General features: G+C 32.8%; 20 protein-coding genes and 3 long non-coding RNA genes across 32 annotated transcripts; 10 read left to right on the forward strand and 13 right to left on the reverse strand.

Moving 5' to 3' along the window:
* Nucleotides 1–5,191: 5,191 nt before the first annotated feature.
* Nucleotides 5,192–9,286, reverse strand: LOC103494789 (protein DJ-1 homolog D). Its single transcript, XM_008456146.3, has 5 exons — nucleotides 8,868–9,286; nucleotides 8,612–8,728; nucleotides 7,811–8,251; nucleotides 6,424–6,786; nucleotides 5,192–5,562 (listed from the first exon to the last, which is right to left on the reverse strand). The coding sequence occupies exons 1-5, from the start codon at nucleotides 8,928–8,930 to the stop codon at nucleotides 5,374–5,376; spliced, it is 1,173 nt and encodes a 390-aa protein (XP_008454368.2). The 5' UTR covers nucleotides 8,931–9,286; the 3' UTR covers nucleotides 5,192–5,373.
* A 1,023-nt stretch (nucleotides 9,287–10,309) lies between these two features.
* On the reverse strand, nucleotides 10,310–17,580 carry LOC103494790 (bifunctional protein FolD 2). 6 transcript variants are annotated; one of them, XR_007822317.1, is made up of 8 exons: nucleotides 15,878–17,580; nucleotides 15,572–15,755; nucleotides 14,891–15,048; nucleotides 14,501–14,713; nucleotides 13,646–13,940; nucleotides 12,910–13,010; nucleotides 12,577–12,718; nucleotides 10,310–11,053 (listed from the first exon to the last, which is right to left on the reverse strand). XR_007822317.1 is itself a non-coding variant. In XM_008456147.3 (5 exons), the coding sequence occupies exons 1-5, from the start codon at nucleotides 15,989–15,991 to the stop codon at nucleotides 13,710–13,712; spliced, it is 900 nt and encodes a 299-aa protein (XP_008454369.1). In that variant the 5' UTR covers nucleotides 15,992–17,580; the 3' UTR covers nucleotides 13,534–13,709. The 6 variants fall into 6 exon arrangements, 2 of the variants coding, with proteins under 2 accessions (XP_008454369.1, XP_008454370.1); XR_007822318.1 differs by lacking the exon at nucleotides 12,577–12,718; XR_538699.3 differs by lacking the exon at nucleotides 10,310–11,053 and having other exon boundaries at nucleotides 12,201–12,718.
* On the forward strand, nucleotides 10,423–11,283 carry LOC103494898 (acyltransferase Pun1-like). The gene has a single exon (XM_051088138.1). The coding sequence runs from the start codon at nucleotides 10,423–10,425 to the stop codon at nucleotides 11,281–11,283; it is 861 nt and encodes a 286-aa protein (XP_050944095.1).
* A 2,158-nt stretch (nucleotides 17,581–19,738) lies between the features above and the next one.
* LOC103494791 (probable 2-oxoglutarate-dependent dioxygenase AOP1) lies at nucleotides 19,739–21,279 on the reverse strand. The gene is made up of 3 exons (XM_008456150.2): nucleotides 20,826–21,279; nucleotides 20,288–20,612; nucleotides 19,739–20,109 (listed from the first exon to the last, which is right to left on the reverse strand). The coding sequence occupies exons 1-3, from the start codon at nucleotides 21,191–21,193 to the stop codon at nucleotides 19,858–19,860; spliced, it is 945 nt and encodes a 314-aa protein (XP_008454372.1). The 5' UTR covers nucleotides 21,194–21,279; the 3' UTR covers nucleotides 19,739–19,857.
* A 2,391-nt stretch (nucleotides 21,280–23,670) lies between these two features.
* LOC103494792 (dephospho-CoA kinase) lies at nucleotides 23,671–27,789 on the reverse strand. Its single transcript, XM_008456151.3, has 6 exons — nucleotides 27,368–27,789; nucleotides 27,218–27,278; nucleotides 27,088–27,136; nucleotides 26,659–26,777; nucleotides 26,275–26,420; nucleotides 23,671–24,340 (listed from the first exon to the last, which is right to left on the reverse strand). Exons 4-6 carry the CDS (start codon nucleotides 26,764–26,766, stop codon nucleotides 23,893–23,895), a joined length of 702 nt encoding a protein of 233 aa, XP_008454373.2. The 5' UTR covers nucleotides 26,767–26,777; nucleotides 27,088–27,136; nucleotides 27,218–27,278; nucleotides 27,368–27,789; the 3' UTR covers nucleotides 23,671–23,892.
* A 336-nt stretch (nucleotides 27,790–28,125) lies between these two features.
* Nucleotides 28,126–28,950, reverse strand: LOC127150200 (uncharacterized). Its single transcript, XR_007822320.1, has 2 exons — nucleotides 28,660–28,950; nucleotides 28,126–28,519 (listed from the first exon to the last, which is right to left on the reverse strand). It is a non-coding gene; the product is annotated as an uncharacterized LOC127150200 (long non-coding RNA).
* Nucleotides 28,951–36,838: 7,888 nt separating this feature from the next.
* Nucleotides 36,839–40,066, forward strand: LOC103494793 (uncharacterized). The gene is made up of 3 exons (XM_008456153.2): nucleotides 36,839–37,702; nucleotides 38,173–38,520; nucleotides 38,605–40,066. Exons 1-3 carry the CDS (start codon nucleotides 37,247–37,249, stop codon nucleotides 39,226–39,228), a joined length of 1,428 nt encoding a protein of 475 aa, XP_008454375.1. The 5' UTR covers nucleotides 36,839–37,246; the 3' UTR covers nucleotides 39,229–40,066.
* A 4,729-nt stretch (nucleotides 40,067–44,795) lies between these two features.
* On the reverse strand, nucleotides 44,796–47,256 carry LOC103494794 (uncharacterized). Its single transcript, XM_008456154.3, has 5 exons — nucleotides 47,039–47,256; nucleotides 46,882–46,903; nucleotides 46,688–46,793; nucleotides 45,306–45,413; nucleotides 44,796–45,187 (listed from the first exon to the last, which is right to left on the reverse strand). The coding sequence occupies exons 1-5, from the start codon at nucleotides 47,097–47,099 to the stop codon at nucleotides 45,086–45,088; spliced, it is 399 nt and encodes a 132-aa protein (XP_008454376.1). The 5' UTR covers nucleotides 47,100–47,256; the 3' UTR covers nucleotides 44,796–45,085.
* Nucleotides 47,257–47,489: 233 nt separating this feature from the next.
* LOC103494795 (uncharacterized) lies at nucleotides 47,490–50,912 on the forward strand. The gene is made up of 5 exons (XM_008456155.3): nucleotides 47,490–47,818; nucleotides 48,220–48,378; nucleotides 48,736–48,908; nucleotides 48,997–50,638; nucleotides 50,739–50,912. The coding sequence occupies exons 1-5, from the start codon at nucleotides 47,684–47,686 to the stop codon at nucleotides 50,793–50,795; spliced, it is 2,166 nt and encodes a 721-aa protein (XP_008454377.3). The 5' UTR covers nucleotides 47,490–47,683; the 3' UTR covers nucleotides 50,796–50,912.
* A 782-nt stretch (nucleotides 50,913–51,694) lies between these two features.
* Nucleotides 51,695–55,864, reverse strand: LOC103494796 (mediator of RNA polymerase II transcription subunit 28). 2 transcript variants are annotated; one of them, XM_008456156.3, is made up of 4 exons: nucleotides 55,466–55,864; nucleotides 53,148–53,328; nucleotides 52,059–52,171; nucleotides 51,695–51,966 (listed from the first exon to the last, which is right to left on the reverse strand). In XM_008456156.3, the coding sequence occupies exons 2-4, from the start codon at nucleotides 53,323–53,325 to the stop codon at nucleotides 51,832–51,834; spliced, it is 426 nt and encodes a 141-aa protein (XP_008454378.1). In that variant the 5' UTR covers nucleotides 53,326–53,328; nucleotides 55,466–55,864; the 3' UTR covers nucleotides 51,695–51,831. The 2 variants fall into 2 exon arrangements, with proteins under 2 accessions (XP_008454378.1, XP_008454380.1); XM_008456158.3 differs by having other exon boundaries at nucleotides 53,148–53,372; nucleotides 55,466–55,764.
* Nucleotides 55,865–56,099: 235 nt separating this feature from the next.
* On the forward strand, nucleotides 56,100–58,837 carry LOC103494797 (uncharacterized protein At2g23090-like). The gene is made up of 3 exons (XM_008456159.3): nucleotides 56,100–56,408; nucleotides 56,519–56,559; nucleotides 58,467–58,837. Exons 1-3 carry the CDS (start codon nucleotides 56,336–56,338, stop codon nucleotides 58,584–58,586), a joined length of 234 nt encoding a protein of 77 aa, XP_008454381.1. The 5' UTR covers nucleotides 56,100–56,335; the 3' UTR covers nucleotides 58,587–58,837.
* A 1,282-nt stretch (nucleotides 58,838–60,119) lies between these two features.
* LOC103494798 (uncharacterized) lies at nucleotides 60,120–62,513 on the forward strand. Its single transcript, XM_008456160.3, has 4 exons — nucleotides 60,120–61,236; nucleotides 61,635–61,863; nucleotides 61,943–62,067; nucleotides 62,162–62,513. Exons 1-4 carry the CDS (start codon nucleotides 60,796–60,798, stop codon nucleotides 62,240–62,242), a joined length of 876 nt encoding a protein of 291 aa, XP_008454382.1. The 5' UTR covers nucleotides 60,120–60,795; the 3' UTR covers nucleotides 62,243–62,513.
* Nucleotides 62,514–62,747: 234 nt separating this feature from the next.
* Nucleotides 62,748–64,710, reverse strand: LOC103494799 (uncharacterized). Its single transcript, XM_008456161.3, has 2 exons — nucleotides 64,561–64,710; nucleotides 62,748–64,166 (listed from the first exon to the last, which is right to left on the reverse strand). Exon 2 carries the CDS (start codon nucleotides 64,087–64,089, stop codon nucleotides 63,016–63,018), a length of 1,074 nt encoding a protein of 357 aa, XP_008454383.1. The 5' UTR covers nucleotides 64,090–64,166; nucleotides 64,561–64,710; the 3' UTR covers nucleotides 62,748–63,015.
* Nucleotides 64,711–64,852: 142 nt separating this feature from the next.
* LOC103494800 (FAD-linked sulfhydryl oxidase ERV1) lies at nucleotides 64,853–68,016 on the forward strand. Its single transcript, XM_008456162.3, has 6 exons — nucleotides 64,853–65,394; nucleotides 65,980–66,051; nucleotides 66,763–66,810; nucleotides 66,993–67,057; nucleotides 67,420–67,497; nucleotides 67,756–68,016. Exons 1-6 carry the CDS (start codon nucleotides 65,188–65,190, stop codon nucleotides 67,877–67,879), a joined length of 594 nt encoding a protein of 197 aa, XP_008454384.1. The 5' UTR covers nucleotides 64,853–65,187; the 3' UTR covers nucleotides 67,880–68,016.
* Nucleotides 68,017–68,771: 755 nt separating this feature from the next.
* Nucleotides 68,772–71,202, reverse strand: LOC103494801 (uncharacterized). Its single transcript, XM_008456163.3, has 4 exons — nucleotides 71,110–71,202; nucleotides 70,831–70,982; nucleotides 69,320–69,445; nucleotides 68,772–69,207 (listed from the first exon to the last, which is right to left on the reverse strand). Exons 1-4 carry the CDS (start codon nucleotides 71,152–71,154, stop codon nucleotides 69,084–69,086), a joined length of 447 nt encoding a protein of 148 aa, XP_008454385.2. The 5' UTR covers nucleotides 71,155–71,202; the 3' UTR covers nucleotides 68,772–69,083.
* A 107-nt stretch (nucleotides 71,203–71,309) lies between these two features.
* Nucleotides 71,310–72,841, forward strand: LOC103494802 (40S ribosomal protein S29). The gene is made up of 3 exons (XM_008456164.3): nucleotides 71,310–71,480; nucleotides 72,460–72,559; nucleotides 72,655–72,841. The coding sequence occupies exons 1-3, from the start codon at nucleotides 71,419–71,421 to the stop codon at nucleotides 72,661–72,663; spliced, it is 171 nt and encodes a 56-aa protein (XP_008454386.1). The 5' UTR covers nucleotides 71,310–71,418; the 3' UTR covers nucleotides 72,664–72,841.
* Nucleotides 72,842–74,261: 1,420 nt separating this feature from the next.
* On the reverse strand, nucleotides 74,262–79,762 carry LOC103494804 (BTB/POZ domain-containing protein NPY2). 2 transcript variants are annotated; one of them, XM_008456165.3, is made up of 4 exons: nucleotides 78,352–79,762; nucleotides 76,555–76,624; nucleotides 75,141–76,310; nucleotides 74,262–75,050 (listed from the first exon to the last, which is right to left on the reverse strand). In XM_008456165.3, exons 1-4 carry the CDS (start codon nucleotides 78,411–78,413, stop codon nucleotides 74,481–74,483), a joined length of 1,872 nt encoding a protein of 623 aa, XP_008454387.1. In that variant the 5' UTR covers nucleotides 78,414–79,762; the 3' UTR covers nucleotides 74,262–74,480. The 2 variants fall into 2 exon arrangements, with proteins under 2 accessions (XP_008454387.1, XP_050943423.1); XM_051087466.1 differs by lacking the exon at nucleotides 78,352–79,762 and adding an exon at nucleotides 76,833–76,867.
* A 4,357-nt stretch (nucleotides 79,763–84,119) lies between these two features.
* On the reverse strand, nucleotides 84,120–87,825 carry LOC103494805 (mitotic checkpoint protein BUB3.2). The gene is made up of 9 exons (XM_008456167.3): nucleotides 87,462–87,825; nucleotides 87,247–87,377; nucleotides 87,051–87,133; nucleotides 85,994–86,260; nucleotides 85,573–85,648; nucleotides 85,241–85,321; nucleotides 84,835–84,913; nucleotides 84,642–84,742; nucleotides 84,120–84,553 (listed from the first exon to the last, which is right to left on the reverse strand). The coding sequence occupies exons 1-9, from the start codon at nucleotides 87,579–87,581 to the stop codon at nucleotides 84,466–84,468; spliced, it is 1,026 nt and encodes a 341-aa protein (XP_008454389.1). The 5' UTR covers nucleotides 87,582–87,825; the 3' UTR covers nucleotides 84,120–84,465.
* A 6,692-nt stretch (nucleotides 87,826–94,517) lies between these two features.
* On the forward strand, nucleotides 94,518–96,277 carry LOC103494806 (transcription factor bHLH84-like). Its single transcript, XM_008456169.3, has 5 exons — nucleotides 94,518–95,115; nucleotides 95,217–95,456; nucleotides 95,570–95,635; nucleotides 95,725–95,790; nucleotides 95,892–96,277. The coding sequence occupies exons 1-5, from the start codon at nucleotides 94,564–94,566 to the stop codon at nucleotides 95,994–95,996; spliced, it is 1,029 nt and encodes a 342-aa protein (XP_008454391.1). The 5' UTR covers nucleotides 94,518–94,563; the 3' UTR covers nucleotides 95,997–96,277.
* Nucleotides 96,278–100,811: 4,534 nt separating this feature from the next.
* LOC103494807 (vacuolar-sorting receptor 4-like) lies at nucleotides 100,812–107,311 on the reverse strand. 2 transcript variants are annotated; one of them, XM_008456171.3, is made up of 12 exons: nucleotides 106,731–107,311; nucleotides 105,351–106,043; nucleotides 105,163–105,251; nucleotides 104,981–105,050; nucleotides 104,827–104,910; nucleotides 104,656–104,732; nucleotides 104,483–104,564; nucleotides 103,974–104,056; nucleotides 103,829–103,895; nucleotides 102,179–102,307; nucleotides 101,828–101,937; nucleotides 100,812–101,217 (listed from the first exon to the last, which is right to left on the reverse strand). In XM_008456171.3, exons 1-12 carry the CDS (start codon nucleotides 107,035–107,037, stop codon nucleotides 101,110–101,112), a joined length of 1,899 nt encoding a protein of 632 aa, XP_008454393.1. In that variant the 5' UTR covers nucleotides 107,038–107,311; the 3' UTR covers nucleotides 100,812–101,109. The 2 variants fall into 2 exon arrangements, with proteins under 2 accessions (XP_008454393.1, XP_008454392.1); XM_008456170.3 differs by having other exon boundaries at nucleotides 103,974–104,059; nucleotides 106,731–107,282.
* Nucleotides 107,312–109,784: 2,473 nt separating this feature from the next.
* On the forward strand, nucleotides 109,785–113,504 carry LOC103494808 (bifunctional aspartate aminotransferase and glutamate/aspartate-prephenate aminotransferase). 2 transcript variants are annotated; one of them, XM_017046062.2, is made up of 11 exons: nucleotides 109,786–109,989; nucleotides 110,121–110,213; nucleotides 110,461–110,680; nucleotides 110,804–110,897; nucleotides 111,002–111,105; nucleotides 111,324–111,572; nucleotides 111,644–111,757; nucleotides 111,879–111,962; nucleotides 112,695–112,865; nucleotides 112,971–113,084; nucleotides 113,210–113,504. In XM_017046062.2, the coding sequence occupies exons 3-11, from the start codon at nucleotides 110,495–110,497 to the stop codon at nucleotides 113,348–113,350; spliced, it is 1,257 nt and encodes a 418-aa protein (XP_016901551.1). In that variant the 5' UTR covers nucleotides 109,786–109,989; nucleotides 110,121–110,213; nucleotides 110,461–110,494; the 3' UTR covers nucleotides 113,351–113,504. The 2 variants fall into 2 exon arrangements, with proteins under 2 accessions (XP_008454394.1, XP_016901551.1); XM_008456172.3 differs by having other exon boundaries at nucleotides 109,785–110,213.
* Nucleotides 113,505–122,561: 9,057 nt separating this feature from the next.
* Nucleotides 122,562–123,768, forward strand: LOC127150201 (uncharacterized). The gene is made up of 2 exons (XR_007822321.1): nucleotides 122,562–122,684; nucleotides 123,561–123,768. It is a non-coding gene; the product is annotated as an uncharacterized LOC127150201 (long non-coding RNA).
* Nucleotides 123,769–126,928: 3,160 nt separating this feature from the next.
* Nucleotides 126,929–129,973, reverse strand: LOC103494809 (uncharacterized). The gene is made up of 2 exons (XR_007822322.1): nucleotides 129,178–129,973; nucleotides 126,929–127,469 (listed from the first exon to the last, which is right to left on the reverse strand). It is a non-coding gene; the product is annotated as an uncharacterized LOC103494809 (long non-coding RNA).
* Between the last annotated feature and the right edge of the window lie 4,123 nt (nucleotides 129,974–134,096).

The raw sequence follows: 134,096 nt of genomic DNA on the forward strand, positions 1-134,096 counted from the left end.
AACACTTAGAATGGAATTTATAAATCACCCTTTTTTTTTTCAATATGGGTTCCAAAGAGTCAAAAAGGTAGTTTTTTTCTTTTTTTCTTTTTCCTATATTATTTCTCTCATTAATTCATTATTTAAATCTTTTGACAGTCCAAAGTTGAAGAGGTCAATAATAATAATAATAATAATAATAAATAAGATGGAGAATCTTTGATGCAACCAAACATTGTCAAAAGCTACTTTTTTTTTTTTTTTTTTTTGAACTTCTCTTTTTAAACGTAATTCATCACATGGGCTTGTTTTTTTTTTTTTTTTAATAAAGAAAAAGGAAATCAATAAGCTTCTAATTAAAGATGTGAATTTACTTAAGATGAATTAGACACCAAAACATAAAAATTTATATGGTAATAGTAAGTACATTATTACTTAATTAAGATGAAATACTTCAAAATCATTTGATGGAAAATCTCATAAAAAATCTGAATTTACTCATCATCAAACTTTTTCCAACAACAACGAAATAAAAAAAAAAAAAGAAATAGGGGTTAACAAAGAACTAAACTTTAATTTTCTTTTTCCTTCTAGGTGTGAGATTTAGTGAAATATGATTAAGAAAGAGGACGTTCATTATTATAAATGTTGGAAAGGAAAAGACATGAAAATAAAGTATGGGAAATGGATGGGTTTGTGTGTTTGTAAATGTATATATATATATTATTATTATTATTATTATTATTGAACATGTCTTTTGGAACATTATATGTAGAAGTGTTTATAGGAATGTAAACATTACTATTTTTTGTCCAACCATCAATGGACAAACCATGTACCCTCTTAAGATTTGGGCAACCCCACCTTATCACTTATTGTATATGTCTTTCTTGGGAGAAAAATATAAGGTTAGGGTTATCCCTTTCTCCCCATCTTTCTTTAATATAATGTTGTTGGATCTAATTTGAAGTATATGTATACCAAACTAAGTATATATCTATATTTAACAATGCTTATATGGCATCTTAGGTTCTATATATTATGAATTATTTTGGTAGAAAGTGAAACAAAGGTGGGTTGTGAGTAAAGTATACTAAGCCATTCATTATATTATTATGGAACATACCAATATATTGATCAAATGCAAAGATCCAAAAGGCAAAGAAAAGAGTCCAATAAAGTAACTCAAAATAACTTCGTCCTTTCTTAATATTACAAATTGGATAAGAAAGGAAAAATGACAATAATAATGGTAATGTTGGATTGAGATCTTTCATGAACAAATTAAGATGTTAAATTATTTGAGTGGACAAATATTACTTTTTGGTGGTCAATTATTATATTAAATCAATCAATCTCTGCCTCAAAACTTATAGTCTTCTTATGACCATTTATTTAATTAATAATAATTATTAACCTATCCATTCATGTTGACAATTTCAAGTTCTTAATCTCATTTATCAACACAATATACATTCCCTTTTCCTCAATATTGATTGGAAACATCATTTAGCTAATTAGCACATCATGTGGAACTTTTTGGAATGATAGTCAAAAAGATAAACTAAATGATAATTTATCAATTTTAGTCAATGTGGTTATGTTGTAGGTTTTCAATTTGGTCCTTATCTTATCATTATTTTAGATTTTTTTTTAGTTATAATTTGATTTTTTTTCCTTAAATACAATAGGAAAAAAAAATAAACTTGAGTCTCATTAAATTTTATTTTTTACTTTCTAATAATTAAATTTAGTTTTTGTAATTAAAAAAGAAAAACAAGGCTTTATTAATTTTAAGTTTTTTGTTTCTATCAAAATTCAGCAGAATAAGTAATAATAATCAAGAAAGATGCAAGGTGAAAGAATATATTTCTAAGAAATAAACAATAAGTAATCGAAGATTATTATTATGACGCTATTTTATCTCATAATCGTTACATGAAATTAAATTCAAATATATGAAAATATAGAGATGTGTGAATGGAAAAGGTTGTCGTTAATAGTTTGGAGGAGCTTTGTTTGTTTGTTTCTCATCGGTAGACGGTGGTGCAATGCCAAGCTAAATAAATCCAAATTGTCTCTCTTTCCACCTAAACCTATCCTCCGATTTATTTGCGGTTGTATACACTTAAGGAACCTTTTGAGTCGATTTTTCGAATAAATACTTATTTAAACATTTGTCGGTGAATTCAAACACATTTTCATTCTTTAATTTTTCAATAACCAAACCTCAAAGTATAGAAAAAGTGATTGTGCTCCAAAAGTATTATAAATGTATATGTTGGTGTTAAATAAGTTAATTATCCCAATCAAATTTAATGGTAAAAGTTAAAGTTAAGAACTTTGACAAGTAAAAGTGTGTTTAGATAATTTAGTTGTTTAAATTAAAAGAGGAGATATGGATACACCCCACTTTATTTTGTCTTTTTGGGCACTTCTTTTGACAAGTTAGTATGTGCCAACCAAAATTAATGACAATCACATACATTGAGTCTTGAGATGTATTATGATATGATATTAGGGTAGCAATAGAGAGATCCTAACTTTACTTGGAGCATGTGAATGGCTTCTTTTGTAGACAACCATAGAATGGTTATATCATATTTCAAAGTGAGGAACATTTTATGGGATGTGGGTCACTTCACATTCAATTCACTTTTATCTTCACCCTTTATATGTAAATTAAGAAACAAAAAAAAAAAAAACTTTATTTCACAATGTCGTTTATTAAATTAAGTGTTTTGATTTATGAAAAGTATATATATATTTTATCCCTTTTGAGTAAGATTCAAATTCAAAAAATTAACTTCTATTTTAAACACATTTTCGTTAGAAATATAAGTTAACGCACCTCGTATCAAAATTATCATATTTTAACAGGTGGAAACTTCACATATTCAACATATTTGAATAGATGAGAGAAAATGTGAAAATCCCACCTATAATAAACTTCAAAATGTTGTTTTTTACCCGTCACACCTTTTGAAAATTATTGATCTTAACCGATTACTCTTCCAAGAGACAATTTGTCAATGTATAATTATGTTGATTTATATATATATAAATCAAATAATTGGAGGATTTAGGTATTACCAACTATTGTATGTGGGTTGAATGTTAATAATGAATAAAGTAAAAAGGTAGAAGACATAAGAAGATAAATGGCACATGCATTGTGCATATGGAGGTGAGGGTATTGATGGGGCACAATGGGGTTTGAGAAGAATTGCTACACAAAAAAGATTATTAGGCAATAATAATATAATTGGCCTACTACTCTCTAGACAAGACAAAGGGTAGCAGACATGTTTCAAAACTGCCTTCTTTCACCCACAACTCTATGTATATGCCTTCTTCTACCTTACCTAATCAAACCCTCTCTCTCTCTCTCTCTCTCTCTCATTTATTATTATTACAATCCAATGCTTTATTAATTTCATCTTCCAATCACTCTTCCATCTTCTTCTTCTTCTTCTTTTTTCTTTAACTAATTATTTGGTTTTTGTTTAATTCAACCAATGATCGTTTACTCTATAATTAAGTGTGATCTTCCATGGTGATAACTACGTTTGTGATACTAATTAAAAAACGAAAAGAAAAGAACCGAAGGTGCACTATTTTTCTTTTCATATGGTAACTAATTATATTGATTGGACACGGCTCAGTTGGATTTTGTTTGATAAAGAACACCGTCCAACCCAAATGTACAATCATTGTGGTAATCAAAGACACAAATAAGAGACAACGTGCAACCATCCATTTATCAAATAATGGAAATAGTGACCAACCTAGATAGAGGTAGTGAACGCTCATGATCTCTTTGAAATATGCTTATGTTATGTTGCATGTGTTTTGATTATGTTAATATACTGCAACATCGAGGTTGTTAGGTTGGGAGTGACGTCCCTGACACAAGACGAGGCTAAGTGGAAAATGCGTGAAAAGGGGGAGGATGTCATTGGGTCTTAGATAAATCAAGATTAATTAGGCTAGGTTGTATCATCCATAACCAATGACCCGATGATACTTAAACACCGCTTGTATACTATAACATAATGCACAAAAGATGTCTAACTATCATAAAGGTGAATGATCATCAATCATAAAAATGCCTAACTATAAGAGTCTCCCGAACAAAAATCTCCATATTTAATATCAACCAACCATTTCTATTTCTCCATATTTAATGGTGACAATTTTTTTTTTTTTTTTTACTTTTTCTTCAAACCAGTAGTGATCATTTAACTATCATTTCCACGTGCAATGTTCGAGTTTAATACATTATTTAATTATCATTTCCACGTGCAATGTTCGAGTTTATTTTATTATTTATCATTTTTCTCTATTCAAAGTGTTGAAATTTCTTTTTTTTTTTTTCCTTTTTTTATTAATTGTGTATTCAAGCATATGCTAACTCATTTTAGCGATGTTTTTTTAGTAATAAATTTAAGTAAGTTGAAACGATAGATACTGCTATATTTTATAAATATATGATACAGTAAATTTATTGTAAGGTCAGCAAGGGATAAATTGATTCATTGTATTACACCACCTCCACTAGAATAGTGGTGATCCAACCATATACACTATATACTTATAAATTTTAATTCTCATGATATAATCACTCATCTATTGTCTTAACATCTCTCAACCTTGAGATTTGCATCGTCAACATCTCTCAAACTTGAATGCAGAGATTGCATTCATAGATTACATAGTTGATTAGTTATTGTTCTGCCATTGAGTTGCATTGAGCAAATATCAAGAAAACTCATTACTCAATTTTTTTTTTGACTAGTCTATAGTTAGACTCTGAAGTGTATTATCTTGAATGATCTCACTTCCCTCTATTTATAAAGCTCTATATGTAAAAGAGGACCACTAATCTTAATTTATCCATAAAGGCGATGTGTTGTTAATAGTAGGCTTAGTACTTTGCTCCAACGGTAGTGCCTTCTTGTGCCCTTCTTTCACCGATCAACAAGACATCACAGTCAACTCTTACGCACCACATCAACTATTCTCACAGACAATTACCGAACCTTGCTACATTTTATTTTCAAGGTAACCCACGGAATATTAGATTCAAAATAAGTGTCTGCTTGAGCCGATTTTTCCTAAGCTTTCAATTATACATTTGTCCCTTATAGACCACTGGACGGATTAGTTATTGACGTCTGAGTTGCATTGAAAACTAAGAAAAGGATAGAGATTTCCAAAACATTAACATTTGTATAAGCTACAACACAACATTTCCAGGAATAGCAAAATACAGGGTGTTGGCGTATCCAAAACATAAAACATTATTCTACATTTATTGCTTTCTTTTTATCGTGTTTATTCAGACGTGCTCGTGTAATAAGTTCAACATGAACTCTCCTGGTTAAGCTAGGATCAAAATGTCACTTGGATTCCCAAAAGTGTCATCAACTGCGAAATGAACTGAGGATGGCCAGGCCAAGCTGCTCCAGTAACAAGGTTACCGTCGGTAAAGCACCGGTCGATTGGATCAGGTTCCAACCATGTTGCTCCAGACAATTCCACATTCAGTTTCACGGCTGGGTAAGCCGTGCATTTCCTCCCCTATACATTGACCAAAATATGAATCATTGAAAATAAACAAACAATCGAAGTAACAACAATGTTTTTGTTATACATAGAAGAAACAGGAACGTATTAAAAACACGTGGTCTCTGTTTCACAGGGGAACTAGTTTGTTTTAGATCATGTCATCCCTTGGAGGGGAGGTTTTTGGTTCAACACCTCTAGTTGGAACCCTTTTATCTCCTAATCTCAACAATTAGAATCCTTTCTCTAAGTTTCTAACTTTTAGCTAGTTATCTATGCAAACGGAAATTAACTACGTTCTAGAAAAATTTGATAATGGTTATTATAGAGTAGAGGAAATGAAAGGAATTGTTTAATGGTAGAATTGTGATGTTACCTAATGCAGATGATAACGTAAAATATATTCTCCCAAGCTTACACAATTGAATTCATCGATCAATTGGAATGGAACTCTACAAACTTTCTAGAGTTATAATATCCCTCCCTCCCTCCTTCAAGTTCTCCATTTTCCTCCATTCATTCATCTCACAAATTTCCTATATACCAACCAATTACATTCTACTATAACAAAGCCACCCCACAATACTTCCTCTTAGTTGAGCCCATGAAGCAAAGGGGTGGAGTTCTAGCAATCCTCATGCCAAAGTGCATATAGCTTAACTCAACTGGCATATAATAAGTGTTGGTGACCAAGAAGTTTGTAGTTCGACTCTCCCCATCTTGACTCTACTAAAATAAACAACAAAAATCTTCAGCCTTTTCTAACATAGTGAGCGGCTGAGTGGATGGATGTATGCAGGTGCATCATGCGCAACAAGTAAAAAGAAATCAACATTTAGAATTTTAGAAACAATTCATGTAGTATCATGTCAATACCTGAAGAACTCCAGCAGCAGATAAGATCTGTTGTCCATGGCAGATAGAAGCAACGGGCTTCTTAGCCTCCATAAACTCCTTAACAATTGCAATAACTTGTGGATTCAGGGCCAAATATTCTGGTGCTCGACCACCAGGGATTACAAGGGCATCATAACTTGATGCATCCAAGCCTTCAAAATCAGCGGTCAGCGTAAAATTATGGCCTGGCTTCTCAGAGTAAGTTTGATCACCTTCAAAATCATGGATGGCAGTTGGACAGGTATCACCAGCCTTTTTCTTTGGACAAACTCCATCAACATGGCAACCAAGAGCTTGAAAGGATTGAAATGGAACAGTTATCTCGTAGTCCTCCATGTAATCCTGAAATTGAAAAACATAGAGAAGCAAGGTTGCTAATATTAGCCATGAGAAACCATGTCTTCAGTATTATTCTTGAGACAATTAAAACAAACAAAGATATCCCTTCAAATTGTTGCAAAAAAAAAAAAAAAAAAAAACAGGAAAGGACTTTAAAACGGCCAGAAAACCATAAATCGGCTTTGCCTGCTAAGAACTGACATAATAATGTAATGACCATGAAGCTCGCTGATAAATGATAAAGTTGCTCAAAATTCCAAATTAGATGGGTATAAGAATAAATTACAACATCCCAAGAGATAGACAACAGTGGGTACCTGGAGGAGTCCCATGAGAATTAAATTACAACATTCAGAACTCTATTTCTGTTATGAAATAAAAATGTTATGATGGTATGGAAACAGGTGGTCATGGAAAGTCCTATGCTCATGTTTCCTCCATAATTAATGTTAATTTCCACTTGTTTGACCTTTCTTTATATCTCAAGTCCACAAGTGTGGAGGAGTGTTATGATATATAATTAAATTCACCTTCATCCATCAACTTACGCTTTTGGGTTGAATTGATGATGTAAGAAGAAGTTATGCATTTACAAATCTGGAAAGATAGTGAGGTCAAAACTTAAAAGTTTGTTGCTGCAAGGTTGGCCTAGAGCCATTAGGGGGAAAAAGTAAGGAAACTTTGGGGAAGAGGTTGAAATCTCGTACCATCACCTAGTAGTATAGAAAATTTTCAAGTGTTCCATGACAACAAAATGTCCTAGGGGCAAGAAATTGTCTCCTGAGATAGAATTAGCCAAGGTACATGTAAGTTGACCTAGAAACTCATACCCTCATAGGCATTACAAGAAAACGTTTGTTGTTTTGAAGTGAGAAAATTCTTGAACAGTTGTGATACATGATGGTAGCTCTCAAAATGCACTTTGAAAATAGTTTAGGTCAGTGTCAAATAAGTAGAGCGTTACATAAAATAAATAAATGCAAAAAACACCACTTGTTAGTAAGTTTGTCATGAAAGTTAAGCTTACCCCACAAAGGAATAGAATTTTTTTATCTGATCCACTGACGTTTCCTCCAAGTGCTTTGACAAAAAGCTGAATGTACTGAGGATGGCTCTCATACGTGGCAGCAGTGATTAAGTTACCATCAATAGCACACGCTGCCAAACTTTCTGGCTCAATCCAAGAAGCACCAGCAGCAGCCAGGACAGGTCCCACAGGTGGGTATGCTGTACACTTCCGACCTCTAACCAACCCTGCAGCTGCTAAAATCAACTGTCCATGGCAAACAGTTGCAATTGGCTTCCCAGACTCTGAAAATTTTCTCACCAAACTCTGCACTGAACTATTTATAGCCAGGTATTCTGGTGCTCGTCCTCCGGGGATCACCAACCCATCATATTTGTCAAAATCGATTTCATCAAACGTTGCATTCAGCGCAAAATTGTGCCCGCGAGATTCTGAATAGGTCTTTAATAAACACAAATGAAATTTAAAGGTTAGAGCAACAATCTAGTCCTTGAACTTTAATCCATGAACTTAGGTAGGTAACAATTTAATGTCCTTGTAGTCTCAAATTTGTAACAATTTTGTCTCTACCTTAACAAATCTCAGCAAAATAAAGTTCCAATTCTTCTTACATACCCATGTCTTTATTTAAAAACACGTACAGTTTCTAATCAACCAGTAGATCTAAAAAAGCTCCATTAATTCTTGGCAGCATGTCAGTGACTAAATCGATGACTAAATTCTTATCTACTAAACTTCATGGACTAATACATAACAGCCTAAAGTTCAAAACTAATGGAACAAATAAAGAGAACAAGAGACCTGATGACCCAACGACTCATGAACAGCGGTCCGACAGATATCGCCAGCTTTCTTCCCCGGACAAACAGCATCCACTGAAACCCCATACGCGAGTAGCGCTTGAAATGGGACCATCGCCTGCAGTCAAAATCAAAAAGAATCAAAATTTTCATATGGGTTGGGTTTGTAACGGTACCAAACATAAAAATGATGGGAAAAGAAGAAGATGAAGAGAAAAATCTGAAATTGAAAATGCAGAAAAGAAGAAAGAAGTGACCTCATAGTCTTCCATGAAGTCGCCGCAGAGGAGGAGAACAGATTTGGACTTGGATTGAGCCATATCTTAGTTCAGTGCTCTTCTTCCGGAACCAAATGTGGGGGGGAAACAACGAGGTGAGAGGATATAGGCCACCGATAACATACTTATACAAATAATGTTGGCATATTCTACACCTCCACACAATCCGCTCCACGCCTCAACTCGTAAACACATATATTTTGTTGGATACAAGAAATTGAGATGAGAACAACGTTTTTGGAAATAAAGAATGTTAGCGATTGGTATTGCCTACGAATGTTATCAAGAATGTACGAAAATAAATTCTTCTTCTATTTCAATTTTGCTCGAGGAAACATTTTATTGTTTTATTTATAAAAATTTACCTATTTAATATATTAATTGATAAACAATAAATATAATTTAATTTTTGAAAAAAATTAATTATTTAACAATCAAGTAAAAAGGAGTAATTTGATAGGATAAATTTGATGAATGTGTATAGCTATGATGTATTAATAATAAAATGATTAATAAATTCTAATTAATATCAAGAACTCTTATGATGTATTAATAAGTGAATTTAATCTCATTTGTTCATATTCTTATTGAAGGCAACATAATCTCATTCTTCTTGACGTCAGCAACGACGGCGGATCAGAAAGAGATAGAGCTCTCAAGTTTGTTGAGCGACATGAAAGAGTTCTGCAACAAATATCCAAGAAATTACAAGGTTGAAGAATGGTCTTCACTTTACAAGTTGCATATGAAAGAATCAATGGAGAGGATGAACAATCCGGAGGATCAAATTGTGTATGCATGCAGTAGTTGGTGCAGATTTCCATTTTACGATGCTGATTTTGGGTGGGGAAAGCCTGTATGGATCACTACGCCTATTATTTTGAGTAAGAATTGTGATTATATTGATGGATGCCAAAGATGGTGAGGGAATTGAAGCATTTGTGAGTTTAGAGAAGGAGGAAATGGCCGTGTTTGAGCAAAATGAGGAGCTTCTTTCCTATTGTGAACTCCGAAAGTTAAAGCGATCGAGCATAAGCTTATTTTTGACTGTTGGTTTTTTATTGTATTTATATTTGAAGGGTCTTTTTCAATATTCAATGTAATGAATGAGAGATTAGTCTCTTTCCCATTGTGTTTCATTGTCAATTATGATATCTTTTCTTTATATACATGTTGGTGTATTTTACTTATTCATTCAACATCTGCAATTTTGTGACAGTCACCTCAACACACCTTTCTCACTAATATTTTTTAAGAACAAAGAAGAGAAGAAATACTTGGATGCAACGACTATTAATCTAAGATTTTAGTGGACATAACTCCAAAATGATAATCCAACCAAGGGCATATGTTAAAAGATACGTTTTGTTTTGAGAATCTTATTCAGTTATATTCATCAAGAAACTAAGCCAAAGAACACATTTTAAATATTTTCCTTTTGTCCTTACTTTCTTGACTTCAAACCTACATATAAGCTTTTAGCTTCGCATGCAATAAATCATCATCTTGTTCTTCACAACCTACACAAAAGATGATGGAGCTTCAAATAGTTAGTAAAGAAACCATCAAGCCTTTATCTGCAACCCCACCACAACTCAAAAAACTCCCTCTTAGCCTTTTTGATCAACAAGCCCCTAAAATGTATATACACCTTCTCTATTTCTACTACAACCACGATATCAGCTCCGGCTACAGCCGGCAGCTGCTGAAAGATAGCCTCTCAAAGGCCTTGACTTTTTACTACCCTTTTGCCGGCCGCCTCAGAGACGATGGCAACTCCATCAACTGCAACGACGTGGGTGCAATTGTTTCGGAGGCAAAGCTCCGGTGTCCCATGTCAGAATTTATGAACAACTTCAATTTAGAACGTGAAGAGATTTTGAAGTTGACTCTTTCGGATGACATCAATGGAAAAGACCAAAGATTGAATCCATTGTTGTGTGTTCAGTTGACACAATTTGAATGTGGAGGAGAAGTGATGTATGTGTTATGTTCTCACAAAGTTGCGGATTTGGCGTCGTTAACCAACTTCATAAATGATTGGGTTTTCATTGCTCGTAGCTCCCGCGACGGCAATGATCCACCGACCCTGAATTGTCCTCCTCAATTTAATGGGGCTAGTTTTTTCCCTCCGACGAAGTTGGAAAGCGGCGGGGAATTAAATTCTAGAACAGAAAGACAATATGAAAATGGTGTTAGTACGAAGAGATTTGTGTTTAAGAGTTCAAAGATTGCAAGTCTTAAAGGTATGGTTTGTGAGAAAGTGGAGAATCCAACTAGAGTTCAGATTCTCACTGCCTTCATCTACAAAGCTGCCGTTTCAGCAAAGGAATCAGTCACAGGTTTGTTAATTTTAATTAGTTTCGATCAACTTTACACTAAAATTATAGGTTAAGTTGATTTTGTTGACGCCATTTAATTTCTCATCTGTTCGTCAAACTTAACAAAGCTTAACTGTAAACGTCTTGTGCCTCATGGGCCTTCTCAAAACTCTCCAACCTCCAATCAGAGCTCACCGTCCATGCTCAACGGCAGATCTCCCCGGACAACAATTCCAGCCACAAAGAGATAGATGACAATTAAGAAATCAACCAAAGCATTTTAAACTGCTTTACTTTTAGTTAACTAAAAAGTTGGGCAGGGGAAACATACTTTTAGCTTCTCTGTCTAGTTTTTATGTGATCCTAAATTCAAAATGTTATCCTATTAGTTCTTTTAAATCGTGGATTTGATTTCCATTTAATTCCTAAAATTCAAAAGATTACAATTTTAATTTTGCTTCGGTCTGGTACCAAAGGCTTTCAAAATTTACATTTTCTAATCTCAAATGTACTCTAAGCACTCACCTTTCAAACTTTCATGTTTGAGGTCTATTAGTTAATTTTAAAATAAATTTTAAATTGTAACTATATTTTAATTTTAAAATTTAACCTTATATTATTCTAGATTAATTAATAGATATTGTTTAGTACAAAAAGTTGTAAATCTTAAATTCTAGAGAAAAAAATTGAAATAAAACTTAAATCTCAAAAATAAAATTATAAGGTTTGAAACTTAAAAATCAAATGAAAACTAAATACAAAAAAAAACCTTTAAATGCAAAGGTAGACCACCTGAAGAGGTTGTTCATTCACACTAAGTAGAGATAATAAATCTAGATTACTTAATATGTTGGAATTGATAAATTTGCATTTGAGTGTCCTGTTTTAGGAGGGAGTTATTTGATAAATGTGCAAACTTTATTAGTGTTTACTAACCGAGCAACCCCTTGAATCGGTAATTTTTTTCAAATAAACATGCAAGAAAAATGGATTTAATTTGTTAAAAAGATTGAATTATGGAACCTATGTATATGAACATATATTATATACATGTAAACTGACATAGATGGACCCAAAACCAAAAACATCTTTAGCCATTTAGCCCTCGATTTCAAATGAATCGCTTCTCACTTTTTTTTCCCTTTTAGTTTTTGGGTTTCTCCTATCTTTACTGTTTATTTCTTATGTAACCAAAACATCACATACCAAAAGAACGTTCTATGTTTAAAGTTTTGGTTTTTGGGTCAATTATTGGAGAATTTTCCCATTTGGATTGTTGTTGGGATTATTAACGAAACCTTTGTGTTTAATTTCTTGAATCAAAGGCAGTGTGCCAGCAACAATTCTACTTCAAACCATCAACTTACGAAACAGAGTGGATCCGCCATTGCCAGCGACATTATCAGGAAACGTAATCTCTTGGTTCATAGGATTGTCGAGGACGCAGGAGAAGAGGGAAATGGAGCTATGGAACTTAGTGGGTGACACGAAGAGAAACTTTGAAGAGTACTGCAAAACGTTTCCAACAAATTACAGATCAGAAGAATGGGGTTTGCTTCAAAGATTGCATGCCAAAGAATCAATGGAAGACAGGATGATAAATGAAGAGGATCGTAGTTTGTATACATGTAGCAGTTGGTGTAAATTTCCAATTTACGAAGCGGATTTTGGGAGGGGGAAGCCTGGATGGATCAGTGTACCTGAGTTTCCATGGAAGAATATGATTTTGTTGATGGATTCCAAAGATGGTGAAGGGATTGAGGCCATAGTCAGCTTAGACAAGAAGGAAATGGAGGTTTTTCTGCAAAATCAACAGCTTCTCTCATTTTGTGAACTCATAACTCCCACCTCAAATGCTTTTTTAGATTAGAGGGAAATCAAATCAAATCATACACCATGATTATTGATGAATTATGTTGGTATTTAAGAAAATTTATGCATGAAAGTTGTCTGACTGAGGTTTCTTAATTATGGGAATTCCCCCATCAGAAAATGTAGCACAAATTATTTGCATCACTCACTCACACAAGGATTTTAATAATTTAGCCTAACTCAAAAGGGTGATTGAGAGTGAAAAATAATATCAATTCTAAGGAAAGTTAATTAATGTGTTGTATGCTATTTTAATTATCATAAAGGAATTTCAAAATGCTTGACTATAAAACAAATGAATTGTCAAACAAGCCCTTAAACAATTTAGCAATTTAGCAATTTCAATTTTGGTGAAAAAGAAAATTCAAAATGAAGTTTTTATTTTTCAAGTAAACTCTCGTTTTGAATGGGTTTTAATTAAGATGGATTTCACAATGTATTTTGAAATCAAATTGATTTTTCAACATTGGGGTGTGTTTTGATTTGATTTTAATTAATCCATTATTTTCAATGAAAAATCAACTATTATTAGTACAAAAAAAAGATAGCACAAAACAAACGAACCATTTATTTTGAAATTACTCCGAAAAAGTCCCACGAGGATCGGTAACAAGCTGCGGTGTCTTTTTCACTGCTCGATCGCACGCTTAGCCCCATCCAAAGTATTCCTAAGCAGCATGGCAACAGTCATAGGACCTACGCCACCCGGAACCGGAGTTATCCAACCAGCTACTTTACAAGCTTCCTGGAAATCTACATCCCCGACCAGCCGGTAGCCCGACTTCTTGGTTGGATCATCAACTGCATTTGTACCGACATCGATGACTGCAGCACCTGGTTTAATCCAACTCCCCTTGATCTAACATAAACCAAATGAAATCACCAAGTGCACAAGTAAGTTAGTCTCAAAACTAGGTTGTTTCAACAAGCCAACTAAATCAAATTCCCTACAATCCTTTTCCTCAATGCTTTTGCAGTTATTGTTCTATCGTGCATATGCAAATGGCAAAGTATAGTTTGAAGCACCAACTTTGGTGATTGTGCTTTTGCTTAATTCTCTCAACAATCTTTCCCTAACTTGATTTACCATTGTTGACTGAATAATGAGGTAGATGCTTATTGGGGGAAGAATGGGCTGATTCCACAAAGAGAGAGATAGATGGTATAAGAAAATTTTGTTGACCACTTTGCATCAAACCACTGAAGATGTGTCACCGTTTAGTTAACAACATGGACTATATAGAATAAAATTTAAATTTTCTAAGAAAAGTTTTAATTAACCTATGGATCTGACCTTTTTTCGTTCCCAGTACTATTCTAGCACCTATATATATTCCCTAAGTTTAGTGACAAATGCTGATATTCAGATAAAAGAAAAGGGGAAGGAGAAAACACTGAGATTGTATAGCCAAATTATACCATTTGTGCCTGTCCTGCTGCAGCAATTATAATGTCTGCTTCGCGGATAACACTTTCTGGATCAACGGAACGTGAATGGACGATTGTGACAGTTGCATCTGCTTTAAGAAGCAACAATGAAACTGGTAATCCAACAATGTTGCTTCGCCCCATAACAACTGCTTTCTTTCCTCTGATGCTAATTCCACTTCGCGACAGCAGTTCAAGACACCCCTGCACATAAAGCGATATCTCAGACTACGAAATGAACTGCCATTTTTTGGGCTAAGATCTGCGTGAAACCAAATCTTGAACATAGATAAACAAGGATATATTGCTCTTCTAGCTAAAAGAGATCTATCAAGAATGAGTTGAATGATTTTCTGAGGCTAATAAAACATTCATTATTGCCTTCGGAGTGCAAGGTAGGAACAAGGGATCTCTGCCTTTCATTGCAAGCTTCCCAATGTTCAGAGGATGAAAGCCATCTACATCCTTCTCAATGCTAATTTCAGATAGAACTTTCTCTTCATTTATGTGGTTCGGCAAAGGAAGCTGAACCAATATCCCTGTCAAAGAAACAAAGTTCTTCAAAAATTGTAACCATTAAAAAGGAAAAGAAAAGGTTCGTTAAATAGTTAATTACTTTTAGGAGTAGAACACCCTTTTTTTATTTTTGAGTTCAAAAACTTCAGCGATGGTAATTGATGTGATTATCAACTGAGTTATGCTCGAATTGGTACCTTTACAACTCTGAAAAAGTATTTTGGGCCATTTGAAGAACTTTTTTCTTGAAGAAAAAAAAATTGACACAGAAAATAACTTTGAAAGTTACTATAACACTTAAAAATATTTTAAATGATTCTAGAAGCACCTTTTTCTTCAATGAATCACATTGCTTTAGAAAGGTAAAAATCTCTAATTAACATTTATCACAGATTCACAGGAAGGGAAAATGAATCAAAGAACAATTATATATCAGAAATGCATTTTCACAGTACTATTTCAAAAACGGTAGAGACTCCATCAAATTTGAACTACAGCACTAAAATTAGAAGAAACCCCGAGCATAATAGTAAAGAAGAGATTAACCATGTACTTCAGGATTGGCATTAAGCTCATGGACTTTGCTGATCAATTCAGCCTCAGACACTTGCTCAGGAAGATCAATCTCAAAAGACTTGATCCCGACTTCCAGGCAAGCCTTCCTCTTCATATTTACATAGGTAAGCGAATCCTTTCTATTCCCCACAATCACCACCGCCAGTCCTGGAACCTTCAAAAATCCCACACCATGTGAAACAAGAAAAATGCTAAAATCAGATAGATATAACACATAATATCTCAAAAGAGTAGATGGAAATTGTAAGAATTTGGCTCGAGCAATGCAAACTAAACCTTTCCATATTTCTCAGAGAGTTTGTTCACTTCCTCCGCGACTTCAGATCTGACAGTTTGTGCGATCTTTTTGCCGTCGATTATTGTAGCTTTGTGGTCGGATTCGGACGCCATTTTTGCAAGTTAGAAAACGAAAATGGTTATTACTTCTGAATTGAATTTGCAGCTGCCAGAGGTAATGGCTCAGAGAACGATGTAATAGACGAGGTGAGATTGAGAAGGATTGATTGTGTAGTCAGTGAGTTGATGCAGCCATGGAATCGGTGGAGAGAAATCCGATGGGCTTGGATTTGGGCGGTCTGATTGTGTTTGGCGAGAAATGGGTACGTCCGTGTGCAATTTTGTGTGGCCTATTTTCTTCGGCCGACGAGGAAGGATGCCAAATGGGTAAGTCATTTGATTTGGGTTATGACCTTGGGCGCGACATTTTAGAGGACTAAGGGCTCGAGATTGGTACCCCTTAGTCGCGGACCAACCTAGCACCCAAAACATTCTAAAAAATGTTCAATACCATAGCCTTCAAGAAATGATTAAAATTTGGCAAATGTCAAAAGATCTTGGAAATTCACATCCAATTAGAAATTGGTTTCATTTAATTGCAAGTCATTAGCCTAGAGATTTGTTGGTTGATAATTGTGGGATCGTATGTTTTGTATGGCCAATGACACACGAAAATGAGCTAAGAGTTGAGGTTGGTGGAAGGGAAAAAAGAGTAAGAAGTTGATGCTGTTCACGTGTAGGGTCAAGAGGCAACCACTAAGTAAAGTTATTTTATTTTTAGATTTTTATTTTATCTCTTTTGCATGTGAAATTGGTTAAAGTTAACTTCTCTTCCTTTTCATTCTTTACTTTGCTTTTTGAACAAAAGCAAATCCACGTAAATACGCAAGCTTCCTCTCTCTATTGTCTATGTCTGTTTTGTGGTTTTTGATAGAGTTTTTGATTGAAGATAGAGATGATGATGAAGATGGAAGAGGAGAAGTAGAAGAATCAACACATGAAATTTTTAAAATGGTTCAGTTATAAACGCCTACATCCACAGTACTTGAGAACACGGTTTTGTTAAGCGAAATTAAGAACAAGATTTTATTAAGAGAAATGAAAGAGGGAGTTTGAGAGAAAAACCTTACAACATTTTAGATTTATTTGTGCTTATAATATACATTATTGAATTTGTACAAGGAACCAACATATATATACATATATATATATATATAAAAGTTGGATTGAAAATATATATTCATAACATTAAAGTAAGAAAACATTATTTGATATAACATTGCTTTTGTTCATTATTATTTGTTGAATGTTTTACGAAAAACCTTTCAAAATCACAGTTTATTATGACTAGCTCTTTAACTTTATTATACAAAAACAATATACTAACCTTTACAATAAACCGTTTAATGATACAGTTGTTAAGAAAAGTTTTTAAGAAATAGTTTGTTAATCAAACAAACGGTAACTAGCTAGTTCAAGTGTGACTCCACGAACCCAAGAACATTATGGTTCTAATAGGATCTTCCTTTTGGTTTCGTCTCATTCCAACGCCTCGATTTTTTGTTAGGGCTAGGGCAACCTTCACATCTCGATAAGCTTGAGCGAGTTTCTCTCCGATTGTTCTACTCGATGAATCACTACTCTTTTCATGTTGAACCTTCATATTCTCTCTGTGTATGCAAAAAAGAAGAAAGAGAGAAAGTAAGAGTAAATAAACATCTTTGGGTTCCATATTTATAGCCAAAGAAAAAGGCAGGTTTGCTTTTTGTCCCTAAACCTTAGTCCCAAGTGTTGCTCTCTAATTGGAATCTCAAAATATTCTTTAATTTGTGAGTGGATTGTGAGGGTGATGTGTTGTTCAATATGACCACACTAGCAAGTAGTGGAATATTAGGTTCAATTTTAATTCAATTATTCCTCCTCTTTAATTATAACTATATTATACTTATAATACAAAATTATATCATAATTAAATGTGCCAAACTTTTCATTTTTGGACTTTACAGTATAATAGGTTACTTTTTGTTTCAAATTTGATATTTTAAGCACTATTAAACTAAAATAAACAAAAGGATACTTTTTAATTCTTTGTATTTTGTAAGTAAAACAAAAGATTTAATTTTTACTGTTGGATGGATCGTTAGATTATATTTATTTTTTTCGATTAGTTGAGAACTATTAACCACAGTTTTAATATTTTTATTATTGATCGTGTTAGCCTCAACATGTATTCAAATTCGAATATCAACCTTATATTTTCTATTTCAATTTTTATTTCTAAATCTATAATATCTTCTTCTACTAATGTTTACATATTGACATCATTTAGAGGTACAAAATCATATGATATTTTTGGATAAACAAAAAGAACATATAACCACTCTGTCGTATATATCTAATGTTTCGATCGATATTCCTCATTCTGAATTATTTGTATTTAATTATGGCATCCACAAAAATTAAAAATTATGAAGAAAAAAAAAAATGGGCATTTCGTCCAAATAGAAATAGGAATTTTCGTTTTAAAGAATCTGGAAAAAGTGATTCTCATCTTATCCATTGGACTGTGTTTAAATGCTTTATGAGAAATAAAGTTTAGATTCCGTTCGTTTTCACTTTCTCCCTTTTTCTTTTTTATCTTTATCATAAGTAAAATCAAATTGAGATTTTTTTTCTTCTTCTTTTTCTTTTCTTTCTTTTGGTTTTTTATTTTCAATATTTTATTTTTAAATGATTGAATAGCGGTTGGAATACATACGTAATTAGTTGTCCTAAATTTTGATCTATCCACGATAGACAATGAAAGACAATAATTTCAATGATAGAAGACTATTTAGATCATCATTGATAAAATATGAAATGTTGCTACATTTTTTTAACTATATTTATTAGTTTTGTTATTTATAATAATGTTCTTAAGAAAATTGTGATTACAATACTAACCCTTTTAAGACTAATAAAATATTTATAAATACAATAAAATATATCCAAGATGGATGATCTGAATATATATATATATATATACTAAATTGATTCAACACGATAGACTAAATAAATTCTTTTAACTTTTAATTCTAACTAATCTATCACTTATAATAATTTAATCATAAATTATTCGAGATAATTTAAGTAACAAAATTACCTTAAATTTCTTTTAATGTTGTAATAACATATCTAAAAACAACAAATATACTAGCGGCTGTTTTCTTTGATATTCTTGTGTTTAAAGTTATGATTTCAGATCGCCAGACTCTAAAATTTTTTTGAAATTTGGATTTCTCGTCATTTCAATTTTTTTTTTTTTTTGTCCGAAAACATGTGCTAATAGATAGTATATATAAAAATAATTAGGATAAAAAAATGATATACAATCGTGTAATGAGATCAGTCATTGTTATATATTAGCTTATTTTAAATGAGGAGTAAAAAGAAAAAAAAAATGTGAGCATATGAATTAAGTTGCTATATGATGCATTATCATTATAATATAATGAACATATTAATTATTAATTGGGAGTGTTGAGGGCACCTTAGAAAGCATTTCCACAAGAATCAATAGGATTATTCTTTCCACATCGATCCTACTCGGCATATACGTGGAATATAATAATATAATGCCATTTTCACTTCTTCTTTCTTCTTCTTCTTTTATTTAACCTTTTGATCGAGGAAGATTATTTTAACTTCTCTAATCTTTTATACAACGGGTGGAGAATCCAACCTTCAACCTTGATTTAGTAAACGAATTTGTCGAATATTTTTTACTCATATTTTGATATCAAGCAAAGCAAGGCAAGGTTTTCAAAAGTTAAAAATATTCATTATCTTGGAAGGATATTAATAAACTAAAAAATGACACACAAACATCAAAGACGTAATGATTATATATATGCAGTCCAATTGCAAATACAAAAAAGAAAGAAAGAAAGAAAGAAAGAAAGAAAGATAGGATATATGAATGTTTGTAGGTCGTAGGTAGCTTAAGTTGCACCACAAAAGGTTTTGAGGGCAGATTGAGCTTTTTGGCCAGCTTCTGTATAGTAGAACTGAAGAAATTGAACATGATCAAATGGATTGAATAGCAAAGGATGTTGTTCATCTACAAGCTCTTCTGGTGCTTTCACTATATAGCCTGCCTTTGGGATTGAGAATAACCCAGCTGAGTACCTCACTTCTTCTCCACTCATCATCACTCTATGATATGGAGAATGCAATCTTCCATTTGTCCATGCCTACATATATACATCTATATCATATATCATATATAACACAAAGTCGTTTTTTTAGAAGTATTAGTTACCATTTTAAAAAAAAATAATAAAATAAAATATGAGCTGTATAAAATGAATATATATCAGAAAACAAAAGATCACAAAACAAAAATGAAGTAATAATTTTAAGGTTACTCACATGGAAGGAATCTCCAATCATTGCAACAAAGGAGTGTGGGGAAGGTTGAAAGTTAATCCATTTCCCATCTTTGGTTTGTACCTGTAAACCTTCAACATGATTTTGATATAAAATGGTTACAATGTTCTTATCAGTGTGGGAATGAAGCCCAATTTTTGTTTCATTGCTTTGATCAGTCCCTTTGTATTTCATCACTCTAAGAAGATAGTTTGTTGACTCCAAATGTTCCTCCATATATTTTTCAACTCCCAAACTCTCCAACACCATTCTTCTCACCATTTCGTCTAGTTCTGATAATTGTTGTGAATAGGTTTCTATCACTTTGCTGTACTCAAAAAGATTCGTAAGGGAAAAAAAAAAGAACCCTAATTAGAAGGATCAAATAAAGTAAACCAAAAATATAACATCATTGTCATAGATCACAACTAGCTAAGACATATTCTAGAATTAACAAACAATACACAGAATCAAAACATGAAATAGGAGAAGGAAAGAATTATTAATGATATAGCATATTGTTTGCAGAAGATATTCAAACCTAAAGGTTGGGTTTCCTTGAGGCCACAAGATATTGGTGAAGTCTTGGACCTTTTGAGGTATGGTGGAATCATCCACACCCATGCTTTCAAAAAGTGGAGCCATTGGGTATTGTCCAACATAGCCATGGAAGGGCTTTTGAGAAACATTTCTCAATTTGGTTTCCAAAGGAAGGTTGAAAAGCTCTTCAAGTGCTTCAAACAAACCCTTTCTGACCTCAATAGGCACTTTGTCAAATGAGGCTTCAAAGCAACCAAATTCCTCAAGTGCTTCCTTCACTTGTGCTTTTGCCAACTCCCACTTAGGACCCCCTGATTCTAAATTGGAGAAATCAATTAGGGGAAGCTTGAGAGAGGATTCACCATCCATTATTCTCTTTTACACTCTCTTTTTCTTTTTTCCTTCTAAAGTGTTTGGTGGGGAGAGGGTGTGTGAGAAGAAAACTGGTTTTGTCCACTTTTTATAGATCAGCTCATTATTGGTGACGATAATTTATTAATTGAAAATTTGAGATTTATAATGATTGTTGAACAAAAATCATGATTTGAGAAAAGTATTTGGTTAATATTGACTAGAAGTTTTGAAGATTTGGATATATTAGGACATAATGGGGTTTGAATAAATTTTAGAATCTGTTTTGAAAAACCTATAATGATAAAATGTAGTTTATGGGATGAAATGAAAGCGGCTAAATTTCTATCGGTAACAATTTTTGGATTCATAATTAGGTGTATAATAACATTTCTAATGGATCGTAAATGTAGAAAAATCTATCAACGATAAACTCTATAGTTTGATAAACTCCTATTACCAACATGATCTAACATTAACGTGTACTATTAAAAGTTATATCTAAAACTTTTGTTACGTTTATTAAATTTATTAGTATTATAACTTTGGTATTTTTTCTTAATTGTGATGATGATAATATTTGTAATTGAAAATCTTTCAAATATTTTGGACATTTGTTAAGATATATATGACTTTAAAACAACCCATTCTCTAACTCTTTCTTTCTGTTTTTCAAGAATTTTTTGAGTTCATGTCCACAAAAGTATAGCTAAACTAACATAGTCTATGAACGACCAAAAAATCAGAAGTTTGAATTTCTTATCCAACATATTGTAGAATTAGAAAGAAAAAGTATGTATATTATTAATATCATAGCTCTAACATGAATATTCATTTTTCTCATTATTTATTGTATTTTCTGCAAATATTGAGCGGGAAAAATTAAGATTGCGATAAAGATAATTGTTGTGTTAATTAGAAATAGATAGACATCAATCATCCTTAAAATGATATGTTACAAAATGCAATAGTATAGTACTCTAAGTATCATACGTTTGTAGGAGGCAAATGAATGATTCTCAGAAAAGATCGTTCGTAAAAGAAAAAACTCTTTTCTTTTTCTTCCTAATAATAGAAGTCAGTTTAATTAAGCTAAATTTGATTAAACCACCAATAGAATCATTTCCTTATATAATTCTCAAAGAAAATTGACATTAAAATACTTCATAATTTATTTCCACTAAATAATAGTATAGTGATCAAATGAGACAGAGTGGTCCAAAGAGATTAATTGATTAATTACTATTTCTACATATGATGTCAAATATTTGAATTTAATTAAACAAAAGTTGGTCACTAAAATACTGATCATTACTTTGGGGGGTTATATATACATACAATATGACATTATTGCAGACTCCAATTTAATAATTAATTTTTATAATATAAAGTTTTTGCCTTTATCTAGAGATATGGCTTCTTCTTCATCTCTCCTTCCCCTCATCTAATTTCTTTGCCCTCCAAAATCTTTTACATTAATATTTCCAAGTGTCAAAGTTTGTGATTATTCATTCAGAATTTGTGGAAAAATATAGAATTGTTTTTGGAGAATCTTCCAAAATTGTAAAATTGATGAAATATAGCAAAATTTCAATTGGATAAAGATAAACACAAATAATGAAATTTATCTATGTATACTAAAATGATTGATTCTCCATACAAAATTTCCGTTCATAATAAAAACAAAAAGTATTAAATATCTAATCATGTAATATATATATATGTGTGTGTATATATAGTTCGATGGTCCATTCATATACTAAAAATATATTAAATTATTTTGTCCAAGAATGCATTTTTCACCAAATTAAAACATGTAGGCATGGAAAGATGGGCATCCAATTTGGTTATTATAAAACTAAAACACAAAGTTTCAACATCATCTTTGTCAATAATCTGTCCCAATATGTTGTTGGCATTTTATGCTGTGGTCCTTTAAGTTCTCTCTCTCTCTCTCAGTTCTCTCTCTCTCTCAGTTCTCTCTCTCTCTCTAAATATCAAAATAATGATTCTTCAATAAAATTAAAAAAGATTGGCCTTCAAATTATTGATACATCTAGATGAGGGATCAACTCTTATACTTCAAAGTTGATATAACATAATAACAAATTAATTGGAAGTTAAAATACGGGATGGATTGAGAAATTGACACCAAAAGTTCACATTGATTCTACTCAATCGACCTAGATTCACTTTTAAATCCAGGATTTTCATGACTTAGAGTTGAATCACTACACCATTATTTTTTGGTCAAAAAAACCGTAGATCAGATATTCAAGTTCTGTTTCTTTAGGTAAATATTGTGGGCAATCCACATGATTTAAAAATAACATAAATCGTATCGTGAATCCTAAGTTCCTAACTACCCACATAAATTATTATAAGAAAATAAAAATGTGATTTTAAAATACCAACTCTCCACCATGATATGCACAGCACAAGACAAAATTATATATATTATAAGGCATTGTCATGAGCACCAAACGGTTGAAATGTAGGGAGAAAAAAATTTGATTGATCTAAGATAACTATTAACAATTCACTCAAAGGAAACATGAAAGTTTTCCAACATACTATAGCAATACATGAACTTTTCCCAGTACTTTATTCTATGATGGAGATCAACAACACAGATCATGCAATATTATCGTATTGCAATGGAAGACAATTTTTTTTTCGAAAATAAGGGTAAGGTCGAGAGATGGCCATGAAAATGCCTAAACTCCACCGTTGTAAATTTTTTTGCAAGTGATAGCACTGATGATGACAACGACCAGAGTTGTCAATACTCCTTGTCTGGAAAGCATAAACTCGGTCCAGGACAAGGGTTTTGTCACCTCGGATAACACTTCTTGAAACCGTTGGTTCAAGTCATCAAGAGATCCAGTGTTGTCGATCACAATGTCTGCTTTATCCCTTTTAAGATCCAATGCCATTTGAGCATTTATTCTGTTCCGAGCATCGTCGTGACTCTGTCCATCCCTAGCAACAAGTCGTTGAAGCTGTGTTTCAGAATCCACCCATACAACAATTGTTGGTTTTGTCCATCTATCCATCTTGGCTTCAAATAATAAAGGGATATCAAGTACTATAACCTTGTAACCTTTAATCCATAGCTTCACAATCTTCCATAAGATTCCAGAGGATATGTACGGAGCTAATAATCTATAAGAAGACAATTTATTCAAATTAGGTCAATAATAAATCAATATTTAGTGTTCTTAAAATTAAACAGATACATACGGTCATGAGTATAATATATCCATATACCAAATTTATGTATTCATCATTTTTTCTACAGAAGAAACGATTTCATGATCAATGAAGAAAGCACAAAAAAAAAAAAGAACTCCAAATACCTAATTGATGAGTTACAAGAAAGAAAAGTTTAACTGAAAATTTAAGAGATAGGATATGAAGTGTAAAAGGGTGTTCATTTTTCACACCGAAATAGTAGAAAAATTAAAGAACCGTATCCATAAAACACTCAAAAGAAGAGAATGCATCCCTGTAAATGCTGTTGTTTCATTCTTCCCAAAGATGCCAGAAGAAGGCACGAACAAGAGCCCACAAAAGAGACTTCTTCAAACTGGAAGGGGTGTCCCACCAAAACAGAAGCAAGGAGGTCATAGATAGAAGTACGAAATAACACAAACCAACCAAAAACATGCAAAAGAGTGAACCAAAATTGAGATGCAAAAGCACAATGCATAAAAAGATGATCAGGTATGTAGTAATTGAATTGCACATAATGTACCAAGCAGACAAATGCATACATGAAGTTCTATGTAGTAATCGGTTGGCTCCATTAACAACACCCAAACTAAGCTCACCAAGAAAGTTTTTTATTTTTGTTCGGGCAATGATCTTTCCAAATCACCCTAGAAGTCTTTGATGAGATTGATCTCAATTCCACAAAACCTCTGTTAGCTAGAAGCCATACGACAGCATATGTAGGATAGCATCTAAAAATCCATGAGGAGCATTTTAGATGGTTAAAATGATTCTTTTTAATGATAAGAAAGCTGCTTTTGTTAAAAAGTGAGAAAGCACAAAAGAAGAAGCAGGAGGGAAAAGAAAAAAGAAAAAGAAAAAAAGAAGGGCACACATAAATACAGGCCAAAAGCAAGGAAGGGAGACTGAATAATGCTAAGGGTCTTGATCAGTTGTTGGTATCAAGTTGGACAACAGGAAGATCAAGTTTTTGTCCCTCCAACTCTAAATTGACTTATCTGTTCAAAGTCCCCGAGAAAAAACACCAAAGCTTGGAATATTGACTTGTGAAGAGGCCTCCTTGATCTATAGAAAAGTGGGTTGAATATTGACTTGGAGTTTGGTTTGAAATTTTATCGGTCAATGTTATGCTCTAGCTTGGTTAGCTCCAAACAAGGTTTAACATGGAATCCTAATGGCCATCCGGATGGTGCTTCAAGGACCACAAAGCTAGAATCCTACAGTCAAGTGCAACAGGGCCTTTGTTTAGATCCTACAAAAGGAAGTAACTCCAACATTTTCTTAGATGAATTGAATTACAACCTTTCGTCAACTTTGTGCCATCTTCAACAGAATACAACTTCAAATTTAAGTGCTCTTCATAAATTTTTTGACATATTCCTATATTTCTCGTCAATTTAGATTGACTGTCTCATGACTTCTAGGTTGTTTCTAGTTGTGCACACATAAGTCTGTGCGTGTGTGTTGTCAATCAAAATTAAAGAGAAATACAAGTAATCTTAATCCAAAAAAAAAAAAAAAAAAGCATAGAGTGAACAGTCCTCTGCACCAATGTCCAAGAATTTTTTTGTTTACAGGAAACCATGAGCATACTGTTACGATTCTTCTCCTGAAAATCAGCAATCCCAACAAGAATAGAGAAACAGAGACAGTGCTCAGCTGTAATACACTGAATGGAAATCAACAGAAGTTCACAAGGAAATCAACACCACAAGGATAATGCAAATATAACATAAAATGAAAGGATAACGAGACAGTAAAGTTAAACACGTCTCTAAGAAGAACTAGAGAAACAAGCAAAAAAATAATAATGGCACAGCCATATACAGCTTAAGGCCAAGAAATCTAAAACTTGCTTTTCTTACTGATTTAAAAGTTTCCGCTTTGCAGGATCAGCAAAAACAATCTGGCCCAGTTTTCGCCTATCAATTTCACCATTAGATAGTAAAATGTCCTCCCCGAAAGCTGAAACAACCTTTTTCCAGCCACCAGTTCCTTTCTCTACCACATCCTGCAAGCGTTCAAATAGTAAAAAGCAGGCTATAGTAACTATCAAAAAATTGTGAAGGCACAACACATTAGTAACATTCTAATTAGTTCGACTACCCTGGCATCGTCAATTTCAAATTTCATTCAAGATCTATTATATTGCTGACTTACATGAGCTATGAGGGTATAAAGAATGGTGAAATCCAGAAATCCTTTCCATTTTGTTGTATATTACACATGAAAGAAGGAGACGAACATACACGAGCTATGAGGTCAGCATCAACTATAGGAATGTCATGGGCCTTGAAGAGGTTGGACACAGTGCTCTTCCCCGATGAAATCCCACCAGTAAGACCTACTATTCTCATTCTTGCTTTATCTGCAAAATCAAAGATTGGAGTTTTCTGTTATAATATTATATTATTATTATTTATAGTTGTCCTTTATTGTAATCTTATGTTCTCTAGATTAGGATTTCTTAGTTGCCCATACATATGTATTTTTAGTCTCACAAACATTACATCATAATATATCAGGCTTCTCAATTTACAAAAACATATCAGAAAATAACATACTTCTCTATGTACGTCCATATCGTGCTTCTCAGTAACACCCAAACAATGTTAAACAGTATTCATACGGTCTATGTTGCTTAGCTCAAAGGCCGTTCTAGTAATAGAATTACTTACCTCGAATTTGATCACAAATTTTAATCCAAGCAATTAATCAAGATCCAACCTAAGCATAACACAATGTAATATTAGTCTTTACCAAAAAACTACTAATCCATAATTCATCTCACAACTCCATAAAGCTTACCCAAAAGTCGCTCCACAACACTAAACCCGCTGGACAGCCGCTTACTTTCTTCTGATTTAACCTTCCAATGCCAAGAGAAAAACGATTTTAAACCCAAACCATGGGTGTTCAAGACCAACCAAGAATTTAACCAAAATAGCCAAATCTTACCAGATTCCGACGAAGGATAGCGAGAACCGACGAACTCAGGGATTCAACGATGACCAACCAGCAAACGGATGCTGGGCGGCGGTCGGATGGAAGTGCACGGCGGCTGGGCGTTCTCAACGAGCAGGGGCTGAAACTCGCACCGCTGGGGCTAGGCAACAGAACTAGCGCGGCGAACTACTGGGCTTCACTAACTGGCGGAAGAGCGGCGAAGCTCCGGCAGCGACGGTGAAAGAAACCGGTGGCTGAGGGCCCAAGACGTAAGGGGCGGTGGTAGGGGGTTGGGTCGCGCGCGTGAGAAAGAAGACCAAATTGAGTTTTACTTTTTCTTTTTTCTTTTTTCAATCACTTAAAACTATCAAATAACAAAATCAAAGTCATTGATAAATTGTTGTTTAATCGAAGAACTAAAAGAGTGATCGTTTACAAAAAATTTAGTACCTTTAGAATAATTTGCAATTCATTGACATAAATATATATGTTTTGAGCTTAATTTTTTAAACTTATTTTGACAAAATGGAAGAATTCCTTTACAAAATATCTATAGGTTTTATAGACTAACAAATATCTATATTTTTTAAATATTTTATATCATTTTCTTATAATTTGAAGATGTGCTCTCGTTTAATTTATAATTTCTTATTTATTTATTTAAAATTTAGATAATTTACATATCAAAACCGAATCTAAATCAAAATTTTAGGAAAGAATAGGTTGTATATAGGGACAGATCTTTTTCTAATTTAATGAAAAAAGATTACTTGTTTAAATCTCAACATCTCACATTAAAGATAGAGATTATTTTTATTGATAAACACATCTCTTGACTCGTCCATAAAGTTTAGAAGAACATTATCTATGAACTCATGCAAACTTACAAACAACGCTCAACTTAACCACTCAACATTTAGTGTATCAAATTTTTAGAAAACGATTACATTGCATAGTTGTTGAGGAGGCATTTGACATCTCAAGGGCACTTGGGCCTACCCTTAGAACTTCTCATGTCCCTATAACAAGGGCACTCATGTTTGTTCCCATAAGTTCCAGAAGGAACACACTTACAATACCCACAGCAAATCCCACAATACTTCATGCATCTATCCTTCACTCCTGCCCTTGAGCATCTCTTCTTGCATTTCTTGTCGCAAAACACTTCACACACATTCATAAAAACACAAAAAATATATCAAAGGTTATTATTTAGATATCAAAACTATTACACATTATTATCGACATGGAAGAAGAGGAGGAGGATCACAGTAACACATGTGACATGACTTACTACGACTTACCAGGCTTGGCATTGACAGTGTCTATGAAGGAAGATGTGAAGAGAAGAAAGCAAAGCAAAAATGTGAAAAAGAAAAGCTTTTTCATATTGCTAACAAGTGTTAGTTTGGGGATATCAGTGAAAAGAAAACCTGGGAATGTATATCACAATGCACTGAGAGATTGAGGATTGGGAGGTATTTATTAGAGTAAGAATAAGTTTGTTGTTTATTAGGTTTTTTGGAACTAAAATTGTGGGTTGAGGACAAAGGAAACAGCTGTATTTTGGTGGGTTGGTGAGTGTGAGGGCTGATTTTGGAGTGGGCACTTGGATTAAGGCACCACAAACAATGTACATATACTGCCTCTCCCATTATGTTTACTCAATGGATTCTATATCATATGTCAATTGAATTAGGTTCATTTTGTCTTTATGGTTAAAATTTAATTATTCATGGATGGGAGGGAGTTATAAGAGCATGGTTGCATGGTTGGAGTTGTCAGTTGTCACAATCACAGGTAAGGTTTGAAGACACAAAATACAAAAGATAATTGGAGACAACCTCAAGTACAGAGGGGGTGGAGTAGCACATGGATAGCACAAATATCGACGTGGTTATTCTGTGGGTAAAACTATGCCTAAAAGTTTCAAACATTTTAGTTTTGTAATTTTATTAACCTACTGGTGAATCTTCAATTTCTTTACATTTTTCTTTAACTAATCTGTTAATATCTCATGTTTTTGTCTCTGTCTTTTGTTGGAGAACAAAGAAGTTATTTTATGATGGTTCATTGATTTGGAAACGTGTTTTTTTAGATAGTTCTGTCTTTGTTTCTTGCGACGAGGACGTTAGGTTGTCATTGTAGTTCTCTTTTATCTTTGCTTAAAATAACATCATTTGTTTGTTTTGCATTTTTAGAGTTCAAAGAACACAAGATAATAATAATAATCGATTCTACGACTTATTTTGGATGCAAAATGAGGGATCTTATGATGGGCCTAAGTTTGGGCTGAGTTTCTTAAAACTAATTATGGGCTGTACGATGAGAACCCCATTCCCGAGCCCATTTCCGCATTCATCTATGGCCTTAAAAGTTTAAAGATTATTAAATTAAGGTCTTTTATTAGTATTGCTTTCCATAAACATAAAGCACTCATTATTATCTTATTTAAAGGGAATGGAATGGTCCGATTCTCCTTCCAATGTTTGATGATTAATTTCATTGTTAGTTTAAAAGCCATTGAATTGCCATAGCAAAGTTCACTCTAAAAAAGAAAAGAGTTAAATTAGAGTTATGGGTAATTTTGGAGATACAAAATGGTCAAACAAGAGTTAAATTAGAGGGTAAAATCTGGAATATCGTCTCGTTTTCAAGGTGGCATGAAGGGTAAGTGAAAAAAATTGGGTCATTCAATCCTCGTAATATACATACTAAATATTAAATAAGTTCATATTAAATAAGTTCTTCTTTCTAAAAAAAAGCTTACTTTGATCCATACACTAAAAAACTAAACTCAAAAGCACAATACCATTATGTTATTCTTTTTGTTTCGTAAGTGATCTATCTCCTAATATACAAATGAATTTTCGATGACACTTAAAAGGTTAGGCATCAACCCTACATGTATACATAATTCTTCTAATTGGGTTGGTTTAGCCAACTAAGTAGACTTATGAAGCATTATTTTCCCACTATAAAGTGTAAAAACACTTGCTTTCAGCAATTTTTGAAAATGGGCATAGCAAAAAAGGAAGCACTTTTAGAATATTTATAAATGCACATTTAAATCCCAAGTGGAAACTAAAAAAAAAGTGTTCACTTTCATCTTATTTAATTCCATTATTATTTGAACCTTTTTTTAAAAAGGACACTGTCATTTAAAGCTTGCTTTTTGTACCCATCAAAAATTTCACAATGTTCACACTATGTAGAAGAAAAGAAAACACCAACTTTAGGTTAATTTATTTATTATATCTTCATCATTTTTTCATTAACACATAATATATTTCTCCCTCTAATCTCTAATATTATGCATCCACGTTAAATACTACAACTTTATCTTTTGAAAAAAAAAATACATTTTACATTTATATCATTTACTTATTTCTTTTCGATGTATAAAAAAACGAAGATTTAAACATTTTTTATAAAAAGATAATACATTTCCATTATCGGTAAGTTATGTTAACTTTACGGTTCATTGCTTTTAAAAATATTTAAACCTTCGAAAAGAAAATAGGAGAAAATTTAAAGGCAGTGCTTTTCTGTTTATAGGCTAACATGATGGATTAAACTTTGAAAACCATATAAATATGCTTTTCCAAATTAGTACTACTTTTTTAACCAAAAGAGGGTAGAAAAGACATACATATGAAGTCTTATGATTTAATTTTTCTTTTTTTTTAAAAAAAACACTTTCCCTTGAGATTGTTAGGCTTTTCTTGAAATTAAAGACTAGAAGACTAGAAGAAAAAAAAATGAAAGGAAAAAGCCTACACTATGCCTTTCATTTCTCAAAATTTTGAACATAAAAAATGCTTAGGTTTTTTTTCATCCTTAAAACATAACAAACTCATGTAAATGTTAAGCAAACTAAAATAGATATATAAAATCTAAATTTTGAACATTCGATTACCCAAATTGTGGCCACCCGATCAAAGACAAAGGTCTTAAGAACAATCATCGGGACCCACTTCCTCGTCGTTATAGGTTTACCCTCAATATGTCAAAAACCAATTAAAAATCACTCTAGTTAAGACCCAAAACTCACATGACCAATCTTTATAAATACAAGTTAAGGGTTGCTCGAGTCAAGACCTAAAACTCACAGGAAAAATAACCCAAGGACTACCGAGAATAAGTAAACACGTGTCGCAAAAGGAAAAAGTCAATGCTTGAGGGTTTAATTCAAGTAGGCAAGTCAATCTTGAAAAAAAGGAGAGGGGGAAGGGGATATTTAAATTACTGACCGTTATAGGCACCAAATTAACTTGGCATCGACGGCCCAGATTTTGCACTATTCTCCAAGATCAACGGAAGTTTTTCAAACCAACTCCTTTTATTTTATAATATATAAAAAGTTTAGACTATAAATGAGATTTCAAAATTTAAATGGCAATTAAAGTCAAATTTGTTGTAATAATATATATATATATATATATTCCCCCAAGTGTGTTGAATTTAGAACTCTCAACCTCTTCCAAAGTTGTACCATATAATAATAATAACACAATAAGATGATTTTTTATAAAATTATATATTTTGGTCAAAGTCAAACCAAACAAGAGACAAATGATGTCCCACCATGCATGGTGACCAAAAAATTTTCTTATAACTCTCCCTCTCCCTCTATCTCCAATAATTTATACTTTTTTGCCATCGATAAATTAACAATGCACGTGCTTTGAAGAACACCAAAAATGAAGGTTGGTGGTGGGGGCAAACAAAGAAGGTCTTTTTTTTTTCTTCTTTAAGTTCAAATATATTCAATTCAACCAACATTTGAATCATTCATCTCTTAGTTAAAAATTTAATTTTTATGTTAGATGAGTTCTATGATCTATATTGCACACTCTTTTATAATATCGTAAAAAAATGTAACAAAATGGATCTTATATGGTAGATGACTAGTTGCAAGAATAATAATCTACTTGCAAGAATAATAATGGACAAAGTTGAATATTATTTAAAAAAAAGTAATTATTTTACCAATAAGGCAAATTTACTTTTAAGATGAATTTTATCTCTTTTGAAAAATGATTTTTCTTGAATTTTGGAATTGTATTGAAACCAGCTGTTTCCAATTATTGTTCTTTTCTCTTTTACATATTGAATTAAGGTTCTTAATGAGAATTGGGAATAGATAATTGTGTCTAAATGACACTATAATGGTCCACTAATTATTATAATTATATTTTGGTTGATGGGTTAAAAAGGTAATTAGATTGAGACTCTGATGGGAATTTTGAATATTAGATCACTGCATATATAATTAAGGATTAAGATATATTTTGTATGGATGATGGGGTTCAAAAAGACATTATAATTAATTTTGAACCATAATAATAATAGTACCAAGAAATAATAATGTGATAGAATAAAAAGGGAAGAATATAAGTATTGAAATAATGCATTATTGAGTTTTTAACATATGAGATGTCAATATTCAAAAGAAACACAAATCCTATCATACAGATATGGTGATGCAATATGATTTTGATATGACCTTGGTTTTAAAAAATAATAACCCACATATTTCTCTCAAAATGTGTCTTTCTTTTATTTATTTTTTTTCTTTTTAAGAATGCAAAGTTGTGTTGTTACGGGTTGACGCTTAAATTTTGTTTACTTTGAGCTACGTTTGCAGGTAGTCTTGCCCTCTAGATTGCTTCTATCTTGTGATCGAGTCTCGATCATGTGATCTAAGTTGACTTTAATAAGAGATCCTTGTACTTAATACTCAACTTTGATGCTTAATAATAATAATAATAGTATGTACTAAGTTTACTCCTTTTGAGATTATTTATCCTTCATTTTGAGGCTGGACGAGTGAGACTATTTAATTATAAGTTTGTCTTGTAACACCATGTCTATGATTGCGTAGGATAATTGAGGTGTCAGTGACACTTTCAGCACTCTAAGTTGTAGGGTGTTAGTTTGACCTTAACTCTTTTATTTCTCAATTGATATATATATATATATACTAATTGGCCTGGTTAATTGACCTAAACCCCGAGATATTGACATTTCTCATTTGAGGTGTGTATTCTCCTACGCTCTTGATATTTAGGTAGATCGAATCAATAACTACACAAGTCAACCGCAATGTTACAAAAAACACACAAAAATTGGTAACAGAGTTAAGTGTAACCACACGCTTATGTTTGGGGACATATGTTCGAGGAAAAGAACCCCTAGCAAAAATTAACCGACTCCATAGTAGTATTTATTTGATAGAACTCAACTATCATGACTACTAAACAACAAACTTCTTAATGAAGAGTTTAGGCATCCATAAACTCGAGACTCCCCCGTTTAGTCTCTTTTAAATTTTGAGACTACTTCTCTTTATCAATCTTTTCATCTCTTGTTGTTCAAAACATCCCTTCGATTTACACACGAGTACTTAAACTTGCGAAAATCAAAATACTAACTTTTTAATTACAAGAATATAAAACTTTTTAAAATAAAATAATTAACTGCCAATTATAAATTTGAAACCTAAGTATTAGATTATGATCATACAATTATGAATTGATTTAGTTTTGTCTTTTTTTTTTCTCTCTCTATTGAAAGGTAATGGAATGAAACAATTATTTTTAAAGCCATTGGAACACGTGATTTGTGGTAATAATTAATAAAAACATCTGCTGTTGTTTCAAACAAATGCTTTAATTTTCATTTGACTATTGAGAGGAAAAAGAAAAAAAAAAAAAAACCCCACAAACTTATATATATATATATATATATATATATATATATATATATATATAATTCCACTCAACTAAATGACAAAAACAAAAATCAAAATTTCCCAATTATATAAAATTGGTTTTTAAAAACTAAAAAACCATACGTGAATATCTATACACAATGTAATGTATTGCAAGAATAAGATTTTTAAAAAACTTACATAAACCACTCAACAACCTAAAATCTAAAATTGAAAATGAAATTAGATATATATATATATGGGGAAGATTTTATTAGGGTTATATTAATTAAAGAAAAAGAAAAAAGGGATAAGGAAGGAGCAACTTTATTGGGAAAAAACAAATATATATGTATATATTGGGGGAAGCACTTTTTAGTTATAAGATTCCACCAAAAAGCTAAAAACAAAACGCGTTTGTTTGTTTGTTTGTTTGTTTTGACTATATAAGGATGAGCGAACGCGGCTTAATATATTATTAACCCAATCTCACTTTTTAATTCAAATAACTTTTTTCTTTTTAATATATATATATAATTACTTTTATTACCCCAAATGCAACATGAAATTCACTATAAGGCTTTTTAAAATATATTATAAAAATAAAATCATGTGAGGTAAAACAAATAATAATAATAATAATAATAATAATAATAAAAAGAAAAAGAAGGTTGGAATTATGTAGTAATGGTAATTAAGTATGGGATTAGAGAGTAAGAATAAATAATGATGGAGAGTGTGGTGTCACATGGGAAAGTGCTTTGGGCATTTGGGGGTTAGGGTTCCGTACGTACATTGTGTGTTTGTGTAGGCCACTCAATATGGCATCTTTGAGTGTGTGAGTGGTGGACTCCATTCCCTCGTTCTTTCCCTTTTTCACTCCCACTCTCTTCCTTCCCACCTTCACTTCACTTGCTACTTTTCCTTTTCTAACCTCCACAATAATTAAGTGTTTAAAGAATATCGACGATTTCTCAAACCTCGCTTGAAGACCTTCATAATTTAATGATCTCCCGTTGGCGATGGATTCTACTGTTTGATGGACTCCTATCAACATCTAGTTCATTATTAGTAAACTTCAAATGTCATGTTTAAATTTTATTGTAGATTCTTTTTATATTGTTTTATCTACGTGAATACTTTGAGTCTAATTATTATAAAGAGTAAAAATATTATAGTTAAATAATTTTATTATTTAATTAAGATTAACTACTCAATTTCAATTTATATGATTTGTTGATGAATAAATTGTCCAAACTATCATAAAATTAAAATAAATATATAAATATTTAATATCATAATTGCTAACAAATTATATATTTTAAAAATAATAATAAATTCAATTTGATTTTAGTTTTTCAGATGAATTCATGAATCAAACCGAATCCATAAACTTTTCATTTATTTGAACCTAATCCAACCCAAATGATATAAGTCGGATTGAGTTGATCAAGTTTTTCAAATCGGTCTATAAAATTTTCATTTATTTGAACCTCTGTCAAATAGTTGTTTTTATAAAAAAACGAACATTTTTTTCCTTCAAATGAAAATTATTTGTGACGTATTAAAATTAATATTATTCTTTTTCATTCTTAACCTACTTAAATTCAAGATAGCATCGGGTAATAAATTAAGACATATACTAAGGTTCGAATTCCCACTTTTTATAAAAATAAATAAATAAACAAATAAAATTCAATTCCTAAAGAAAGAAAGAAAGAAAGAAAGAAAAGGCAATAGTAAATAATTATTAATTCATAACTTGTGGGAAACACTAATAAATATAATGATTCTCATTATTCTTTTATTCTTGTTCCTAAAAAGTGAACCTATTCTAGAAAGTATAACCTTATCTCTTCCAAAAATATGATAATGTTTAATAGCATGAAATAACATGAATCATAATCTTTCATTCATTTTATTATGAAAATTGACCATATAATGGCCACGTAGGGAAAAACAACTCTCATTACACAAATGCGTATTTATAATTTTGCATAAATTAGTCGTAAATTTAATCGTTTCTTCTTATTTATCAGCTAAATTGAAAATTGTTTGTTTAAATATCACTAAAAATTTGAGGACTTCTAAATGTAAACAATAAGACCAATTATAATGATTGATTAATATTTGTGAGAGTTTGTTAATAAAGTTTAAAAAATAATATTTATCATTACTTTGATTATATGAGTAATAATCAAAGAATAAGATGATGTAAGATTTAGACTCAGAGAAGGTCATTATCAAGACTTTACAAACCAATAAAAGCAAAACATAACTATTAAGGTAGAGTCCTTTTAAATCTTGTAAATTCAAAGTTCAAAATGGTTACTATGATGCCTATGTTTTTCTAAAAAGTAATAATCAAAATTGACTAGCTGGTGGCAATAAATAAATAAGAAAAGAGTATGGTGTAAGGATGTTGGATTTATCGTATACTGAACTATTGTGTTACACTTTCACTTTCATTCATGTGAGATCGTGGGTGGTTAAATTATAAGTTTAGCTCTTAGGGTCCGTTTTTTAATTTGTACTATTTATCGAAGTAAAATATTTATTTTAAAAATTGTAAAAAATAAATTGTGGAAGAAGGAAACGTGGTCAAAGTGAGTGTTATTTATTTATTTACGATTTGTGTTTCCAATATGGTAATGAAAGTTATATGGGACAAAGAATTTGTTATTGAATATCTTACCAAAAAAGAAAAAGGAAATAAAAGAAAAAAGGAAAAAGAAAAAAGAAAAAGGTATTTGTATTTCTTTTTCCACTGCTTGCTCTGCTACAATGGCAGAAAGAAAGAAAACAATTCACTTTCCTTTCTCTCTCTCTCTCTCTCTCTCTCTCTAAAACCACACTCCATTTTCTCTCTCTCATGCTATGAAAGCTAAAGCTCTGCCATCCACCATTTCTTACACTTTAAACCCTTCATTTTCTCTCTCTCTCTCTCTCTCTCTTTTGCATTTTGGTTAATTCTTGTTGGTGTTGTTGTTGTTCTTCAGTGTAGTACCCATTAGTCTTCTTCTTCTTCTTCTTCTTCTTCACATTGTGTATCTTTTTCACACTTTTGACTTCATATTCTTCAAACCCATTTCCGATTTTTGTGTGTGTGTGTGTGTGTGTTTTTTTTAAGTTCTGGGTTTTTCTAATTCCTTTACATTTCCTTTCCCTTCTCTTCAATGGAGAAGAAACCCAGCTTCTTCTCTGCTCTGAAAGAGGAGGTTATTCGTGGGTTGTCTCCCTCGCGTTCTCGTGCTAAAAGTCCGGCAAGGACTGCTTCCCCTTTCTCCATTTTGTTGCGTAGAAAGAAGAATCAGTACGTTGCTCATGCTGGGATTCCACAGCAGTTCATTGCGCGATCCGGTAGTTTCCGGCCTGTTGGGGAGGCTCTTACACCGCTGGTGGAAGGTCCTGATCCGGACGGCTGTGAAATCGGCGATTCGAAGAGGATTAGCTCGGGGTTAGGGCAGTGGATGAAAGGCCAACTCTCTCGAACTCCTTCTATTGCTTCTTCTGTGGCGTCGAAGAGGTCTGATTTGAGGCTTTTGCTTGGTGTTATGGGTGCTCCTCTTGCTCCTGTGCATGTTAGCACCTCCGATCCTCTGCCCCACCTCAGTATAAAAGATACCCCCATTGTCAGTCTCTCTCTCTTCCTCTTCATTTCTCACTTGCGTTATTCTGAAACCTTCTTGTTTTTTCTGTTTTCTTTTCTGTTTGGAGTTTTTGTGCAAAGTACACCTTCAATGGATACTAAATTTTTTCTTTCTGACTTTAATTTGTCTGGCACATTTATTAATTTTTTCCTTCCTTATGCTTCAATGAAATATTTGCTAGGTGACCCTCTTATCTCTTTTTGAAGTTAAATGGCATGGGCTATTGGCTTGCAATGAGAAATGGAACAGACCTTTAACTTGTGTTCCAGATGGTTCTAGTTGAATTAACCTTGAGATCTGCTTCTGTTTATTCGAACAGGAATTGGGTTCAGTAAAATTGGGATTGGAGCTTATAAGTTCTCTTTTGCTTATGGAATTTTACTGAGTTTGTACTTAGAGAACTAAAGGCAGTTAAGTGGGCTGATCTTTTGCGGTTTTGTTATAATTTTCAGGAAACTTCATCAGCTCAATACATATTGCAACAATACACAGCGGCATCTGGTGGGCAGAAGCTTCAAAACTCCATCAGAAATGCATATGCAATGGGGAAGCTTAGGATGGTAGCTGCTGAGTTTGAAACTGCAACAAAGGTGATGAAGAGCAGAAATCCATCCACTCGAGCCGAGTCTGGTGGCTTTGTGCTCTGGCAGATGAATCCAGATATGTGGTATGTTGAGCTTGCAGTTGGAGGCAGTAAAGTTCATGCTGGGTGCAATGGAAAGCTCGTTTGGAGGCATACGCCCTGGCTTGGTGCTCACACTGCAAAAGGGCCGGTTCGACCTTTGCGTCGTGCACTTCAGGTAAGATTTTGGTGTATCAAAATTTCCATTCTTCTTTGAGACATGATCACATTTCATTTTGCTTACATATTTATGTCTTTGAAGGGTCTCGATCCTAGAACGATAGTGAGAATGTTTGCTGATGCAAGATGCATAGGAGAGAAGAAAATCAATGGTGAGGATTGCTTCATCCTTAAGCTTTGTGCTGATCCTCAAACACTGAAGTCGAGAAGTGAAGGACCGGCAGAGATCATAAGGCATGTGTTGTTTGGCTACTTCAGCCAGAAAACAGGATTGTTGGTGTACATGGAAGATTCTCATCTAACCCGAATTCAATCCAACGGTGGAGATGCAGTTTACTGGGAAACCACAATCAATTCATTCCTCGACGATTACAGGCCTGTTGAAGGTATCATGATCGCACACTCTGGCCGTTCTGTGGTCACACTCTTCAGATTTGGTGAAATGGCCATGAGTCATACCAAAACAAAGATGGAAGAAGCGTGGACCATTGAAGAGGTTGCGTTCAATGTCCCTGGCCTATCAATGGACTGTTTCATTCCCCCAGCTGATTTGAGATCATGTTCAATAAGTGAAACAAGTGAGCTCCCTCAGGATGAAAGGGCAAAAAGTGCAATTGCGTTAGCGGCATACAGAGCTAAAGTTGCTGCATTGGAAAAGCCCGACGATGACTGTATGGATAACATGACATGGAAATCAGATTTCTAACCGCGAGGAGGATGCATTTAGAACAGTTGTTTATACTCAAAGGTGATTTCTTAATTTTAGGAAGCTTATAGAGTAGGGAGTTCTATAGATAATTACAATGGTCATGTAATGCCTCTGTTAATCTGTAAATAGAGATAAATATTCTCAGGCTTCAAACAAGCCTGAATGAATCTTTATACTCAGTAGCAGAATCCAACTATGGAGTTGGAGCTCGGGTTTCCAGTTAGGGATGGAGCGAATGGAGGTCCATTTTTTTCGGTTCACATTCGATGCAAGTTAGGAAGAAGGAGGTGAAGGCTATGTAAGACAGAACAACCTTTACCCTTCTTTAATCTTTACTAATTTTTCTTTCTTAAATGAAATACCATTGATGGTGGTAATGTTTAGGAAACATCCACTTACACGGTTAAGATCGAATGGTAACGATCGATCAACCAAGTCCCATTACTTCTATTCATGATTATTAGTTGGTAGCCTTGCTTCATTAGTGAAAAGTGAAAAGTAGAATTATTCTGGTGGAATTGAAGACAGTTCTGGCTGTAAAAGAGTATGTATTGTATATCACAATGTCAAGATATTGAATGGCATTGACAGAGACTTGTTGGAAAAGGTCATGAAGAAGAAGGTGGAGGGCCATTCTGTGTTTTTATTAACATTTCTGAGAGCTCTTTTTTTTCTTTTTCTTTTTCTTTCTTTTCTTTTTTCTGGGTGTTATTATTGTAATGATTTGTTAAGGTGGGGAGCAGAGTGAGGCAGCTTTAAAGAGGCAAAGTCTGTTAATTTGATGCTCCTTGTATTTGACCTTCTAATGTTCAAGATGCTTTGTTAGTGTTTGGAATGTCAGTGTTTCTCACCTTTTTCTTCTTTTTAACTCTTTACACCTACTTTTGTTGTGTAAAGCTGTAAACTTCTCCTTCAAACTACCCCCTCATTCAATGTTTTCTTTTTAAAGAAAGAAACAAATCTAGAACCCATTTTTCATTTTAAGCTTATCAACGCTCGTCTCGTCGTTTAACCACAACAATCCTCACAAAATACAACTTCTTTACATGTCTACTAGAAGGAGTCAAATGAATTTGATTCGGTAAACAATACTTAAACAATCAATCACATGGGAATGAAATTTGGCTCGTTCTTCCAAAAAGCTCTTTGCAAATGTTTAACCACCATCATTGCAGGTTGCACGAGTTTAAAGTTTATACTTTCCTTTCTTCTTTCTTCTTCTCCTAAATACATTAGGATTACCTGTAAAATATTAGGATCTACGTATTCATAATAGCTTATTCACACCATTCTAATAATATCTCTCATTCAAACTATTGCTTTTCTCAAATCATATCATAAATGTGTCAACAATGATTTCAACATATATCTAACTTCACACAAAATAATGGAAATGTTGTTTCTTTCATCGTGCCAATGTTTAGATATCAATGAAAACCTTACCATGTCCTCCAAATTTTGATACACTCATGTTCCTATGTTAATTATCAAATGTATCTTGTAAATAACTTTTTTTTTTCTTTTAACACAAAATTATACTCACTTTGGTTATAATGAATATTCAATCAACTTAGGTAAAGATAATAAATAAATTAAAGGTTAAAAATAATATTTTGATTTATGTATAAGGTTTTATTTAAATTTAATCAAAGTACTTCCAAACATTCAATTCCTAATTTAGTTTATTTTTATTTATTTAGAAAAAAAAAAGTCTTCCCTCTTCAAAATATTTTGGAAACATATTCTTATTTTTGTCTTTTTCTTACCTTGATATTTTTATTATTATTTAACCAATTTTCAATAAAAGAAAAGAAAAATACTTAAAATATAGACATTAAAAATACATTGACTAAAATATAATAAAATTTAAACTCATGTATTTCAACCAAAATAATGATAAATAAATATTATATGAGGGTGTAGATATGATAATATAAAATATTTTGAAATTTTTAATATTTTTCCTCATAGTCATTATAAATGATTTTTAAATTTTTTTTTTTTGGGAAATCTCTAACCTAGAAATCATTCTCCATACATAGTATAATTTATATCTTTGACATAATATTTCTTAATCTACTATGATCTCATTATTTCAACACTTCATACAAAATAATAAGAGAAAAGATCTTTCTTTCCTCATAAAACATCTAAATTAAAAAGTTGTTGGCAATTATTTTATATTTTGGCAATGAAATTGAATGGTCTAAAAAACTAAAAAGTATAGGATAGATCAATGGATGTGACTTTGCATAGGTTTATTTATGACTTCCACCAAATTAATTCCAATAATGAAAAGATCATTAATATTAAAAAAGAGGGACCATTTCTATTTATCAATCACTTCACCGAGAAGCTTTTTTTTGTCTTTTCGAAAATATATCTAAATATAAAAGTTCCAAAAGTATATTTATCATATAGTTAACATTCACGTAATGTTTTAATACATAAATAAAATACGAAATTCTGCTATATTTTGTAAATATTTTTGACATTTTTGTCATTTATAATAATTCTTCGAAAAACATTTCCCATATATCCTAAATCCTTATAGATCTCTTGAAAGTATTTTTAATTCTATAGCTTTTGTTAACGTTCAATATTAAACAAAAACAATCGTGTCAAATTTAAAAGGATCGTGTTAAACTTTTATTTAAGTATGATGTGAATCACTGATAGTCCAAAAAGAAACAAATACTAATTCCATGATTCGAACGAATTCAACGATTTAAACTTGTAACATCTTGGTAAAGGGAGTGAAGTATGTTCGAGGTATCGAATTTTACCGTATTTAATATTATAGAAAAACGTAAAAAGAACCCTAAATCCTAATTTCTTCTTTTGTTAAATAAATGTAAGAGAAGAAAACCCAAAAAAGAGAAAAGGCTAAATAATTAAAAGAGAGTGTTAGGGAGGGGAAGGAGAGCCCTAAAAAAAGGGTGTGTGTCTCTAAAGTTTGTATAGGGGGAAATGTCGGCAAAAGGAAGCTTCCAAGGTGGTGTGTGTGCGTGGGAGTGGGACTTTCATCACCTAAAAAACGATGCACATTTATGAAGCTATGTTGTTACCAATGCATTACATTGCATTTTTTAATTTGTATAAATATGGTATTGGTCACCATATTTGTTTATTTAATTTTCAGCTTTCAAAAGTGGGTGTCTCACACCTTACCTTACCCTACTCCCAATAAATGCAATTTCTTCTATTTCTCTTCCAAATTCTTTTGTTTTTATCATTTCTTTATCTAACTTATACTTTACTACATTTTATATACTATTAGGTGTATCTATGTTCGATCTTTCAATCACATAAACACCACAAATTAAGAGATTTGAAAAAGAAAGAAATTTGTTAATTGTATACCATTTTGTTTGGGATGAGTCAATTCCTACCTTGAGTTGAGTATAACTTTTAATGGTTTGATAGTATACTATTTTGTTTTATCTTATAAGTTTGGTGTATCATACCTACTCACCATAAATGTTTAAAAAGGTCCATTTTTTTTCCTTAATTAGTCCATCCATACAACGCTTCGAATATAGAAATTCATTTGGATGTATGTGTGTTTTATCTTTTTCTTTTGTTTTTATTTTGATAACCCGGTATTTAGGGCTCATTCCATTCATACTATTTCGATGATACTTGTGTTCAACGAAAGGTCTAAACCTAGATAATACTAGTCAATCTGAGCATAATCAAGTAGAAAATACATCAATTAAATCCTAAAAGTTAATAGTTTAATCCTCCACCTACGATTGTTAAATTATCTTTTGAAAAAAGAAATCATTGTATTTCAAGAGCCTTTGCTAACGAGCACCAACTGCCCCAATTACACTTTCGATGTTCCTGTCCATGAACAAGTCAATCGATTTGAATTCAAATAGTTAACAACATGTTTGGCGTATCTTAGGCTAGAAAGCAATAAGGGACACCAACAACCTAAATAGCATACAACTCAGAGTGAAGCTGCCTCTTCTCGAAGACTTTCGTCCAACACAACATATATCAAATCAAACGTTCTTCATTAGAATGAAAGGTGAAATGGAACACAAAAATAAAAAGGACCATTTGCAAATTTAGTAATGATAGACCTCAAAAAAGGTAACTAAACACTGAGATTAGCAGTTCATAAGAGATCGTATTTTCCTATGGCATACTTCTGATTTTGACATAAATATGATTATTAATACAAAGCACTAGCATCCCCATAATTACATATTCCAAATCCAACATATATCAAATCAAATTCATTCATACATTTCATTCATCATTTTAACACATATCTGTCTTATCATACCAGAAATACTGTCACAATAATTCAACTCTTAATACTTTAAAGAAAAGGACATTACTGATAATATATATTTGAAGTGTATTGTTAATCTTGATAACTATAAATGTTTGCATGAGAAAAATAGCCATCAGGATATCACTGCCTGAATTCTAGAATAATAATTGACATACATGGGTCGATATCCCTCTATCATTAAAGCTTAATATGCAAGCTTGGTAATAGGATACATACATCCATGATATACCTTACACAAAAGCAACACAATCATTAAAAACTATAATATTCACAACATTATATGTGACATTTCTACAAGGTAACTAGGCTGTCAAAAGAAATGAAATGAAATGAAATAACTAGGCTGTCAATTGTCAAAAGAAATGAAAAAAATATAGGGTGTCTACAAAAAGAAGAAGCCTACTACACATGAACAAAAGCAAGAACTTATACCAGAAATACAAAACCTATGATATATGAAGTATATCGAAATAGATAGACTTCTAAAAGTTTAACAGATAAGAATTCGAACCACAGATGTAATACTCATTGTCTCTTGGATCATTATAATCAAATATTTCACGAATGGAGCAATGAAATGGCCTTCCCCATCTCTTATTAACCAAGCAACATTGCATCGTAGAAGATATTCATTTCTTAGAACTACGAAGTTTGACAGATTAAACTAAAAAAAAAAAAAATATCAATTTCTTTGCCAAAACTAGTCTTAGAAAACTCATCCCAAAAAATCTACATTTCGTGGTGTACATCAGTAAAAATTTACATCTGCCCTTCAAAAATTGAAGATGCAACCTCAAAGGGTTTGATGTAGTTCTTTTACAAGTGCCACTTAAAATTCTCTACTACATGTTTATTGCCTACAGTCAAATATTCAGCATCCAGAAGAGAGAATTATGTTAAAGTACTATTTTGTTTTTTGTATTTTTAGGTTAGTCTATATTACCATTCCCTTTACCTTTAAAAACTGAGAGAATATATTCACACTATGTCCTTTCTTTGCATGAAAATTATTATCGTTATTTAATCTATTTCGATAGAAACTAATTTTGAAGGGCTAAATTTAAAATTAATTAAAAATATAAAACTAAAGTTAAGATTTATTGAAAGCATGGGACCAAATTTAAGATTTCTTAAAAGTTCAGACTAAAATAAAATGGAACAAAAAATATAAGGACCAAACTAATATTTTAACTGAGAAATTATCGTGATGGGAAACTAAGGAACAAAATGGTAGGATGGGAGAGGAAGATAGGCGTTTGATTTCAAAATACTGCTGTGCTGGTTTGTCTTCATTTACTCGTAAAACGGAACATATCAGTAACTGGTGAGTGACAAACAAATTAGAATTACCAGCTCACCTGTGAAACCTAGTATGTTATGATGGTCATAGTGCAAGTTTCACATGAGCTCAATATCTAATATTGAGTATAAAAGCTACTTGAGTACAACAGGAAAAAGGTCGCTATTCATACAATTATGTGGTTTGATTACCTCTCAAACTTCGAGCACTGAGAGTGTTGGCTTAGATAAAATCATTACAGGCTATTAGAGATTGGACAACAATATTGCCAGCTCTTCATCAGATACTTTAACTTCAATGCAAGCCCCCACTGAAGCAGCAAGCCTTGCAGCTAATTGATGCTTGCACTACCAAAGAAATAAAAGAAAGAAGCAGAAAATAAAGACGGTTGAGAAGTGTAAGGATTAAGGTTTTCATCAAGCTTTAACTCATTGTCATTACATATTAATAAAAACTGGTGCTTACACAAAGTTGTTCTCCTCTGTTCACAATGTCATAGAAGAAGGAATAACAGGCACAAAAGTTTTCTGGGAAACAGAAATACTCCTCTTTCCTTCGAGATTCTCCCACAACCTAACATTGTAAGAAAACCGAACTCATCTTCCAAACTATCCTCGAGTTTAGAAGTGCTTAAGCTGTTACATATTCTAAATTAAGGATTTCCATTTTCTTCAGTCCAGCAACGAAAAACTTTTTATTTCGAGAAAGTTTTGTTAAGAAAAAGTATGAAGGAATAAATATACGATAATCTATCACCATGAGTATTAAACAACCAATGAGCCAAATGATTTAGATTATTGTATACTTAATCTTTTGTATTCATTCCCAACGCTGCCCTTCAATGCGAGCTTGGAAATTAGCAAAAAAAAAAAAAAAAAAAAAAAACCGAACAAGAGACTATCAATATTAATTAGAGAGGAAAATATATTATAGAAATTCAAATAGAAAAAGGGATTTCTTACGCCCAAGAGGAAAATAAAGTGCACATCAACAATTTTTTTTTGTTGTTATTAATATTTGTCGGTATTCAAATTAACTTGCGCATTTCGAATAATCTCATAGGACAATTGTTTGATCCAAGAACATTTGATTGCTAAGAAAAATCATAAGATACCAAATCTAAGGTAAACGATTACCATGACTTGAACTCATCTTCTTTTAAGTTCTTTATTATTTACATTGGTTCTTATTAACTTGAAGGTCAACTAATGGCGGTTAGAGCATCCCTCCATTATAAGTGGTTGGTTTTCTCAAAACTGATCCATTTATGTTAAAGGGAAAATATTAGCTCTTGGTTTGGCTAAGGTTGATTTGTGTGATGGGTCAGACTTGAGTCATGATGTGGATTCCACTTGGAGCAATCTTGTTATGAGCTGAATAGATGCCTTTTTTTTTTTTTTTTTAATATGAAACACAGAAAAATTTTCATATTGACAAGAGCAACTCTTATACCATATTAAAGCAAGACCAACTCCAAAAGCTCGAGCAGATAGGTTACAATATTTAATCGTATATTCATATGCTTAAGATTCATTTCTTAGGTCTAGTGGTACATATTACATGGAATCAAAGCAACCAACTCCTATCCCTCCTAACATTTAGTTTCGCGCTAGTTTTAGAATTCCCAGATGAAGAGCATATTAGTGTAGGAAAGATTCTTAACCCCAGGGGTAAATCTTCCTATATATCTAGAGAGATGGAGAAGAAACATTGTTTAATTCTCCGTGCCATTCCATATCATGAGACTTTAAACAGAACACTTACATTTTGCCAAACCTAAAATCAATTTGAATTTTTCAACCACAAGATAATAATAATAATAATAATAACAAATAATAGAAATTGACCTGAAAGATAGACCGTCTGCTTGGGTGGCCTGAAATTTTCTTGACCCCTCTTTGATCAACAATTCGAGTAGCTCGCTCGAAGTTCTTTCCAAACAAGAAATGCAAGCTGAGGCAACATCAAGGTTGCAAAAACATTACATACATAAGAAGATGAAGAAAAAGTTGTGGAAATGGAAAGAATCGATTATACTCACATTGAAAGCTGATCATCAGTCACTACGAAAATCGGTTTCAACTTCTTTCAGTAAAGATTGTGATACAAAAAAGGAGGAAATTATGAGCTTTTTGAAAAGGAAAATTCGAGAAAAAAAAGAAGAAAAAAAACAAGCTAAGTAGAAAGAAAGAAAGAACCTAATCGAGTGGACTCGATCCGCTTCCACACAGCTTCAGCGACCACAATACTAGCACTCATTCCCACCAAAATTCTTCTTCTTTGTCCCAAAATAACAACAAATTTTTCCTTTTTCACATACCCATTTCTTAAATTTTGTATATGATTGAAATCTTTCACAAAATTATTCAAAATAATTTTCTTTTCGAATATTTAATTTGTTAAAATTTATCTTTTCTTACCTAAAAAAAAAACTTATGCTTTTGTTATTTTATTTATTTATATATTATGTTTTAATCATAAACCCTAAACCCTAAATCATATAGTTAAACTTCAACGTGTCATTTAAGTATTGGTTAGGAAAACATGGAAAATGTGTACAAAAAAGCACACGATAATTCTTACTTTTAAAAGGGCCGTTGGGACTTATTAAAGAGCCGTCCTTTTAAGGCGTAACGGCTATTTCCATTTTCAAAACACAATTCTATCGCTCATTGATTCAAAGCAAAATTCCAACGCAAGAAAAGAAAATCAATTCGACATTTCTCTCAAAAACACGTTGAAATTCCCCATTAAACTCTCGCAAAAACATCTTTGGTATCAAATCTGTTTGATTTCTGAAAACTTGATCGTCTTCAACCTGCATTTTTCTGAGAAGATCAGCCATGGATTCAGCTTGCTTGAACTTGGATTCTGTTCCAACAACCGAAAATCACAGTAACGAATTCATTGCTGTCGATTCACAGAGCAAGAAGGACGACTCTGGCGAGCCCGTTTCAGCAATCTCGAAAAGTGGAAGGGTAAATCTTCTTCTTAATCTGCGTTTGTACAATTTCCGTTTCTTGATTTGAATTCCTTTCTTCCTTTATATATATATATATATATATATATATATATATATATATAAATTCTGTTTTTCTTCTTGTAACTGAATGCTATCTGGAACTGAAAAGTGGAACTGTAGAAGTATTCACTCAACTATTTTGAAACAATAGTACTTTGATTTTAGAATCCATTTTCGACTTGTGTAGAACTGAATCAGTACTTTAAACCCTAATTATTCAAGTTACTGGTCCATTTTCTTTCTATTCAATTATATGAGACTAGAGTCTTTCTAAATCTCCACTCCGTGATTGTTATTGTTTTGATTTGAAACCTCTGTTGTGTGTGTTAACCTTTTTTCTTCATACACTGATCACAGAGTAAATTTTTGAAAGAGACAACCCAATCAGCAATGCACGGTCTTAACAAATTTACCTCACAAATCAAGAAGCCTACTCGCAGGAAGGTTTCCCCTATCAAATGGTTCCCTCGCAAGAACATGGACTCTTACTTGAAGAGAAAAATTAAAATGCTGCAGGTTTAGTATGTTTATCCCTTCTGCATTAACATTACAATTCATGTTAATGTTACCTTTCTCACCCAAATAAACTAGAAATCTACGTTGGAGTCCCTTGATTTTGACTAAGTTGCTGTATTCTTATTTGTCATGTTTAAGTTATTTTGAGCCTAGGCTTTAGGGGAGTGCGACTCACTAGCCCTAGGTGTCTCTGCTTTTGTAATATAAGTTATTCTCCCTAATAATAAATTATTCTCCTTTTTTTCCGCGAGCATAGCTATTGCGATTATTGTGATCCACACAAATCTCTGTCATTCTAGTTCACGCTTTTTTATTCTCTTTGTTTGTTGGTTTCATGACAATCTATATGCACGGCAGGAAGTAGATGGTCTGAATTTAACATTAGATGAGACTTTAGGTGATTCTAATCCACATTACTCCAGAGTATTGAAAGAAAAGATGGCAGTAAGAGAGGCAGCACATAAAGCAATGAAAGCTCGAAAAGCAGCCTTGGTCGAAGCCTCTTGGTGTCGAATACTCCGAGCAGCTAGGTATTTTGTGTACTTTTTTTCATTGTCCTATGGATGATTATTGAACTTGTTTGATTTCTGATATTTTGAATTATTATTTGCTATCTAGAATTCAATGTAAAGAAGCTGAAGAGAAAATGTACGAAGCTGAGAAAGCTGCAGCCGAAGCTTTTGAAGCAGCTGCGGCTATGGGAGTGATCATGTATGATACACCCAATTGTCCACAGAAGACATACAAAATGGAAACTTCATCTTCTTGTGGTGGTGGTTCTACAACTCACACCATTACAACATCTTTTGAGACAGAATTTGAGGTTGATAAGGAAGTGGCTGCAGCAGTAAAAACAGCATTGGTTAGGCTTGCGAGTTGCTCTTCTTTACGAGAAGATGACTTTAAGGAACTCCTACGAAAAATCTCTCAGAACCCCGAGTGTGATACTAATGTAGCCCCATTAGAGATTTCTTCTGAATGCGAATCAGAGAATGTCTCAGAACTTGATCAAGCGCCTAGAAAATCTGATTTCAGCTCTCACATTTTGGATTGCAAGATGCTGGATTTACATATGAGACAGACAACTTCTGAGAAGGAGACCAAGATTGAGGATTTAATGCATGAAAGGCTTAGGGGTTTGAAAGAAGAAGAACTTTCCTCTCTTGCCACCATAGTTGCAACTTGTGGTTTAAATGCTGCATTGGCTGAGGTAGGAAATGGGAAGGTTCATGATGCAAATTCCTCTGCAGTTCCGTCCTTTGTTTCATCTCTTAACCTTCCTCGGAGAATGTCTTCTGCCACTAATTTGCACAATGGAAGGAAGCAAGTTGAGTCAGAACTTCCCAGCCTAGATAAATTCTTGGTAAAGCACGTAACTAAATTGGAAAGAGAAGTGCTTGAAGCAAAGAACAGCAGAAAGAACAAAGAAAAGGAATTGGGCTTGGATACTTCGAAAACGACAACTATCGAAGAGAAAGTCGACTTTCAAGATGAGAAAGTTGCTCCCAGCTTGGAAACTATGCAGACAAAGCCACCTTCTTCAGAAGTTGTAGAAGAAAAGACCCGTAACAAGAAGTTACAGGCAAGACAAACATTTGTTAGTCATAAAGAAGTTGTGTCAGCATTTCCTAGTCTCGACAAGTATCTTGTGAAACATGTCTCACGTCTTGAGAAAGAAGTACAAGAAGCGAAAAACAGACGAAAACTCGAGCCACTGCAGCCTCCTTCAGAAGAATCATTGATGGAAACAAAAGGAAAGGAAAATGTTAATATGCCAAGGAACATGGAAGATAGCCTAGATAAGATCTTAGTGAAGCCAGTGCATAGGTTGGAAAGGGAAAAGATGATGGCTGTGTTAGCTGAAAGTAACTATAACAACCAAAGACAAAATAAGAAGCAGTTGGATAACCATACATCAGACTGCCAAAGCTTGGATGAAATTTTTGTAAAGCATGTCTCAAGACTGGAGAAAGAGAAAATGAGAAGCAAACCAGAGAACAATCTAAAGAGAAGTGAAAAAAAATTCCATTCAGTGGTGAATGGAGGAGGAGATGGTGGGGGTTTAGGTGAGATTCTGGTAAAACATAAATCAAGACTTGAGAGAGAGAAGCTGCTGTGTTCACAGGAGTCAGAAAATGAGAACAAAAGCTTTCAAACACGTCGTGAAGCTAGGGAGAAAGACGATCTACAATCAGCCTGGGGGGGCTTAAGTTTGGGAGACTCCATGAGACCTCGTCTCTCCAAACTTGAAAGAGACAAGGTACATAATATATACACGTGCCATTTGATTTCAATACACATTCTTATGCTATATATAAGGAAGTTTTTTATATGGTTGTTGTTTTAATCATTTTATGTAGGCTGCCTGGATCAAAGCTGAAGAGGAAGAAAGGAAGCAAATTCTGAGTGAAATTTAAGCTTTTCCTCCACTGGAGGAAGTGTAATATTATTGTATACTATGCTTTTATATTTTGCCTTAAATCACCGACAGTAACGTTAGTAACCTGAATGATATCTTCAATTTCTAGTTTGAAGTTGCAATGGCCACCACTGCCTGCTTTTTTTGTAATGCAAAACTATGACTACTAGATCCTACCATTTCAATTTTTTTTGTTTTTCTTGCCTTGACTTGTTAATACATCTCTAAACGAAAGGAAAAGTAGTTTTTTAAAACCTGTGTTTTTGTTATTGAAATTTAATGATTTTTGTGAAAACTGATAAATTAGTGTGAAAATAAATACAGTTTTTAGAAATTTACCAACATAGAAAATTAGTTATTAGAAAGTGTAACCTAAGGAAGGATTAAAAGTAAAGAAATTAAACAAAAACGACGCATTCCGTTGTTATTTTATAACCTTTTGCACTAGGTTCGTTTGGTGTCTAAAGAAATGTTGGACGTTGTTGTTAATTAACGACGTACGTTGCTAGAGAAATAAAAAACAACTTTGTTTGTTGTCGAGAAATAAGAAACAACTTTGTTTGTTGTTGCCGAGCACATTTGTTGTCGCAGATCGGTGCTGAAAGGGAGTGTTTAGAGAGGGAAAAGCAAGGAAAGAAATTAAAAAAAAAAAAAAAAAAATCTTTTTCTAAAACTTCTCAAATTACATTATTCACTTTGACTTGTTTGAATTGATTTTAGAATTGTTTACAGTGGAATAAAAATTATTTACCTACTCAAAAAAACATGTTCGAAGATGAAGAGTTCATAAGTAAGTCAAAATTTGTTAAACATTTATCTTCCTTTTAAGATGATAAAATACGTTTTTAAGCTAAAATCCATAGAGTTCGTTACTATTTCGACAATTTAAGAAGAAAATTAGGCATAACCGCACAATGAATGTAATTAACCAAGACTTGTCAATAAGCCCCCACCTACATTCACAGTTAAAGTATGTAATTAACAAGATCTACAAACAACTAAACAATAGAGCATGGGATCACAAACCTATTCTATTAAACTTTCTCTAACTCATTGTTATGTTTGTCTAACTGCTCTTTCAAATCCTTCTTCCATCCTTCAATGAGCCTCTCCTGTTTCTTGATTATGTCATTTTTTACCTTTAATTCCTCCTCAATGGCAGATATCTCCTGATGGGAAGAAGTAACACAAATATTACATAAAAGCATATCTACATTTATCAGAAAAGCGAGTCCCTCTTTGAATGGAAAGAAGCGTTTACCTTTCTTAGTGTTTCCACTTTGGTTGGTTGATCCTCACGCTGTAAACCAATGAAATACAATTGAAGCTTTTTAGCTGCCTCCATGAAATCCCTAGCATGTCTCTCCACGTCAACTGAATCAAATAACAAAACATGGCGTCATTTTCTTCACTCTTCACAAACACTTAACCACAGACATATCAGTTTAATGCCCAGCTTCCCTTGGTCCAACATCGAGCCACAAGTGAGTAGCAAATTGAAAGCATGCATGGCTAGATGTTTGGTTAATCAACTTTTTAGGTAGGTGTTAAACAACTCAACTTCAATAGTAAATCTATTGAAGTTGCACATTTATCAAGTAATTTCATTTTCCTCATCTTTATCTACTTTTCATATCTATCGAGCAACCCCATGTTTTTTTCTCTCTCTCTCTATTTTTTACATTTGTTGAATAACTTCATCTTCCTCTCTTTCTCTACTTTTCACATTTATCAAAAAAACTCCATTTTACAACTCTACACCCCAAACAAAAACTTACTAACTACAACATATTAACTCCACTTAGTGGGTCAAACGGCTCGTCACTTCCACTCCACATATTTCAATACAACAAATGAACGGAAACCAGACATCCACATAATTTTAATGCAACAAAATCAATGACTAAAGAGGTCAGTCGGGCATTTAATCAAGATTTAGCAGCAGACCCCTCCATTATTATGAAATGTAACATGATGAAATCATTTTCATGCAGAACCATTGACATGAAAGTTGATTTACAGATTGTCATGCTTGAGGAGAGCAAATGAACTAGTTGAATGAAACAATACTAAGAGATAGCTCCCTTAGCTTACAGCTGCTGTCCGTGCAGAGCAAGCAGCGAACTTGCAAAGGAAACAGAAGATCCATAAGAGAGTACTATAGCTATGAAGAAACTGGAGGGCACATTAAGATAATCTCTACTAGCTTAGTGTAATCTAAATCTATAATACAAAAATTATTAAGAGCAAACGAACTATGTGTAAAGGTAACCACCCAAACAATACTTTACATTGTGCTTTCAGAATCTAATTATACTTAAGAATCAAAGGGGAGGGTTCAGTTACTGACCTTGATGAGAAGGGTGAGGAGAACGGTCTATTGCCTGTAGTTCTCTAGCAGGCAAGCACGGAAGCAGAGCAGCTTCCAAGGCCATCACATATGCAATCATATCTTCTCTTGGAGATTGTGATGATTGTGATTGTGGATCAAGTGAATGTTGCTGGTCAAGTGATTGTCGTTCAGCCATATCCTTTGTCAAAATCAAAACTCCATTTCAATTCTTGGACAAGTTTACTAATAGAAAAACATAAAGCAATTCTATAGGCATCAGGGTTGTACTTATTTAAAGTCCCGTCAACATATGAGCAACAAACTGAACCAAAAAAAATATATATTGCAACTACATGAACATAATGGCATGAAAAAGAGTCGAGAATCATCAACATATACAACCTATGGCACAATAATGGCACATAAAAGTAAATAAAAATAATTGAAACTTAAAGCCAGATGCTTGAAAACTGCCATTTTCATCGTGAGCAGTAGTAATTCTAACCTGAGCATAAAGACTTCCTTAATTGTATTATAAGACTAAAAATAGAAAGTATAAGCTGTAGTAGTGAATCAAAGGCCAACAGAAAGAGGTAAAAGCCAGAACCCAACTTCTTTTAAGAACAAGACTGTAACAGCTCGTATTTTTTTTCAATACAGCTATTAAAACAGAAAATGTGAAAACGTAACCATTATAAACTTTTGCAACTTACACAAATCAGCAGAGATAATTTATTATAAACAAGTTCTAGGTCAAACTATCAAATCCTAATGTAGATATCCCTTGAAGTTCTGTGTCAGAACGCCAAAGATGTCTGTTTACAATTGACCAGAATAGCAGAGATCCGATTAAAAATCAACCAAACCAAAAGAGAGGTCAATTAACAATCGACTAGAATAACAATCAAATAAGTGTGAGGCCATGTGAGTGCAACACACACATGAATCTTCATTCAAAGGAATGTCAAACCACAAATATTTGTCTTTTCACAAATAAGCTTCAATCATAACAGATTTTTAAATTTGGATGCAACAAAAATATCATACAATCCTCAAAACACAAAAACTGGCATATATGGGTAGCCCTAATCAAATAATTCAGAAATATTGGCAACAAAACATGCAGTTTCAAATAGGAATTCTGAAAATAGAATTCATCAAATCAAAGCTTTCAAAAGTTTTGAGAAGTAACCAAAGTCAAGACACAAACACTTTCAATTCAAAATTAGTCTAAACACTTCCAACCATCACTCAAAACCTAAGAAGCACTAACACTTTAGTTTGGCTAGCCTGTTCGTGTTGATACATGTTGGACACTTTGACACTCCAATACTTATTGGACATATATCAAACACTTATTAGTATAATAAACCAGTTAAATATGCATAGAACATTTGTTGAGTAGACTAAAAAGACACATGACAATAATAACAAAATTTGGGTGTCAAATAAATAAAAACTAAGTTTCTTAGACAGATGAATGCATCAACCCATTTACTTCCGAACTTTCTTTTGGTATAAAAATAATATATAATTTTTAAAATGTGCATTTTAATTAATGTGTCCTTGTGTTGTGTCCTAGATTTTAAAAATTGACATATGTTGTGTCTGTGCCATGCCATATTTGTGTCTCGAATCCATATCGATGCTTCTTAGTTCCAAATAGTCATATAATTTGGTTCGACAAAATCAACTAAAAGAATACAAAATACTAGTCGATTCTCAAATCACATAAAACATATTTTCTAGTAGGAAAACATTTAAAACATCATAAGCAGATTCAATAAACTCAAATGGTACAAAACAAATTTTCAAACATCCAAAACACATTTTCAACCATTTATCAATTCAAAACAGTCAAAACATATCTTTACATTGTGGAATGGGTGTGGGAAACCACTTCCACCAAAAGCCCTATAATTCTCGATCCAAAAATCCACTTCCATGATCAAACATCATGTTTTAGTGTTAGAAATTAGTTCAACAACCTTGATCAAAACCGATATATTTTTCAATCGAAATATTCTGTTCCAAACTCTACCACTACCCTCAATTAATCACTCTGAATTAACCCAAAACTACAACCAACAAACTTTTACATGTCAAAGACGGATCTAAGACACATTAATCAAGTCCTAACTATTCCAAAACATGTCCAACCTCGCTGAACCTTGATCTAATACTTAAAAATTTACCTAAACACAAAAAAAAAAAAAAAAAAGAGCTTCAAGAGCTGAGAATAACAATTTAAACACTCAACTCCATTTCGAAAAGAAAAATAAAGCAATAAACTGATTTGAAGCCAATCGAAGTGTGGGTAACAGTCGAAAGCTTACCCACAAGCCAAAAACGTTGCTGCAAGACACACCTAGTCGTGAAAAACGTGATGCACAACTTGGAGTGCCAAATGGAGAATAAACGACGCTACGCAACTTGTTCGAACTGAGTGAGCAAGAGCTCGTAGGTTTGATGCGCGAGGGACTGTTGGTCGGACGGCGGACGCAAAGGAAAGGAGGAGGAGATGGAGGAATCTACTACCTACGCCTTCCTTCACTTCTTCGCTCTTTTTTTCTCCAATTTATATATTATTGTTATGTTCTTTCCTCTCCTTTCATTTAAAATAATTTTCTTTCCTTAATCCACGTCTTACCCTCATAACATTCATATATTCCTCAATTGCCTTTTACTTTACCAATTTGCAATCTCAACGAATGGACTCCAAAATAAGGATGAAATGTTTAAAAGTAACCTATGCATAGCAAATTAACACGACTAGAAGTAATCAAATAAGACACATTTTTTATTCTCGTTGATTTATGAAAGTTTTTATTTGAGTAAATGTAGCTTTAATATCGATTATATCCTTTAATTTAAAATCATTCACAGTAACATCTATCTATTTACATAAAAGTTTTTCAAAATTTTCATGAATATTGTCAAAAAAGAGACATGATCTTAATAATCTTAAGCTAAAATAATAATTTATTTGGAACATTTGTTCGAAGGTAAGGAGGAAAAGGGAAATGTTATATTCATCTACGGAGTGCGAGTGGGAAGTGCATTCCGCGTAACTAGTGGGAAAGGAAGAAAAAAGAAAATTCTGTTTTCTCTTTTAATCAGCGGTCTCCTCTGTTTCCTTCCAACGCAAAGAGGGAGCAAAATCGTCGCCTTATCCCCTTTCTGTATTTCCTCAATCGATTTCCGCCATGGGAGGAGGCAATGGTCAGAAGGCTAAGATGGCTCGTGAGAGAAACTTGGAGAAACAAAAAGGCGCCAAGGGTACTTTTTTCTTTATCCCCCCCTTTTCCTTCTCTTCACTAACTTCTATTGCCCCCTCGTTTTCCCTTTTGAATTCTTTTCTTTTTCGTTCTTGATCTGATATTTTGCAGGAAGCCAGCTTGATTCCAACAAAAAAGCTATGACTATTCAGGTAGTTTCGTTGATTCGAGTGCTTACTGTTCTTTTCCCTTCTCTTTTCGTTTTCGGAATTGGATTATCCACTTGATCTGCTTCAATTTTATCCCTAATTGGGTTGTGACTGAGAAAGGGTTTATATACAATAGCAATGGAAATTGACCCGCTAGCTCATTTGATTTAAGCATTTTATTATTAGTCTTGTTGATGAAAATTAACAGTCGGGATGGAGTCCTGAGATAATTTCTACATCATGATTGGAGTTTGTTTAACTAACAATTTTACCCCTAGCAAACAAGGAACTACGTTGCTGCTGCTGCCTGTAGATTTTTATATTTTTTAAATTTTTGAGAAACAATTTCTTGGAGACCATGAAAATATGAAAAAAGAGGAAAGCCAACCCTCGGGTTGAAGGAGATTGCCAGAGTTTTCGACTGGCCAAAACACCGTTAATTGTGGTATTCTTTATAGTGTCTTCCCACAACTTTTTCGTCTCACTCTTTTTGTAGAGGTTATCGTGGCTAATGTGTGGATTCCATTTACAAATGCTTGGGATTTTCAATTATGTCGTGATCTTACTTACTGAGTTGGGGATTTTGGAATGGACATTCTTTTCTCAACATGTGTACTGTCAGATTGCGATCTTTACTTGACTCCTGGATTTGGCCTATCGATTCCTCTTCGGTTTTTATTGCAAATCTCTGGTGACTGATTTTCTGGGCATGATAGACCCTTTTTGACAGATCTTTAGTTAGTTATTTGGAATGATGGTTTCTCTAAAGGATTAAAATCTTCTCTAGGAGGCTTAGACTAGGTGCCTTCAATAATGCTGATCATTTACATCTTCGAATATTGTATTTGTCTATTTCTTCTTGCTAGTATCTTTTCAAGACCCTCTTTCCTCTTTTTGATACATTTATGGATTTAGTTTTTTCTACTGCTTTTTTTTTTCTTGTGCAAAACATTGCGCCCATTCAAACATTATAGCTTTTCTTTTTTCCTTGCCAATTGATGTTCTTTTTTCATCTGCTAACTCTATAATGCACATCCTGGTCTTTTTTCATCTGCATACTTATGTCTTTGTTTTAATTGTTTCTCCAATCCCTTTAGGATGGGTGCCGATTTGAGTTATGAAGTTAGGAAGTTTATGTTTCTGGTGTAAAGTAATGGAGATAGGAGTCCTTGATAAATGTACAAAGGAGAGAGGTTTCTCGATAAATGTGCAAACTTCAATAATGAAATACTATTGAAGTTGGTAATGTTCAACATACTTATGAAGTTTGGGGCCAAACAACCTCTTAGTGATTTTAAGGTCCTACCAGTAAATGGAGCATCTCACCAAAATACAACTTCCAAACGAAAAGTTTTATCTCAAAATCCTTTCCAGTTCCCATCTAATCCCACCATTCTTTTGTACTTTTTTTACCGCTTTTGTGGGGGATTTTGCCAACCCCAAAGCAGCTCCGGGCAAACAAAAGTTTGAAATTGTAAGTTACTTCTCAATTTTGGGGTTGATCTTTACTAGAAGATATCATACATGTAAATATTTCAAGTCTTTGACTCTAGAACATCCTGTGGAAATCCACTTTAGTGGACTTTTTTATCGTGAATCTTTCTCTGATTTCACTTTTTAGTTTACATTTCAAAATCTGAACTTCTGGAACATCTCATGGGAATTCACTTTAGTGGACTTTTTCTCGCGAATCTTATCTGATTTCACTTTTTGGGTTACACTTCAAAATTTGAACTTCATTTCATCCCGTCAATGTGTGCAATGATTTATATTTTTGCTTGTAATAACTGCCATTGCTTTTTAAATTTTGATTAAGACTACTTATTCTAGAAAAGTTTCGAAGTTTATGACTAGATAGTAGATTCCTTGTTATGAACACTGATGAGCAAACTGATCTTTGTATTCTACAGTGCAAGGTGTGCATGCAAACATTCATGTGTACAACCTCGGAGGTGAAATGTAGGGAGCATGCTGAAGCAAAACACCCCAAATCTGATGTTTTCACCTGTTTCCCCCATCTTCAAAAGTGACAATTCTACATTCAAACTGAATGAGAGATGGGTTGTTTTCTTATTCAAGGTGTGTGTTTACAGAACATAATATATCAAATCTGTACTTTTGATCTGATACACTGTGACTTGCTATACTTCTGCATGCTACAATGTGTTACAGCCTGCTTAAATCGATGTTTGCAAAACAGCTAAGTTTCTGTATGTCACAATTAACTTGGTTAGGTTTTCAAGTTTTATTAATGAAGTGGTGCGATGTGAATTACTAGGTCTGTTTGGGAGCGTTGTTTTCTAAAAATTCAGTAAACACGTGTTTGGAGATTTGAAGTGTTGTTTTCTTATAGTTTTGTTATTGCCTATAATCTTTCTTTTATGATAAATAATTGGAATTGTTTTTCCTTCTAATGTTGCGAGATTGTGAATGGTAAACCTTTCAAGATATTGAAATAGATTGATGGTAGAATAATTGCTGATTACTAATAAACTATGGTTGCAAATGTTAGTTTTGACAGTGTTTGTGATTAATAAATATGTTTTATTAACCGGTAGATGATAGAATGAAAATAGTTTACCATAATTTCAAGAATTATGGCTTAATTAAGCTAAATTACAAGCTTAATTTTGAACTAGAGGCCTTGAGGCCTTGAACTTTGAATGTTCGAATGTTTTGTCGATGAGACGTTTATCACATTTGATATATATATATATATATTTGCGGTGGTGTGGAATACCTGCCCTATCCCTAGTTTGGAGACCCAGTTTCTCCATCTTTGGTCAAATTAGGGGATTCTCTCCCTTGATCGGGATTGGAACCCGAGGATTAAGTTGGTTAGTGACAGATGGAGTCATTGAAGACAGTTATTTAACCACTAATTGTAAGTAGTGTAGTACATATGGCAAATCATGAGGCTAAAATAACCCTTGCCCCTTTTTCTTAACACACACTCTAAACATTGGGTGGGTTATTGTAGTAAAAGACGAAAATATCAGTAGCGATGTAACTCATCTTTTACGGATATATCAATGGATATATAAACATCGACAAATATTAAAATATATATATATGTACATCTTGAATATTTAAAAAAATATGGTGACTTTTTTGAAAATTTTAGAAGTGTATTTAAATAATAGACTCTAAATTTTAAGCATGTAAGTCAAGAATTAGAAGCCAAACTTGATTAGTAATGGAATAATAGATGATTATGACAACTGAAAAATGAATACTACAAAGTGAACACGTTGTCGATAAAGTCTATGTTGTACACATAGAATGTCAAACACAACGTTCAATAGTAAGTAGAAGAACTATGAGATACTAGGGTTAATAATAGCATAATCTTTTTGCTTGCAATAACATTTGCTCCGAACTTATATATGGTCAAAATTTCTAATAACATAATTGAAAGTATGTCATTTATGAGTATCATTGACTTCAATTATTCTAATGCAAGGATATCTTGGATCAAGTATATTGCATCTTAATGAGGATATACTTTGAAGATGATTGAACTCTCTATCTTTTCATACGTTAAACAAGCATGTCCGCATAAGTTGATCTTTTACAAATAAAAGAGTTTAAATTTGTTCAAGGATTATCGTAATAAATATAAAAAATAGAAAAATAGTGAAAAATAGAAATGCTATATTGATGAGACAATTCTTAAAGTACAAAAAAAAAAAAATTGACAAAACGTAAGAATTTCACTAGCTAAATATATGAATACAAAGATTTAATAGAACCAAAACAAAAAGGTTACAACAATATTCATACTTTTCCGATGTATAAAATCTCACACACTTCCAATTGTAGAAAGAAACGTAAAGAGTTAGAAAATGTATTGGCCAAATTTCAATTTCATAACAACTGACCGACAAGTCGAAAAAAAGAACCATCCAATCGACGTGTCGACTTCTCTCAAAACGTGGCACAAATCAATGGCCAATAAAACAAACGCGTCGTCTTCCCAAATTAACTGAAAAAAAAAACCCCTTTCTTTCCCAAAATCCATACCCACTCGCAGTTTCCAAATTGAATTCAACACTCTCCCTTTGCCTAAAAGCTTTTAGTCACAATAAAGAGTAAACCATAAAAATTAAACAATAAATGTATTTTTGTGTGGACATGATGGCGAGTATCGTTAAAATCTTACTCGAGCAGGTAGGAAAAAGAAAAAAATAATTATTATAAAAATAATTATTGGTGGAGTTGTAATATAAAAACCTCGTGATGAATGTCACCGAAAAGGCGCAAAATTTTCTCTGTTTCTTCTTTTGTTTCGCTTCAAATTTCAAAACCCACTTCCCATTTTCACCCCTAAACCCTAAAAAGATGATCGGCGCCTTGCGGAGAAGCTCTGGGATTTCTGGGTTGTTACATTTTCGCCATTTTTCTCACTTGAAAGGTTCTAAGGCGGCTTTTGAAGCTACTGCGATCGTGAGGAAGCCAAATCAACCAATTAGGCCGTACTTCCGTTTGCCGGACTCTTTCAGGAAGGCGAAGGAGGTTGGTGTTTTTCCGTCGGTGCAGCACTCGTCTGCTTCATCGTTTTTTTCGTTTGTGAAGGTTGAGTTTCTTGAATGGTATTTGGCGATGGTCAAATGTCGTCCTGTTCTTACCAAGAGTATCACTTCTGCGATTATTTACTCGGCTGCTGATTTGTCGTCTCAGGTGAATATTTTTGGAGCTTGCAACTGCTTGTTTTGAGTTTGATATTTTGAAATGGAATCTAATGGATTTGGTGATGTTGATGTTTTGTTTCTACTTAGCTTGTTTGGGAAGGAAAGTTTCTTGGAAGAGTTGTTTTCTCTTTAATTTGATTGTTCTTGATGGTATACTTGTTTTTGGGTTTTCGCGGGAGGGCGTTGATGTTTATCTCTAATGGGGGTCCTCGTTTTGGGCAGTTGTAAAGCAAAGTTTTCTTTGGAAAGTCTTATTTTCTCCATTTCTTTCTCCATTTTGTCCATCATTGAAATTTTTGTTCTTGTTTATTATTATCAAACCTCTCCTTCATTAGAGATTCTTCTTTTACAATGGTGATCTGATTTAGGAATCAAATTTTCTTTCAGACCATATCTCTGTCACCTTCAGAGTCATATGATTTAATTCGAACAGTAAGGATGGCGGGATATGGTATGCTGGTTCTAGGGCCATCTCTCCATTATTGGTTCAACTTAATGTCCAAACTCTTCCCTAAAAAAGATCTCTTCTCCACCTTCAAGAAAATGGCCATGGGCCAAGGTCTCTTTGGCCCTTTCATGACAGCCATTTTCTTCTCCTTAAATGCATTTGTCCAAGGTACACACTCTTTTTCACAAAGTGCTTCAGTTCTCGAAACTTGAAATGACTGAGAATGTTTTGGTTTCATTGAGCATAGGTGAAAATGGTGCTGAAATTATTGCCCGATTGAAACGAGACTTGCTTCCTACAATGCTTAACGGCGTTATGTACTGGCCAGTTTGCGATTTCATCACGTTTAGATTTGTCCCTGTTCATCTTCAAGTATGTTCTGTTCTCTATTGATCTGATTCTCTCACATCTTCTTCTCTGGCTATGGTTTTGACTGGTGTTTTTGTGTGTTTGTTTGGTTGTGCAGGCGTTGGTGAGCAATTCTTTTTCGTATGTGTGGACAGTTTACATGACATACATGGCGAGCCTCGAGAAAGCTGTCTCGTGATTTGATCAATATAGCTGGGGGATTAAGTTCAGACACGATCTTGATGACAGTCCCTTTTCCAATTTTCTAGGATGAAGAAACAAGTGGTTTTCGAAACGGAAATTGGTTAACTTTTTAGGAAGAAGGGAGAGAGAGATTCTTTTCTAGTTAATATAATTGTAAACGGTTTTACGAGATAAGAGATGTATGAGTTGAAGAACCTTTCTGGGAATCTAAATTAGCATTTGCTTGGTATATAATATTTGTAGAAAGTATGTGAAGATTCTGTTTCTATCTAATTTGTTTTTACTTCGTAATTTAGAATCTACTAACATGACCGTTAGCATAATTGAGATGTTTTCAATCACATTGCAAACGAAGTTGTCTCTCTCACTTTGCATTGTTTTTATTGATTGTGAATTTGGTTATGAGCTATGGGCTCCACATTTCATTATTACATCCACTTCTCAGATTATATTAAATTTTCTCAAAGAAGAATGAAAAGAGGATCCGATCGTCACGCAGGTGCAAGTGAAGTTGTATGCCTTTATTAGATCATAAACATATTCCTCAAGACAAATGATCATTAGAGCCTTTTATCTACATGTAACCTAATCAACTTGATTTAAGGCTCATAATGGATCTGAAAACCTATCCTCACAAGAATCGCAAAAATTAGCAAGGGACTTTGAAAGACACAGAACCCATCAAATTATTCACAATATATGATCGATCACCTTTTGACTATATATTCAGACCCTACTATACTTTTTCTGACGTGAGATTTGGTCAGTTCACTCTTCAGAGGCTCGTAAACTGATTTTCTCAAGCTGCATCGTCCACTCTCTCCCAAGCACTTGAGGATTCAGTTGCATTGCAACACGGAAGTCCAACAAGGATCCATTATTTATTTGTTGAGCTCGATGCCGATTTTGTTCCTGGAATGTGATTCTTGAGCCAGTTATCGGTTGATTGCCTGTAAATTTCAGTCGCTCGCACCGTGACCGAGAGAAATTCAAACATGGCTCGATTAACCTCTTTAAATAAACATCCAATGCATTGTTAAGAAGGTTTACACCATCTACAGATATATCAATCTGCTCTGTTTCCAACTTCTTCCTCAAATGAGTTCGTAGCAACCTCGTGTCCGGTAGCTCGCCACCATCTTGACATGTTGTTACATGGTAATTTCTTCCTCCAACGGGAACATTGGAGAGAGTCTTACTGGAACCAATGAAGTTCATCGATATACCAAGCGGAGCAGTAACTGGGCTTCTGCTTTGAACTCCAGGACTTCCAGCCACCTGCTCAACCTCTTCTCCGTCTTCTACAGACGCCATTTCGACAGGAGGACGGCTGCCAAGAGAATGCAACTCTGTTGCACTTTGCTGTTCTTGTGCCTTGGAAGCAAATTCTTCAAGTGCCATATTCTGTGGCTTCCCACACGGTCCCAAAGGACTTGGACGATCTCGAATCTTACGGTCTCTACTAACTGGCGACCTACCCTTTCGAGGAGAAGAAAGGAATGCATCCCCATGAAGTGATTGAAGACAACTCCTTTGATATCCATTCACAACCTTCACACTGAGATTGCCTCCAACTTTCCTTGTACTGCTAAGAACAGGGGGAGTTTTAGCCACACAAGCATTTTGAAGAATCGCTCTAATAAGCCGATTATGAAGAGGTATAATTTCCCTCCCAATAATCTGAATACAAAACTTGTCGAATTCCCTTTTGTTGGTCTTTAAACTTAACAATTTCTTGAGCTGATCAAAGTATTTGTCTGATCTCTGATGCCCAAGCTTTCGATATATCATCGCTTTCAGCTCGGAAGTGTCTATACGAGAAGTGTCTTTCCTGGGAAACATTTTCAGAGCCGCAATTTCAGCAATGTCTGAATTTGAGACAAAGCCTTCAGGAATCCTCCACCAACAAAACAGATAAACTGAGGAAGGGGCAGAAGAAATCTTTGATCAGAAAGCCAGAAACCCTAATTTTCACAGCTTAGCTTAAGTAATCAAAACAATATTGACATCCCAATATTTGACTGAAGCATTTGAATACCAATTGTAGAAGTTTGGGAATCAGAAGGAAGAAACCCAAAAGTAAAGAACAGCTGGAAACAAACAAAACATTTGGAAAAAAAAAAAACATGTATTGAAGCCAAATCGTAAGGCAACAAGGGTTGGGTATTTGAATCACTGTGGAAACAATAAGAAGAAAAGTAAAACCCTAAAGAAATGGAGGATGAAAATCATCGAAATCGAAGTTGAAAATTGGAAGATGGAAGTGAAAACCCTAATAATTAGTAGAGGGAATCATGGAATTCAGATACTTACAAAAGAATTGAGATGAAATTGCGCCGTCTTGTGAATGAAGAATCGTAAAATTAAGATGATTTGTGTAAATTGTTTAATGGGTTTGGATTGGAATTTTTGGGTGATTCGGAGATTGGAGACCAAAAGCAAAAACAGCGACCTTCCGACGGGGTGTTCTTGCGATTGTGTCTGTCTTCCGCCAATCGTATCGTTATTCAATTACGCACGTGCGCCCTTTTTCTTTCTTTCTTTCTTTCTTTTAATTTATTTATTTTCAACTCTAAAGTCTAAAAATGTATTTTCCTTTTCTTTCCCTCTTCTCTTCCTTTATTTATTTATTATTATTTTGGAGCATAGCTTTTGATTTGTAAATAAAAATAAAAACTATTTTATTTTTTAATATTGAAAGAAAAAAAAAAAAAAAAAAACAAAGCATAACAAACACTTCTTATTATTAATATTTTTATGAATTTAACTACAAAAGGTTGAAGGTTATTTTAAAATAAATTTCAAATATGAAAGTTTAAAAAATTTCAACAAAATTTAAAATAGTGTTATACTTTTAACTATTGAATCCTCTTACGAAGACCCTTTGTTTTTGGAAGCATCGGATAACATCCGCACTGCTTTCCCGCCCTGATTCCAAACATGTCTGAGAATCCCATCCAATCTCTCTTTCAAACTGCTCAAAAGATTTCAACTTCCATTGAAACCCATCTCTCAAATCTTCTTTCCCATTCGACCCGTCATTCACGCCCCAACCATAAGCCTTTTTCTTCTCAAAAGATTTCATCCTATGCAACTCCCTCGTATCCTGATACGACTTCTATGCAATCTATTGACATAACCCATAAGGTATTCTTTGTTTTCTTTTCATCATTTCGCTTTATGTATTCTGCTATTGGATTTCAATCTTAAAGAGTTGTTGTTTCTGTGGATTTACCTGATGCCCTGTAAGTGTTTGATTAAAGTTCTTGGAGAAAAAAGACAATTATCTTTTCATTTCCACTCTCCAGGTTATTGTGTGTTGTAATTTATATCATGTCCATCTAGTTTGTAAATCCTTTAGGTCATCTGGGATTTCGTGTTTTTAGTTTTACTTGGTATCATCTTAAGATTTTATTCTAGGTTGAGAAACGAGTTTCTTGAAATGAGTCAGAGAACGCTTCGTAAAGATTGTGATTTATTTCCCACAATCATGACTGTGTAGGTATTATTTTTCAATGTAATCTAAAAATGGAGTTCCGATACAATAATGTTGTTAGACAAGCTGCTTATACATGTTACTCACAATTGAAAAACTTTTGAACTTGCTCAGTTGCAATCGATTGGTTAAATTCTCTGTTTAATGCATCAAATTATCTGTTTAATGCCTATACAGCATAATTTGAAATTCTCTCATTCATATGGTTTTGATTTGACATATTATATTGAGGAAAGCCTGCTGCACCTGTAACTAAGGAAGTACTTGGAAGGGCTACCTGGACTTTTCTTCACATCCTTGCTGCTCAGGTTTTCTCAACTATGTTATCTTCTTAATTTTGCATTCAATCACTTGCCTCTTAAATCTCTCTCTCTCTCTATTATTTATTTATATATGTATACATACTTGCAACGTTCCTAGTATTGTCATCTTGCTCTGCGTTTAAACAAAACTATAGAATGCTCGTGAATTTGATATATTGAATGCTTCCCAAGAATTTTGATAAATTACCGATCAACTCCTATGTGCTCATCCTATCAAATGGTAAAGGACTGGGGTTTTGGAAGTTAGTGAGATACTTGGCCTTGTTATGGTGTGTTTTTTAAGAGAACTCTGTAACTCTTCATTTTCTTCAGGCTCTTCTTTGAACTCTGAAGTTGTTTACGTAGTCTCCTTGGCTTTCTGTCCCCCCTTCATAAATGATAATTCTATCTCTAATGTGAAGAAACAAACTTTTACCCCGTTCAAGCATCAAGAGAAAACATCTTTTGAACACTTTCCCCTTCTTCTGACTGTGGACAATCAGAAATAGGACCTCTCTTCTTTCAACTTTTGGATTACGTAGCTGATGTAAAGCATCTTTCGCATTACCCTTGAATAGGCTCTTTTGGTTATCTTTAGATATTTCATAAATTTATGAATTGTTTCTTATTTAAAAAATCTAGAGAAAACAATTCAATATAAATTATTCCATGCCTTTCACTTGAATCTATGGGACCGCTGACCTTTAATTTTTTCAGTACCCAGATCACCCAACGAGGCAGCAGAAGAAAGATGTAAAAGAATTGGTAGGGTACCCTTTTAATACCATGTGTAGGTCTCTTATCCCACACCATAATCCCTTTCAGAGATATGGAATTTGATTTTGAAAGCTTTGATCAATTTGTCTCTAACCGAGGGAAACTGATCGTTGAGCTTATGATAAGGCATGGACAATGACTGCATGGAATAACTTGTGTTTTGCGTGCAGATGGCAATATTATCTCGCATGTACCCTTGTGGAGAATGTGCAGACCACTTCAAAGAAGTTCTAAGGTACATCATTTGCCCCCTCCTTACAAAGTATGTTGGTTATTTGTTTATTGATACAGCTTCGCAGCCTTGCCTTGCCCTTGCGAGTGTACCTTGGAAACCTTAGCTTTGTTAGATGTTCATGTTCGATTTGTACTTGCTAGACACCCTAGTATTTGTCAATTGCTAAAATTAGAATGAATATCTTTTATAATTTCTTAAGAAAATAGAATAGAAAACAAAACATTTTTAATGTAAAATATCAACTTTGCTTGTTAAAGAATAGAATGTTATGGGATTGCAAGATGTCTTCTACTTGTATGTGTTATGCTTAAGTTGGCGTTGTAAAGTAGCATTACACTTCTTCTTTTCAAATTGTATGGCAGGGCAAACCCCGTAGAGACTGGATCTCATGCTGAGTTCTCCCGATGGCTATGCCGTGTACATAACGTTGTCAACAGAAGGTTAAGCCACAAATTTCGTATTCACTTTAACAAATAATTTATTTTCAATGATATAATTTATGTATAACTTCTAGCTTTCACTTAGTTGACTTACAAGAGACTTTCCATTACTCTTTTATTTTTCATTAATGAACTACTGATGCAATAGAGTAGAAGTTTACACATTGTCTACTCTGTTTGAACCAATTAACCAATTAAACGGGTGTGTTTTATATCGTGTTAATCTAATTAGCCGCTTTTCAATGATTACCACTGCAGTCTTGGAAAACCAATATTCCCATGTGAACGTGTCGATGGAAGATGGGGCAAAGTGGAATGCGAGCAACGCGCCTGCGACGTGCTCGGAAGCTTGCCAAATTTTGGGGAAGAAAATAGACAATAATACCAGCTATAGCTCGTTGAGGTCTACATTTACAATGTAATTACAGTTGCAAATACGTTTAGTTGTGGTACATAAATTTCATAACATAATCATATAATCATTTTGCCGAGTCAATGGAGAAGATGTCTATTTCATAATTATCTTCTTTTTCTAATTTTTCTTCAAAAGTCTTCCATGATAACTGAAGTGAAGCAGGCAAATTCTTGAAATCTTTTAGTTCCAGCTCAATGAAATAGCATTAAAGAGGGTGGTTGGAGGATGGAGAACTTCTTTAATGTTTATTTTGACTTTTTGATACTTTATTTTAGTTATATTACAATCTCCCCAACGCTATATAAAGGCTTTTATCATTCTATTTGTAATTAGATAGGACTTTTGAGGACTAAAATTTAAAATTTTATATTGAGTCTTTTTTCTTAGAATTTTCCATTCTTACGATAGAATGCAAGTAAGTCATTCGATCTAACCTTGATGAAGTTTGATTGTGGAGTAACTCAATTTTGAACAAGTTTCTAGATCTTCAATATAAGAGGTAATCTAACTTCAATTTTCAATTGGTCGATAGAAATTCTTAGATTTAAAAGTTTTTACTTCCACAATAGCCTGAGCCTTTGAACTAAGGATTAGGATTGCCATGTTATTTTTATCAAAGCATATGCATAAGTGATAAGGAAGCGAACGATGCTAGTCTCATTTCAAACTGAAAATGTCTCTTGTAATCTCCCCTTTGAGAGTTTTCTCCTTTCTTTTTCCTTGTAATTTCATACCACCAATGGAATTATTTCTTATTCAAAATAAAGATAAAGTTAAGCTGGGTCAAATTTTCTCTGCAACCAAAGTAGAAGCAAAGTTTCTACAGGCCAAAAAGCCAACATTTGCGAAAAATGAAGAGTGACAAAAATGGGGAACCAATTTCATTCATGTTATCATCAAGGTTTGAAACAAGAAGTTCATCAGTTTCAAGTAAAAGCTTCGTATGATTTTCTTGAACAAGATATGAGATTCTAATCTATACCTCACTTCTGTAAAGTGAACCAACAACTTACCGTGAACATGACAACCCAACCCAATTCATGTGCAGATCATAAGCCATTTGCTCGAAATGTACAAACCAAGAAATCAAAACACCTAATATGGAGAGACTAGAAAAGTTATAACACTAATAATCAGATATTTCAGTTCCCCCAGTGCAGGATAATTAATACTATCGAAAGGGTGGGACCTCGCCAAATTTCAGTATGTAGGCAACTTCGTGTACTGGTCGTAATTCCTGAATCACTTGTGCATCCAAATATGCATCGCAGGAGAAACACCAAACTGACAAATCACTGTTTCCAAATGCAAATTATTAATGAGCATCACAAAACCTGTGTTTATAATTTTTTAGACCTATAGAAAGCAGAAATTAGAGTAGAATCTAAAGAACCATTTTACATTTACCTGTAGCTGAGTGCAAGGCAATGAGTTGATTGCTCATAATGTTGAAGCATGTGCTTATTCACAAAACGGCTACAAAAGACATCCTTACAGCATAAACACAGCCAGTTCTCCTTGGGATTCTGGCATCTTGCACATGTAGATTGTTCAATGGATTAATAAACCAAATAGAAATGCGTTTATCTAAATCATGGAAATAAACTCAAATAAAAATCGATCTGAAAGCACTTGTAAAATTAGACGCAATAATACGTCAATTACAATTCATACAAAAATTGACAGAAAAGAACCTGACTTTGATGTGGATGTTATGATTATAAAACATCTACGTACATTATACTCATATAGAGCCACCGAAAGAAGATGTCTAGCTGAAATGGAAGAACTTCAATTTTTTTGCATGATATCAGTGGAACACTAACTTCAAAGCATAGCCTTAGTGGCAAAGACTTGAGATGTTGACATATATCCTTCAAGATCTTGAGCTTAAAAGCCTCCATTTAGAAAACTTAATTTTAAATCTTTAATGTCTATGGACGTAATTGAAAAGATCGGATTTTTCAGATAACCATCATGTGTTAGCCTTATAAAAAATACCACGTAACTTTAATAAAGAACTAATGGATCATGAGTTCAATCCATCATGATCACCTTCTTAGGATTTAGTATTCCACGAGTTTCATTGACACTTGCTACTATAGGGGACAAGTGGGTTGTCTCTTGAGATTAATTAAAGTTGCATAAGCTCGCATGACTCTCTAGATATGTAAAAAAAAAAAAGAAAAAGGGAAAGGAGGTGGATAGACAATAGTTTGGTGAGTGAATTATAGCTTAGGAGTGATCTCAAGAAGTGAGGTGCAAGTAACTTGACGTGCTTGTTATTTGATAATCTTATAAATTCTAACCCATTTATATTTCAATATGTCTGGGTTCTATATAAAAGCTCGTAGGAGAAGAGGGTGACAGTAACCATATTTTAGAATCTTCCTAAACGCCTAAAGTCCACAAAAGACAACTTTTCATTTACACATTAGCAAATGAGGTAAGGCAATTCAAACCCAAAACACAAAATAAAAGACGTCAACTACTATTACCTAACCATAAAAACTATGCTCAACTCTCAAGTCCACCATCCTCGTTTGTCAAAGATAAATCTATGAAGCCTTAATCTCATTTTACTACCTATAACCTGTCTTCAAATTTTTATGTTTAAACTATTTTGGTCCCTAAAATTTCAAAATGTTTGAGGACCAAAAAAAGTATTATTTTGGAAGTTCACATACCAAAATAGACATTTCTAAAGTGAGAGAAACTTGAAAGTTTAGGGATTAAAATCGTAGAATTTAAACCAATTATCAGCCAAAACAATTAGGATTCGATTGATGAAGCAAAATCTCAAAGAATCAAAACATCAAATGCCTTCAGCAGAAATGGAAATGAAAATGAAAGGTACACACATTCGAAAATTAAGATGAACAACAAAATAACATAGTTTATAGAAAAGAAAAACTGACTGGCTACAGGGAGTCTGAGGGGGCGGAATGTGAGCGAGGTCGGAAGATAAGGAAGCGAGATGATCGCAAGAAGTAAGAGCCTGGACCCATCCCGATCCGGCGCCGTATAAGAGTTCTTCCTCAACTTCATCTTCGATTTCGATTATTAGTGGCTAGAGAAGACGTAAAACAACATTAGCCCAGATCAGCGATTCAATAAATTGATAGAAATGTAGAAAAGAAGCAGGAATTTTTAGGGCAATCAAAGAGAACTTGATAGAATGAGTTTGATTAGAGTACCAGTTGGTTGGAAGTGGACGAAGATGAACCGGCTTCTTCCGCCATTGATGAGCACACAGAATTTCACTTTAGATATATTAATAAATAAATAAATATATATTTCTAATAAAGTGACTGAAAAACAAAATGGACCGGACCATCAACAAACCGGGCCGGTCAATTCCACAAGTGGCTAAAATGGTAAAAACACCAAAAAGAAATTAGGGTTTATCTTGTATAAAACACGCTTTTTGCCGCCTTCTCCTATCTCACCAAATTTTGTGCCGTCTTCGCATTGTGATTTCGAAGCATCTCAATACCCTCACAATCATGGGGCACTCCAACGTTTGGAACTCTCATCCTAAGAACTATGGCCCTGGTTCTCGCACTTGGTAAGCAAACATCTTCCTCACTCATCTACTTTTTATTGGTGGAACAAGAATCTCGAACACTATGTTTCGTTTTTCTGCGTGTGGTTTATTTCAACGAGTTGGGAGTTCATCAACTGATTAACTTCTATTAATTTGCGCGCTTTGTAATGGGACCTGAAGGATATTGTTTGATTGACGATGTATTTATTATGTATTACTTTTCTTGTTTTGATGGATAACCAGATGCCTAAGTTCCAGTTCGATTATTTATATTTTAACATGGATTTAAGTTTAAGCTGTTGTTCTAAAGGTTTTTCCAACTTGGGTTTAGATTTTGTGATGCTTAAAAGTTTGTGTTGATTTGTTGGGTTTCTGTTATCGCTTTGTAAAAGCCTTCGCTAATTGCAAAAGATTTCTAATTTGAACCCGGATTTACATATCGATCGATTATGTCATGGTTTTGTTAAGGCGGATGAAAGGTTATAACTGATGTTATATGATGTATGGGGTCATGTTTTCTACGTTTTTATACTTATGCGTATTTCATCCTTCTATCCTTTTATCTGAATGATTATCACTTTGCTTGGTTGGGTTATTTGAGTTCCTATGTCTATTGGATTAATTTTGGTCAGTTACCCAGAAGTCATTGAGTCTACCTACGAGTAATGGAACACATTTTAATCCTTAATGGATATCTTAGGCTTCATTTGGTAAAAATTAAGCAGATTTCCTTCCGCTTTTTCTTACCTTGGTTTGCATCTTTTCTAGGCAAAAAAGTTGAGTATTTAGCCAAATTTTTAGAAACTGCTTTTTTTATTATTATTTTTTTGTTTTCAAATTTTGGCTTGTTTTTTAAAACGTTGTTAAAATGTAAATAACAAAACAAGTTTTTAGGCTTGGTTAGCAAATGAGGCCTTAGTGGCTAATGTTGTCTATAGTATTAGTTGACTTTTGAGAAAGCTGAAATTCAATAACTCCTTTCTTTGAATCCTCTTCTCAGTCGTGTGTGCGGAAATCCCCATGGGTTGATCAGGAAGTATGGACTTATGTGTTGCAGACAATGCTTCCGCAGCAATGCCAAGGAAATTGGTTTCATCAAGGTAAGTTAATTTTGTGGTATCTTCATTTTTTTGATGTCACACTCACTGATTTATCTTCTACATTCTCTAAACTTTCAACTTTTCCATTTGTGCAGTACCGCTAAGAAGCTAATTATCCCTAGAAGAGAGAATGGGTTGAATTTATATTGAAGAACGTTTCCCATGTTTTGCTTTTGTTTACTCCGTATGGAATATGAAGTGATTGTTAGAAGACGTTTTTGACACTTTTGTTCTGAACATTTAAAGTTTCTTAATTGAGCTTCTTGAGATTATTTTGACATATATTCCTTCTATTATTATTTTTAAGTTCTTAAGCATGCTTGATGTTGTGTCACCTTGTCAGTTTAGGAAGTGGAGGGTTTAGGCTATATGGTATTGTTAATCAGTTTGTGATTGTAGTTAAACTAATTACGAGACTGTGTCTTAATTCCTTTAGTCTCTAAATTTTTTTATGGAGCGTAGTTGAGCACGTGAGCCTTGAAAAAAGTATCATTTCCCACTCTATGCAGTAATACAATACCGTTGAAAATAAAATCTAGTGTGTTGCATAGATCTTAAAAGTACTCTTTCAATGAAGTTGAAGTATGGTCTTAGTTGCTATATATGTATTTTAAACAAACATGTCCATGTACACGTTTCAGTTTATCTGAAAAATAGAGAATTTAAATTTGTTAGTAATAATGTATGGGGGTGTATTGTTTGTGAAGGATGTATATATGAATTTTAGTTTTGAGTGCATCAAGAGAATTTCAGGGTGTAATCTGGAATGTCTCATAGGGCAGAAGATGGATACAAGGTTTCTTTTGAAATTTGTTCAATTATAATTTTATAATTTGGCTATGCGAATGCGTTCATAAGATTCATATGGGATACTTGTAGATTGAAACAATAAACTATTATGTAACCTTTTAAGACTAGTTAAAATAATTTTAAAGAATTGTAGGGGGTTGAAGTTGAGAATTAGATTAGCTAATCATGATTGATATTGTGTGTTTGACTTAGGGGTGAAATGCAAACCGAAACGCTTACTATGTGTAAAAGTTATGAACTTCTAAAGGCTTTTTGGAACTACATTAGTACATTATTATTAAAAAGACACTCACAAGACATTACTGCAATCCACAAAAGGTCTGAAGAAAATAGTTTTGAGTGAAACTAGTTTCAATTTTGGTTCAAACATCTACACCAAAAAAGAAAAAAAACATGTAATTTCTAATTTATTTAGTTAAAAATTATTAAAAGTAAAGAAGTGTTGCATTGATATATTTGTATATTTACTATTTTATTTTATACATGGTTATTTGACGGGTTAAATTAAACTTGGTTAAATTAAACTTTAATTATCGTTTTAGAATGTTGTTAAATTTTTTGGAAGGAGTTAGAAGTTCATATAACATGGACAAAAAGCTGGCATCCCAATGGATATTTTTCTGATTTTTCCGATCAAAGACCTTGTTTTCCTTTTTCTTTTTAGAGCAACGAAAAAAATTTAAGAATTCTGAATAAATTCTTTGCAACCAAAAAACCTAACCTATGACCATCTTTGGGAGACAAAAGGGGCAATAGGCTAATTCAAAATGCTCCCAAAGGCAAGACAATCTTTATTTGATTCACCTCAACAATATTAGAGAATGATTCTCATCCATCTTTGATGGAATTTTACCATTGTAAACGAATCTCAGTTAACTTAAATAACCCCCCATACAAGAAAAAAGATTTCATATTTTTAATATATAATTTTTTTTTTCCATTTTTTGTTATTGTTTTTGCTGTTGTTTGGTTGGGGACTGCCCTTCAATAGTAATAATGTTGCAATAACTGATATACACTACAGACTCTTAACCTATATATACTTCATTCTTGCTCATTTTATCCACTCATGAGTTTCCCAACTCACTAAACACTCCAAAATGGAACCTCCCTAAGAAACTGAATGCCTTCTGTTCCTTGAAGGTGTGGACTTAGCTTCCTCCTGATTAGCAGAACCAAGGCTCTCCGATGAATCTGACCCGCTGTTTTCGCCGTATCCTCCTCCTTTGCTTGACCATAGCTTTGTGAAAAGCTTCTTTGACTTGAGCAGTCCTTTCATTTTACTAAGAGCTGCTTTGTCAATTCCATTTTTACCATCTCCATTTCTTTCACTACTTCCTCTACCATTAGCAAGCCTCAAGGAAGCTAGCTCCCCTTTGAGGGCCTTCAGCTCCTCAGCCATGGCGACTGCATCCCAGTCTTCTTCAGGGTTCGTCGTGGCTGATCTTGAGCTGCTGTGAGATCCACTCGTTAGATCCTTGATGGCTTTAGGTAGGTCGGGAGTGCTGCAGCCAGATGATGCTGAGGCCCTGACTTGCTCAAAAAATAATACCTGCACAACCATACGTAGAGGAAGCCGTTCATTTTGTACAGCATGAATGCATGCATCAGCAGATAGTTTCTTGCAGTCTATCAGTTTGCAGATTCTCTTCTTGTCGCTCTTGCCGATCCCTGGATGTTCCTGTAAATCAGTCCAACAATGTTAAATTGAGTGCACATGTGATTCGAGCAAGGTGGAAAGACAAGTAGGTTGAAGTTAAGGAACTGGTACCTTCAGATACATGTCTATGGCTCGATAGAGCCCGTCATGTGAAGGTCGAGCGATGCCAGATACCATTTCTGCAAGATCAATGAACTTCACAGATGGTAGGTTGGGATCCTTTGCAACCTCAGCAAGGTAACCATCGATCAATTTTGCCACCATTAACTTAGTAGCGTCAGACAAAATCCCTGGCCCTCTTGGCTCCTGGATCTCATTTCCCTCTTCAAGTGACTCGATCTCGCTATTATGATCTTGCAACAGAAACACCTCCACCATTTTCTGTACAGCATTAACATCATAGGTCATAGCTTCACCTTCTGGTGATCGGATCAAGAGATCACTCACTGAAGCCTCCTCTAGCTGCTGTCCCATTTGTCGAACAAGCTCGTCTTTTGTCTCGTCTCCAAAAGCTAGGAAAATGGAAGCTTTCAGCAATTTGGACAAGAAACTACTGGAAACACTGCCTTTCTCAGCAGGTAACAGCCAGACGATTGTGGACACTGCCGACTGATACTTCAGCGGATCCCCACATTGAAGCACACCTTTGCTAAAGCCTGGAAGATAGCGGTAAGCATAAGCCTTCAAGGCTTCTCCAATCACATCGTTAGGGACTATTCCTTTGTTTTTTATACTCACTATGACACGCTTATATACATCAATTTCTAGCTCACAAAGATCCTCAACCCACCAGTCTTTCGGCACACTACGATTCCTGACACCATTCCAGTTGGGATTGTTCCCATTTTCCTCGGGTAGTTTCTTGCGGTTATATGTGTAAGACCAGTCAACTTTAGAAATATCAGCAGAGGCCTTCACAGCAATAGATTCTAAGCAATTGCTAACTAATTTCAGTTCCTCAGATAATGGCATTAGTGCTTTTGTAGACTGTAGAACAATGATTGAATCCTTCCAGCTACGAAAGATACTCGAACTAAGGAAAACATCAATTTTGTAGGTTAGGTTTCCCTTTTCTATTGTCTCATGCATTCCTAGGTATTCAGCAGCACAACGAGCTGCAACTACATTATAAGCATTAAGAGTAACAGTCATGCCGTAACAGAATTTGGCACATATCTCAAATGCCGCAGAACCGCCTGGGATCTCTGGAATGTATATTTCATCATTGTGCTCCCCAGTGACCAACTTCTGCAAGTGAGCACTCTTTGACAAAAGGGGAAACTGCAAAAAAGCAGGTATTACCAATTTATCAGTACAACTAACCCATATGTAAGGAATAAGTAGATGTCAAGATGCATAAAAGAAGCCAGCTTTCGAAAGAGATTGTAGTAAATCATTATCATTGACTAATTTTGATTTGAACATAAAGATAATCATATTATAATAATGTGTCAAATTAGATGTTAGCCTGCTGAACTTTTGGGTGTTCGCTTTCGTATAGGAGCGATTCAATTAAGTGGCATACCTTGTGGAGGTAAAACTTGACATCCCCAACGATAACAGTGATGTCCGTAGCTAATTCACTGACAACATACCTGCAACATAAATGTGAATTCTTTTAATAGTCTGATTGTTTCATTTGAATATCACTTCCCTATTAACTCTGATTTCTACCATATAAGATTCTAATGTTAATTCTAAAATCTTAGTACAACGGGCAACGGCCACACTTTGTTTAAGCTTTAAAAACATGCTAGTAATAGTTAGCAGTAAATTTGATCCAAATCCAAATGAAGTAATTACAATACATCAGAGTGAACCATCCATCCACTACAGAAAATTCTCGTGCAATGAAGCTTTAAAAAGAAGTGAAGAAAGGTGTATGTAGACAATTGCACCAAAGAACATGCACAACCATTATTCAGCATTCCATTGTGACAAGATTCTTATTGTTCCCACAAGAGACAGAGATAAAAAGGTGATTCTTGAGTTAAAAGAACATTCAATACCATCTTGGTTAAAATGCAGAATCTATCTACTACTCTATTCATGTTCTCGACCCTTTCGAGGCACAGCATATAAATATGCTATTTCGCTCATGATTCCAGGTCTTTTTCAAAGCATCTTTCTAATGTGTGGTCATTCAACTGAGTTCAAAATCGTTCGAACTTAATTCCATCGTATATGATGCGATCCCTTCCCCAAAGAATGGTAGGCAATAGTTTCGTAGTTGTGTAAGCAACTTTCTAATTCTACTTGGAAACTTGATGTATATGTAATAGACATTTGAGCATTAATGAGCTATGTAGCTCTCTCAAATATAATCTGGAATCTCAATTCTCTATGTTCTCTTTCCAGCGCGTCTATAATCTGATGAAGCAGTCGAAAAACATAACTATAATCTATAAACAGTTTTAGCCGGGTTTGGTAAGAATAACTGTTCAACACTTTGTCACATTCTTATAATAGTATTTCTTTTTGAAGTAAGAAAAGAGTTAGTATTTGATCAATTGAATTGTGTTTAATATATTTAGCTTTATCCTATGAAAACATTAGTAATTTTAACTTATTTACACTGTTCTTTTTCCTAAGACATTCCTATCTTTCTGAAGATCCTATGAATCGATACTTAACCCTGCAACATCAAACCATGTTTGGTAGCAATACGCATCCATTGAATGAGGTTTGGACCCTCCTTGTGAATCAAGAAAAGGTTTACATCTAAATGAAAGCCAATAAGAGCAAGGGAAAGGAAAAGCAAAGATACATATATTAATTTTAATTTGATGACTGTCTCACACTAGAAAAGCAAGAAGCAGTTAGGCTTGTCACACAATCAAAGCAAAAGATAACTAAAACCCATTCATCAAAAAAGAAAAAAAGAAAAAAAATCAGAAGCCCCAGTCATGAACCCAGTGGGTGACTTGGTGGGAGAGCAAAAGTGAAAAATTTAACCAATAAACCATCATAGAAAGAAGTAAAAGGAAATGAACTTGAAAAAGCTTTTGCCAGTTATTCTGAAAAAGAGAAAAGTGAATGACAAAACCAAAGCTTCAATATTCACAATCACCCTTTTTTCCCACTTGACCATTTTTTGTAAAAACAGCAATATCTAGTTGATCCCCCAACTCACGGCCGGTAACCGGTGGTTTCCGGCGAGGTGGGAGTGAGTTTACAGTGTAAAATAGTAAAAAAGAAGCAAAGTAAAATGTCATTACAATGAAACTGCCACAACTTGAAATGCAAGAAGCCAAAAAAGCAAAACAAAATATGATAAGAATGAGAATCAGAGTAAATGAAGAAGGCAGAAGAGATCTCTCACCTAACATTGGTCCCATCAGTCTGAAAACAATCAGGTTTTGATCCAAGTTTCATGAACTTCATCTTGACAAACAAGAAATAACCTTCAAGTTTACTCAATCACCCCCAAAAAAAAAAAAAAAAAAAAAAAAAAGCTCTTCCTCAATACTCAAACAACAAATAACACCAAAAATGAGCTCAAAACTTCAGCAAACAGCAAAATCCCCAATGAAGAACCATAGAGGAATGAGAAAAGAGGATTTGAAAGAAGGTTGTGAGGGAATCTTGAGAAAAACCAAAGGAAAAGCTTAGTAAGAGAGAAAGATGAGGAAATGGGGAGATGGGGTTAATGAAATTTTTAAAGAAGAAGAAAAAAAGAAAGAGATTGGTCTTAAATGGGAAGAGGGTTTAAGAGAAAGTGGCTGTTTCCTTGGTCGGCGGCAAAGCCCACGGAGCCCGGGTCAGCAAGTCAGCTGCGGAGACATAGCCAACACACTTCAAAAAAACACTAAAAAATTTGCAAATCTGACTCTCCAAATCACAAAACCCTCCTCTCTTTCTTCTTTTTCATTTCTGATTTAAACTCTGTCCCTCTGTTTTTCTCCTCTTTTTAAAATCCCTTCCCTTTTTTAAAAGCTTTCAATTTGCAAAACCCAACAAATGCTGTTCTATGCTTTGCTACTCTTACTTCAAAATCATCTAATAATATAATATTTTGTTCCGATGGGGTTTCTTTCAATAGGTACTACTACTACTATAACCCAGAAAAACAGCATCTTGGTATCAGTTAAATTAAACCACCAAAACGGTAGACAACAAGTATCTTCTCTTTTTTATTTTGTTAAAAAGTATGAGAGAATATGAGCAATATCATAAAAAGAGATGTGATTTAACAGTATCGATGAATCAAACATCAACTACCCAACAACCAAATCTGCATAAAAATTGCTATGAAAATCCAAGGAATCTACTAGAATATATATACATATCATATGGAAAATCTAGCTTAAAATATTTGGTCAAGAATCATCAAGATCAAGTTTTTAATTATGTATAGTCTGTAACTCAATAAACCCACATGAAAAAATTGGTTCTTAATCAAAATGGGAAACAAGAAGACAACCTCCCCATAAGCAACTCCCCGTGTAAATCACAACAGAACCCAATATAAAGTAAACCAAAGATACTAAAATGGCAATTTGCGATTTACAAATGCCAATGTAAATAGTGCTTTTTTCTTAGCCACAAAATCAAAACCTCTTGAAAAAGATGAAACCTTTCAAGAGAAGCAAACAACATAACACAATTTTGAAGCAAACGAGAAAACAAACAAGCCCTCTCCTAAAATGACCACTTTTGGGCGGGTTTTTACCACTGAAGTAAGAAACTGTTGAAGCTTTTGAGAATAGAGAATGGTTAAGGGAAAAAATTTCAATTTCAGAACCCAATAGAGAACAAAGGAAAGGACACCAATGTTGTTTAAACAATTGCTGCTAGTACTAGTACTTGTCTTGTAACACATTATTCAACTTTTGAGGTAATACTAATAATGAGGCATTTTCAACAATCTTCATTTTCCCCCCTTGCTTGGTGTTGCTTAATTCATTGTCCTTTTGCAACAAAATTCTCTCTTATTTCTCTTTCCTTTTCACCTCTCCACAATGAAAAGAGTTTAGAAAAATTATTGAAAATTTGGATTTTTTTTTTTTTTTTTGGTGAAGATTTGTTTACTTTCTCAATTGTTCTTATTTATCATCTTTCCCAAGAAAAGGAAAGAAAGAGGAAAATTTGAAGCCATTATGTATTAAGATAAGGAACACATGGCAGACATAAGTAAGAAAGATGACTATTTTCTTGTATTTAACCAAATATGGTAATTCTTATTCTACATCCACATCAACATATACCAAATGACAGGTTCCTATTTTTAATTATCTAATGCCCATTGGTGAAGGAGTTGTTTAATCTAACATTGTTTACAAATACATACAACGGTAAATCAATGGTTGTGGGTAGATAATGCTTCTTTCCACGTTAGTTCAACTTGATCGTAATAGATATACCTTCTTTTCGTAGTCGATAATTCAAAACCTTATTTTCTCATGTTTGTTATACTGAAACAATAAATAGAAAAATAAATTATACGTGAATGTAATATATATAATTTGAAATAAGAATTCAATTCAACTATAGATAGAGTAATACTTGAATGCATTTTCTTTATAAATTTAACACTCAATCATCTCTCATCAAAATGAATTTAAATATTAATTAAAAAAATAAAAAACTTGTCACATGATAAACTATAGCAAGACAACTTAAAGAGATACACAAAATATAAATATTGCTTGAAATACATTTAAGTATCTTTGATCAACTGTATGTAAAAACATTTATTTATTGACGGCTATCAGCTTTGACTCGATTTGAAAGTGACTATTACATTTGTGAGATCCTTGAATCCCCTTCTTTAAAATCGTATCTTCTAAAACAAACTGAAAACAGGAGTCTCAATTATGGCATCATAATCTTTGTGAATAACTTTTTTTACATTTGTTTATCAGCAGATAGAGAGAGAAGAAGAGTGAGAGAGTGAGTATTTTATTCACATATATATATATATATATATATATATAAAGAGAGAGAGAGAGAGAGAGAGAGAGAAAAGGAAACTGAAAGGAAAGAGGTGAGTTAGTAACATAACATATGTAGGTTAATTCATTGAGGAACCCAAAAGATTTTAAAGGGTTAATTAGCACATGGTGCTGACTGTACAAACATTGTTATCTTTATAAAATAAATATTAAACTCTAAAGATTCCTTCACCTCTTCAAACTCTCTCTCTCTCTCTCTTCAAACTCAAAGAGAGAGAGAGAGAGGGAGATTTTGTTTCAACTTCTGTTGCTTTGAACTCTTTCATGAGATAGAGAGAGGCTAGAGATAGTCAACGCCTTAATTAGGGTTACCAAAACAAAAGGATATTTTCTTTTTAATCAAACCTTTTGGAATATTCTTAAGAATATCTTATTATTATAACCTTGTTTCTCAAATAATCTATTTGTGATGAACAATGGAGTAAGTATTAAACGATTAGGGTCGATTTTGAAGGAGATGAACTCGTTAGTTCACAAATCGTTTTGATCAATCAAATTAGTGTAGCCGACTAATTAAACAAAAAGAAAATTGTTGATTTCATGTAGGCAAAGAGTAAGGTACATCGTTGAAATCTAGGAGAGAAAAAACAAAGAAAACGATATTTTTTCAACCCACTTGATTCGTCAAACACAAACGTATAATTCAACGGACATAAAACATGTATTTTAAGAGATTTTTAAACCTCAACAAGGCAGATTATTTTTTATTCTCCTGATGGGGTTATTTCAATTTTAAAAGATGCATTGAAGGAGTTTGAATTTTTAATATAACTCTTCACATTCATAACCGTTGGTTTGGTGGTTAGCAATGAGTCAATCTTTTATTAATGGTTTTCCCACTTAATTAGTTCAATTAATAAGATCTGTGTAATCTATGCCATGTGATCAGAACAGCCATTCATCGTCATCTACAAATTTACCATTCTTATTCTTTGATACATTTAGGAGACTTCCTTCCAAACTACTACAACCATGACCCTTTGTCACTAATTACTTTATGTTTATTTTTCAAACCTAATCTATTCATGGTAAACTAGGACTTAAAATTTGAAACTTTTTAAAACCTAGCTAAAGAAATAACAGCATGAATAATAATTGATATAAAAAAAAGAAAACATAATCCAAAAAGAAAATAATTAATGAAAAAGTTGGGTATCCAACTCCATCTAGTGGCTGAAATTAATCAATCCCTTATTTCAAGGGGAATCACATCTACAAGTACTTCTTCTTCATTGTCTGGCACTACAAAATCAGTGTAAATGAGGCAAATTCATGGGAGACAACTTAACAATAATCTCAGATCAATTGGGAGCTTCAAATCCAAAATATTCTTCTTTAATTTTTATCAAAGTCAGTACTTTTTTCCATATATTATATACATATATAATTTCAACTTCGATTTCATAACAAAAAGCACATGGCCACTAATTCCTAAGGCTGCAACAAAATTGACATTTATAGTGTACTTCTAATAATGCATTTGCCTACATATTTAACACAAATTTCTGAAACCCACAACTTCACTGAATCATGACAGCCATTGAGTGTGTGGTATGTTCACTACATGATCCACAACAATCACATGAGCTAATCAATATTATTAAAGCCATACCATCAATGGTTGTACTCGAAGTTCATTTTTTAGTAGTATTATATACTATACTTTACAAGGAGAAAAAAGAAACACTTCATAAATCCCATCACGGATTTAATCAGAAGAACAAGTTTTTGAGATTCCAAATAATTAGTGATCTAAGCACCCGTCATTTCATTTCTATTTACTTTTTCTAGCTATGATCAATCAACTAAATTCACTTGCACTATATTTGTGAGAGCCCCAGCCAATATTCCTACAAAAAAATTTAAGTGTCAAAGAAACATGTTGGATTAGGATATTAAATCTTAGATAAGTGGTCACCATGATTGAACTTAGGACATCTTAGTTGCACTACAAATGTGAGTGATCAATTTTGCTTGAAAAGTGGGTGGAGGAGTTTTCAAGGATTCCATGGTACTTGAAAAACCTTTGATCGTTATGAAATTGTCCAGATTTCTCATGAGTTTGTTTGTTTCCTGGGAAAGTGGAAGTGCACAAGATGCAAAGGAAAGGAGGGAACTTGGCAACAGATGTTTGAAATATCTAGGGGACTGGGATACGGCAAATTTGGGACAAGATAAGTAGAAAAGGAAAGTGATTATATTGTTTGATTGTTTGCTTTTTTAAGGTAGCGAAAGGGAATTCGTAATAACAAAGTGGGGTTGGGAAGGGAAGCATTTTGTCTGTGCAAATTTAATTAGAAACCAAAATATGTCACTTTGTGTGTGTCAGAATGCTTAAACCATAGAAATGGAAGATATGAGAAACCATGCAAAAAGAGGAAGAAAAAAAAATCTATGCGGACCTTTTGGATTTTGCCCAATTATTGCCATGGTATGATGTCTTTGCATGCTTGAAAAGCTTCTTGGCCCCATTCTTGCTTAAATCTTCACCCAATACACACCCTCCACTTTCTCTCTCTATCTATAGGAGAGAAAAAAGCAAATAATGATAGCAAGACCAAACACTACAAAGCTGAATCATTCATGGGTATTTGGTAGCCTAAACTTTGTAATATTCTCCTTAAATTTAGTGGTTGGATGGAATTTCCACCATGAATCAATAGCAAGAAGGCAAGTTACAGCATTGGTTCCAAATTTTCATCATGCAATTTAAATTAGAATCAAATAACTTACTAAACAAGTTTTTCTTAGACTTCAATGCATATTATTCTATTTTCAAACTTCTCAAGGTTCTTACCATTTCATAAAAAAAACAAAACCAATGTCTAATTATGGTCTCTAAACTTTCAACCATTTGTCTACCCAATAATCCAACAAGCCAAATTAGGTCTACATTAAATGGTTATATAAAACAAACTTCAGTATTGAACAAAATAATTTACGTACCAAAATATAACTTAATATGATGGATTAAGGACCAAAGGTTTGAATATTATCTAATTTATTTTCAAGGAATATGATTGAACCACCCATTCAACACACCATGAAAATCTGTTTTTCTGTTAGGTTCTTTGTGAACTGAAGTTCACAAACAGGTTAGGCTAAATCAAGAAAACTTGTTGGAAGGGCAAAAATATATGAAAAATGTAAGTGTTTTATCCATATCCTTGACAATAATTGAGGAAAGTTTATAGAAGCACAGCATCTGTACACATTAAGCAAACTACTGATGGGTACATCCCAAAATTCAAGGCTATGCTTCTCTCATCTCGCCAGGAATACAAAACAGAAGTTTTCAAAGAAAGAAAATATAAAAATAAAGAAGCATGTCTCGTGGACTCTTTTGTATGATGCTAACCGCGCAATCTGCAAGTCACCTGGGACCCTGGCTCTAAACCACCATCAAGTAACTCTAGCATGAAAACCAACAGAGGGCTAAAAACGACAAGCATGGATCACAGGGGAGGTTTCTGTGATGTTAATCATGTAGAAGGATTGGGGTATACTTTAGGCTTTGGCTTAACTTCTATTTCATTTACACTGCGGACATATATGGCATCGGGCTCATGGCTACAAAATAAAAAAAAAATGCAAAGAGTGATGAGAAAGTTGTTAGATGCATTAGTGTATGGGAATGTCAAAGATAGAGAGAACATACGGTTTATCTCCCTCTTCAAATGTGTAACTTGATGCTACAGCTAACAGCCGCCCATCTCTACTAAATGACAGTGCTGCAATACTTGTTGGATATTTTGAATACTGAAAGGTGGAGTAATAAAAGGAGAAATTTTAAGAAACGTACTGGTTGTGGACAGAAGCAAAAATATTAGCTCATGGTGAAAAAATCTTGCCTGATAAAGCCTCTTCTTATTGTTCCCATCCCAAACATTTACGTACCCATCACAACCTCCAGTAGCAAAAGTACCGTAGCTGCAACATCGAAATAACAGATACCAAACAGATCATTGATCAAAATATGGTAGCAAGGTAAAAGGTTCTTTGTGTTAAAACTTCTTTGGCATACAATCCATTAATTGCAAGCACATGACTAACATAGTAAAATTATTACCTAGTCAAAATATGTAGCAACATAAACTAAATGTGACAATGTTTGCCCCTTTTCTAAGAAACACTTTCATTGAATAAGGGAGTGAAGACCAAAACCACAACACCTATGCTACATTGCACCAGCACACTCTTAGTGCAATATAGTGCCGATACATGCTCACTCAATCAATTACTAAAAAGAGAACTCACATAGGATGGAATGCAATGGCATTGACTGGATAGACTATGTCCCTTCCAGCCTCTGATTTTCTGTGACATTTGAACGCGTACCTATAAAAAGGCAAAATCACAGACAAAGAATTACAGCTCAAAGACTATTGATAAAGAAAAAAAAGCTGATAGCAAATCTGAGCTGGGACAAGGAAAGAAAAATATATCAAAATCTCTGGATATCATTCCCCTCAAGCATATAGAAGATGTAAGGAATTCAAAATATTGGATATTACATAGAGGGCATCAAATATAACAGAATAAAAGATACAATTTAAGTCTACTCTTGTTATATTTTAACTAACACGTACTTTTTGGCTTGACTAGCCTCTGAGGGATCAAAAAATTCCATAGCAACTCGTCCTTCAACTGAACTAAGAGCATAGCCTGCATTCACGAAAGAGATATTATAAATTCATAATTGCAGTACCAAAGCCATGATATTGATTAGGTACGGCTTGGTTTTAATTTAATAAAAATCATAGTAGAATGAGGCCTTATAAATGAAACATCTCCCCTTAAAAAAAGATTCTAGGTGCTACCCTCAAAATTCAAACAATGCAACTAGAAACCTGTTTCAGTACGCATTAGGTAGTAAGGGAACAGAGAATGTAATAGGAGGTTCAACCAAAACTACACACATGCAAACAACACAGAGAATTACATGGCCATTTAACAAGAAGAAAAATGGTTCATTAATCAACAATTTCATTTCGAAGGTTAGATAATTACCGGTTCCATTTGGATAACAACGCACACATCGAGTCTGATATTTCAACGAGGATTCCCTCCTTTGCTCGGGTTGAGACATGTTTCTCAAGTCATATACATTAACATGCCTTCCAGCAGTTGCTACAACTAAACGGTTACCCACAAGAGAAAGTGAGTAAACACGTTCAGGCTGAGGATATGTTCCAACGAGAGTATGTTCCTGCCCACTTGCTCCTCTAGGATCCCAACACTTCAGTGTTTTATCCCAACTGCCAGTAATTAATTGCCCTGGAAAACCATTGACCTACGTTGTCAAATTTCCAGCATTAAGATAACAACAATAAATAGCTGATATCTAAAATGCAGTGTAGCGGATATTTTCTTGAAAAGAAGTTTGGCACCATAGTTCAGCGAATGTGAGAGAATTGTTCATCTTTCTTTTTTTAGAGGGAAAAAAACCACATAAACAATAGTTCAACTCGTATTTTGCACCAGTCAATTAAATTCAAATTTTAGACCCTAAAGAGTATATAACTCTATCATCCAAAAACAACAATGATCACCACAAATCCCTGCCTCTTTCATTTTCAACTGAACGCACGTTTATTGAGAAGCTAGTATGCACAGTATTTTAAAAATAACCATGTTTCACAAGGGAAGATAAAAAGACTCTGAGTCTATGGATTCCTCCATGAATTTCATCCGTATAAGGTGAATGAAAACAACTTAGTCAAATCATCACTAGATTTTCCATTGATACAAAAAGTTGACCTTTCCCTTCACTCCCATTCGAATAAGATAGAAAATGATTAATTTTTGAAATCTTCTGTGCGCTTACATATAAGAAATGATCCATCAACTCAACTGGCGCCACTCTAACGTAACTTTGTTCTCGGTCGTGACAAGTTTTAATTTGACCCTCACTTACTATTTTGGAACCCTACCAAATCAACATACACAACTCTCATGCAATGTAATAAACTTCCCAAATGACTAATGAAACAGAATTCCTATCTTCCTTCAGAAAATAAAAATTGAGAACACTCGATTAAAAAGAAAACCCTCAACAAAGATATACCTGCCGCGTAAGAATACTCAACGCACCGCACAGGTGCATCATGCCTCCCTAATATATCCTCCTTGTTATGGTTAAAAACAAGTCTGAAGCAATGAAAGCAAAACGAAGCTAGTTTAAAAAATTAAAAAAAAAAAAAAAAAAAAAAAAAATCCGCAAGATTTGGGAAGAGAGAAAACAAAATTACAGAAACACTCACCTCCTGACAGTGTTGTCAACACTAACACTAAATCCAGAAGAATCATCGTGGAAACAACAATCGAGAACAGGACCACCGTGTACGAACTCACCGCGGAGGACGTTGGCGCTAGCATCGTACAAGCGCACAGTCTAGGAAGGAAGAAAAGTAAAGATAAGTTGAGAAGAAGAGGAAATAGAGAAAGAGTTTAAAAAAAAAAAAAGTAAGTTATATACCTTGTCCCAAGAGGAAACAAGTAAGTGATCACTGTGATTGGAGAAGCGGAGATTGGAAATGCCGTCGGAGGGAGGATTTGAAAGCTCCCGGCCAGCAGCGGGAGGAGGGACGGCGGTCATGGCGGAAATTGATTTGGAAGTGCCAGATGAAATGAAGAATTAGGGTTTTCACTGTGAATGGTTTCGTTGGCGAAAAGAGAGAGAGAAAGAGAGAGAGGGGAAGAGGGAAGAAGTTTTCGAAATTTGATTTTTTGAAATTTGATTTTTTGAATTTGAAGTGTTTGTGTGTTAGTGAGTGAGTTGTGATGTGGGAAAGAAGAGGGAGAGAGAGCCAAGAAGACTGAATTGATACCAAAAGGGTTTTACTATTATCCTTACTCTCTTTTTCACCCATACGTTAGAGATTTAAATTTCAAAATGGGACGTTTCTTTTTATTACATTAATAATAAAAACTCTAACAAAATGGTCTTCATCGAAGGTGGTTGTCGGAGGCCCGAGTTGATCGCAAACGTGTGGTAATGGTAGGTGGAAGGCAGATGAAGTCATCGAAAACATTGGAGGGAGAGAAAGTTTAAGTGTCAATGACCATGCCCATTAGCTAGTCATGGACATGGGTAGTGTCGATGACACCAAAGTATCATTTTTGGCATGTTTAGTTAAAATTGATATTTTTCAAGATCAAGATGATTAATTAGTCCTACAAGTTTTAAGGAGATTTAGGTCAAAACTTGTAGGTGACAAAATGATTTCAAGTTCTTATTTAAAGCACGAATTTCTAGCAAAAGTGTTATAAAGTAATATTCGAGTTAATTGAGCATCGATTTACCAATATGGTTTATTTACACTATGTTTTGCATGAGATTTAGTAAAGTATTAAAAGCAAGCTATCGAATTATTAAACATGTTTTACTATCAAGAGTGATTGTTTTGTTTTACAATGAGTTCAAAAGCTAGCATGAAGATTTAGTTAAGTATTCTAACATAAATTTAGGCAAAAGCATGTTTAAGAAACAATTTGGAAGCAAGCAGGAGTTGGATAAAATAAGCAAACATCTAATAACAGTATCTTACAAAGAATGAGGTTTGGCAAAGTGTTTAAGAAGAGCTAAGTTTTGTTATCAAGATTCAAGCATGAAATATTAAGCATGTTTTCACTGGTTTTTCTAAGATTTACTATAAATAAAGCAAAACATGATTTTTAAAGGGATTTCGACCAAGCATGAGATTTACCATATGCATATACATAAATTTCCACTCGATGCAACGAAAAATTCCACTTCAGTGAAGACCTTTGATAGTATAGAGATTAAATTCTACTACGACGTGTCTAGTTTCAGATAGTTTAGCCTTGTTGATATTAATTAAATTCTACTGCAATTGAGTTAGTTAAAAAAAAAATTATTGTTGTTAGTATTGATTGAATTCTACTACGTCGTTGCTAACTGAGTTTTTCAAATCATTTTATCAAAATATTTTCATTTTCCAGGTAGTGATCGAGATCTTGGAGCTTAGCCTACTATCGCTAGTTAGCCAATTTGTCCAATAAGACATAGCTTGTCCTTGTCCGTAGAGGGCTTGTATTATGTTTTTAGTTATCAAATTCAGTTGAGTTGTGTTGTATCATAATCCCTAAAAACATCTTCTATAGTTTTGTTTATTATCAAAATTCTAAGCTTAAAGTAAGTTTTCCGCCATTTTAAGTTTAAAGTATTTATTAAACTTTTTAGAGTGTTTTGCTAAGCAAGTTAGTCAAGTCTGGGTGATCGGTAAATGCGGTGAGAAGAGTCAACATGTGCTAGCTTCACACCTCTACCTTAAGCCATAGAGAGTGCTAGGGTGAGGGTATGACATTTTGTCTTTTAAGTTTCGAGTTTGGTTTTAATTTAATTCTTATGACGTTTCAAAATATAACAATTTTACATCCTAGATTTTAGTTTTATTTTAATTTGGTCTCTATGATTTTAAAATTTAATCATAATTCTTTATTAAATATTCACTTTTCGTCTATTACTAGAGCCAGAAATTTCAAGTTTATAAATTTTGTATATTTGTGTCTTGGTATAAATATTAATTCATATAGACCTATGGTACACAAAATTTGAGACGATCTATTTGAAACCCTAGACAACTTTATGTGTAATGAAATCGTGGATTTTTAGTATTGTTAAAATGTAAGAAAACCTAATCTAAAGTTCGCAGGCGTGTCTTTGGTGTAAATTTAAACTCTACTTTTATAATAATTATTTTATTATGGATAACTTCATTAGTTTTATGAACTCTTATCCTCTATCTTGCTTAATTCAATTGGTATCAGTAGTGTATGTAAGAATCAAGAGATCTGACTCAAAACTTTCTACCTCTGTTTACACTAAAAAAACATAATTACAATCTGAATCAAGAACACGACCAAGAAAATGGAAAAAGTTGATGGATTTTTTTAGTTCAATAATTGGGGAAGTATTAAATAATTTTGAAATTGTTTTATTTCAATAAACTATATTTATATAGTTTATTGATATATTTATATATATGTTTAAATTGGCCATTCACAAACATTATATATATATATATATATATATATATATATATATATATATAATTCCAATAATAATCCCCATTGTTGAGTTTTCTAATCGAATAATCCAAGAAGATTTTGTCCACACAAATTTTATGAGTACATAATTCATCAATTAAAATATAAACAACATGCATATTTGATGAAATAAAAGAATGTACAAAATTATTTCTTTAACACACACACACACACACACAAAATAATATCTTTATATTGTCACGATTATTTAAAATATCTTTATATATTTTTTAAAGTTAGAATATCCCAAAACTTCATACTTTATTACATTTTAATTAATTTTATTTATATGCTTTCAATAAATTTTAAAATTAATTCTACAAGTTAAAAAATTTTAATTCAGATGTGGTGTATTTTGTTATATGAAAATTATTGTTATTATTTGTATGGGTTTCATTAGACTTAAAAAAACTAGTTGAAAGGACAAAATCTAAAATGGAATGATATATTTAAAAAAGTATTTAGGAAATAATATTATGTTAAGTATGGGGAAGGAAATTAAAAAAGAAAAGAAAGAAATAGAAATAATATAGAGAAGAAGAATGAACGCGTTTTCAGAACACGATTGTCGGGGGATATAAAGAAGGCGCCAGCTATTAAGAAGAAGGCAAGTTGAAATTATCTCCCCAACAATCGTGATGGCATGCACATATATATATATATGTATAGTTATAGTCTAGATTCCCATTTCACATAACCAATATTAAATTCTCCTATTATAGTTATTTTATTTTGGAGAATTTGTGTGTAGCTTTCTTCTTTTATACTTCTACTTTTCTTCGATATAATTTATTTTCACACTTATATACTCTCTCCAGCTTTCCTATTATACTCTAATGTCTAACTTAGTACATCAAAGATTTACGTGTTTTTTTCTTTTTGAGTCATCAAACGAAGCTATTTATAATAATACACTCTCTCTGACAATAATCCGTGGTTACATGTAATTTTGACAATTTCAAGGTAGATTCTGATGGTTCGCGTTATAGGGTACCAGACCGAGTGTAGCTTAATTATTTTTTTTATTGGTATATTGATCACTAGTTCATAGTTGATCAACCCATAACCCAAGGCTTTGATGATCTTTTTCCCTTTTGTGACGCTTGTTTCTCCATGCTAACTCTCGATTTCCCTTAGGCTTGAGCAAACCCGTCGTAGACTTTCGGCCTTTGTTTGAAACATCTTAGATATATAATTCACTTAAAGATGAAAAAAAATGATATAAAACTAATATGTACCTAACACAAGAATCTATAACATAGAACCTAAGTTGCATACTTAACTACAAATCGTTAGGTAAAAAAAAATAATTCTTTAACTTTTAAGTTTGAGCTATACTAAAGTCTAGATATTGTTTCGTCATTATCAAGATCGTTTAAATTTTTTAGTTCAATAATTATAAGGTTATAATCAAACAACAACGATAACCTAAATGATATATAAATTTTATAGTCTTAGAGTTACATTTGATTTATTGAGTTAAATAATATGAATACAACTTTCTTTTAAAAGAAAAAGAAATGCAAGTGCAAATTTAAGAAGTTTATAATATTAAATGTATCAATACATACATATACAAGTGGGGGGCCTTAATATGTTAGGAAATATATGTTTGTGAAAAGAATAGATATCAATAGTGTTTGGTGGGAGACCTTGAGATCTATCATAAACCTTTTCTCTCTTTTCTTGTCCTTCTAAAAAGGAAACGTTTTTCAAAAGGCTTGTTCAATATCTTTAATCATTCAACAATTAAAAATATTTTACGAGTGATTTTGAATCTAACCAAAGTGATTTAACCATTTCGAACTCATCCTCAAAATATGGTAAGGTTTTTATATATGTTTGTTCTTGTGTGAAAAGTTATGTACTTCTTAAACATTATATTTAACTGTTTTTATTACGTACATATAAAACTCTTTTTCTATTAAGGATTATCTTTTATCCAGACGTATAACCTCCTAGACATAGCTGTTGTCGCATTGAACTAGGTTAACAACTTCGTGCGTCAGTGCTGCCTTTGTTACTTTTGTGCTTTCTTTAGTGTGTAATTGTGCGTGTTCATAGTATTCACCTATTTTTCAATATCCATTTTGATTGGATGGCAAGTATACAAAATATATTTGATTTGTACGTATATTTTCACAACTGTATTTAAGAATTGCAATATGATCATTTATAAAGATTCAAGTTCTTTTAGCTATTCAACTTATTGATCGAACGCTCTTGATTTCTTTATCTTTCTCTCTCTCTCTCTCTCTCTCTCTTTTATTTTAAAAAAAAACTCCTTGTTTTCCTACATTTTTCAATTCAAAATGTGTGAAGCTTTGAGATTCAATCTCTTAACTAGTTGAATTACGGTTTAAAAAAATATTTTTTATTAATTTGTTAGGGTTATTTCAAGGAAAACCAAAGTTTAAGGAAAAACGAAAGACAAGATGGGATAACATGCATCTCAAAAGAAAAGGTCAAAGTCTCGAATATCAAATCGACCACGAGCCAGTGCATATGTACCAATAAACTTAAATAATAACTAGGTCATGCTCGATCTGATGCCCAAAGAATCTACAAATTATCCTGACATCGTCAAGGTTACACATGACCACAAGCTAGTGTCAGATAAATTAAGACCAATTTAAATTATTGTTCTGTTCAAAGGGGAAAGATGAATAATGATGAAACTTAAATTTTGTGTGTTTACCTGAAATATGCACTTTCCTTGTTAACACATGCATATATACAAAACTCTCAAGCAATTTTAGCTTCAGAAAATGGATCATAAATAGTAAGCAAGTGGAAGGGCTGCAACAACAAACAACGAACACATCTGAACTATATGCTTCAATTAACCATTAAGAACACATATCCTTTTAAGGTTGTAAGTTGAATTTCTTTAACGTGGATAGGTTCATCTCTATGATATATATGACTGTTATGTACTCTTTCCATTAAAAATTTCTGTCCAAAATCCATGGGGCCACTCATAAAACAAAAGTGAAAAGTATCGATATTTTGTCACCTCATTCCAGCTTTATTTGGCTTTCTTTTTTCTTTTTGTTTCTAAAGTATGAAGAGATCTTCAAAAGCAGCATATATTCCAAAACAAGCAAATCTCAGTTTGTTTAATATTCAATCACTGATGAATCTTCCTTGTCTTTCTAATTCTTTTGCTTAACACAATGCCAAGACTTTGAAATTTTATATCATAGGTCAGACCAATAATGCATGCCAACATAGTTGTCACAATATTTATATTAAAAATATACAATACAAAGATAAATTAAATTAACCAAAGTTAGATACATATTCTGCTATGTTTTGGTTTAAAATCTAGTTTATGCAAGTATATGTCTATCTATATATATATTTAAATATATACGAGAGTTCTTTTAGAACAACGCTTTCATTCTATTGTAAGGAAAAGAATACGTGTCAATTTTTGCTCAACTATAAGAATTTTTCTAATAAAACAAACAGAAAATTGATTGATTCTAAGTATAATACATCAGATTTAACTATAGATGAATTATACCTTAATCGTGACCCTTTTTAGTTTACTAAGTTATAAGTTTTTTCAACAAATGGGAAAGAAGACTCTCTTAAGAATGAGGCCAAACAACACTCCCAAAGGGCATCTTCATTTTCCACTCTTCACAATATATACATACATACATATATATATAAATGTCTCTGTCATTATCACAGAAGAGCCCACAAAATTATTGTAGTTTTTTAGTCTTCACAAAGTCTATGACTACATGAACCTAATCGAAATTAAACTGTCACCTTCCTTTCCTTCTCATGGAGCAAAAAAATCCTCAACATCTATTACCAAACTCAAAAACTTCAAATTTTCTCAATCTCAGAAAAAACTCGCCGTTGTCGCAAGAAGGGATCAGAAAGAAAGAAAAGAAAGAGATATTATGTGTTGAGTATAAGATAGATAGTTTGTTTTTGGAATCTATGACTCTTCTAGATATATCAGATGTCATTTTGTCAACAAACATCCTTCATATATCATTTTGTCAACAAACATCCTTCATATATTCTATCTGAAAAGCTTATACTATATAAATTATTTGTAACATTTAAAAAATTCTCCCTAATAAGACCAAGTTTCACCAACCAAGTTGTTTATAATTTTTAGCCTCACCTGATAGCTCTTGAACTCAAAAAAAAGAATTAATTAAATTTAACTAAATAGTTTGGAGAAAACTGAAAAAGCTTCAATTTTTTAATTCCATCCATTACAGTTGGTTAAGCATTATTTTTGAGTTGTCTTTGGGCCCATTTTAAGAGTTTTCCTATTGGTTTGTTCTGTTTAAACTAAGAACATAATGTAACTAAACTGGGGGATGATGTTTCATTTTTTTAATGAAATGAAGTCAACTTTATTTTTGTTGTCTCATTATTATAAATTAGCTTTACAAATTTGTAATCCCATCTTTCTCAAACACCAAAGTACCAAACAAAAGTTCAAAAAAGTTTCCCTTTTTTCTTTTCTTCAAATTATGGAAGCTGGTGCCATTTCAGAAAGAGAATGGATATCTCTTAGTGGAGCTTATACTGCTGAAGAATCTGATTTTATGGCTAATTTACTCAACAATTATTGTATTCCAAATGAGTTAAATTCAGATTTAACCTTGGAAATTCCATCTTCTTATTGGGCTTCTTCTAATGAACCTTCTTATTATTCTTCAGATGCTTCTGATTCTTCCAATATCTATGCCCTTTCACAACCCAATAACAATCTTCCTTATACTTTCAATGAATCTAACCCTCTTTGGATGCCTAATAATGGTGCTTCTTCCTTGTCCTTGGATTTTTCCGTCGAGGATGTCGGGAATGCCGATTGCTTGGACGATAATGGTTCGAATATTCGTAAAACAAGGCAATGCAGCAGGCTACAACAATCCCCTGCTGACTCTGTTGTCAATGGGAAGAGCTCACAACAGAAACGAAGAGCTGATGGTGTGATGGTGGAAGAAGCTATGAGGGATGATAAAGTTGGACCGGTTTCGGTTGAGAATGCCTCGAGGAAGCGACCTCAAAGTTTGCTTGATGTGAGGATTTATAATCTAAGATTTTCATTTGCACTAAAGACTGTTTGTTTCTTCTCTTTTTTCTTTTTTGATTCTAACAACATTGTGGTGATGTAATGAAGGTTGAAAAGACGAAAAGGAGCGGGAGGGCACGGAAGACCTCGAAGATTGCTTCGGGTAGCTGCAATGAAGAGGATCAAATTGTTAGTCCAAATGGGCAATGCACAAGCAGTTTCAGCTCTGAAGATGATTGTAATGAGGCTCAGGAAATCAATGGTGGAATCACTTCTAGCTCAACCTCAAATGGAAAGCCAAGAGCCAGTAGAGGCTCAGCCACAGACCCTCAAAGCCTCTATGCAAGGGTAATCCTCTAAACTCTAAACCACTCCACTATTTCCTCCATTTCCTAATACATCGAAACCGAAAAGGTAAATATATACGAGTCTGATTGTAAAATTTTTGAATTTTCCTTTAGAAAAGAAGAGAAAGAATCAATGAAAGGTTGAGAATCTTACAAAGCCTCGTCCCAAATGGTACAAAGGTAAGGTTGATTCCGTATGACATCATACATATATCGAACGATCCCGTTGTTTAAGAGTCTCATTGTATCTAATATCTTAAACCTGACAGGTTGATATCAGTACAATGCTTGAAGAAGCTGTTCAATATGTGAAGTTTTTGCAGCTTCAAATCAAGGTAAATTGTTGAGTAATGAATCATTCAAGAGAGGGATTTTCATATTTCTTTTTTTCTGAATGAAGTTCTTATTTCTTTTTTGTGTTGAATGAAACATGCAGTTGTTGAGCTCAGATGATTTATGGATGTATGCACCAATTGCTTACAATGGAATGGACATTGGACTTAACTTGAAGTTGATGAAGCAAGACAATGCATCACAATAGATAATAGTTATACTGTTCTATTTCTTTGTTGTAGAATCATAAATTTTAGAGATACCATTTTATAAGCTTTTCAAAATTTAACCCTTTTTCTTTTCAAAGAAAAAGATGGTAATGAAAAGTTGAAGACTTTGATCATTCATTTTGGCCTCAAAAGGAAGGTTTAATCATATGAAGGAATATGTGTAATTTTTGTTATTCTTTCTTTTGGGCTAAATATGCTGTAAGATTTATTCCCATACATTGGCTGATTAATGTGACTTCCTAATGCTAATTAATCCAAATTCAGAAAGTTTTCTAAATAAGAATTTGGATTTTGCTTTTTGATTTTGATTTTGATTTTTTAGTTTCTAAAAAATGGATCCCTCACTGTTCGTTTTTGATATTTTTATTAAGGTGTGATTATTGAAATTTTACATTCACAAATTATTGGCCTATTCTATCTTAGAGGAATAACTATTGGTCATATAATTTTGGGCTAATGATAAAATTTAGTAAATTTGTTGGGATTTGTATTAATTATTTATTCTTCATTTCCTTAATTGAATCTCTCTATTGTTTTCAACTTTATCTATATATTTATTTTTGTTATTTTTCTTCATTTGTTTGGTGGTTAATCCATCTTGTTTTATCAATATAATTTTTTTTTCTAAAAAGTTAAAAACAAATATATAATTTATAATTTTGTATATTAAAACTGAATTATCAAACCAGTTTTTTTATTCTTAAATTTAAAATATAAATGTGAAACCGTAAATAATTTTCAATTTCCTTTTGCTATATTTAAAAATATTCAAAATATACATATAATAACCAAACATGGAATGACCTTCGTTTTTTAAAAGTTGAAGATCAAACATAGGAAGTCAAAGATTAAAAAAAAAAAAAAAAACTTAAGGTCGGTTTTGGTAACTATTTTAACTTTTTGTTGTTGTACCTTTTATGTTTTTTAAATTATGTTTTAAAAGAACAAAAATCATATATGTTTTGTGGCCGATTTTGTTTTCTGATCTTGAAAAACAAAATTTATTTTTTTAAAAGCTCTTTTTTCTTTTTTTCATTTTTCAAATTTTCTTTATAATTTTAAACTCTAAGTTTTTTTGTTAAAAAAGAAAAAAAGATGAATTAGTTATCCAACGACACACCTAATTTTTAAAAACAAAAAGTTGAAGAAAAAAATGGATTACCAAACATATGCCATAAACTATATTATCAAATGGGACGACATAATAGGGCAATTGTAAAAAATAACTACTTTTAGTTTTTACTTTTGGGAAGTAGCACATTTTTTGAGAAGTCGTTGAAGTGCTTCTTCTTAGTTCTTCTCGGCCTAGATTGACTTCGAGACTGTGTTGTAACTGTGACATGTTCGAACCACATCATCCCTTGTTAAATGTTAATGCTACAAGAGCTTCCAACTCATGCATGGGCTCGAGCCCTTTGGTTGGTTATATACTCGGTAACATTATGTATGAACGTAATATTAGGTTCCACATACACAAAACATCAAAATATATGTTTTAATAATACAAAATCAATATACTTTAGAATAGTACTAATTGGTGTTCCACTCGTTAAACTATGCTTGAATTAACATCTTTCGTACATAATGTTGCTTTAATTTATAAAAGTTAACTGAATTATATTGTGAGATTAAGTTTACTACTTCTGTTCATTATCCAATAATTTTGGTATATTTGTATGGCTAAGTCCTCGACATGTTATCGACACCATTAATAATGTTGCTCAAAATAGTAGATTTAATAATCTTATACATTTCCCAAATGAAATAAAATAAAAACAAAACAAAAATGACGGACAAAGAAAATGCATAAGAAAGATGAAAAGAAAAGTAGCAAACAAAAAATTATTATTATTTATTACTTAGATAAAACGAAAAACGTAAAATGAAATATATAATTAAGTGAAGTTAAAATCAAAACTACAGAAGTTTATACCTAAAATAACGAGTAGAAATAATAATGCAAAAATTTCTAATCTTTAATCTAATCAATTACTCTTCTCTTCCTATGATAGTCTTTTTTCTATATTGAGATTCCATAGAAAATTTGATAAACTCAACCTAAATATAGTTTGATGGGTTAATTAATTATTAGACATGGAAACAGCTTTGAGATCCAAATAATCACTTCCTATAATTCATTTCAATCAAAATAATAATGACAGAACTCCAAAGAAAAATTGTTTTGTTATAGAATATCAGTCAAATTCCATACTAATCACACATTTAATTATAAGAGGGAACTGAACTTCTTGTCATATTGATTATATTATAATCAATTTCATTTTTATACTTAAAATTTGACTTTGGGGTTCATTAGTTTGTCACATCAAATGAGAATGTCAAACAAAGATAATACAAAACCAATAAACAAAGTTGGACTGTCAACTATCAACCAATACAAAATTGAGATATCTACTATATATATATATACACATAATTCATACCTCTCTTATTGCCATAATATATATTCAAAATTAATAACTTAATCTTAAAATTAACAATAATATGACCATATATAATTAAATGTTTTTTAGAGGAAAAAAAAAAGGATTAAGGACAAATAAAGAGGAAAAAGAAAAATAGAACACGTAAAGAAAGAAAAACTAAAGAGAATTATATAAAACAAGAAAAAAAAATAATAAAAGTGTCTTTTGAATTGTATAGCTATTAATATTAAGAAAATTATTTTAAATTGGACAATAAAATTTTATTATATTTGTTAAATTAGAGAAAATCTCATTCCACAAATTTATTAAATTGTTTGATTAGTGAAGATAATGTATTTAAAATCCTCATTTTTTATTAGATTTTTTTTTTAAATTGCATTTAATTTCCATTATAAATAGCAAATATGAAATGAATAAAAATACTCATACTTCTATTAAAAACTAAAACTATAATGATTCCAACACTAAATATCAATTTATTTTGGTATGTCGACTGTAGTTGGATTTTGAGAGAATGGATTAAAAAAGGGGAGAAAGAGAGTTTCTGATTTGATATTTTATGTTTATATTTGACTTTGAGCTTTTTTCATTTTATTTTATTTTATTTTTTCTTATCACATAAGTTTAGAGGGAATTGTCAAATAATACTTAAATGGAAATCTTGAATAATATATTTATAACATTAGTTGACAAAAAATTTATGTCAAACCCACATAAAGTCAGCATGTGAATGACACTGTCCAACCTTCCTCTCAATCAAAATCTCAATGTACATTTATATAATGATATTGTTTATCATATTATATGATTATGTAACACAAATATGTTATGAATTGTGGGTTTCATCATAAATTTAATTAGTAATTTGGGCTAAACCAATAATTGATAGAATCTGTTGTATTCTTCTTCTTATAATTCAATATTTTCCCCTGGTTTAATGTTCTTTTAATTGGTTGTTTTACATGTAGAATAAAGCATTTGGAACGTATCGGTACTAAGACGAGTCAACTCGAGGTGGAATTGCATCAAGTGGAAGAAAATGACAAAAAAGCTCCAAAGAGCGTTGAGCCACAGTGCAATGGTGCCTTGCCTAACGCAAATCTAAGAGCTCAAAGGTTGGAGAATTGAAGGAAGCGTCACGATGCCACAAGGCTAAAGGCCCAAACGTTGATCTTGATGAACTCTATCCTTTGGTTCGACTCAAGACTTTGCCACTTGTGCTTCCTAGTTGATAGTATAAGTAGTGTTTTGTATGTGTTATTGGTTGAGATGATATACTATTAATAAACAACTAGATAGATTAATGGATAAATCATATTAGTTTTCGGCTCAAGCACCTTTGACACTCCATTGATATGGTTGCGCCCACCAAAAAAAGGAGTTCCAAGATAATCTCGCACAATCTAAGCCCAAACTCCTCACAGTGCATGTGACAATTTAGAATTTTTCGTCCACCAAGAGATTCGCCGGAGAAGAAGAAGAAACACCATGGAGGAGATGAATAGACGACTTGGAGGGAAAAGAAAGCTTTATATCAATAAAAGAAGGTAATGTTGTAATTTCATGTGATGATGACATCATCAAAATAACATTCGACATTTTTAAAAAAAAATTTGGTCATTTGTTATTTTAAACTTTTAAAATAGGTCTTTTAGACAATTAAATTCCCCTTGATTAAGATCATAATGGAAAGAAAAGAAGACATAGGAAGAGATCTATCCAAATAAGCTTCAAAAGACACTTCAACGACATTCATCACATCGGCGTATAGATATTCAAACTTTTATTACCTTTTAACTTTTCCGAGATTCATCACATCGGCATATAGATATTCAAACCTTTATTACCTTTTAACTTCCCCGATTTGTTTTAGTATATGTTTTTAATCTCCTTAATTAATACAAAAATTATACCAATTAGTCACGAGCTTGAATTGACCCACTTGTGCTTCTTTAGGTACTCAGAAATAATTTTTTTTGATAAATTTGAACCTCCTTTGATAACAATGATATGTTGTCTTGTACTATTTCTTAATTGTAGTTTTGATCTTTTGTAAGTAAAGATTTGAATTTTTAGTCAAAAGGAAGCTTTTCAAAAACTTTCTTTCACATGAAATGAATAGCAGAAATTATCATCAACAATATTTACTTCTCAAACTTAATTGTCAAAAATGATCTCAGCCTTTGTTATTTTCATCGTACAATACTAATTCTCTACGATCTTGACACCAGCTTTATTCAGGACCCGAAGTTATTTTACGATTAGCACGATCCTCTCTATTGGTACAAAGATGGGGTAAAAGCATGTTTCTTCTCACATGAACAAATAGCAACATGAAGCCAAATGTAATCATGAAAGGAAGTAGGTTAAGTTGTTGGCAGATTTATCAAATGCTTCAAACTAAATCCCTAACCATACATATACCTAAAGCCTAATTACTATCTTTACCTGCTAACAAAGCTTACAACGTAACCTCAAGTCAATGAGGGATTTCAAATTTGCACTACTTTATTGTCTAATAATGTACATAAACCTGACAAGAGATCCGTGTCCAAAAATTCAACGACTGGCTTAAAGAGCACAACGAACCATTTCATTTGTAAAGGAATCTAAAATCCTTGAAATGAAACGATGTTAGGTGCTTTCACAGGCGGTCCAACCGGTCCCCGTTGACATGATTTGGGACTTCTCCTTGGCTGTCCAGGGGCATATACTGTGCCATAATAGCTCTAATCTCAGAATCCATATATGCCTGCACAAACAAAATAAATTGAAGGCAGTCAAGACGTGGTCGTGTTATATCTGGATATCCTGATTATAGAAGTCAGGTACGCCAAGTTTTTGGGGAGGATGTTGAAAAATTTCATCCCTGTCCTCCCCATTTTAGTAAAAGAAGCATTGAAGTGCTCTTTTCATTGTACTGGTTTTTTTTGCATTTTTATATCAATGAGAAATGCAGGTAAAGGAGTCACATTAAACAAAAATGGACTGAAGAATTGAACTAGGAGTCAGTTCGGGAGGCTAGAATTAATGGGAGTCAGGATTACGATGAAATGTTAACCAAAATTGGAATGGGCTCATGAAGAATAAAAGTGGTGGAAAAGAAGGTTGGATTGAGAACAAAGGGAAGGAAATAATATAATAGGGATATTCAATCAAATGAGAACTCGAAAAAGAAATATTTGTCATAGTCTTTTGGGTAAAACCAAAAGAAAAATACGAGGATTTAGGTCCAAAGTAGATAATATCATATCATGATAGAGAATGTGTCACTAATATAAAAAAGGAAATACTTGTCCTTGTATAAGAGTCGATTATTCTCAGAACACGATGCGATAGCTGCCAAGTCGAAAATAGCTTACCCTTAATCTGTATTTGTATACCATATATGCTCCACCAGCAGCGATAGCCAGGCCAATCAAAATAACCCAAAAGAAACTCCAAGATGATTTTGCTGCACTAGCATTCTTACCTGCACAAGATGATGGCAAGACAAAAAAATGAAAAGTCTGTTAAATCTGTCCAGTGTTGTTGGCTATATTTCTCATTTATTACTCAAATATGCTAACTTTGGGAACTTATGGCATTTCAAATGAACCATGTGTTATGATAACTTGTATTTGATTGTATCAGCTTCCAAGTGCTCACTTGGCACACGAGCAAGTATAGAAGTTAGACAACTATAATTGAATCATGTCAAAATGAATACTCACTTATGCAGATATCATGGTCCCTCATATATAAAAGATCACCACTACAACTACAGTCATAGCTTCCCCATGTATTCGTGCAGCTACATTCAGAACATTGACAAGCCTTCCTCTCCTTGCATTCATTAATATCTGTTTAGTGAAAAAGGACAAAATACAAGCTGTATCAGGAAACAGTCTCGAAAAAAGTTTAAAAGTTATAAACTGCAAACATGATCCATTGAAGTTGAAGGAAGTAAATTCTTTCCAAATGCAATCACTTTTTCAATTCATACTGTCAAGCTCAGTATCTCATTTTGTATTAAGGATGAAAAAGAAAATCAATCTGATAAATATCCCAAAATTAACTAAATCAATACTCGGAAAAAAAAAAAAAACCTTCTGCATAGCATCAATTATCATATCAAGAATCGTCATTTAGTTTTGAATTGCATCCATGCCCCATGAAAAAGACAACAAAAAGCATTGACCATTTTAGAGTACATTTCAACTTCCAAATCAGTTTACTTTATACAATAGCCATTTTGGGGTGTTCGAACTTCAGATCAGTTTGTACAATAGTTTGGGGAGGCTGGAATCTTCTCCAGCTAAGAGAGAAGAAGGATGTGGTAGAGAACAACCCAATTCTAGAATTCAGTAGCAGGAATTAGGAAGGTTGACCAAGTTTGAACTACTCCGATGTTCTGAAGCAAACAGCCAAATGCCAAGCCCCATATTTTAAAGTAACAATTCCACACTTCTTTTTCCCGACCATACATTCTGCTAAATTTATTGTCCTGGCACTAAAAGGAAACTGTAGGAACAAAGGTTTGTAAAGTTCCCATTTATGATGGATGAAAAACCAATCTGATGAATATCCCAACCTTATCAAAAAATCACAAGCTACCACAAGGCACCCGTTGCCCTCTGTGAAATGAGTTCTCTAGTTCATTAAGCCATTATAGTAACCAAATTTTGGATAAGAGCCTTCAATAAAGGCTAAAGCTATAATAATGATCATATAAAAATTAAAATTAAAAAAAAAAAAAAACATAATACGTGAACCAACTTGTGTGTCAAACATATTCTGTCATGATGATTTTATACCACAAGAGTATCACTTTTCCTCAATTGATATTGGATTTGTATTCTTTTCCTTTAATTATAAAGGGGAAGTAGAATCCCAGTCAAAACTAATTGCTAGGAGTAACCTACATATCTTGTAAAGATTGTGAGGTCTCTTCATCTTCATCGTTAAATTGTTGACATAATTAAATTTACCATAACCAATCAACTTTAGCTTTAAGGTTAATCAGGGGTTTAACATAGTTATTAGAGTCGGAGGTCCTACGCGCGAATCAATGTAATATCATTTAATCCTGAATTGATATTGATTATCATTTGTTAGGGCCTTCTACAAATGGATAATAGGCTTTTCGTATCCAACATATTAGGACTATGTAAACATGCAACTAGTTACAATAAACTCATTCTTCAATCACCGTTTATCATCAACATAAATGTAAAAGAATCCTCAAGGTTATAAGTGATAACCACCTAAGGACATGGACTAGGAATGTTTATTCCATTAACAAGAACAAACTTTCTCCAAGGTTGGAAAAAAAAACCAAAATTTAGCAAACCATGAACATGGCATCAATCAAAGTTTGTTACCTTCACAAGTTTTGACACCATCACCTCTAAATCCTGGAGGACATTTACATTTAACCTCCCCATTATCCTGTTACGAAAGTAAGAAAATTTATAATCGACAAACCTAATGAGGAAAAAACAACAGAAAAATGTTTAGATAACTAACCACACAAGCAGACATTGAAAGTCCATTACGACTTTCTTGCCAACAGCCACCATTATTTACGTTGCACCTTCCAGGCCCTCTAGCTACTAGCCCAAAAGAGAGAAAGAGTGAAGATCTATTAGGATCTATTAGGTTGTACACATTTAAAATTTAGAAACAAGATTAAATAGAAATTGAAAAGTTCATGACTAAAACATATTTGTTGAAAAACCTAAGCTTGTGTTATGGATGAAAATTTTATTTTCATGCATGAGAAAAATCTCCTCTACTAACAAACATTAACAATATTATCTTTTATTATGTTGTGACGAACTTTACAGCATAAAGTCGAAAGGATATTTTCTTGCAAGTGATTTAACAGTGGTCTCAGCAACTGTTGTAGGTTTGTAAAGTAATGGCTACTTGTAATTTGTGACAGATGATAAACACTAAACAAAGACCCCACTGTGGCATAATTTTCTATCACCTTTCTTACAGAAAAAGAAAATGACAAAGCAGATCATGCTTACCTTCACAGATGGTGTAACCATCTCCTTTAAGCTGCACCCCATCTACCAGGGGGCACTCGCAAACCCTACCACGGTATGTATCCTGAATGAACGCTCAAAATAATCATTGACAACAGAAACTATCAAATAACTATAAAGTAACTGGATATATGGATGAATAATTTTCTTCCTACCTTGCAAGCTGTGAGATTGGCCGCTTTATCCTGCCAACAACCACCATTATTCTCCAAGCATTCATTTGTCTCAATATCTGCAATGAATTTTAGCCCGCTTGAGAGTTTTACTTTTGCCTATATAAACATAACGAATTCAACTTATACATGTGAAGAGAAAAGATAACTTACCACTACTCAAACAAATAGATGGTTCAGTGGCTTCCTCAAAACCTGCACATATGGCCTTAAGAACAGCACCCTTTGCCAGCTTTCCTGCATGGACAAAACTAAGTTTAGGAAACAGCCGAAATCTTATCCAAGGGCAATAAGCAAAAGAACAAACCTCGATACTGTCGATTATTGACCACAAGAGTTGGCAATATGGTTACGTCACCCCTTGATCCCTTCCCAATCTAAACTCAATATAGTTTCAAGCATGATATTGCTGTTAGTATTAAATTAATAGTTGCCAACAATGAACTTCAAACATTAGTTTTAAAGGTACTATGCTGAAGGAATGTATACCTGAGCTTGTTGCTCTTCTTTGAGGACAGGATTTTCAGAATCAGCATCTGGATCTCCCATACACTTTTCTATCGAGTCCATATCAAGCCCTGTGCAATGTCAGACAAATATTAAGGGACCATTCACCATAATAAATGGCCGACCAACATCTTTCACAACATGAAAAATACACAGCAGAAATCACCAACCAAGTGATTTGATTACAGAATGAGCACATTCCTTGTTGTACTTTTTCTCCTTCATGGGGCACCGAATCTGAAAATCAGTTACATAGTCCCACCAAATCCAGGGCTTTCCAGTATTATTTGCAGCTCTGAAAACACATAGCTGTCTCAGGTTTTCAATAACTACATCTTTTCCATCATATCCTGAACTAAAATCCTGCTCTGGGTCAGGAGCACAGTATCTTCCATGGTTGATGCACTGTGATTTGCATTGTCTACTTAAGGTGAACGCCTGGGGACAGAACCAAGTTATATAATGTGGTGTAAACTGAGTATATCGACGCCTTTCAAGTATCTGAGCAGCACCCTTGAAGTCTTTCAAAAACTCCATCAACATGTCACATTTAAACCCACATTCATCATTACTATTAGTCCAGAGCTCATATTCCACACGATCATCAGGATGTGGAACAGCTTCTCTCCAATCAAGACTCAGGCTGACCATTTCCCCAGCATTGATTTCTTTCTTTAATTGTTCACTGAAACCCTTTCTTATAAGTGCAGATGGTATTGTTATATTTTCTACGTATGTTGCAGTTGAACCATCCTCCTCTGGTGAGTCCATAGTGATTAATGGCTCGTCAAGGTGGTCTGCAACAAGAACTGCAGAAGCACCTACCTTTTGGGCATTCCAAACCTTAAGAGCAAATAAACAATCTGGAGAAAATACAACATAACAAGATATCAGACAAGTTGCTAAGATATTAAAAAAGGGGCTGTCACAGGGTCCACAAGAAAATCTGCAAGTTCAAAAGATAAAAGAAAAGAACAAAAAGTTGAGCAAAAGTACATCAAAACCTAAATAATATACATAAATAAGGTTTTGAACTGATCAGATGGTATGTGCAAGAATTATTTTTTTAACTCAAAAAGATCCACAGAAATTTTGATCAAAGAAAGAGACAAGTTACAAACTAAAAATTTGCAACTTCAGTTCAAATAAAAGTCTAAAAGCCTTGAGTATATGCTCTACAAAACCCAAGTGCAAGAGCAGTCGAAGCAAAACTATAGCCCAGGTTTCTATGAGAGAGAGAAAAAAGGGAATTTGAACACCGTCTCATCAATAAGCCAAGAGAAGCCACCAGAATATAACAGAGCTAAAAACCAGTTCAACTTCAACTAGAAGTATGAAGAAAAAAAAACTAACAAACCAGAAAGACCTCAAACCCAGGAAGTAGGTAAAACAACCAGAAGGATGTTATTCATAAGCTAAATCAAACCCATTCACAAATGGCTTCTTAGATCAACAAAAGAAGGGCAACTCAAAATCACCAACAACAAATCAACTTTACCTTAAAACACACAAAGTAACAACAATCACAAAAACCCCAAAACAAAAGTTACCTCCACGATCGACCATGACGAATATAGGAAGAGACCCCGGCTTCGACTGGAACGAGATATGAAAATCACTGAAGTCTTTACAACCTTTCTGATTCTCCTTTGGATAAACCACCACACCTGCCAAGCTACCTCCATACTGAGGAATCCCAAAATTTCCAATGGCAGAATCATAAGTCCCCCTGATTTTCTCAGGAGAAGTCACCCTCAAGCTGTTTTTCTCCACTACAAACCTCGCCATACAAAGGGGAACCAGAGACAGCAACAGAAGCCATGGAAAGGGAAAGAAACCCAAATTTCGATGACCCATTAAGGAAAAAATTACTGGGTTTCGCTCAATTTCTAGATTTAGTTCTAAATCTAACACGAAACCGAGAAACACACCACCTGAAAACTTCCCAGTTTCTTCAATTTCAGTTCATCTAAAGCTTTTATTATGCCAAAAAAACACCCTCCACGTTAAAAAAATTCCATGGTGGTGTTGGGTTTGGCGTTTATGAAAAAGGAAAAAGGATATGCTTCAGTGTGTTTCTGCTGAAAGAGCTCTTGAATGAAGCAAGAGATGAAGTTTGAGCATTTATTTACTTCAATTATTATTATTATTATTATTATCTAGGGAAATTTAATTTAATAATATAATCATAATTTTTAATCCAAAGTTTTTGTTGTCAACATAAAAAGTAAGAAATAGTTTTGTAAAGTTATAGAAAAGAAATATTTATTTAAAGAAAACTGGATTTTCTTTTTTGACACTTCTAGATATTATTTTATATGAAAGGAAACGTGGTTGAATAATTTATGCCAATTTTGTCTTTTTCTTTAATTTGTTTTTTTCCCTATGAATTTAAATTATTTATTATTTATTTTCAAGATAAAGATTGTAAATTGGTTTTTTTCTTAAATGTGAAATAATTATTTTAAGCTTAAATCCTATTGACTAACTTCCAACCAATTTTTCTTCTTTTTTTAGGAATGTAGAATCAATCTTTTTAAGTTTAATTAATGAAATAGTTATTTATTTAAATAATACTTTGGCTATAGTAAAACTATGATGTTAATATTTCAACTTTTAAACTGACCATTCAATTTTATTTATATATTCTCATTTTAAAATTAAATATATTAAAAAATTTAAAACATAAAATTAAGAGTTTTAGAAATCTCTTAAAACACAAAATTTAAACTAAACTTAAACATTTTAGAAATTCCTCCTCATTAAACACTTTTAAGAATCTGGAAATTAAAAACTGATGCAAACTGAATTTATAATTTAACCATTTATTATTTATATTCGAATGTATTTGCATTTGTTTAGTCTACGAAAGTAAACTTTGTTTCCATTTGAATACAATTTTTTTTAACCTAAAAAATTATTTTATTTTACAAAACTAATCTCTTTTCAAATAAACAGTACGTTTTCTAGCCATTTTAAATTTTAATTTAAGGTCGTCGCATCTAGAAAAGTCGGACCGTCCACTTAAAATCGAAAAAGATTAGAAAAAGTAAGTTTGAAAAATGAATAGCGATCTTCCAAATAAAACACTCATTTAGTAAAAATTTTCCTAGAATGTTAATGAAAATGGTTGAACAGAATAAAGTAATAGTTTCACATTTATATTTGGAAGACACTATGAGTAGGTGAGCATGAGCAGAAGGAAGAGAGAATAATCGATCTTTGTTTCTTAGCAACAACTCTAACTTAGTACCAATTGCTGGCGGTGGACAATATATATAGAGGGGTATTGGGAAGTGAAGAAGGGAAGTTCTGCACATTTTGGTCATTTTCATATAATTATCAAAATTTGGGTAAAAGCAATCAAAAACATATATATATATATATATATATATATATATTCTTTCTAAAATTTAGATTCTAAATTTTGTTTAATTCAAAGCAACACTGATGATAATTTAAGAAGGGAAAAAGAAATAGAAAATATATTGTGGAAAATTGGAGGGCATAGTAGAAAAAGAGAAGTAAAAGTAAGATCCACATCAAATGACTAAAGAAAGCCACTTGTCACCACGAGAAAAACGTTTCCTAAGTATGTGTTCGTGAGAGAGGGAGAGATTTTATTATTTTCTCTTTTTTTTTTTTTTGTTTTTGATAGATATTGTAATAAATAGGTAGAGAGATTCGAATTCGAAACCTTTTATCCATGTGTACATATGTTAGCTATTAACCTAGAGATTTTGATGCGAAAATAAATTAATGAGTTAATTATAAAAAAAGAGATAATTTTACGTAATGTATGTATCAAATGCATCATCTTCTATTTTAGAGACGGAAGATCTCCACTGTTATTGTAATCAAAATAAACTTATAAAAGGTATTTGTAGCTTATTTTAAATATAGAGAAGGAAAATTGTAGTGAGTGACAATCTTAGTTTAAAATTTTGCAAGTTTGCCATATACTTTTTCCATTTTACAAAATATGACAAGAAAAAACAAATTTAGTCAAACCCAAACTCATACACCTAAAAGACCGTTTGGATTGAAGGAATTAGGATGGGAATGAGTATGACATAACACACCCTTATTTAGTATAAAATTTTGTAGTTTAGACGTAAAAATAAGTTATTCCATGCATCTATGACGTCTATTAACTATACCCATTCAAAACAATGGATTTTCTTCTTCACCATTTTTATTTTTTATTTTATATATTATTAAAATTAATATAATCATTTTATTGTTATATAATTAATTTTCCTCAAAATTTTGAATTAGATTTATTATTTATTAATAAATGTATTAAAATTTTATAGAACTTCCATAATTAATTTGATCGGTAAAATATAATTTTCATGCACAACCAAACAAGATTTATTATTTCCAAACATTACTAAATTTTTAGTTGTATTATTTTAACCTAAAACTTTTTTATTCAGTGTAAATATGTCTAATAATATTTTGGTAAATAAAACATATTTTTTGTAAATAAATTGATATTTAGGATCTTTTAAAGTAAATTAAAGAGAGAATTTTGTAGAAGGTGTGGATTAGTTTAGTTTTAATTATAATAGGATTGGTTTATATTTAATAGTTTAGAGTTATAATGGAATAAACCTCTACCTACCATGGACGCAAGAGGTTGGATCTGACGGCTGAGGTCAACTACGGCAACTACTGAACCTTACCTAACTCCGCCTCTGGATCGAAATTTCCGACATTCGTCGTTTCCACCAACTCCCCACTCTTTCTTTCCCTTTCTCTACCTACCCATCCTTCTTCTTCTTCATTTCTTTTTGCGGCTTCTGGGTACTTAACTCTCTCTTGTTCCAGTTTTTCTTTTTTACTTGTCCTGTTTTATTGCTGAATCGGGATACCTTCCTCTTTGCCATGGCAAATTCCTTGCACACTTTACCTAATGCTTCTCGTCTTGGATTCAGACACCAATTTTCTGGAGCTGATTCTGCCTCTGCCTTGGATTCTGCTTTTGGATCCCTATCTTTCCCTTCTCAACTTCTTGCTCCCTCCCTCAAGTATGCTCTGCTTTTTTTTTTTTTTTTTTTTTTTTTTTTTTTTTTTTCTGGTTTTTAGCTTAGGGCGATGATTTCTCTTTTGCTTTTTTGGACCATTTTGATGGGTCTTTTAGTGAATTTATGGTTTGTAAGTGGAATTCCTTTGTTCCTTGTCGTTGGGTCGTTTTTGTCTTCGATTATAATTGCTGGGAGTGTGTTATTATACCTTTTTTTTTCTCTGTCCCTTAAACTTTCCCTTTTATGATAGGTCTGTACAGTTGACTAAGAAAGTGAAGCCAGTAATGGCTGGAAATATTCCCGACCATGTGAGTGTGGACATATCTTTGAGCCCAAGAGTGAACTCTGTAAAACCTTCCAAGACTGTTGCCATAAGTGATCAGGCTACGGCTCTTGTGCAAGCCGGTGTGCCTGTGATCCGGCTGGCTGCGGGTGAACCTGATTTTGATACCCCTGCCCCAATTACTGAGGTATTATCTTATCCCCAAATTTTTAGTGTTCAACGTCCAAGTTTTCTTTTGATGCTAGTATATGTATATTTTCATCTTTCAACACGTGATAGTCGATCCTTTTTACTCCTAATTGAATGTTAGGCTGGAATTAATGCGATTCGGGATGGCTACACTCGCTACACTGCCAATGCAGGAACATTGGAAGTCCGGCAAGCAATTTGTCGTAAGCTGAAAGGTTAGTTGTGTTTAGGGGATGTAGTTTTGGAAATAGGGTTGAGTTGTATACTAGCTCCATTGAGTGTTTAGAAATGTGGTTGAGTTTTTCTCTTTTGTCTCCAGATGAGAATGGGCTTTCGTATACACCAGATCAAATATTGGTCAGCAATGGAGCCAAACAGAGTATTCTTCAGGCAGTTGTTGCCGTTTGTTCTCCAGGGGATGAGGTAATGGTTTTCTTGGTCTTTTGATGCATGTAATAGATTTATACTACTCTGACAGTCAGTTGCAAAGAGATATGACTAGTAGGCACAATAGTTGAATCTTGATTCGAGTAGCTTATTCTTGGGGAAATATTAAGACAATTAGCCATGTAGTACCAATATTATTGTAAAGGAACTTCATCCATTTATAAAATAGTTCATGATTGCCTATTTTCCCTTAGGTTATAATTCCGGCTCCATTTTGGGTAAGCTACCCGGAAATGGCGAGGCTGGCTGATGCAACTCCTGTGATTCTTCCAACGCATATAGACAATAACTTTCTTTTGGATCCAAAGCTTCTTGAATCAAAGATCACAGAGAAATCAAGACTGTTGATTCTTTGCTCCCCATCCAACCCTACAGGATCTGTTTATCCAAAGGAACTACTTGAAAAGATTGCTGAAATTGTTGCAAAACATCCTAGACTTCTGGTGAGGTTTCTTTAGCTGTGCTGAAAGTACTGTGTTGAACTGTTTGATCTTAAAATATCTGTTGTTTTCAGGTGCTGTCTGATGAAATATATGAACACATAATTTACGCTCCAGCAACTCACACAAGCTTTGCATCTTTGCCAGGCATGTGGGAAAGAACTCTAACTGTTAATGGGTTCTCTAAGGTAATGAAAATTTTGATTTCTGATCTTTACTACTACCAACCATGTGAAAGTTATATGTGGTCTACTGATCTTCATATTTTAGCAATACGATTCCTTTACATTTGAAAGTGTAATGTTTTAGGCCTTTGCAATGACTGGTTGGCGACTTGGATATCTTGCTGGTCCCAAACACTTTGTTTCTGCTTGTGGAAAAATTCAGAGTCAGGTATGTTTGAACTTTAGTATTTCTCATCTCTCTTAGCAATTTGAGCTTAGTTATGCAATGTTCAATCGTTTTGAACTCGTTTTTGCATTGTGTTGATTCATTTTGTCTTACTTTCTTTTCTCCTGACTGTTGCTTACATACAACCAAGACAATGGTGAAATATTTTTCTTTAGAGAATGTCTATATCTATTTTGAGTATCTATCCTATTATTGTGTACTTAGTAGAAAGTAATGGTAGAAAAAAAGGAAATCCAGGAAGTTTGCTTTAAAACCTCAGTGGACCTGGTAATGTAGAATGAGTTTTGGAACTATCTTGGATCTCCATCTCTGGAAGTAGGGTATACATACCTTTTATACAGTTATGCATATTTTCAAAATACCAGACGGAGGTATAGGGATACTTCGAATTTCTGTTTCGTATTTGAGAATTTGATGTAAGGATGATGGCTGAAGCCCCTGGGAAACAAAAAGTGTAAAGGGACTGAATGCCTAATGGAAATTCGAAGTTATAATTTTCACTTGAGATATATAATTATTTTCCATGCATAAAAATTAATATGTGTTGGGCATCTCATAGAGATATCTTTTTTATTTTTGCAATAGTTTCTCTTTCTCTTTCTGAAAAATATGCTGCAACTTGAGATGGATCAACTTCTTGGATTAAGTTTTCAAATTGTTAATTGTCATAACATGTTTTCCCATCACCAACTTACTCTATATTTGTTATGATAGTCCACTTCAGGAGCAAGTAGCATATCCCAAAAAGCAGCTGTTGCAGCTCTAGGAATGGGCTATGCTGGTGGGGAAGCAGTTGCAACGATGGTGAAAGCTTTCCGAGAACGTCGTGATTATTTGGTAAAAAGCTTTGGCGAACTTGCAGGTGTCAAGATTTCAGAACCTCAGGTCCCAACTACAACCTTTTGCGTGTTCTTTACCGACCCATCCTTGCCTTATCTTTCATAATTTTGACGTCAGTGTAGTATCTGAAGATTTTGTAACTTGTTGTAGGGAGCTTTCTACCTCTTCCTTGATTTCAGCTCTTACTACGGAGCTGAAGTTGAAGGATTTGGTGTAATCAACAATTCAGAGTCACTTTGCAGATATCTTCTTGAGAAAGGCCAGGTAGAGGTTCATCAATAAGCAAAACATCATATTTTCTCACTATTGGGTTGTGCTCATTGTTCTAAAATTTAAAGCCTTTCTTAGTTTATTATCATCCTAAGAGCAACGGTTGTTCGAATTTTCAGGTTGCTTTGGTTCCAGGGGATGCATTCGGTGACGATAGTTGCATTCGGATTTCATACGCGGAATCCCTCAGCGTATTGCAAGCTGCTGTGGAGAGAATTAAGGAAGCACTTGAAGCAGCTAGGCCCGTTGTTCCAGTTTAACAACTGCTAATGTATGGAATTTGTAATAAAAGCTAGGCCTGTTGCTCTTCAATGGTTTCGATTTAGATTATTGATTTAAGCTGCTGAAATTTGTATTCTAGTGTTTGTGTTTAAATAAGTAATAATAAAAGAACATTAATCTTTTGTTTGCCTCCATTTTTTGTCATATAGTCTACGTTAATTAATGTAATAAAAAGTTGAAAAACCCTTCTTTTGGCAACAGTTGAGCCATATTTGGATAGGAGAACAGGGAAGGGAAGTTTGACATATTAGATATAAAGTAGAACGTTTAAGAATCTGTAAGATATTTTAATTTTTAAAAAGTTAATATTTTGTTAGGTCTGAATTTTTGAGTGCTGAAGGACTTCCAAATATATTGAGGATTACAACTTGGTCACCACACTCTCCTGATTTCCACCCTTGCACACCCCATTGCCACGACATTGCGCCATGCTACGATGAAGTGCATTGGCGCTCTTCGATGACCGAGCTCACCAAACAACTGAGCTCTCATGTTCGATGTCAAAATATATTGGTTCGTGTAAATCTGTTAAGGAAATGTTTTGATTTGACATATTGAGAGATACCGGAGTTTGATTGTAATGTTAGAGAGATTCAATTTTGAAAAATCATTTATACCATGTTGATTGAATCAAACATGTCGATGTTAAGTTTTATTTCTTAAAAAGAGTAAGTGCAAATAAGAAGACAAGGAAAACTAGAGAAGCTATCTATACAAAGTCTCTATCATACATGAAATTTTTAATTTTTTAAACATTTAATTCAGAGTGACTTTTAAAATACCAAAAATGACTTTTCAAACTCTTTCATGTCCTTAAACAAGTTAATGAAACAATATTTTGAACATTTGTCCAAATTCTTAATTAGGACAGGAGAAAAAGGAAGGGTTTTATGTTGGTTATGAATTTTATTGGATCTCTGTCTCCCTAAGTCAAATGATAAATTGTAGAAAATGTCTAAAATGAGAATGTAGTCTTCTTTTTTCTTTTTTTAATGTCTATTTTTTAAAAGAAAAAATTTTGCCTTATATTTTTGTAGAGAGACCAAGTTTGTTTTGATAATTGATATGCATAATAGAATTATGAGTATTTGACATTTGTGTATAATTGATATTGTTATATTAATAAGTAATTGATAAAAGATGAATAGTTGAAGAAAGGGATCATGAATTAAGTCCCTAAAGTCAATGATGTTTGGCGGTGGTTGGTAATTCAAAAGTATTGAAATTGTCTACCAACCAATATTGACTGTTCATCACAGTTTAAAATGTTGATATAATGAAAATACTAAACATATTAGTTTTACATAAACTTTTATTAAAATTCGTAAATGATAGATATTTAAGATATAAATTACAAAAATTTATTATATTCGTAAATATTTTAGTTCATTCTTATATTCAAAAACTAACCTTTTATATATGATTTTGAAATAAATTCACACGTCTTTTTTTATGTTAGATTTGTATTAATGGTATTTCGATACTTTAATTTTTTGTATTTCGTGGGTTTTTTACATGATAAAATATAAACGTCGAACCCACGAAAAAGAGATATATTAATAGAAATAGCGATATATTTTTTTCTGTTGGATAATGAATATGGTAGGAATTAAATTTCTAATATTGAAGTTGATAATTTTACATGACAATGGAACTATATTCATTTTAACAACTCATCATGCATTCATTCTAGTATATTATTATCAAATGGCATATAAAATAATAATGCAGATGTGTATCAGAAAATATATGTTGGTTCATTCTTCATCACTAATTTTTCTAAATATGATGAAATAGTGTTGAAGGAGGGAGAAAGAAAATGACAATATGGAAGCAGTGTCGAAGGAGGAGAAAGAAATTAAGGGTGAAGTACTTTTCACCGACGGAGCTTTACCAACGTTGTCTAAAGGTTTATAGCAATCAACAACATAATTGATTTTGCACACATCAATATAATAATCACAACAACACAAACACATGGCCAAAGATTGTTCGATCTGAAGGTAAGTTTTTATTTCTGATTTAAAAGAAAATAAAAGGGCATATGTAGATGTTGATAATGGATACAATAATTGTTCTTGATCATCTTGTTTTATTTGTTTCAAATGCAAGAGCCAGATTGAAGGTTACAAATGCATGGAGAGCACTCAGAGTCTGTTTTGCAAGGCAAAATGGTAGCAGGACACACTCTTGCTGTGTTTTCTCCACCTGAGAGCTCAATCGTCTCATCAGCGGTGATCGTGGTGACAGATTGAGCCATAACCACCATGAAAACTACCATAGCCACCAAAGCAGCCTTGTTCTTCATCTCCATTATTATCTCTCTTTTTCTAAACCCAAATAATTTCTTATGGTTTTGTATTTGCTTTCCTGATTAAGCCTTGTATTTATAGGGGATGTAGCAGCCAATCAATGAAATTTTGTGCCAATCAAAACTTATCCATTTTCATACTTTAAGCATCAAGAAAAAAGTCTCTAATGGTGTCCTCTGCCTTTAAATTTTATATGTTTAATTTAATACCCATCTCATTTATTCCTCATTTATTATTTTTCTTTCTAATTCACAAAACCTATTTTAAAATAAATTAAAATATTTACAATATATAGCAAAATTTTAGATTCTATCGTAATAAAAAAATTGATAAAATTCTATTACTGTCTATCAAATCTGAAACTTTTTGTAAATGTTTTGTCAAATTTACCATTTTTTATAATTTTTCCTATTTTATATGCATATATTTAATGTTATGAATTTCTCAATTTGATATTCAAACATAATCAAAGACGTTACAACGACGAACACTTTGATTCGTTTCATATTTCCATTTTTTATTTCTTGTTTTTGTTTCTCATTTTCAAAGAAATAGACTTGTTTGATAACTGATCTTGTTTTTCTTGTGTCTTGAATTTAAGAAATGTTGCAATTGAAAATTACAACTTCAAAACCGCCACCCTTCGATATTACTTCAATTGAAATCGATTTTATCCTAGAAACTAACGTGCTTCTTGAGTTTTATATGTCATTTATAATATAACTCTTATATATCAATATATAAAATGAAACTACCCTGAAAAATATAACTATTTTAAAAAGACAATAATTAGGTGCATTTTTCTATCTCAAATGTTTCTCATATCTCTTCACCACACAAACTAAATATTTTAGAAAAATATTTGATAATTTTATTTTTATGTGACGGCCGGAGAGAAACGTAGAATAACATTTGACAAAGATGCACCCAGTTTTTTCATCTTACAATATATAGATTATTTACGACTTAGAATTAGGAGGTTAAGTTTGAACTCTTAGCTTACGAAATTTATTTGATCTTTAATAATACAATTAATGCTGAATTTAGTTAACTAACTTTGGTATTGGTATTGGTGTTAAAGTATCGACGCAATACTATTAATTTACTATAACCTATGTCATCAAGTATAGTTGTTTTGGTAAGTACTCATTTTTGAGAAGTCTTGATACTAACCAATATTGACTTTGAATACACATACCAAGTTTGTTGGCTTATATATTAATTATGATGCAGACATAATATATATATATCATTTGATTTTAACTGACACTTACTCGTATATCCACAAATATGTATCAGTAGGAGTTTTAGTTTCAATATATGAAACCCCAAGTTTTGAATCTATATTTATATTTTTAAACTATGTAGTTCCAATATATTACATTTTGAGCATAACAAGTTAATACCAAATTCCAAGAGGATAGAGTTTACGATGGTAATGAGGGTAGCTTCTTCATATTGATGGTCAAAATATGAACTTTTTTTTCTTGACAGAGTAATGAACGTCAACCAAAAGTTTTCTCGACTTCCATTAGTCGTTCACAAGGAAATCAAAAAACCGAAAAATATATTCATTATTTTGATAGAACTTACACTAACATGAAAGTAATGGACGTTATATATTGCACTTCAACAAGCTGAAGGGCAAAAAGAAGCAAAGGTTTATTCTGCATTAAACATAGAGAGAGAGAAAAAAAAAAAGGAAAAAAAAAACACAAACGAAACATCAATACCAATGACAAACTTTATTCTTCTTGTTCTTTTTCCTCGTCATTTTGTTTGTCAAATGCAGGAGCCATTAACACAATAGCATGGAGAACACTCAGAATCAGTTTTGCATGGTAATATCATAATAGGACAAACACGAGGAGGCGGTGGCGTATCGTAATAACTCGCTTCACTATTGGCTGGGAGTTCAATGGCCTCATCCATGGCAGCGGTGACGGTGGCCGATCGAGCCATAACCACCATCACAACCACCATGGCCACCAAAGCAACCTTGTTTTTCATCTCCATATATGTGATCTGATCTCTCTTTCTAGTATATAATGGTTTTTATTGGCTTTCCCATGCCTTATATTTATAGCTGAAACAAACAAAGACAATCAATCAATATATTTATCCATATCCTTTTTCGTTTAGTTTATTACAAAGGTTTGTTCATACATGAAATATGGTCGAATTTTCCCAATGTCTTCCATGTGAGAAGATAAGGTTAATTAAAGGTTGTTGTCAATGGCGGCGATATTGTTTTTATTCTACTCCATCTACACGCCATTTTTTCTTTTTGCTTATACGAGAGGGAATTAATTTAATATTATGGACTTGATAAACTTTTTTGAAAAAAAAAAAAATTTGGGTCAAAGTTTTCAAAAATATTCATGTTTTAAAATTTACATTTTTCTTTAAATTTCCTTAAATTTTAAAATGTTAATTGTTTAGATTAATTTTGAATCAAGTTTTTATTTGGGTTTCTACATTTCAATATTTGCTAATGGTTGATGTTAATGTTCAATTAGTTAATTTAAAATATTTATGAAGTTAAAATTTTAAATTAATTTTAGTAAATATTGAGAATGGATGAAAAGTAGTTCTATTTAATTAAATTAAATAGTAGACATTTTGATTAAGTCATGGATTGTTGAATCGACCTAGTTGCCTAGATCATTCTATTGAAACAGAAATCAGTACCCAACTTTATTTCTGTATCTTTGACATTGACTCAATATGTCTCTAAGTACGGTTATGATTTTAGATACGGTTATTCAAGATTTAGGAAACATCTTAGCATGTTTGTTAATAACAATCAATTAATAAATTACATTCACTATCTATGGATTTTAGGACATAAAACAGTTTGTGGCTTTTAATCATCAGGATTACAGTATTCTGCCATAGGAGGAGGTTGGTGCCAGTGGAGCATCCTTGTGGGCACTTGATTGAGTAGATTAACAAACGATGGTGCTTGTGGCGAGAGGTTTTTGCTCGAGTCTCTTTTTAGGAGGTTTTATTGACGATCGGTGATTTTTGTTATGTCAGATGTTTGCGATGGTCTCTCTGATACCAATAAATAAGGTTTGAAGCTCTGGAGTTTGAAGGGTTTCTCACACTTGAATACAAACCTAGCTCACTCACCATTATATAGGCAAGAGAAACATTAAAGTAATAAACGAGAAGATAAACAACAAGAGAGATTACATGAAGATAAACAACAGCAAATTGGTGAGAACAATATTATGACTTTGACATCCTAATGCGTCTGCAACAAATGAAAATTAATTAATTAAGGTTGAGTGGAAAATCATCTTTTTGCCTCTTCCATATTTCCATTTTCTTCTTCTGCCTAACAGCTTCCAAAATTATGCTCAAAATCATTCTACTGGAGAATGATCACGTTTATTTAATTAAAAAAAATATATAGTCAATAAGAATGGCTTCCTTCTAAACAGTTTACCAGATTAATAGTTTAAGCTTTTGAGATTCGGTAATTTAACATAATAGAATAATTGGATTTTTGAAAAAAAACAATATATAATCAAAAGATACAATCATTTTTTAAAATAAATTAAAATGCCTCGATAGTCCAAGTCCACTAAAAAAAATTTAAATAGATTGTTACGAACAATTCTAAGGAAATATCGATGAACTCAGGTGATTAGTTTGGTGTTGGGTGAAATTTTTATATATGGTTCTAAGTGGACAGAGACTTATCTTCTAGAAATTCAAGGAATGTCTTTTGTTCTTAAAATCCTCTTTTTTTATCAGTATGTAATTTATTTGTGAGTTTGATTGTCGTTCATTTCTATCAGTTGCTTTGTTTTCGTAGTGTTTCTGTGAGTGTCTTGGTGATCTCCAACTATACTACAAAAGCTTTTTCCTTTTTTTAACGATATATTATCTTTGAAAACAAAATTCTAATTTTGGTTATGTTTATCTGTTTTTGATCGTGAGAGAATAGTTGTTCGTTACTTGGTCCTTGCGTTGAATTGATGGGCGCCCTCCATAGTTGACACCACACACTATCCAATTGGCCAATACAATATATTTCCCAAACATACCCTCAACTAAAACCACGTTACAAAGATATTTCCTTCACAAATTATGAAGGATCGAAATGGAATTTCACACTCACATTAACTCATTATCATCCTCCAACCCACTTCCAAAAATCATATTATAAAAACCACATTTTGTTATGACACTTTTGTGTATATATATGCTTTTCATTTTCTCTTAAACACAAAAAGAGATCAAGAATAAAGTTAGGATAAATGGAGGGTTTAATTCCTTATCTTTTCCATGCAATGAAGAAGCAAAAGCCACGCCACAGCTACAGAAGCCAATCCGTAGGTTCAAGCAGGAGCTACCATCTATTGATCACAGCCAACGATGAGTCGTCGCACCGACGAACACGATCGGATTACCAGCCACCAACATTTGAGTTTTTGGACCAACAACGACCGTCACAGGAGTTAACACATTCCCGCAGCGTCAACAAAGTCGCCTTTGGATCGTCTACTAGACCTAGTAATGGATTTGAATCTAACTTCTATTCTTATGCTGGTCAAGTTTCAAATAGGCCTGCTTATAGTTATGGTAATCCTCCTCGTTGAAAAAAATTAGCAAAATGTGAGGAGGAATATTATTATTGTTTAAAACTCTAATTAGCAATTTGGAAAATGTTTTTTCTTCTTCTTTTTATTTGTTGAATTGTATTGCTTGGTGAAGATCAATGCGTAAAGAGGTGGATCTCTCCATGAAAATATGGTCTGAGCAGCCACCTTTTATGAATTTGAAATTGTACATTAAATTTGTTGGAAAGTATTCTTTTCTTTAATTTGGTTTAAAAAATGAAGTCCCCCATCCAAATTAATAATTACAGTGGACCAAAAACTTTGGTTTTTGCAAAAAGAATTAAATCGATCTCTCCTTCCACGACTTCACGTATATATATGCTAAATATTATTTGTGAACAAGTTTTTACCAACGTAAACATAAACATAGTGCTACATGCACGCTTGCTCATAATAAGAATACAAGTAAAAGTGAAGCTTCAATTTGGCGTAGATTGAGATGAGTTATAATTATTCATTTAATCAAGAGTGCTCGTTATTTTAACATATGATAGAGACAACAAACTCTGACAAAACTGTATCGAAATCACTTTTAGCGATCAACTCTGAAAAAACAGCAAGTAGATCTAACACATAATACAATGTCAAACACAATTTCACTGACATTATGTATGAGAAGAGGACTGTCATAAAAGCAAATAGAAAAAATAAAGACAAAGATTTGATAACCCATAAATTCAGCAAGAGCAACATTATTACTAATAATGTCATCAAACATCGGATGAGATTATTACTAATAAGGTAAGTAAAGTAGTTGTAAAATTATTTTTTGACACAAAATTAGGCGACAAATGTTGTTCGTTCACTCCTCTTGGTGTTGCTCACCAACGTGGTGGAGTTTGTAGGCTTCACAAATTAGTACCTTATAGTCTAAACACAGTCACCTCATGCTTGGTTTGAAAAGTTTTCCACGGTAATGACGTTGCTTGGTTTTATTACTAGTCATCATCATTTACAATATTAAGTGATGCTAGTGATTGTTAAGAAAAATACCAATTTTAGAGTCTACGAGTACATATATATGCATTGATACATATATAGAGACATATACTCATTTCACGAGACTATTATTGTGAGATAATTAATTACGAGACGACTTCCACAAAGTAAATGCCAAAAATAAGATTTTTGAAACTCTAAAATATATTATAATCTTCTTTCAAATCAAGGTAGAAACCAACCACGTGGAAGAAAGTTTCCATGCACAATACTGAAGTGGCAAAACAAAAACGCAAAACTAGAAAGTGTAGAGATTACACAAATTGCCATTGCCAGCCAGATGGAGGATAGATCCTCACATCATTTTCAAGTTTCAAAACCAAGTTAAAATGTGTAGAAATGTCTCAAACTTCCACACAAAAATTAAATACCCCTGCATTTAATGTTTTTGTACAAAATCTCTCGAAACAACCTCTTTCTCTTCTATAAATGGGAACCAATTAATTAACAAAACCAAATATGAAACTAAAAGGAAAAGAAAAGAAAACATTGAAGAAATATGGACAGCAAGAAGATTGTTGTGGTGGCAATAGTGGGAATGATAATAATGCTAGCGGCGATGTCGTCATCGGCTTCTTTTGTCGTCGATGACAAGGACTCGACAAATCTCGTCTCGGACGGTCGAGATATGAATAATGGATGCCCAAGAAAGATAATGATAAAAGGAGGAGTGTTTAAGGAAGAACAAAGAATGTGTCCTAAAATCCTTATGAAATGCAAACAGGACTCTGACTGCTTACTTGATTGTGTTTGCCTAAAGGAAGGATTTTGTGGTTAGTGTTTAATTATAGTGTACCTCTCAAAACTATGGTGTTTTTGTATATATTTAAGTCTTTGGTTATAATGAGGATCACTCCCTCTCTGTGTATGTGATCACGTTTCTCAGTTTCAACAATATGCATAAATAAAAATCGTCATTTTCCCTTTCTTTCCTTTTAAAAGATTAGACTAATTAATTAGTTTTTTTAATGCATATTATTCTTGATAAGCAAAATGAAAGAAGACACAAATAACATAACCCGTCTCCCATCAAATACAAACTTTGTTATATAATTAAATCATCATTAACCTTCTCGTGAGAGAGAGAACAAACATAGTAATTTTAGAGAACCCAATCCCCACAATGGCCAGCGGTGTAACAAGCACAATTGGATGGGCAGTCTTTGTGAGATTTGCAAGCCTTACCTTTTACCAAACATACTCCATTTTGATCACCATTTTTCATGATATTTTTTCTTGGGAAAGCATGGCTACCGCCGTTCACAACGGCTCCAGACGCCACATTCTCAGTCGTTATGGTGGAGTCAGCTAGAGTAGCAATCATAAAGACCACCATCATCACCACCACGGTCGCCACAGAGAGGCCGGTACTATTCTTCTTGCTCTCCATTTTCTTATGCGCTTTCCTCTTCCAAGCTTTTTTTCCAACCTAATATGGTTTTGCCCTTAGGTTTTTGGTATTTATAGGGAAGAGATTCTATGTGGTTAAATTTTCTTTAGAGGAATATTTATAAATTTTAGTTTAAAATGAAGGGAAATTGTAAAAATTTTGTTTTATTTATTATTCTTAAGAAAACCCCTGCAAATAAACATAATATATTTTGAGTAGTTTCATTTTTTTTTTAAATGACGATAAGCTAGATAACTTGGTATCATCAATAAGCTAGATAACTTTCATAATTCATCTATAATAAGGTAGATAATAAGGGATGAAAATCAAAAGTGTTTGGAATCTATAATAAGCTAGGATAATAAGGGATGAAAATTGAAAGGGTTTGGAAAAGATATTGGACTAGTCAACCTCGGACCAAAGAAGACCCACACCCAGTTGATCTAGAAAGAAAACCCTAATTGGATAAGAAAAAGGGAAGAACCGAAGCCTGTATAAACTAAGACGAGAAAGCGTAATCAAAAGTTTGCTCTCAAACTAGCATCTAAGTGCTTTGATCTTTTCCTTCCAACATTTCGATTTGTGTATGGCTTATTTTCTTAAAATGCAAATTTACTGTTTACCTAGCTCATGGAGATTAAAAGCAGTTTGCTCGGCAAAATTTTGCATCCATTGGACATACTAATATTTCATGATCTCAAAATGATATAAAAGATTTTAAAGGATTGAGTATTTTTTTAGCAACACTGACCAATCTAGGAAGGAATTTAAACTTTTCATACAAAATGGCAACGTGTGTTAACAACTGTAATGAAAATGAAAATAACATAAGACCCATTTCTGCTTATAACAGGTATGTTGCTATATCATGAAGAGTCTCCCAAATTCAAGTGAATACAAAACATCCCATCTCGACTAGGGAAGTAGCACCAATATATATTCCTATTAGCGATACACTTTGAAAGCTTTAATAGTTAGATCTAAATTTTACTTTCCACCTAACTGTATTATATATATCTATTAATATTTTAAACCTAATCGATTATACTTACATTTGTCCCTCCTTGATCGATGAGCTAAATTAAATAATTGGGTCATAAAATCCGAATATAGAAGGTTGGGGTTAGTTTTAGTCCATATACCTTTTAGGATCGAACTAGGTCGTCTGACTCAATATAAATGAAGATGACTTAAACGTCAGTTAAAAAATAATTTGAAAAACAAAAAAGAGTAAAGAAAAAGCCCCCTCGTTTCTCTATGTATTAATGATGGTATATCTTGTACTCCAGGATACAACTTGCTGTCTGTTTGTCAACATTCTTGATAACGTTTGGTAAATGTTTTTATCATCCACATATATAAATACATATAATATTACAACGTTTGGCAAATGTTTTTATCACCATATATATATATATATATATATATACATATATATATATACATATATATATACATATATGTATAGATATACTGGAGTTTCAATTTTTTATTTTTGCAAAAAAAAAAAAGAAAAAGAAAAGAAAAAGAAGATTATATTAAATTCGTTACGTAATTTTTTAGATACTTTTAAATATAATAAAATAAATTAAAATGTTTAGATAAATTTTGGTTTGTTGTTGTCTTTTTTGTTTCTATATTTGACTTTGTATTTATATGGTCACTTTTGTAAGCAAAATAGAACTTGGCCTCATCGGCGGTCGGGAAGGTTTATGTTTCCAACCTAATCGATCAGTCTCGACTACGACCTCTCTGTTCAACAAATAATTAATATGTTTTCTTATTATTTTATTCATGTATTATTTAAGCTTTAAAATTTCAAATTTTCTAATAGCAACTTCGTACGGAGTTGTCTTCAAATATATATAATAAAATGGACATAGTAGAATTTTTTTTTAAAAAAATAATAATAGAACTGTTTGTTTATGAAGACAATTTTGGATTTTCTACAAAATTTACAGAAATAATGTAATAGAGTTTTAGGTTGAGTGGACAGTTTTTTAAGTTTTGCAATATGGAAAAAAAAATGTGCTATGAGTGTTTTTTTAAAAATATTTTTGTTCTCTAATGCAATTTTTCAAGGAAAAAAGAAAAAGAAAAACAGAGTACTTTCTAAAGAAAAGACTAAAAGATATTTTTTTAGGGAAATTGTCAAAATATTTATTTACAATACTTCAATAAAAAAATAGTGTAATAGATTTTTTAAAATAGTTTTATCTTCGAACCTTTGTTTTTTCTTAATTATTATTTTTGAAAAAACTTTTTTTTTTAATTAGACAAAGGAGGAAAATAAACATCACCAAATATATATACAAACATTTATAAAAAGAAAATTAATGGATAAGTCTTACCCACACGTTTGAAATATACAGAATTTAATATGTAATTATAAATACTGTGTGTTATGCATCAGCAAAATTTGAATTTAATTAAATTAAGAAAAATGACAATTCTGTCCTCCTCCATTACCAAACTATTTGAAAATATTTATTATTTTCTAAATATTAAAAAATTTACTTTTTGTCCAAAAGACAGAAAATTCAAACAAACATCTATCAATAAATTTATTGATGTTTGTCTGAATATAATCTAACATTATCTATATAAAAAGTAAATTTTTGTTACATCTGTAAATAAATTAACCTCTAGACATAACTCATGGGATTAGACTTTAGAAAGCAATGAAAAGAAAAGATAATATCCTCCTCCCATTTTGTGTGTATCGAAGAACATATAAGATTTTGTTATACATAATTTTATCATAATGAATCTCACAAAAGAGAGAGAGATTTATTTTGGCGAAACATATAGAAAGAGGAAAGACTAAGGGAGAAAGATACAACACAAATGTGCATGCAGCTTCAACCAACGAAATCTCCACAATGTCCAGCAGTGTAGCAAGCACAGCTGTCGGAGAAAGGGCCACAGCCATACGCAGGATTGCACGGCCAACCTGTTATGGGACAAACTCCATTCCCTTTCCCATTTCTCATCATTTTGCGTGGGAAAGAACCGGCAGCATGGTGGTCGGTGACAAGTTTGATCATCTTCTCGGTAGGAGAGGCTGATTCAACGACGGTAGCAATCAGAAGCATCATCACCATCATCGTGGCCGCCGCACCAATGTTCCTATTCATGCTCTTCATTTTCTTCCTATTTTCTTTTCTCCTTCCTCTCTTTCTATTCTCTTCCTCCAATTCTATGCTTTGTATCTGCCTTCTATTTATAACCAAAAATGTGAAAGGCGAGCTTGATTAATCCATTTGTATATTTATCACGTTTGAATAATGTATAATTATTATAAGGTCGAGATTGAAGAATATCCTAGTCCTATCTTATCCCAATACATATTTAATAGATCATCTTTTAAACCACTCCTAGTTCTTATCCTCAAAGTCAACTAAAATAAATAACAATAATTGCAAGAGACCTTTAAATAATAGATCTTAGTACCTTAAGAAGTGACGATCAGTTTGAAATTATGTATCAACTATTGTGTCCAAGTACCTCTTATTATATAATAGCACGTGCAATGATATTTACAAATTTATTTACATTTGAAGTGATTTCTAGAGGACGTGGATCTAAGATTTTGGTAAAATTATCACATTCCAAGCGTTTACAATGTTGTACATATCTGTATACATTCAAGATTACAATGATAATTAATTAACCGCAAAGTTAACTTAGTGAACATCTAGACTCCCTCTAGATACAAGCCTTCCTCTCTTTAAAACTTAGGCTCGTCCTTAGTATATGACTATTAGTGGCAAAAATATAGACCCCTAAACTTACAAGAGTCCATATTTGAAGTTATCTTTCTCAGAAGAAATTGAATCCCAATTCTGTGTAAAAACGATTTATCATCACTTTGCTCCAATTTTAGTATAGAAAAATATACTTAACTTAAAAAAGATACGTTACACATGCTTTTGTAGATTAAAGGGTAAAGTAATTATAACTTTGTACAAATCGAGACAACAATAGTTTGTGTTACATCTCTAACATAACACATATTATTGTAGTATAAAGTATTTCAGTATATGAGTGTCCGACTATTTAAGTTGGGGAGACAATTAATGGTTAACTAACCCTAATAAAAAGTTGTTATATGACTTCAAACTCACTAATGATCATGATCATGATTTAATTTAATTATTTTACTACCCATGCAAAACTTTTCTTGAAGATTGTTAAAACTTTGATATTATTAGAAAGCGATGAAAAGAAAAGATAATGTACTCGTCCTCCCTTTTTGTGCATCTAACAACATAAGATTTTGTTACATAAATTTATCATAGTAAATCTCACATAAAAGAGAGATTTATTTTGGAAAAACATCGAAACAGGAAAGACTAACGAAAAAGAAACCAAAAAAAAATGTGCAACTTCAACCGACGTAATCTCCACAATATCCAGAAGTGTAGCAAGCACAAACGCCGGACAAAGGGCCACAGCCGAACGCAGGAATGCACGGCCAACCCCTTATGGGACAAACTCCATTTCCTTTCCCATTTCTCATCATTTTGCGTGGGAAAGAACTGGCAGCATGGTGGTCGGTGACAAGTTCGATCATCGCCTTCTCGGTAGGAGAGGCAGCTGATTCGACGACGGTAGCAATCAGAAGCATCATCACCATCATCGTGGCCTCGGCACCCATGTTCTTATTCATGCTCTTCATAATTTTCTTACTATTTTCCTTTTTCCTTTCCTCTCTTTTTCTATCCTCTTCCTCCAATTCTATGCTTTGTATTTGCCTTCTCTATTTATAACCAAAAATGTAACAGGCGAAAGCTTGATTAATTCATTTGTATATTTATCACGTTTGAATAATATATGTATCCCAATACATATTTTATTTAATTTTAATAGATCATCTTGTAAACCACACCTAATTCTTATCCTCAAAGTCAACTAAATAAATAACAATAATTGCTAGGGACTTGTAAATAATAGATCTAGTACCTTTAAGAAGTGACCAGTTTGGAATTATGTGTATCGACTATTGTGTCCAACCTCATAATATTAGCAAGTGCAATGGTATTTACAAATTTATTTACTTTTGAAGAGCTTTATGGACTACGCATGTGAAAGGATTTTGGTAAAATATTATCATACCTGCCATGAATATAGAAGGTAAAAGTTCAAGAAAGCCTACCACTTGCAATATTATACTTATTTGTATACACTCAAGATTATAGTAATAACCATAAAGATATAACTCGTGAACATCTAGACTCTTCCTAGATACGAGCCTCCCTTTAGAACCTAATCTCTTCCTAATTTAGTATATGGGTATTAATGGTGAAGAATTTAGACTCCCTCTAAATTTATAAGAATACTCCTTATTTGAAGTTATCTTTCTCGAAGGAATTGAATCCTAACTCGTGGAAGCCATTTATCTCTTTACCCCAATTTAACCTGCTAATTTTGAAGTGGAAGGTAGAGTAATTATACTTTTGCAACAATCAAAACTAAAATAGTTTGCTTTAGATCACTAACACTGACTATTGGAGTCTAAATTATTGGGTCACAGTAAATAACAGACTATTTAAGTTGGAGAGACTGCAACGGTCACCATTATTGAAACCTTATTTCTTCAACATTTCCCAGTCAAACTCAATAATTACTTACCCAAATAATCCATGTTTCCACCAGTGGACGTACTGATAAGTTGCTTGGCCAACAAAAACATTGATTCAAATCAATTCAAGCTTGAAATCTCTGTAAAATACAATGAAACTTTTTCATATATTCCTTCCCAACCCACGAGCTTCCCCTTCCATTATTCCACACATCCTCTTCTCTGTTATTTCATCCCTCTACTATAACTAAATAAGAACATATATATAAATTCTAGCTTCTTTTCTTCTCTTTCCTGACATTTAAAATTTTAAAAGACAGATATTCCTAAATACAAAAGGAAATTGAGTCCTAACAACACATTATTGTCGAACTTATATAAAGCAAATCACGTTGTTAACAAAAAGGCTCTATATTTGCAATTTGTTCTTAATATTACTAGATTCTTAATTAATATTCCTTCAAACGCTGCCGGTTACAATATATTGCCCTCTTTCGTATGTAGGGTGTGTTTGGGTTGGATTTCAAACATAATATAAGTTGGTTTCTAATAAATTTATGTTGGGCTTACTTTTACTGATTTGCAGCCCCAATAATGGAGAAACAATTGATGATCCATGAAGTTGAGGTAGGTGGGAATGCTTCGAGGAGGTGAGTTCACGTTTTCTGCCTAGGAATTACACACGTGGTAAGTACAAATTTTCTTGCGTTTCTTCTTTTGAATTTACAGAAACGAAAAGAAAGGAAAATTGATCTCTCTCTACTTTACTCTCTTCAAAGAAACCTCTCAAGCTTCACTATGAATTGCACAAATTTGAAGGAGGTAATACGTACACATGCAAATAAAGGAAGTAAAAAAGAAGAAGAATATGAACAAGGAAATGTACGTGGTTCGGCAATCGACGACCTACATCCGCGGAAAGGGGAAATTTTCTTTATTCTTGAAGCTACACTCTTCAAGATGAATAAATTTCAATTTCTTACAGATTTTTCATATTTGAGTGTTTAATGGTTAGAAAAATGAAACTTTAAATTCATGAAAGAAGATGGTGAAGATATCCTGAAAGACCATAGTGACATAGAAAACATAATAATATTACACGAAACAGCTAGATGGGATATCACATATTGCCACGGATATGATCACACTAACTCATAGATACGAGTGTAAAGTGATCTATGACAAAGACACACAACAACCATGCGTTATTATTATCACAAAATAGAAAACACACTAACAAAGACACCGTAGAAGCTGATACGAGACGACACAGCCAAGAGTCAACCACAATAGCCGTTCCGTTTGCAAGTGCAGCCAGTTAAGCAATCGCGATCGGTTTTACACTTCATAAGGATTCGAGGGCAGCCTACATTTTTCTTTCCAATATTTTGTGAGTACTCATTCACTCCGTCCGAAACTAATTGAATGATCTCCTCATCCACCCCCAAACCGACCGACTCTGTAAAAGTAGCCATAACCAACATCCCCATTACTGCAACTAAAGCAACTTTTTTCCACTCCATTTTTTTTTTCTCTCTTTCTTTGCTTTCTCTCTCTCTCTTGACTGGATCTCCGTGATCTTTTAACTCTCTCTATTTATAGACCTAACAACTAACTTGAGTGCATTATTTTTCTGTTTTTTTTAAGAACCCCTTATGCATTTGGTATCAATTAAATATCTTGAGGAAATATATCAATTTTTACGGTAAATATAACGTTAGATCAAGAGAGTGCAGAGAATATATATAATATTTTATCATATATTTTAATATTATATATCAAACACCAAGAACATTGTTAATGGATGGAGATAGCAGCACGTGGTTTTTCCTGATACTATTGTCCTTCTTTCAAGTTCCAATAACTTTATGATACCAAAAAAAAAAAGCCACGTTCCAAGGTTTACCTGCAATGTGATTGTTATTACTGTATTATTTCAAACATAAGAAAGATACCTTCAAGAGCTCCTCGAAATCAGTGAATATCAAACCAAATTCAACAAATTTATCAATTTGGAGAGGGTTAAAAGGGGAAAAATCGGAGGAATACCATCGATTTTCAAACTATTTATTAAAATAGAGTAGTTCTAAAACTATTTATTAAAATACTGCTGTTTTGATTGTTTTGATTTTCTTTCTCAGTTTTTTTTTTTAATTTGATTTTCTCGGTCGAGCTTAGAATACTCGACCAAAACAATAATATTTTTTAATTTAATAACAATTTATTATTATTAAAATTTTCTACCTACCTCCTGAAATAATTAATATTTATTTTCACGTCAACTAATTATTTTTCTTCTTCTTAATTTAATGTTTATTTTTTTACTGAAAAAAAAATGAAAAATTTAATACTTTACCTTCATTTATATTCTTTTAATAATTAAAAAATTTGTCATTCATTTTATGATTATCCTGATTTTATGGATTGTTTTAAATGTTCTTTTAAAAAAAATTTATATTAGTATAGTATTTTAAAATATTATTTGTCAAATTAATCTTCTTCAAAACTATTTATTGAAATAATGCTTTTAATAGGGAAAGGCAATTTTTTTTAACATCAAGAGCGTAACAACAATTTTTTTTCCTAGTTTTAGATACACTTGATATGTTATAAATTGTAAGCTGCATTTGTAAATATAAATAGGTTCTGACCATGTGTCAATTATGCAAGTAAAAATGTTGTTTTTTAACAAATTAAAAAATAATAAAAACAAAAATAAAAATTTTAGAAATCACAACTAAACCAAAGTAGTTAATCTTCCAATAGTATTGTATATATATTATCTAAGTCGAGCATCAAAATATCTTGGATTTCATATTACGTAGAGTATTACTAAATATATGGATATTTGTTTCACCAAGCAAATTTTCTAATTAAAATGTTAATTGAGAGTTTTGTGTGGATAGACAAGATGTATAAAAGTAAATACTAGATAGTATATTAGTATCATTTCTTATAAAAATCTACAATTGTATTTTTAGTAATTGTTTATAATTGAAAAATAGTTGAAGGTCGTAAATTAAATTTTTTTTTATATCATTACAACGTGTAAACATATGAGAAAACTCTTAATCTATCATATGTCTTGATTGTTCTTACATTTTTTTTCATATGTTTGGACAAACTATCTATGATAGTTTCGTATGGCTCCAAAATAACGTGAAACGTCACATATTATATTAAAACAAATACTCTTTTAAAGAATATTATATTGCTACTTTATATGATGCATGACTCTTTATGCTAAAGATCCTACCATATGTTATATCATTTGACTGTTCACCTTAGAAAAATCAAATAACAAAACCAATCTTTTTAATTTTAAAAACTAATATTTATCAAATCAAATATAAAAAAATTACATAAAAAACCCTAAAATTATACACTAATCCTCTTAGGTATAAGAAAAACTAATAAAAAAAACCGTAGCTTTCGCGTTCGTTTAGTTTTATAGTAGTTTCAATATATATATCTATAAAAATTAAAACTTCAAGTATATTATGAATATATCTAATGTGTTAATTTTTTTTTTTAATATTGAAATGTTGCTATAAATCATATTTTTACTCATGGTTTTTTCTTTTCGTTTTTTATTTAAATGTTGTTTATCTAATGATTATTTTTTTATTTTTTTATTTAAATTTCTAATAAAATATTTGTATCTTAAATGAAAATAAAATAAAATAAAAAAATAAGATGAAATTTGAAAATAAAAAAATGAAATAAATGAAAAGAAAAAATAGAGAAAAAATCTCAAACCACTTTTCTCTCCTATGGCGAGTGTTAGAACACTTGTCCTACTCTTTCTATCCCATATCACGAGTCTTAAACACTCGTTCTATTCTCTCTCTCCACGTATCAGTAGATTTCTAATAAGTTTTAAAACTATCTTATTTTACTAATAAGTTTTTAAAAATGCTATATTTTAATAAATCATCTCTAATATACAAAGGTGTGTGTTGAGTGTTAAAAAACAGAAAACTACATAAAAAAAAGGGTTGTGCTCTCATGATCTTAGCTTTCTCAAAGGATTAAGCTTTTTCTTCTTCCTGTGCATTTTGTTTTACTACTTCTTCACCTCCATTCTCGAGGTGATGGAAATCTCCATTTGTTGACAACCTAGACAAAAGAAGTTGTAGATTTGATGAGTATTGACTGTAACTTACTCACCATTTTACCTTTAACTTTTGTTTTCTGCTAGAAAAGAGCTGATGGTAATAAATTTAGATGACTCCAATAAAGTAGGTTGACGTGGCCTCTTCTCCATCTTTCCTTCTAACGAGCAAGAAAAACGTGCAAGAAGATATTTTTTCTTGCTCGTGGGCTCCTCTTTTCCTCCACCTATTTTGTCTTTTTATCTTTTAGGACTCGTACAAATAACACAAAAAAAGAGTTAAAAAATCAAAGAGATCAATCAAGAAAGAGTGGGAAAGTAAAGATAGAGAGAGAGAGAGAGAAAAAAATGGAGTGGAAAAAAATTGCTTTAGTTGCAATGATGGGGATGTTGCTTATGGCTACTTTTACAGAGTCCGTCGGTTTCGGCGTCGATGAGGAGATTATTCAACTAGTTTCTGACGGAGTGAATGAATACTCGGGTCATCCAGGTTGTCCTAGAATTCTTATGAAGTGTAAAACCGACCGCGATTGTTTGGCAGGCTGCACTTGCAAGCGAAACGGCTATTGTGGTTGACACTTTGCCGTGTCGTGTTTGAAGAAGCTCCCCGTCCTGTGTCGTGCTTCATTTTCTCTACAATGTCTTTGTGTCATATTTTCGTCTTCTCTACTTTTATGAAAATAAATACACCTTTATGTCTCTTTATGATCACTTCTCTGGTTTATGAGTTAAATGTGATCAATTTGGTGACAGTGTTAGATTGAATATCAAGGTGTCTTGTTGTAATATTTATTATGTTTTTTTTTTCTATGACAGTACGGTATGAGGCTATCTTGGTTATTTCTTACATGGATCTAAAGTTTCCAAGTAAATGAATAGAACAATAATTCAAATTTTAACTTGGAATTGGAGGCAAATTTACCATAGGCCCAAAACCTTCATCTAATATATGTATAAGAGAAAATTAAGTGATTGAAGAGAATAATTTTGGATTAAATTTTTTTTTTTTGAACAAGAAACGATGGGTCAGTAGGTGCACTCGGGCATCTCCACTAGGTGGACACTCCCTTAGCACCATCATCATTCCCGCTTTATTTATAATATAACAAAGAACAGTACATGGAAGCAGGAAGACCAAAAGCGAAAAGCAAAGGGCTTGAGAACAGCCCCAGTGAAAACAAAGATACAAACTGTAAACTAGGTAAACACATGAAGGTTTAGAGCTAAGGATGTAGCTTGATAATTTGAAAACAATAAAGATATGCTAGTCCATAGTCCTGCAAGAGCTTTTATATCTTCCCATAAGTCCGCAACTGTTTTTTCTTTGCCATTGAAAATGCGGGCATTCCTTTCCAACCATATGTTCCAAAGGGCAGAGGCATAGGTGTTGAAGAGGATGTTCTTTTTGCTTTTCTGTTTCCAGCTGCACATAGTAATACAGAGATCCTAGGGACTGAGACAGTTGACATTGCTGTTTAAGTGGGATGATATTAAGCTCCAAATGGAAATTGCTATAGGGCATAAGATAAAGAGATGAATTCTGTCTTCTTCATTCCTTTTACACATCGCACACCAGTTTGGTCTAGAATAGAGATTTGGGATTCTTTTTGTAAGTTGGTCAGCGGTATTAATACTATCATAGAGCAGGGTCCAGATGAAAAATTTGCATTTCTTTGGAATGCTGGTTTTCC

This window comes from Cucumis melo, chromosome 7 (genome assembly GCF_025177605.1).
Source record: "Cucumis melo cultivar AY chromosome 7, USDA_Cmelo_AY_1.0, whole genome shotgun sequence".
Taxonomy (NCBI): domain Eukaryota; kingdom Viridiplantae; phylum Streptophyta; class Magnoliopsida; order Cucurbitales; family Cucurbitaceae; genus Cucumis; species Cucumis melo.

Bases quoted from the DNA above. Each gene is read 5' to 3' on its own strand.
- LOC103494789 (XM_008456146.3), bottom strand. From the start codon at position 8,930: ATGGCTCAATCCAAGTCCAAATCTGTTCTCCTCCTCTGCGGCGACTTC. The intron at 8,252-8,611 runs GTCTCTTGTTCT...TGTTTATTAAAG, and splicing joins ATGAGTCGTTGGGTCATCAG to ACCTATTCAGAATCTCGCGG. The intron at 6,787-7,810 runs GTAAGCTTAACT...TTTCAATTTCAG, and splicing joins AAATTCTATTCCTTTGTGGG to GATTACATGGAGGACTACGA.
- LOC103494898 (XM_051088138.1), top strand. From the start codon at position 10,423: ATGGAGCTTCAAATAGTTAGTAAAGAAACCATCAAGCCTTTATCTGCA.
- LOC103494790 (XM_008456147.3), bottom strand. From the start codon at position 15,991: ATGGCGTCCGAATCCGACCACAAAGCTACAATAATCGACGGCAAAAAG. The intron at 15,756-15,877 runs GTTTAGTTTGCA...GGATTTTTGAAG, and splicing joins TCTCTGAGAAATATGGAAAG to GTTCCAGGACTGGCGGTGGT. The intron at 15,049-15,571 runs GTTAATCTCTTC...TTTCTTTGACAG, and splicing joins TGCCAATCCTGAAGTACATG to GGATATTGGTTCAGCTTCCT.
- LOC103494791 (XM_008456150.2), bottom strand. From the start codon at position 21,193: ATGGATGGTGAATCCTCTCTCAAGCTTCCCCTAATTGATTTCTCCAAT. The intron at 20,613-20,825 runs GTTTGAATATCT...TTTTGAGTACAG, and splicing joins CAAGGAAACCCAACCTTTAG to CAAAGTGATAGAAACCTATT. The intron at 20,110-20,287 runs GTGAGTAACCTT...GTATATATGTAG, and splicing joins TGATTGGAGATTCCTTCCAT to GCATGGACAAATGGAAGATT.
- LOC103494792 (XM_008456151.3), bottom strand. From the start codon at position 26,766: ATGAGAATAGTAGGTCTTACTGGTGGGATTTCATCGGGGAAGAGCACT. The intron at 26,421-26,658 runs GTATGTTCGTCT...GAACGCTTGCAG, and splicing joins ATGCTGACCTCATAGCTCGT to GATGTGGTAGAGAAAGGAAC. The intron at 24,341-26,274 runs GTAAGAAAAGCA...GTCTTCTTATAG, and splicing joins AAGCGGAAACTTTTAAATCA to ATTATTAGCTCCGTACATAT.
- LOC103494793 (XM_008456153.2), top strand. From the start codon at position 37,247: ATGGAGAAGAAACCCAGCTTCTTCTCTGCTCTGAAAGAGGAGGTTATT. The intron at 37,703-38,172 runs GTCAGTCTCTCT...TATAATTTTCAG, and splicing joins GTATAAAAGATACCCCCATT to GAAACTTCATCAGCTCAATA. The intron at 38,521-38,604 runs GTAAGATTTTGG...ATGTCTTTGAAG, and splicing joins CTTTGCGTCGTGCACTTCAG to GGTCTCGATCCTAGAACGAT.
- LOC103494794 (XM_008456154.3), bottom strand. From the start codon at position 47,099: ATGAGTGCTAGTATTGTGGTCGCTGAAGCTGTGTGGAAGCGGATCGAG. The intron at 46,904-47,038 runs GTTCTTTCTTTC...CGATTTTCGTAG, and splicing joins GATCGAGTCCACTCGATTAG to TGACTGATGATCAGCTTTCA. The intron at 46,794-46,881 runs GTGAGTATAATC...ATGTTGCCTCAG, and splicing joins ACTGATGATCAGCTTTCAAT to CTTGCATTTCTTGTTTGGAA.
- LOC103494795 (XM_008456155.3), top strand. From the start codon at position 47,684: ATGGATTCAGCTTGCTTGAACTTGGATTCTGTTCCAACAACCGAAAAT. The intron at 47,819-48,219 runs GTAAATCTTCTT...CACTGATCACAG, and splicing joins CAATCTCGAAAAGTGGAAGG to AGTAAATTTTTGAAAGAGAC. The intron at 48,909-48,996 runs GTATTTTGTGTA...TTTGCTATCTAG, and splicing joins CGAATACTCCGAGCAGCTAG to AATTCAATGTAAAGAAGCTG.
- LOC103494796 (XM_008456156.3), bottom strand. From the start codon at position 53,325: ATGGCTGAACGACAATCACTTGACCAGCAACATTCACTTGATCCACAA. The intron at 52,172-53,147 runs GTCAGTAACTGA...TATTTGATTCAG, and splicing joins TCCTCACCCTTCTCATCAAG to TTGACGTGGAGAGACATGCT. The intron at 51,967-52,058 runs GTAAACGCTTCT...TCTTCCCATCAG, and splicing joins AAGTGGAAACACTAAGAAAG to GAGATATCTGCCATTGAGGA.
- LOC103494797 (XM_008456159.3), top strand. From the start codon at position 56,336: ATGGGAGGAGGCAATGGTCAGAAGGCTAAGATGGCTCGTGAGAGAAAC. The intron at 56,409-56,518 runs GTACTTTTTTCT...GATATTTTGCAG, and splicing joins GAAACAAAAAGGCGCCAAGG to GAAGCCAGCTTGATTCCAAC. The intron at 56,560-58,466 runs GTAGTTTCGTTG...TGTATTCTACAG, and splicing joins AAAAAGCTATGACTATTCAG to TGCAAGGTGTGCATGCAAAC.
- LOC103494798 (XM_008456160.3), top strand. From the start codon at position 60,796: ATGAATGTCACCGAAAAGGCGCAAAATTTTCTCTGTTTCTTCTTTTGT. The intron at 61,237-61,634 runs GTGAATATTTTT...ATTTTCTTTCAG, and splicing joins CTGCTGATTTGTCGTCTCAG to ACCATATCTCTGTCACCTTC. The intron at 62,068-62,161 runs GTATGTTCTGTT...TTGGTTGTGCAG, and splicing joins TTGTCCCTGTTCATCTTCAA to GCGTTGGTGAGCAATTCTTT.
- LOC103494799 (XM_008456161.3), bottom strand. From the start codon at position 64,089: ATGTTTCCCAGGAAAGACACTTCTCGTATAGACACTTCCGAGCTGAAA.
- LOC103494800 (XM_008456162.3), top strand. From the start codon at position 65,188: ATGTCTGAGAATCCCATCCAATCTCTCTTTCAAACTGCTCAAAAGATT. The intron at 65,395-65,979 runs GTATTCTTTGTT...TATTGAGGAAAG, and splicing joins CTATTGACATAACCCATAAG to CCTGCTGCACCTGTAACTAA. The intron at 67,058-67,419 runs GTACATCATTTG...ATTGTATGGCAG, and splicing joins CACTTCAAAGAAGTTCTAAG to GGCAAACCCCGTAGAGACTG.
- LOC103494801 (XM_008456163.3), bottom strand. From the start codon at position 71,154: ATGGCGGAAGAAGCCGGTTCATCTTCGTCCACTTCCAACCAACTG. The intron at 70,983-71,109 runs GTACTCTAATCA...CGTCTTCTCTAG, and splicing joins CGTCCACTTCCAACCAACTG to CCACTAATAATCGAAATCGA. The intron at 69,446-70,830 runs GTCAGTTTTTCT...TACATGTGCAAG, and splicing joins CCTCAGACTCCCTGTAGCCA to ATGCCAGAATCCCAAGGAGA.
- LOC103494802 (XM_008456164.3), top strand. From the start codon at position 71,419: ATGGGGCACTCCAACGTTTGGAACTCTCATCCTAAGAACTATGGCCCT. The intron at 71,481-72,459 runs GTAAGCAAACAT...TCCTCTTCTCAG, and splicing joins GGCCCTGGTTCTCGCACTTG to TCGTGTGTGCGGAAATCCCC.
- LOC103494804 (XM_008456165.3), bottom strand. From the start codon at position 78,413: ATGAAGTTCATGAAACTTGGATCAAAACCTGATTGTTTTCAGACTGAT. The intron at 76,311-76,554 runs GTATGCCACTTA...GCTTTTTTGCAG, and splicing joins TCAAGTTTTACCTCCACAAG to TTTCCCCTTTTGTCAAAGAG. The intron at 75,051-75,140 runs GTACCAGTTCCT...ACTGATTTACAG, and splicing joins CCATAGACATGTATCTGAAG to GAACATCCAGGGATCGGCAA.
- LOC103494805 (XM_008456167.3), bottom strand. From the start codon at position 87,581: ATGACCGCCGTCCCTCCTCCCGCTGCTGGCCGGGAGCTTTCAAATCCT. The intron at 86,261-87,050 runs GTATATCTTTGT...ATGGTTTTCCAG, and splicing joins TGAGTATTCTTACGCGGCAG to GGCAATTAATTACTGGCAGT. The intron at 85,649-85,993 runs GTAATTATCTAA...TCGTGAATGCAG, and splicing joins TTGTTATCCAAATGGAACCG to GCTATGCTCTTAGTTCAGTT.
- LOC103494806 (XM_008456169.3), top strand. From the start codon at position 94,564: ATGGAAGCTGGTGCCATTTCAGAAAGAGAATGGATATCTCTTAGTGGA. The intron at 95,116-95,216 runs GTGAGGATTTAT...GATGTAATGAAG, and splicing joins GACCTCAAAGTTTGCTTGAT to GTTGAAAAGACGAAAAGGAG. The intron at 95,791-95,891 runs GTAAATTGTTGA...TGAAACATGCAG, and splicing joins TTTTGCAGCTTCAAATCAAG to TTGTTGAGCTCAGATGATTT.
- LOC103494807 (XM_008456170.3), bottom strand. From the start codon at position 107,037: ATGGGTCATCGAAATTTGGGTTTCTTTCCCTTTCCATGGCTTCTGTTG. The intron at 104,565-104,655 runs GTAGGAAGAAAA...GCGTTCATTCAG, and splicing joins CCAATCTCACAGCTTGCAAG to GATACATACCGTGGTAGGGT. The intron at 101,218-101,827 runs GTAAGCTATTTT...TTGTTTGTGCAG, and splicing joins TATACAAATACAGATTAAGG to GCATATATGGATTCTGAGAT.
- LOC103494808 (XM_008456172.3), top strand. From the start codon at position 110,071: ATGGCAAATTCCTTGCACACTTTACCTAATGCTTCTCGTCTTGGATTC. The intron at 110,898-111,001 runs GTTAGTTGTGTT...TTTTGTCTCCAG, and splicing joins AATTTGTCGTAAGCTGAAAG to ATGAGAATGGGCTTTCGTAT. The intron at 111,573-111,643 runs GTGAGGTTTCTT...TGTTGTTTTCAG, and splicing joins CAAAACATCCTAGACTTCTG to GTGCTGTCTGATGAAATATA.